Source organism: Phyllostomus discolor, chromosome 3, assembly GCF_004126475.2.
Source record: "Phyllostomus discolor isolate MPI-MPIP mPhyDis1 chromosome 3, mPhyDis1.pri.v3, whole genome shotgun sequence".
NCBI lineage: Eukaryota > Metazoa > Chordata > Mammalia > Chiroptera > Phyllostomidae > Phyllostomus > Phyllostomus discolor.
The window spans coordinates 82975204-83098160 of record NC_040905.2 but is presented as its reverse complement, the minus strand read 5'-3'; the positions used below and the strand labels follow the sequence as shown (position 1 = coordinate 83098160).

Genomic DNA, 122957 nt, shown 5'->3' with positions numbered 1-122957 from the left:
AAAGGTAGGCTAGAAATCACAATGTATCAGCATCTATTGGATGTGGATAAAGAACACACTAACTGTACACCTTACTTAGGCAAACCTTACCTAAATAATCTAGAGGAAAAGTACAAAATAAAAATATGTAAAACAAGGAAAAAGAGTAAACTAACCCAAATTTTCAGTGGTAATTTCAAATATCAAGAGGTGATATTGTTTAGCTCCACAAATAAAACATTCTCATCATGGAAAAATGGTTACATTTTAAGAAAAAATATAAACTAACTTTAAGTGAAAATTTGAACAGATAAATTAATATAGAAAAAAAGAGAAAGCTGTCAAGTTTGCCAGGCAGAATTTTTTTTTCGTTATTCCACTAAATCTTTAAAAAACTCAAAAGAAAAACCATAGTTATTTTCATATATGCTTCAAAGGCATCTGATAAAACTCAGCATCTATTTTTAATTTTTAAAAAATAGATCAGTAAGAGGAATAGATCTTAACAACACAAAATATATCTAGCTAAATCTAAAAGTCAACCTCAGGCTCACACGGAAGCGCTAGAAGCATTCCCATCAATGCCAAGAAGACACAAGGAAGTCTGCTTTCGGTGCTATTATTTTATGTTGTACTGGAGGTACTAGCCACTCCAACTAGATACAAACTTAAATTAGGGGCATGAAAAAGGAACTTTATCTTAAAATGATATAATTCAGAATCTTCAAAAATGCAAGGGAAACAACAGAGTATTAAAAACAGTAACAGATTTTTTTGTAAGGTGGTTGAGAAAACTGATTTGTTTATATATTGTCTACATATGTCAGTACACAGAAATTCACAGACTTCATATATACCAATAATAGGCAGTTATAAGATCAGACATCATTTATAACATGAATAAAATAAAATATTCCAGTTGGAAAAAGTCAAAGTCAAAAGACCGATGACAAAATTGATATTCTTTGCAAATCATAATGGACAAGGGGCTTATTTCTCTAACATATGAGGAGATCCTAAAAACCAGTAACAAAAAAATTAAGAGCTTCAAATAAATACAATAAAGAAAAGAAATCACAGAAATGAAAACACAATGACTATGCTGATTGCTCTCACTTTAAATTAACGACAATATACCTCAAATGGGTTCCTAATGTTGCCCAGTAATCACACTGTTTCTAATTTCAATTATTCTCATACTTTTCCTAGAGGATTCTCACCTTGTCTCCCACCCTCATTCTGCACTGTTACTAACCAAGTCCCAGCCATGCTGCCTCTCACCTGGACTATTCTAATTGTCTCCTAACTGGTAGCTGCAGCTATTCAACTACAGGAGTAATTAATAAACTGAAAAAAACTTGTATATATCCATGATTATTTATTCAAAATAGCATTTACTCAAGTATTTATTGAGTGTGTATACAAAAAGTAAATATTTAATTGAGCACTTACTATGTACTAAGCACTGTTTAAGTTTGGAGCTGGCAGAGAAAAAATCAGTCTTTGCACTCACAAAACTTATATCCCAGGTGGGGTGCCTGACAACCATGTAAATATTTATGTCAGGTGGTGAACATCACAGAAACAAATCAAGCAAGGAGAGAGCAACTCTAACTAGTTGATGTTTTTGAAGGTCAGTCAGAGAAGCTCTCCCAAGATGACATTTGTATAGGGGCCTATAAAACCGAGGGACAGAGCCTTGCAGATATCAGAGTGGGGAACATAAATTCATGACCAATGGAAGTAGATTCTAGGCATTAATAAATGCAATTATAGTGCTTCAAAATCTTAAAAAATTTGATGGCCCTGAAAAAAAAAAAAACCTCTCCTTTATCACAGGTGGTGCCTATGATAAAAAATAAAAATTCAAAAGCAGCTCACACCTATTTCAGACATGAAACAGGTTGTCTGAATTGGCTGTTGTTAGTATATGAGAAGACCGGGAACTTCTGTCCACGATAGAGAGGGCTAAGCAAGACACTGAATATTCATACCATGTTTAGTTTAAAAATAAACACAAATAATCTTCCTCCCTTCATTGACCCTCTAAGCTTTGGCTGTTTTTACTGAAAAACATCCTTTTAATTTTATTCTGAAAACAACATAGAGAATGACTTTCTTTCAAAACAAGTCTTCCCTTGAAGGGAAACACATGTTCGAGGAACAAACAACATTCCAGTATCTAACTGAAGGCTACTTAATTTCTGCAGGATGATGTCACACTTAGGCTACTGAACATATTCCTGTACATACTATTTCTTCTACATTTCTATAATTTAGGCTTATTCATGGAAACAGACCCATCATTTATGCAACTAGAGAATAACAGGGATAGGTTTGAAGTCCAAATACATTCTAGATAACAATTTCTAAGAGTAATCAAAATTAATATCCCAACATGTTTTTTAAATAAAATTTAAAAGCCAGTTTTACAATTTCTTCATAAAAAATATACAAAAATAGCCAAGAAAACTTTGAGAAAAAAGAGACAAGAGTGTAACAGGCTACCAGGCATCTAAAGAAAATACAAGGCTATAATAATTTAAAATGTAATACTGGATCAGAGAAACAGGTAAGTGAGAAAGAGAAAGAGTCTAGAAACACTTCTGTGATTATATGCTAACATTTCAAATCAGTAGAGAGGGGATAACCCAGCTACTCAAAAATAGCATAAGAACAATATTCATTTTGTTGCCCTGGCAGGTTTTGCTCAGTGTATTGAGCATTGGCCTGTGAAATGAAAGGTCACCACTTCAGTTCCCAGTCAGGGCATACACCTGGGTTGCGGGCTGGGTCCCCCCATTGGGGGTATGCAAGAGGTGACTGATCCGTGTGCCTCTCACATATCCACACATCAATGTTTCTCTCCCTTTCTCCCTTACTTCCTTTCTCTCTAAAAACAAACAAATTCTTTAAAAAAACAGGAACAATATTTTGAAAACATTAGTAACAGATCCCAGACACATATCATACATGTATTAGAATAACCCTAGTTGCAGTAGCAAATACCCTAAATCTCAGTCACTTAATCTAGTACTTACTGATTTCTTGCTCATGAAAATGTCAATAGGTGGTTGTATAGGGCTGGGGGATCTTCTCCACACCACCATGCAGGGACTCTGGCTGATAGAAACTTCACCATCTTCAAAATCTATCTTGCAAGTTTGCCCAGGATGTCAACATGTAGCTGAAAACAAGAGAAGAAATATGCAATAGTGCTGGGAAAGTTTTGTGGGGCAGATGAAAATCATATAATTACTTTTACCCGTATTCCACTGGCCAGCATTTATCTAACCTCAAGGAGGCTGGGAAATGTAATTAAGCCAGGAACCCTAGGAAAAGAAGGAATAGTTTCAGTGAACACTTACAGCTTTTAATACAGCATGCCCTCCTGGTTACTAAGTATCCTAACACACCAAGAGCACATTCCCTCTGTCCCCAAGTGAGATGACCTAAAATTCTATCCAGTTCTTGCAACCAGCTCAAAGATGCTCTGAAAGATGCATGGTTCTTTCTCTCAGGTCTGAACATGGCTCCTTAAGGTTCGGTGATACTGCACTAACAATACAAGTTACAGAAATCTCTCCACTGCCACGTGGCCCTACGTGCTAGATTGATGCAAGGGCAGGTGATTTGTAATAAAAATTGCCATCTGGGGTAAAGGAAACTTGGAGACAGAGAAGGCACTGGTTGATCTGGCAGGCATTTGGGGGTCGCTCTGATCTGGCAGTGAGAGGAAACATCTCTTTAATTAGAGCTTTGCTCTGTGGAAGGAACTGCTGATTTAATGTTCTCTAGAGCTTTGGACCTACCCTTATGCAGGTTCTCTTTTGTTTCCTCTCACATGACAGGGACTGTGCCCTCCTTGGGATCCTTTACAGTTTTTGTAACTCATACTTTTCCTGAGCAAGTCTGGGAGTCCCAAAACACTTTTAATGACAGAGCATCTGGAGATGCTGAATTGCAGGCTTGCAATTTCACTGCCATTACAAATAAGCAGAGTATTGTTTTTGAGGGAAAAGTATGTATTCAGTTACATATGCTAGTATCATTTCCCACATTTCCTACACTTAATTCTCAAGCCTGACTGATTTCTTCCCTCCTTTGCCCCATGCCTTACAGCTATCACGTTGAGGGGGAAATGCCACACCTTCACTCAGGTCTGGGCTGGAGCCAGAAGTCTAATGAACCTTTGAGCAGAATCACTTATCTTTGAGGACTACATGCTATTCCATCCTTTTACTTTTTTTTCTTGCTAGCAACTTAACAAATTATTGCCACATTCCATGTCTCTTTCTTCTATCACCTTGATAAATGTAGGTAGTAACAATCAACACTAACCACCAGCATTCCATTTCCCAACCTCCTTTCCTAGAGCAATGGGGTCCCTGGACATGTGACCCACATTCCAATTACAAATGGCCATTTAAAAATTGTTTTGTCACTGCATGACACAAATCTTCAGTTTTCCATTCCCGGATATTAACTTTCATCTTGACTGTCTGCCGGACCAATGCCATGTTTTGGATTTTTTTTATAGTGGCCTCCTTTTCTAGTACAAGTTTCTGCATCAGAGTAGTGATATCTGTACTATCAAAAAAAAAAAAACAAAACCAAAACCAAAAACAAAAAAAAACCCTTCTCAATTCTCCATGGTTTAACACAGTATTTTCTTTTATGATAACTTAAATCTAATTGGTGTAAGTGGAGGAAACATTGATGACTGTGATTCTTTGTCACTTAGGTTCCCAGCCTGAAGGTTGTTTCTTCATGTTAACAATGGGGTCTTCAAAAATCTCCCTGGGAATTGACATCAGCTGAGGGATAAAAGAAGCATGAAATATAGATTTGATTGGCGTGACCTGTATGAAAGTGGTTATTTAACTTTCACCTATATTCCACTTAAGCAATTTTTAAAAATTATTGAATTTATTGGGGTGACATTGGTTGATGAAATTATGTAGGTTTCAGGTGTACAATTTTATAACACATCATCTGCATATTGTGTTCACTAGCCCAAGTCAAGTCTCTCTCCATCACCATTTATCCCCCCATCACCTTCTTCTACCTCCCCCTACCTCTCTTCCCTCCCACTTAAGCAATTCTTCAGTCACATGACTCCACTGAACTTTAAAAGGGGCTGATGGATGCACATCACTTTTGTATTGATTGATTAAGCAGTTTGCCAGTCTCTGTCAGGACACACATGGGTAAATCCCAGTACAAGGTAAAAGTAAACATAAACCTTTAAAAAAGTACTAGTTGAATATATAGAATTATTTAGGGATGTCAAAAACTTTTCAGGGTATGGGAGTTCTATGGACCTACATTGGGCACTCAAGAGAAAGACAGTGGACAGCACAGAGATAGACCTTTCCTTGGTGGGGCAGGCCTGAAAGAGGAGAGACCACTGCTGCTGCAGGGAAGACAAATGCCCACCAGGATCCTCCTTCCCTACTGAGAAAAAAGCTGTAAGCTACTATAAGGTCATTAAACACTGCCAATCAGGGCACAGGTAAAAACTCACTGTGACAAAGGTAAAAGGAAAAACACTCCACCCCTGGAAAGTGTCAGGAAACTGTTCTGTACCTGGACTGTTAGATAGATGTCCTAACTTGGGAAGGGGCAAGAAACACTCCCAAGTAAGAATCACTAACACACTTCTGGCCAAGATGGAGGTGTAGGTAGATACACTTTGCCTCCTCATACAACAAAAAGAAGGACAACAAATTTAAAAGCAAAAAACAACCAGAACTGCCAAAAAATCGAACTGTATGGAAGTCTGACAACCAAGGAGTTAAAGAACAAACATTCATCCAGATCAGTAGGACGGGTGGAGTCGGGCAGCTGGGCAGAAAGGACTTGCGGCAAGGTGGTGGCTGGCAGATTGGATGGCAGCTGGTAGACTGGGCGGTCCCACATTTGCATGCAGATAAACTGGAACAACTGGATAGTGAGACAGACCATGCAACCCAGGGTTCCAGCACAGGGAAATAAAGACTCAAAACCTGACTGAAAAAACCTGTGGGGGTTGAGGTAGCAGGAGAAACTCCCAGCTTCACAGGAGAGTTCACTGGAGAGACCCAAAGGTCCTAGAATGTACACAAACCCACCCACCCAGGAATCAGCACCAGAAGGGCCTAATTTGCTTGTGGGTAGTGTGGGAAATGACTGAAAGCCAGCTGAGAGCTGAGCAAGGGGACCTGTTCCCTCTCTGACCCCTCCCCCACATACAGCACCAAAACACAGCAAAGTGTGTTGCCCCGCCCTGGTGAATACCTAAGGCTCCATACCTTACTTCGTGACAGGCACCGACAACAAAACAAAACAAAACAAACACAAAACTGACACAAATGAAAGAACAGATCAAAGCTCCAGAAAAAATACAACTAAGCAATGAAGAGATAGCCAACCTATCGAATGCACAGTTCAAAACACTGGTAATCTAGATGCTCAGAAATGGTTGCGTATGGTTGCCAAATAGAGGAAAAGGTGAAGGCTATGAAAAGTAAAGTAAAGGAAAATGTACAGGGGACCAACAGTGACAAGAACGAAAGTGGGACTCAAATCAAAGGCCTGGAGAAGAAGGAAGAAATAAACATTCAACCAGAACAGAATGAAGAAACTAGAATCCAAAAAAATGAGGAGAGTCTTAGGAACCTCCAGGACAACCTTAAATGTTCCAACATCCAACATAGGGGTCCTAGAAGGAGAAGAGGAAGACCAAGAAATTGAAAATTTATTTGAACAAATAATGAAGGAGAACTTCCCCAATCTGGTGAAGGAAATAGACTTCCAAGAAATCCAAGAGCTCAGAATCCCAAAAAAGTTGGACCCAAGGAAGGACACACCAAGGCACATCATAATTACATTACCCAAGACTGAAGAGAAGGAGACAATCTTAAAAGCAGCAAGAGAAAAGCAGACAGTCAACTCAAAGGAGTTCTCTGAAGACTGTCAGCTGATTTCTCAAAGGAAAACTTGCAGGTAAGAAGGGGCTGGAAAGACATATTCCAAGTCATGAAGGGTAACGACCTACATCCAAGATTACTCTATCCAACAAAGCTTTCATTTAGAATGCAAGGGCAGACAAAGTGCTTCTCAGATAAGGTCAAATTAAAGGACTTCATCATCATCAAGCCCTTATTATATGAAATGTTAAAGGGACTTATCTAAGAAAGAGATAAAAAATATAAACAGTGAAATGACAACTAACTCTCTACTATCAACCACCGAACTTAAAAAAAAATAAAACCAAATACTAAGCAAACAACTAGAACAGGAACAGAATCAGAGAAATGCAGATTACGCGGAGGGTTATCAGTGGGAAGGGGGAGGGGGGAATGGGGAAAAGGTACAGGGAGTAAGTAGCATAAATGGTAGGTACAAATTAGACAGGGAGAGATTAAGGATGGTATAGAAAATGTAAAAGCCGAAGAACTTATATGTACAACCCATGAGCATGAACTAAGGGTGGGAGGATACAGGTGGAAGGTGGGGGTGCAGGGCAGAGGGGAATAAAGGGGGGAAAATGGGACAACTGTTAATAGCATAATTAATGCAATGTTTTTTAAAAAAGAATTACTAAAGATACAAAGAGTTCATCTGCCACAAGGAAGTGGGGTAGAATCACTGAGAAAGCCATAATTCTAAGATCCAGTCATGACCTAAGTATGAAAACCAAGGAAAATATTTTAAATACCAAGGCTCAAAGAATTCTTTCCAGGAGTCCTGTTTTGAGGAAACTAGAAGCTGAACTTCATACAAACAAAAGATGACTGGGAAAAGGTTAGCAATCTAGCTTTAATATAAGTTAATTATAAAAATAAGGTTAAAATTAAGGTCAGAGCAAGGACAGCAGAATAATGTTCTGTAATAATGATCTATGTTGTGTGCTGTATGTTCCAATGAAATAAAAACAATGCAACCAAAAATGAGAGGGGGGTGGAGATGGAATGAGAAAAGCAGAATACACTTACTAACCATGATTTAGACAAGTAAAAAAATTAAGAAATGTTATTAAAAATGGACAGTACAAATTGTGAATAAAATAAATAAGGAACTAAGGGCACTAAGGAAGTGTAAGCACAAATACCACTACAAGAACAGAAACATTAATCTCTGTAAATACCAACTTTAAGAATTAAAAAAACCCCACAGCAAACACATCATGAAGAGAAATAGTAAGTACAATAATTACAGCATAAATATGACAACTGAAAGCAAACATATCACCAACTGTGGAAGAGTTTTAATTTGCTTATTAAAAGGAAAGATTTTCAACTTGGTTCATAAAGACCTAACTCTAATCAAGAGACACGCCAAAAAAAGGCTAAAGATAAAAGGATGGTCAAAGGTATTCCAGGGAAACAGAAACACTGAGAAAGCAGGGGCTGCAACAATGACATCAAATACAGTTAAAAGCAAACAATAGTAGGGAAAGATTTCCTAACTATGATTCCAAATCTGTATGCAAAAATGAAATAGAAGAAAGTGGAAAGAGAAACTGATACATCTGACACATACAGTGAGAGGCAGACAAACACGTTAGAAAAGTAAACATAACATCAAAAGACAACTGACATATTTGGAAAAATATTTGCAATACATGTAACACATAAAGGGCTAGTTTCCATAATATAAAATTAAATCCTAAAAATTAAGAGGAAAAAGGCAAGAACAAAAAATAACTCCTTACCAAAGGAAAAATGGGCAAGACATAGAAAATTCATGAAAACTGATTTAAAAACAGCTCTTAAAAATTAAAAAGTATTCAATTGTACCTCTTTAAGAAAAAGACACAGTAAAACTATACTGAGGTAAGGTAATTTCTCCCTTATCCATCTGGCAAAAATAACAATGTAAAACACCAAAACCTCTGTTGGAGATGTTGTAGAGAAACATGCCTCTCATCACACTGCTGGTGGAAATAAAAATTGATACGTCAATTTTTAAACAGAACTGTTTATGCATTTACCTTCTGCTATAACATTCCTACCTCTAGGAACATACCCAGAATATGAAAATGCATCAGCTTTTCATATTTTATTTGCAACGTTGTAACGGCAAAATATGAAAAATAACCTATATATCCATACTCGATGAGTGGTTGAATAAACTCGATGAGTGGTTGGTTTACTCAAATGGCGTGCTATAAAGCTTTTTTGTTTGTTTTGCTTTAAATGAAGAATTCAATGGACAGTGATTTCCAGGATACTTTTAATTAAAAATTCAGTTCACAACAGTATCTAGGCCATGCTACTTCTTATACAAAAAAGAGGAAGTAACAAAATATGCATACATTCATTTATCTGTGCAAATCAAAACACAACCAGAATAGATGCACCAGTGGCTAATGAGATTGATTACCTACAGAGAATGGATTGGAATGAGGTTGAAAGCAGGGAGCTGCCACTTCTCTGAGTCCAGTGGTTTGTGTGGCTTTGAGTTATAGAAGAATGCTAATGCTTCACATACATATGAACAAATATAAATTGAATTAGTGAGACAGAGGGATAAATCCTTAAAAAGAAAACACATCAGAGAAATACAACCTAAACTGCATTGCAAATGACATATTACATAGAAGAAAGAAGAAAGCACTAACTCAGGTAACTTTTTCATTAATATTTTAAAAAGTGAGATACACCTCACATACCATAATATTCACATTTTAAAATGCACAATTCAGTGGGTTTTTGTAGCAGAAACTGTTCATGCAACTCCAGAGCACATTTGCCAATCCAGAAAGAAATGCCATACCATTCGCATTCGCTCACTACGCCTCCCTCACCCAGCCCCTAGCAATCACTGCCTACCTTGGTCTCTATGCTATTACTTATTCTGAACATTTCATGTAGGTGGAACCATATTCTGTTTTTGGCTTCTTTCTTAACATGATGTTTTCAAAGTTAATATATGTCATTGTGTATACCAATACTATCTTTTTTATGAATGAATAATACTCCATTGTATGTACAGTTGACCCTTGAACAACATGGGGGTTAGAGGTGCCAACCCCCTGCACAAATACCTGTGTATAACTTTTGACTCCCCAAAATCTTAGTTGCCCCTCAGTACCCACAGGAGATTCGTTCCAGGATCTCTGCTTTCCTGTGGATACCAAAATTCACAGATATTCAAGTCCCCTATATAAATGGCATAGATCAATGTATACAGTTGGCTCTCTGCATAGACTCCTAACCAAAGATCACCAACAGCACAGTCCATTATTAAAAATAACTGCATATTGAATGGACTTATGCAGTTCAAACCTGTGTTCAAGAGGCAACTATATTTACTATGTATTTTGTTGATGCAGTCATCAGTTGGGTATTTGGGTTGTTTCCTCTTTTTTTTTAACTATTAAGAATGTTATGATGAACATTCATGTGCAAGTTTTTGTTTGAACATATTTTCAATTCTCTTAAGGCATTCAGCTGAGTGGAAATGTGGGGTCACACGAGACGCTCATTATGCGTATGTGGGTACATTTGATGGTATCCCACAAGTCTTTGTGCATCTGTTTTGATTTTTTTTCCTGTTCCTCAGACTGAATAATCTTAGCTGACCTATATTTTGGTTCACCGTATCTTTCTTTTGCCTGCTATTGAGCTCTTCCGTTGAATCTTGTTTCAGTTATTGTATTTTTCAGCTCATAAGTTTTTTTGTTACTTATCATTTCTACCTCATTATTGATATTCTTTATTTGGTGAGACATTGTTCTCAGGCTTTTAGTTCTTTAGACATGATTCCCTTTGGTTCTTTGAACATATTTAAATTAGCTTAATGTCCCTGCTGAATAAATCCAAAGTCTGGGCTTCCTCAACAGATTCCACTGATTGCTTTTTCCTTCGTATATGGGCCATACTTTGTTTCTGCATGTCTTACAATGTTTTCTTGAAAACTGGGCACTTTAAATACAATACTGCGACCCCAGAAATCAGATATTCCCCTCTCCCCATGTCTGGTTGTTACTGGTTTTTGTTTAGTGACTTTTTTGAATTATTTTTGTGAAGTCAGTATTCTTTGTTGTGTATGACCACTAAAGCCTTTGCTTCATTTGCTTAGTAGTACACTAATAACTGGACAGAGTGTTCCTTAAATGCCTGGAATCAATACTTCCCTGATTTTCTTCATAGGGCCCTGTGTGTATGTTGGGGTACACCTTTAACACTTAGCTAGAAAGTTGACAATTCCACCTTAACTTTCATTTCTTGTATAAACTATCTCCTGTGTCCTTTTGACATGTAAGTTTGTTCTCAATCAGTGAGAAATATATTAACATATTGTGCAGGCCAACCAGAGGTGAGAGTTCAGGGTATCTTCAGTTTTTTCTTGACCCTCATGTGGTCTTTCATACATGTGACTTCCCTAGTTCCAGGAGATGGGTCAGAACTTACCAGATTTCCTAAGGACACTGACTTCTTTGAATTTCCTTTTAAGCCTTTTGATGAACTTCTTGTTTGCCCCAACTGTTACTCACTGCCTCAGGCAGCTGTGATGTTAAACAAAGCACTGTTTTCAAAAAAGTGATCTCAGAAGGGCTTTATGCACAGGGAAAGCTCTTATTAGTCAAGACAGATTTTCAGGCAAGGTCTTCCAGAGAACTCCCAAAGTGGTGAAATGACGACAATTCTAAGAGAATGTATCTTTGAAGGTCCGAAGCTGTTCTGCCACCCCCAGTGACTGTCAGCTGCTAGTCCTCAAGGCGACCATGGATATGAGAACTGGAGGATGAGAACAGGACAAGTTAAAATGTCACAAAGACCACTGTTCTTATCAAGATTCATCCAATTTTGCTTGAAAAATATTCCTTTTGGTTAATTCCTTAGCTCTGGAAAAGTTGATTCTGACAATATGGGCAGTTTTCTCATTGCTTTTAATGGCAAGAAGAATTTCTGGGTGTTCTTAGTCTATCATTTTCACTGAAATCATCCCAGATAACTTTCAAACTTAAGTTTTAAGACCATATGCCCTCAGGCTAAAGAAAAAAGAACTTTAAACATAAATTTTGGTTAGTAGACTTCTGTTTGCAGAAGCATCATTAGCAATTCTAAAACCAACTTCTTTGTATTCTAGGGTTGAGAAAATAAGTAAATATACTGTGGATAATAAATGTCAAAAGGACACAGGAGATAGCCTGAGAAGGCTCCCACTGGTTAAGGACAAGTTGAGTGTTAAACAATGGACTTCTATTTTTTTTTTTAAGATTTTATTTATTTATTTTAGAGAGGGAAGGGAGGGAGGAAGGGAGAGGGAGAGAGAGAGAGAGAGAAACATCAATGTGTGGTTGCTGGGGGTCATGGCCTGCAACCCAGGCATGTGCCCTGACTGGGAATCGAACCTGCAACACTTTGGTTCGCAGCCCAAGCTCAATCCACTGAGCTACACCAGCCAGCGCTGGACTTCTATTTCTGATCATTATGTAGTACCAGAAACATTGCCCTTCTACATTAAACAACTAGAAAACTGAATAAGTATGTAAAACAAAGATTTTCAGACAATGAACAAAAAGTTGTACAGGATATTAATAACCAAAAGAAAACAAATGAATTGAGAGCTTAAGTTCAGTACCTGAAGAGTTTCCAAACTGTAGTGCTAGGGAAAGGAACCCCCAAATAACTCAGTGGCCTTATTGAAAAGATGTCTAGATAGGCTAATGTGATGACATTCTGTATGAAAAAATATAGACAAAGAAGATGCACAGAAAGTGCTCTCTAGAGCTATAGAAGGGCCCCCTCAAGTTGATGGTGTAAGACTGCTCTGTGTAATGCGTATGAAGAATCTACCAAAGCCAGGGGGGAAAATCACTAGGCAGGGGTTGGTGGAACCGTCCCAAAACTTACACAGTCTCAGGAATAGCTTGTGTCTCACCAGACACAACAGAAAGATTTCCTAATAAACAAAGCATTAGTTAGCTCCTCAATAGTGGGGCCAAAGGAACCCTAGATCAAGGTTTCCCAACCTTAGCGTTGTTGACATGCTGAGCTTAATAATTCTTTGTTGTATATATTGTAGAATGTTTAGCAGTATCCCTGGCCTGTATCCACTAGATAGTCCCTGTCCCCAGTTGTTACACCCAAAGTATCTCCAGATGTTGCCAAATGTCCTCTCGGGATAAAAATTGATCCAAGTTGAGTACTACAGACAAGATCAGTAAAACAACTATTAATGTTCCAGATGTTCAAGGAAATAGAGAAAAACATAAACATGTAAGAAGACAAATGGACTAACAGAGTAAAAACAATAACAATGTATTATAGGGTTACATGTAGAAATAAAACACACGTGAAAAACAAACAGTACGAGGACTGGGAGGAAGCAAATTGAAGTGTGCATACTAAGGTATTTAGACCATATGTAAAGTGGTATACTACTGCTTGAGGTCAGACAGTGATAAAGATGTCTATTGTGAACCTTATAAGCCAATAATAGACACAATAAAACAGTAAAAATACACAATAAAAATATAAAATAGAAAGATGAGGTATCCATGAGGTCATACTGAAATAATTTAAAAATTGAACAGGGGGAGAAAAGGAAAGCTCCTCCTTAAAATAAAAAACCTGTTAATTGTAGAACCAAGAATTTTTTTAAATCACCTACAACTACTACAGCAGTAATCATTTCTATGAATGAATGTTAGAATTAGTCCATTTAAGTTTTAGAATAGTATATAGTCTCAAAGTATCTCCCTACAAGATAACTGTTAATTACAAAGAGAAAAACTTTCCAGCAGAGTAACTGTGCAGTAGAGAAACCTCACAGACAGACCCTACCTGAAATAAGGAAAATTAACATCACCAGTGCTAGGCCACACCAACATCATCACCTGACTCCTCCTAACATGCCCTGGGATAAACACAACAGCCCTTCTGTGATATTCCCGCCTAAAGTGCCTAACTTGAACTTAACAAAGGGAACATTAGGCAAACCCAAATAAAGGGAAAATGCAAAATAAACTCCTCTGTGCATTTGAAAAATGTCAGTGTCATGAGATTCTAAGAAAGAAACTATTCCCAACTAACCAGACATTACAACTGAATATATGCTAGGGTGCTGGCTTTTCTGTTGTTGTAAAAAGACATTGGACGATTGGAAAAATTGGAGTACTTGATAGCTGGATTGTGGTAACACATGGGAATAGAGAATGGCTCTGTTTCTAATGAGAGAATATAAAGGAGAAGGAAAAATGAAATGAAAGGAGAAAGGAGTGAGAGCAAGAAAGCAGATGGAAGGGGAGGAAGGAGGAAGACAGAAAGAGGACACATAGACAAGGATGAGGAAGAGGAAAGGAGGAAGGGAGCAGAGGGAGGATGAAAGCCAAGGAAAAAGAAAATGCAGTAAAAGTGAATTTCTAGTGCAGGATATAGTGAAGAACTTGGCCTTGCCCAAAGAGAACTGTTTTTGCCTTCAGCTTCCTGAAAGCAATGTATGTCATACCTGCTAGGACTATCTTTGGGGTAGGGGCTGGCTACACTAAAAAAGACAAACCATGTGATTTAGGATAGAGGCTTTGGGTTATGTGGTTAGCAGTCCACCTGAAACAATCATGTGGGCAATTAAGCAATCAGCCTTAGATGTTGAAGGCATAGTAAAAATTCTGGATACTAAAGCTTTGAGTGAGCTCCTCAGATTGGCAATCTGCATACTGATGCCAGGATAATGGGTTCTGAGAACAAGAGCAGCTTTGCATTTTAGAACCCTCAGAGATGTTGCTCTATGCATCTCTTCCTTTGACTGTTTACAACTTGTTCACTTTCCCTGTAATAAACTTTGTGAATATAATAGGTTTCAGTGAATACTGGGAGCTTTTCCAGCAAATTTTTGAACCTGAGAGTGTACAGGGCACATTTAACCGTACTCCCCCACCCTGAGCCCCATCTCGGAACCTGTAGTTGGTGCCAGAAGTGAGAGTGATGTTGTGTGGGTTCTCTCTAATTTAGTAGCTGGCCCCTAACTCCTTGCAATTAGGGTAAAAGGTCTTGAGCAGACTTGGCAGTTTGGAAGATAGTGCTCTCAACTTCTCAGTTTGGCTAAATCTGGGTAGGCAGAGAGACATTCTTCTTTCACTTTTTCCTTCAATAAACTTTCATAATTAAAATTTCAACTGAAATTAATCTTAATCTTACATAATTGATATTGTCAAAATAAAATTTAAAAAAGTAGAAAAAACAAATTTTCCATTCAACACAGCCTTAATTTTTTTCTGCATATTCTCTTAAAATTCCATTGCTGAAGTTATCTAAATTTTTAAGCTCTCGGAAAGATGGAAATGACTCTCCAGAGCTTATGAATTCCTGCTAACCACAAGGCTTTCCTAGCCATTAACAGCACCAATGCATAGAAAACACAGAATTTACTTTTATTTAGTTAACCAAGAACCTTTAATTTCTCCCAGAGCAAGAAAAATGAAATTTTTGAAAGGATTTTAAAAATCCTATTCTCTTTTTATTGACAGTACTTTGATGTATAGAGTAGTCCTTCCTCAGTGAGGCATCTCATAACCTTTTTGTTCATCCATCAGTGGAAATGCTCTTTCAATCATACTTCCTTCAAAATCTGTTCATATCAATTCCAACCTATGATTCCTCAAAGAACATTTCTATAAGAGCACATGCCATGTAATTAGAGGTTGTACATTCTGGATTTAACAGAAATATTTATATGCAGTGAAATATAAAACCAACTTTTGGTTGTGTTGCCATATTTAAACAAGTTTATTGCCTAAATAATTGAAATATAGTTCAGAATTCCAAGACTGTCCTGGAAAACTAAAACAGTCAAAAAGTACAAGATCACAAATAATTAAAACAATAAAAATTAGTATTTATTTATATAATTTATTATCTGTATACCCATAATAAACATTATCTTTACATTATAAGATTTATTATTATAAGATAATAATAAACATTATTATCTTAATTCTGCTAACAAGAATAACTTATAGCAAAGGTGATCTATATTTTAAATAGCTAGTTTGTCAGATTTTTCCATTATTTTAAATATATTTCAACATTTATTTTCAAGGTAAAGAAACACAGACCTAATCCAGTGAAGTATATTTCATGATAAGCACAATGGGGAAATCTGAGATTTAATAATTCTTTTATAAAGGGAACAGCCAGGGCATATTAAAAAAAAAACAATTTATGTAGTTTATTTGTGGAAGGTTTATATAAAATAAACATAACTTGAAAACACTTAAAAAGGGGAATAAAGACAACAATAAACTTATTTCTATACCTCCTTCATAGAGACTTGTTCGAATATGAGTTTAAATAATGGGCTGGAAAAAACAGAAAGAAAAAAAATTGAGATGGAAAATTCACAGAAAGAGATACTAATCAATCATCAAATGTAATTTTCTTCCCCTGAAACACAGCAATTTTAGATTGCTGTTCTTTTCGCCTCCTGCTTGCTTCCCATGAAGGATGAAGAGGCAGCTGTGTCTGCTGTGCAGTGTTTTGGGGCCCTCTTTGTGCACGCTTAATAAACTGATTCTTCAGCTGAGGTTCATTTTGCTGAAAACCTGGGAGGATAAAGCAAAAATAATGAAAATTAACTATATACCCAAACAGCATATAAGAGAAATATATTTCAACTTTTCAAATCAATGTAAAGAAGAAATTTAGTTTTGCTGAAATGTAATGCCTCACAATTTAAAATCTAAATCCAACAAGGAACAGTTTGGAACAGAAGTTGAAATATACACAAGCAGTCAACTTTGGGACATATACTTCCTAATCCTTGTAAGTAGGTGTGTATTGTATACCTCCTAATATATGCTGTGCTCTCTTAAAAAATACCATTTGCTTATATCTGTGTGTGAAGCAGATGTAGCCAGAAAATACACATCTTTACCAAGATACTGAATCTGAAAATGTTGATTATTTTTAAAGGTCTAATAATTGATTTCACTTTCTTTTGTTACTGAACAAAGTTATAACTGCAAAGTAAATTAGTAAATATACTCAAATACAAGACAAAGTTTTACTTTAGTCATGAAATTATATCTACCAGGTAAGAGAGTGGCAACTTGTATTCTAGTCCTTACAGCCTCTTAAATCATTAGGCGCGGCAATTATCAAATACATTCATTTTAACAAAGTACTATGTAGGAGATACACTAGTTTGAAAAGACACGAATCAATGCACGTTTATAAAATCAAAAAAACAAAAACAGGGAGGCAAAAAGTTCAATATGGATATATTAAGCAGTCCTGGGGATGTATAATTTTTCCACTGCAACTTAGATGTCACTGTCAAAAGCCTTTAAAAGATTTCCTTAAAAAGCAAAAGGAGGAAAACTGGGATAACTGTAATAGTATGAACAATAAAGTATTTTGAGAAAGTGAAGGCATGTTTCATAAATAAGTGTACACAGTGTGCGATACTATTTCGAAAATATCACTGTACAGATTCAAAAATCCCAATTCCTATACAAATGTCCCATATTTTGTACAAATCACATGCGCTCTATAAATTTATAATACTCAAAAAGTGGCTCTAGTGATGGAAAATGAAGAGTTAATGTTTAATGAAAGTGTTTTGTGACAACTAAGATTTGAATAAGTATTGCTAGACTAACATTTTTATAATTATGCAAAGTAAATTCATATGTGTAAAGAAATTGATAAATACTATAAATATAAGTTGAGCAAAAACAACAACCTCTTTCATGTGGGTGTCCTCATTAGGAAAACAATGGGAATGGCTTTAGTTTAGTTATCCTATGTTTGTAAAAATATGGTAAATGAGGCAGATGGCCATGTGTCTGCCAAACCTAATCTTCTTTTCCTTCTGCGTGCACAACCATCAGGCTACAATTAGATACGCCCACGTAACTGAGTTATAGCCAACAGAATGTAAATAAAAGGCCCGACCATAAAAATAAAAATCTCACATTCAAGCTTCTATTTTCTTATTTTTTTTATAGTACATTCCCAAAAAGGTATCAATAATCTTTATATTCTTTCCAACCACTTACCCTGGTGCTACAAATTCTAGACATGGAGCCTGCTTCCCATGTTCTCACTGCCAACTGTCTTTCCTATCTTTAGTACACAGAATGCGCACTTTCCAGGCTCGGTTATCTATTTTCTTACCACTATCACTAAACTGCTAAGCCAATGCCAAATTTCTATATTATTTTAATGGCTGCACCCTACTTTAGAATACCGGTTTCAGTATTATGCATAGTAGACTACATTAAATACCTATCAAATCTCAACCTATTTCTTATTCATCACTGTTTGCTCCTTGCAGTCTTTTCCATCTTTTGCCTCTAGGAGTTCTCTTTGCTCAGGTAGTAAATGGGTTGTGTGCCTTTCCATTTTCCCTTGAACTGGCTGACAGGTTAGTCTGTCCCTCCTTTGCCACTAAATACTTGGTATGGGTTGGGGGCAGGCAGTTCTTTATTTTAATGCTCAGGTCACCAAACTTTGAGCAGTCACATCCATGAGACCTGATGGAAAGCACCGTATATCATATCATCACTCAGTAATCCTGGGCTTCGAGCTGGATGGGACTTTGGGTTGGCCTCATTGGGAAGGAGGTAAATGTGCTCTGTGTGTGGGAAGAAAGGTGAAATGGGAGTCTGGTGATCAAAAGGATGGTCATTATGTGTTCAAGAAATTCTACTTTCTTTTTACCCCCGGCCCCAGGGTCAGACTGCATTTTTTTGCTCCCATGTGGCTAGACAGAGTCACATTATGAATTTTGGCTAAAGAAATGTCAGCAGAACTGACTGCTGCCACTTTCAGGCCTGGCGCATGATAACTCCTGCAAAATTCTCCATGTACTTTATTCCCCTCTGTTGGCCAAATGGAGAATATCTGGGACCTGGATGAGGAAGGAGCCAAAAGAAGAAGCTTGATTCTTGAATGACCCTCTGCTGATTCACGGTGGACTGTAAAGTGAGGGGTAAATAAATTCTTAATTTTTAAATCAGGAGAGTTTGAAATCTACACAGAAGTCAGCCCAACCAAATAGATTAAACTTGATTTATTGTAAATTAATTTAAAAATGTTTTGATTTTACTCTCAACCCAGAAAGTGACATACTTGTTAATGAATGTTTAACAGGATGGCACTGACTAAGGTATAACTTACACAACTTACTTAAAGAACGAATTAGTTCAAGATAAATTAAACAGACCCAATATTGCCCAATAATTTTTGTCTATATCTTTTCTACTGACAGGACATAGGGAAAAAACAATCTGAATTAGAAATTATACTGATAATTATAAGATGCTCTGTTTCCATTTCTGTATGTACATGATTCATTTAGGCTACCAAGCAATCAATTTTTCATCCTTCTGCTTTGGCAAAACATTGCTTAATTGTATATGGAGGAGAGGCAGCCATTAATAACATACCTGGGGTGTTGCTTTTCGGAGCCTGTTCTCTATAATTTCTAAAAGAAGAAAAACACCATTAGGACTTTAAAAAGATAAATAAATCTTCTGACCTAACAGAGAAAGACAAAGTACCATATGATTTCACTTTTATGTGGAATTTAAAGAACGAAATAAATGAACAAACAAAACACAGACAGACTTATAGATAACAGAGTACAGACTGACGACTGCCAGAGGGGAGGGGATTTGAAGGGCTGGGTGAAAAAAAAACGAAGGAATTGAAAAGTACGATTTGGTAGTTACAAAACAGTCATGGGGATGTAAAGTACAGCATAGGGAATACAGTCAATAATATTATAATAACTATGTATGGGACAGGTGGGTACTGGAATACTGGGGGCAACCCTTGGTAAAGTATATGACTGTCCACCCATTATGCTGTACACATGACACTAATAATGTTGAACATAAACTGTAATTGAAAACTAAAATTTAAGAAGAAAAAAGAACTTCTCACTTCAGAAGATAATGTAATAAAAATGATGATAAAACTCATTCAATGGACTCCCTCATCCCACCAACAATCTATAAAAAAATTATAAAAGCCCCAGGTTTTAGCTTCATCAAAGGTTTTTTAGGCCCCAGTATTACTACAGAAACATATGGGACCTTTCCTCTATGTTCATAGGAGCTTCTGGCTATAAAATATCCTCTGGTTACCTTGTGTCTACTCTTGAGGATGATCTAGACAAAGAATTTTAAAAATCTTCTCATAAGGAGAATGAGTCACATATAATAAAAATTAAGATTTACATTTTGTGGGAGAGGAAAGAAATACTGATGTGTTATTTTCAAATGAGAAAAAAATGTTGCCTTTTGAGGCATGTTTGGGAGATATAATATTTTAATTATTTTCAAGGCTCCAAAGATGGTTGTGTGTCTTTTCCATACTCTCTTACTTCTTTCAACAAATTTTCAACATCACATATTTCTGTTCTATTAAAAATGATCCCTGAGATATAAATATATAACAAAACAGTTTACTGAAGAAAACAGCTGTTACTGAAGAAATGAGCTTACCATGTGCGAAGATATCCCCTACCCGACTAAAAATATGTATAAAAATAAATGCATTGATTTATAACAGAACAGCTGTGAAAAGTGGTTAACAGCAGAGAGACAGCAGACGACCAAATATAAACCCGTCTAGAGAAACAGGCGGTGTTAGGGCAAGCAGCTGTATGTACTGAAACAGGAATACATAATAAAATGATTGATGCCCACAATAATGGCCCTAGGTTAACAACAATAACAACAAAAAAACCCCAAACCAACCATATTTCTATTCATAAAGTTTTGTTTAAAGAGTAAGATGTGAGACATTTTCAAGAGTTTTCATCAAAAGCCAACTCGAAGTTTCAAAATTTTGGTAACTGAAGGGATAAACTTAAGTTAGCTAGAAAAATTATTTGGCTATTACATCTTATTTTCTTATGAAGTTGAATAAATGTGTCATTGCCATATGTGTATTTGTATATATCATCCCAATATAAAGTTGGAGAGGTCAAAGTCACAGGATGTATTTTGTACAAATGAGAATTATGTATGACAGGTAACCTCTTCTCTCATTATTAGGATGTGTAAATATTTAACATTTTTTTAAAGCTCATAATTATTTCAGAACACAAAAATATAATTACCTTCTAGAGCTTTCAGATCCAGATAAAGAGTGGAAAAACACTGATTCAAACTTCCTTCCTTCCGTACTTGGCTTGTTTTTGTCATTTCTTATACCCTGATGGGTTTCAAGTATATGCTCTTCAGGGGACACCTTTTGGGGGGATTTCTGTTCTACAACTGAAGAATGACAATTACTTTCCTTCTTTCGTGTCCGTCTGACTTTCCCAATGAAGAAGTCATCACCACTGTCACTATCCTCAGACACGGAAGACTGGTTGTAAAACCTTTCTTCTGTGCTGTCATCAAAATACTCCTTCTCTTCTTCGTGTAATTCTTCTCCATCACTGTTTTCACCAAGTGAGCTCTTGGGCACTTCCTTTTTTGTGTTTTGACATAATGATTTCATTTTTCGGTTAGCAGGTATTTTCTGGGGTTCATAGGGAACTACAGAATCCTTTTCAGAAGGCTTTGATGGAGAATTTGGAATGTCCACTGTTTTGGACCCGTGTTCCATCTTGGCTATTTTTTCTTTTGAACTATTTACTGATTTCTTCGCCAACATTTTGGGTTCTTTGTCTTTCTGCTCACTGACAATAGCTCCTTCATGCTGTGACTTAATGGCATCATCACTTGAACCCAAAGTGTCCTTGGAATACTTTTCTTCTGAAGTATTCTTTGATGACTGAGCTTCAGTATCATTTTGTCTCGCATCTTTAAAGGCTTTGACAGCAGCTGCAAGAGAAATAGTATATGACTTGTATCAGCAGTGAACAAATAATATAAAATGTCACTGTTCCAGTATAGTGTTTCTAAAATTACTCACAAACATTTAGGATTACTTGTACATTATATTAAATACAATCATGTACTCCACAACGACGTTCCCATCAACAATGGACAGTATATATGATGGTGGTCCCATAAGATTACAATGGAGCCTAGGTGTCTAGCAGGCTATACCATCTACTTGTGTTAAATGCCCTCCTTCTATGATGTTCGCATAATTATGAAATGCCCTAACAATGCACTTCTCAGAATGTATGCTTGTTGTTTTGTGATGCATGACTGTATATATAGTGAATGGGTCTGAATTCACAAAGAAATCTATTAACTTTTTAGAAACCAAACTTAAAAGAATGCTCAGGAGTATCCATTTAAAATCTAAAAAGTCCTGGCTTGTGTGGTTCACTGGATTGAGGGCCGGCCTGTGACCCAGAGGATCGCTGGTTCAGTTCCTAGTCAGGGACATGCCTGGGTTGCAGGCCAGGTCCCTGGTTGGGGGCACAACAGAGGCAACTACACCCTGATCTTTCTTCTTCCCTTCCCCTCTCTCTAAAAATAAATAAATAAAATCCTAAAACAAAAATACCTCCCATCATTTCATGCCTTGGAGTTTTGAAGAAGAGTAAAAACATTGCTGGATGCAAATAAATTTTTAAAAACGGCAACTTTAATTTCTGTAGGAATAATATATTGATATAATTGTAGAACATTATAAATTGGCTTTCAGACATAAAAATAAATATCCTCAGTGACAAAAGCATTTAATTCAATATACACACATAAATGAAAATTATGTGGCTTAGTAGTGGCAACATCACAAGTAATAATATGAATTACATCAATAATTAGAAAATTGTATTCAACATTACCATGAACATATAGTATATATTCACATAGTAGAACTTAGGAAAAAACACAGATTTAGTTTTTCTTCAGATACCAGATACCTTCCATATATTCAAGCCTATTCCGATGTATGGAAATATTTGAAAGAGATATTCATAATACAAAAGATCCTTGAGCCCTGGCTGGTGTAGCTCAGTGGACTGAACATGGGCTGTGAACCAGAGGGTCACTGGTTCGATTCCTAGTCAGGGCACATGCCTGGGTTACAGGCCAGGTCCCCAGTGGGGAGTGCGTGAGAAGCAACCACACACTGATGCTTCTTTCCCTCTCTCCTTTCCTTTCCCTCTCTCTTAAAAAAACATTCCTTGAAAGGATAAAAAACCAAAAATACAAATAAAACAAAAGCCACTCAGTCAAAATAATGGGCACAAATACATTTAAGTACAGGGTTTAAAAGTCATTTAATTCGTACCTTTTAGCACATCTATTTTTTTCTTCAGAAGAGGGTGTGTTGCTAATCTGGCAGTTGCTCTTTCAGTCGCAGTAGAATCAGGCTGTAAATTGAACAATAAAATTCACACTGACAAAAATACCAGTGGCCTCGAACAATTATAATTACTGTGTAAATATTCTTTGGGTACTTAATATCTTTCCAAAATTGTGATAAGCATCACGCATGATATTAAAGATATATAATATAGCTCATCCTTTCGAAGAACTTAAAAGACCAAATTACAACTAAATTAATATGAAAGAATCAAATGACATGCAGCATTAAACTCAATGATATAACTTACAACTATTTTAATGTATGCACTTCCATTTAATAGATACCTAGAAATTACCTCATCCTATATACTTACATTTTGTCCAGTGTTACTATTGCATTCTCGCCTCCCACCAGTGCCTAGATTATAGCCAACACTTTATAAAAATAGGATGATGACTCAATACGAACAGATTACACCTAATATTTAATGTATTTATAAATTTAGAAATTTTATAATTTGGGTTAACTGCTTTAAAAATCGTATGTAGGCTGATACTTCCAAATTTCTACCTCCAGCTCTAACTTGAGCTATAGACTCATATAAGCCAACTACCTACTTGATAGTTAAAAAAGAGAATTCTTTGATTTTCTTCTCAAACCTACTTTTACTATATATAACCTTTCCCATCTTATTGCACATAATTTCAATTTTTCTGGTTTGCAGGCCTAAAACTCAAAGGATTCCTCCATTATATTTATCCTTCCTTCACATCTCAAAATGATTTCTTCAGCAAATCCTGTGGGTCCAACTGCAAAATACACACAGAACCAATCACTTCTCACCATTTCTACTCTTACTGTCTTTGACCAACTCACCAACAGTCTTCTCACTCGGACCAATGTAATAAGTTCACACCTGATCACCCTCCTTAACATCTTGCTCCCCCACAGCCAATTTTCCCTCTAACAGTCCCAGTGAACTTTTATATATAACCAGGTCATGCTATCTGTTCTTGACGCTTAGGCTGCCATCGAAAGATCTTCTCTACCTGGAACACTCTACTTTCAAAGACTGATCATCTCACTGTAGTCAGGTCTCTACTAAAATGTTATCTAAACTCACACAACAGTTTCCCTCATTCCTTGATTATTTCACACACCCAGTACTTCATGCCAGTGCAGATATTTGCTTATCTGTAAAGCAGACTTTGTCTTCTTCACTGCTGTAGACCCAGTGCCTACACAACAGTAACAGGTAAGAGTAGCTTGGCACTCCATAAACATTCCATAAAGTGAGTAAATTTCATTGGTGTCTTAAAATAGAACTACCAGCTTCAAATGTCTTAATTTTGAATTTATCCTTCATGGATAGTCCAATATAAGGATTTTTCCCCCTTCCAGTAATCAAACCTATGAGTATCTAAGTAAAAGCAAGATGATGACAGTTTGAAATCTATTCTGTTTGAAAGACTAATCTAGGTAATGTCACCCAGAATTATGTCTTTAAATTATACCTGGTGCAAATCTTGCACCAGGACCACCTGAATCACTCAGTAAGAAGCTGGGCTGCTGAAGTTTATGGGTCAAACATGCTTGCTTGAGTTTTATAAAAAACATAAAAGCTGTAGCACAGAACCCCCAATAAAGGACATGATTTTTCAGGGTGAAAAGACTCAACACAATATATTAGAGTAACATCAGAATATTGAGGTTTACAAACTTTCAGAAGGAAAAAAAAGTACAAATCTCTCTCTCTCTCTCTCTCTCACACACACACACACACACACACACACACACACAATTCAGGAATCAGAATCAAAGGTCAAAAGACAATGGAGGGATGCTTCTATATTTCTGTAGAAAAATAATTTTCAAACTAGGTAAGAATAAAAACACTTTGAGACATGCAAGGTTTAAAGAAGTTTATTACATCCCTTGAACATTTCTCCCAAGAAGCTACTGCTCCGCTAAAATGAAGGACACAAAAAAAATGAGGAAAGCATGGGATATAAGGAAGAGGAGATCAGGCAACAGAAATCACCAGGATGGTGACAAAAGATTTAGATTTGGAACACCTGGTGTATTAAATAACTTTGGAGGAGATTTCAGTTAACTGTTGAGGAGTTTGGTGTTACATTAGAAAGAAGACAGAAAACTACAAAATAAACATAACAATGATAAAGCTATAGGAAATAAAAATATGTAGAAAAGGAAAAGTAATTACTCACTATGTGACTTCTAGTCAAAATAATCATAAAATGTTCAACTAATCTAAATTTGGCTCACATATACTAGGAGGATGAAAAGGTACATAAATGACATGGAGAAGGAATGAGATCTAAATCCTTACAGACCACAGCAGGATGTCAACAGCTACAGCTTAAAGTGTATTAATGAAAAAAGAATGATGTGGGGATAAATTCTGTAAAAATCAACTGAATTTGAAAGTGGTAAAAACTAATAAAAACCTTTCAGTTTCAGAAAGAAACCCTATAGAAGTATTTGATTCTTTTAACGGGTGGTGAGCAAACTGGCCCATGTGCTAGTTCTTACCTGCTGCCTGTTTTTAAAAATAATGTTTCATGGGAACACAGCCAAGTTCATTCATTCATATACTACATACGGTTGCACTATGTCACAGTGGCAGAGTTGACTAGTTGTGACAGAGACTGTATGGCCTGCAAAGCCTAAAATATTTACCATAGGGTCTCTTTATGGAAAAAGGTGTGTGTGACACCTGCTCTAAATTACATGCAAGTAGAATACTTCATGGGGATAAACTGAAAAAAATGTTAAAAATCAGCAGGTTCCTGATGTTTAGAAGTTAAGTTCAGAACAAAAACATCACCAACAGACACTTCTGTTGCCAAATCAAGGCAACTGGTTAGAGCACTAACTGTGCCTCCTTGAATGGTGAGGTAAGTGAAGATTCTGGCTTAGTGGAAACAATCTGATACTCAATGCAGCGCCAATACCTTTTAGTCCTCAGGCCAGTTCCCAGAACATTCACATGTAATGTAAATACAGCAACAATGACAACTAAAACAACTAGCCCTGACAACCAACCATTATACACACCACAGGAGCCTGCCCTTCTTCAGGTTATGAGGGCAAAGAGGACCCTCCAGCAGCAGCTATTTAACTGCTTATTTCAGAATATTTCCTGAAGCAACTAAAAATCTGCTTCAAAGATAATCCCCAATATATGAACATATGTATTTATAAAACAAATAAATTAGAAAGTAACTATTCTCATCATAGGGGTTAATTTCACATTTTTAGATAAAATATTCTAGGAATCCTAGTAGGTTTTGACAATGTATTCATGTATAATTGCCCAAAACATATCTACTACTGTTCCCAAATCCCTGCTTTGACAACTTGCTAAAAGCTGTGATGAATTGGGCACTTTCCTTTCCAGAGTTAGCTACAACTTTCCATCTTAGTTATAAAAAGTTTCATAAGAGCAGTGGTAATACCTGCATGTCTAGTGTTGACTCGGGGTAAATACTGTTTCGTTAACAATCATTTTATGGTTGAGTTTATTTACCAATGTTATTTCTCTGCCCTGGAAGATATCAGAGTGACTTAATGATGCAATTTCAGTAAATTCTGTATTTTTTTTAAAAAGGCTCTAAAATAAGTTTAAAATTTTACAATTGTGCATTAATCTAATAAATAAAGGCATTATCTGTTATGTCTTTCTCTATAACTGTGTATTTATGTTGCAACCTTTGTGGAGGATTTATTTGGGGGAAAATACCAGGCTAATAAGAAGCGAGATTAATTTTTAAAAAGTCATTGCACTGCATAATCCCAGGCCTGCCACTCATGCAGGAGTTGCCACAACTGGAGTGTGCAGTATACAGTTAGTTAATGCAGCCATATGTGACAGCGGTGTGTTCAGAAAATACAGGCTTGTGTTAGGAAACTGGCTATGTAATACTGAAATCAGGTTAAAACTGCTGATATAACTATTAAATAAAATATTTGATCTGTGTTCCCTCTACCTCTTGTTAAAATTTAAATTTAAAAAATTAAATGAATAACTTTTAATTGCTTTATGAAGAATAAAGTTAAAGTTAATTTAAAGTGTTAAATTTGACATTTTTTACTTAGGACAAAGAAAAGTTTAAATGATTGCTGGAATTTATAAAGTCTGATTTTTAACTAACTTTCTTTAAATCAAGCAGTTTAAGAGCTACATGTATCAAAGTTAGGTTTCTGATTTCAATCTAGTATGAGTATAGTTGTTGAAATACAAGTTTTATTTCAAACTGAGACAACTTTCTTTCATTTTGTGACCCAACTCCAAGCCCCTCTCTAACCTTTGTGAAAAGAAATCATATATAAACAATAAACAAAACAAAACAAAACAAAACAAAGAGGCTTGTGAAGCAAGCAGGCTCAGATTCACACCTTTGGCAATGCTTTGGGTCTCTGTGGCAATTTGCTAAAGGCACTGGGTTACTGTAGGAACTCACAAGAATAGGCAGGCAGCCTCTGTTACCACGGACTTGGTTTATTTCTCCTTAATTTCTCTCCTGTCCATCTTCCCTCCTCACTTACTTTCTCCCTCTTTATATGTAGTCATATTTATATTTGTATTTACATTAAACATGACTTGTTATATTGAAGGCATGGTGTTATACATAAAGACAAACACCCTCTTTTGAGGATCATAATCTTGTTCTAATTTAAAAGGTTAAGACTAATGTACAAATAACTATTCTAAGGCAGAATGTGATAAACTTCATAGGAGAGACAGAAAATGCTTTGGAGGTTTATAGAAAAATTTCAAATACCGTCATACACCTTAAATTTAAATAAATTTATTTTGAAGTTTATAAGGCTAAGTAGTCTCTGTGAATAAAGTTTTTACACCTGCATGAAAGTCTTCACAATATTGAGGGGTATGAAAGAAACCACAGCTTTCCTTATTTAAAGTTGACACAATGTCTGCCATGGAAAATTCTCAGGAAACTGTGGTTTAACACACCTCCAGTTTCTTCCATTTCAAATAAATGAAATAAAAAAGGGAAAACACCTAATTTTTTAATGGAAAATTTTTATTTTGGCATATGGGATTTACTGTGAGCACAAAGCATTTGGTGTTCAATTTTGAAGAGAATTTTGAGAATGTACATGTAAATATAAACAACAGTCTAAAAATGAAAAAGCTCTTACATGCAATATCCATTCCTGTGAAATGACGCCTAAAACAAACTGACTCTACGTGAATTGGCAGAAGCAGAATACTAGCAGCAGTACTTTCAATATTAATTGGACTTAATTTCAATTCTAGGTTTTACCTACAGATATAAATCAACACATGAATATTTGTGCTTACCAAAACACATTTAGGGAGAAAATGAGAAATAGTCCATTCAACTAAATTTGAAGAAGTGTGGCAACTACGTAAACTAAGGTTTAGAGTTCATATTTAAGGGACCAAGAGACTTTCTGCATCTGTTGAACCTATAATCCCTGTTAACACCATGATTCTAAAATGCAGTTTTACATATATGGAAGCTCACTCCATCCTTTTGTCCTAAACTTTCATTTCATAGGCTGAAACAAGAAACTTGGGTTTAGGTCTTGGATCTGCCATTTCCTACTGCCTGACTACAGTATATTTTTGACCTTTTTGGGCCCATTGTCTTATGTGTTAAATGAGGTTATCATCATCTTCCCTGAGAAAGCTAACATATGTAAAGCACCTAATTAGTCAGGTAACTGGTACATGTTAACCAATATCTATTTGCTTTCCTTTATCCTAAAACTGTTTAACAATAACTGTCTTTTATTTTCTACTGGATTACATAGTCCTGTAGAAAATATTGTCATCTATTCCCTTTATATCTTCCACAGTGTCTAGCCAATTGCTATCCATGCAACAGATGTTTTGAACTGAGACCTGAAAATTTGGCAACAGCTGTCTGGAAATGTCAGTGTTCCAGTCCCTAAACTCTCTAGCTTTAAACTCTCATCATACACATATTAACTGGCTACTTAACTTTTCTACCCCCTTTCCTTTATTTGAAAAATAAAGCACTACTACTATTACCACATATACACACTCATGTGCACACACACACACAAGAATGTTTTCTATATGCAATGACTGCTTTATACTTTCTAAAGATCAACTGAGATAAGAGTGCATAAAAATCTGTGAAAGCTGCAAAAGGTCATAAAAACTGGTTTGGTCTGCTCTACTCCAACGGTCCCATAACCTCAAATGTGCAGAGCTCTATGTAAGTATCCTTATTTCCTATTTGGTCATCTTCCACTGAGCTCCCTTCCAATGGCAAATGAATTATTATTAATCAGTCCTCCCTCCCAGACATCTACTGCCTGCCTCACTTTTTTAGAGAGGTTTAATTTATTAACATATTTTGACATGGAAGAATTTGAATTCAGTGGAAGAACATCACAAATGAAATAAAATAGTAACAACATCACTGAAATCAAACAGCTTAGGAGGAAACTGAAAGGATTCTTAGGCAGGGCAGTTTCCCTTGGCTTTAACTCCCTCAAGGATCTCTAAAGAACTTGGATGAAACAGAAATGTTTTCCCTTCCTTCCTTTCAACCTCCCTTCCTTCCTCTTTTGTTGGAGGAAGGTACAAAAGAGCAGAAATGTAATCAGGTTTCACTTCACAACATTTCAGTCACATAGATCCTCAACTTTTCATCTAATTACTATTACACATCACATGCCTACAAATCCAGTTATATACAAATGACTTTACTATTACAAAATACTGATAAGCTAATATAGATGTTTGTTTCCCCACTTTCAATTTAAATGATATTTCAAACACTGGAATGTTGAACAAAGGGCTGTATGTAAATTGACGACAGACCATACCCTAAAATACTCATTTTACATATATCACACATACATTAACTGCTACTAAACTTCTCAAAGTGAAAATAATCTGGCTGAGAAGTTAAAAAATAAAGACACAGGATATTTTATTTTGGATATTTCCAAGTTCAAGTTAAGTGATAAGTATTGCCAAGCGTTACTGTTAAGAGTTCAGATGAAAACATAATATTATTAAGGAACTAAAAATAAATTACTTTTCACTCTCACCACAAATTAAACATTAAAATACTTTTAGAACTAGCAACCAAAAAGTTCAAAATAATTCACTCTGGTAAAAAGCTTAAACTTTTTTTTTAAACTCTCATGAGAAAACAAAAATATATTCTCCCATATAAAAATATGGTATAAAATACCATTACCAATATTCTATTTAAGGTGTCATTATTTTGTGTGAGATATAGACCAAACCGCAAGTTTAAAACTATAAAAAACCCAAAATTTTCCCATTTTTATGAGTGAATCCTATGAAATAATGTGTACCATAAAACCACAGTAATGAAAAGAGGCTGTTGTAACATCATGCTCATGACTTTGATGTTGCTTCTGACAAGGACAATGATGGCAACAACAAATCCTCATGCTCCTCAGCACACAAAACACTTATATTCTGGCATTCTTACAATAAAATACTTTAACATTTAACATGTCTAGCAACAATTAATTGTACAGAAGTCTGTGCTAGTCTACATAAATACAGAATAACAGTATTTTTTTTTTGCTTAAGGCTGGAATAGACAACCTGACATTTCTAGTTGGGGACTGTGACATACCTCTCTCAGTAATCAATATAACAAGCAGGAAGTAAATTGGTAAAGATATAAATCACCTGAACAACAGCATCAACCAATTTGACCTAATGACATTTATAGGACACAGATCCCAATGCAATACATATTGTTTTCAACAACACATAAAACAGTCACCAAGATAAGCCACAACCCAAATAATAAAGTTCAAAAAAAAAAAAAGGTATGTTCATGTATCATAAAGATAACAGTAGTAAAATATACCCGGAAAAATTCCCCAGTTGCTCAGAAATTAAAGAATATACTTCTAATTAAACCATGGGTCAAAGATAAAGTTTCAAGGGAAATTCAAAATATTTTGAACTCAAATAAAATGAAAACACAACATCAAATATATGGGATGTAGCTAAAGTAGTTCTTAGAGGGAAATTTAGAGCATTAAATGCTTACAGTAGAAAGGAAGGTCCAAAATGAGTAATTTGTTTCTACATTAAGAAACTAGAAGTACAAAGTAAACACAAATGCAAGAAACCAATAATACAGAGTAGAGCTAATGTCAATGAAAGTGAAAACAGAAAAGCAATACAGAAAAATCAGTCAACCCAAAATCTGTCCTCTTATGGCTGGAACTCTCTTATGGAGGCTGGAACTCTCCATAGGCTGGAACTCTCTTATGGAGGCATTAGCAAAGTGGGAGGAAATATAAAAAGACAAGTAAGAAGAAGCAGGACTGGTAAATCCAAGAGCCAAATGATCTGGGTAAAGTCCTAATTGCCACAAAATCATGGAGTAGCTTAATCACCTCACTACAATCTTTCAGTTTCTCTCATTTGTAAAATGGGGGTTAAATATAATGGTTCACAGGGTAAATGCAGGATTTAAGAGAAATATTCAAGAAAATGATTTGGGAAGAATAAAAATAATGATTCTTTGTTTGAATATGTAAGACTGACAAACTGCTATCTAAGTCATAGCAACTGTATTTAGTTCAACATACCTTTAAAGACCTTGAAAGTTTGATAACATATCAAAGCACAATTCATAAATTACCATATTTTCTTTGGTGGCAATACTGGAGTGCAAGTGGGGAAAATTCATTATATACTTATACAACCTGGCTTTTTGATGAGAAACCACAAAGGAAAAAGTCAAAAATGTAAATAAGAAACTTTTCCTAAAAAAATAAAATAAAATAAAGCCCCCTGCAGATATACCTTTTTGCAGATTTTTTCAAAATTGATATCATCACCAAGAGCAGATTTCGTTACTATATCAGGTTTCAATTCCTGTAAAAAAAACACACACACAAGAAAAGTAATTTTAGTTATAAATCTAATTTTAAACTGTCATTGAGTTAAATTCCTTCCTATGTTTTGTTTTTAAGAAATATTATATTAAATAAATTCTTAATTTTAGAAAAGAACAATTCCTATCACACACAGTAAGAAATGAGCATGCTATGAAAAACAGCCATAGCAAAATAAATTTAAGAGCTAATCTCCCTAAAACAACTACATTCAGAGTCTACAAAAGCCAGGAAAACCAATGTGTCATAAAATCTCCAGAATAAAAACATTTCCTTGATAGAAATAAGATTAAAATAATTCAAAATGTTAATTTAAGAATACATAAGCTTAAATTTTTACTTATTTTAATGACATAGGGCATTGGCAATCTCATCAATTTATAAAGAAATGTAGAGATTTATTGAGAAATACTTAATTTAATTCTTAATTGAAAAACTCAGTCATAAAATACTTTTCTATTATTCTAGGATTTAATCCAGATTTACGTTAGAAAATTAAAACACATACACACACAAAGTAAGTAAAATCACTAACCATGTTTAGATGGTTATAAATTCATCACATACCCTTCTTCATGTTGAAGAGAATTTTACTTTGATATGCATTCCACTATGGGAATGATGGATCACTTTAAGATCATATATGAATGAAAATTTTCGAGACTTCAACCAAGATGGAGGCATAGGTAGATACACTGTGTCTCCTCACACAACCAAAAGGAGGATACCAACAAATTTTAAAACAAAAAGTAACCCGAATTGCCAGAAAATCAAATTGTATGAAATCCGACAACCAAGGAGTTAAAGAAGAAAAATTCATCTAGACTGTAGGAGGGCAGACTGGCAGCCAGGGTAGACAGGATGCCTGGGAAAGCAGTGGCTGGAGGACTGGGTGGGCGAGGCAGTGGCTGATGCACTAGGGATCCCACATTTGTGTGCAGATAAATGGGATTAACCAGAAGAAACAACTAGGGGGTAAGACCAACCATGCAACCCAGGGTTCCAGCACAGGGAAATAAAGCCTCAAAACCTCTGGCTGTAAAAACCTGTGGGGGTTGAGGTAGCAGCAGAAACTCCCAGTCTCACAGGAGAATCCGCTGGAGAGACCCACAAGGTCCTAGAATGTATGAAAACCTACCCACCTGGGAATCAGTATCAGAAGGGCCCATTTTGCTTGTGGGTAGTGGCAAAAGTGACTGAAAGCCAGCTGAGAGCTGAGCAAGAGCTGTTTCCTCTCTGACCCCTCCGCCACACACAGCCCCACAGCACAGCAAAGTGGATTGCCCTGCCCTAGTGAATACCTAAGGCTCCACCCCTTACAACATAACAGGTGCAATGAGGCAAAGAAATATGGCCTAAATAAAGGAACAGATTAAACTCCATAGAAACAACTAAGCAAAAGCAACCAAGAGATAACCAACCTATCAGCTTCAGGGTTCAAAACACTGGTAATCAGGATGCTCACAGAAAGGATTTAGTATGGCTGCAAAATAAAGGAAGAAGTGAAGGCTATACAAAGTGGAATAAAGAAAAATATAGAGGGAATCAAGAGTGAAGAGAAGGAAACCGGGATTCAAATCAATGATTTGGAACAGAAGGAAGAAATAAACATTCAACCAGAAGAGACTGAAGAAACAAGAATTCAAAACAATGAGGAGAGGCTCATTCCTGTCTCCAGGACATCTTTAAATGTTCCAACATCCGTATCATCATAGGGGTGCCAGAAGGAGAAGAGGAGTAGCAAGAAATTGAAAACTTATTTGAAAAACATAATGAAGGAAATAGACTTCTAGGAAATACAGAAAGCTCATAGAGTCCCAAAGAAGTTGGACCCCAGGAGGCATACCCCAAGGCACATCATAATTACATTACCCAAGACTGAAGAGAAGGAGAGAATATTAAAAGCAGCAAGAGAAAAGGAGACACTTACCTATAAAGGAGTTTCTGTAAGACTATCAGCTGATTTCTCAAAAGAAAGCCTGCAGGCAAGAAGGGACTGGAAAGAAGTATTCCAAGTCATGAAAGGCAAGGACCTACATCCACGATTACTCTATTCAGTAAAGCCATCATTTAGAATGGGAGGTCAGATAAAAGTGCTTCCCAGATAAGATCAAGTTAAAGGAGTTCATCATCACCAAGACCTTATTATATGAAATATTAAAGGGACTTATCTAAGAAAAAGTAGATCAAAACTATGAATAGTAAAACAACAACAAACACAACAATCAACAATTGAACATAAAAAAACAAAAAACGAACTAAGCAAACAAGTAGAACAGGAGCAGAATCAGAGAAATGGAGATCACATGGAGGGTTATGAGTGGGTAGGGGGAGGGAGAAGAATGGGGGAAAAGGTACAGGGAATAAGCAACATAATTTGTGGGTACAAAATAGACAGAGGGAGGTTAAGAATGGTATAGGAAATGAAGAAGCTAAAGAACTTACATGTACAACCCATGGAAATGAACTAAAAGGGTAGGAGGAATGCTCTTGGGAGGGGCTGTACAGGGCGGAGGGGGATAAAGAGGAGAAAAATGGGAGAGCTGTAACAGCATAATCAATAAAATATACTTGAAAAAAAGAATGAAAATTTCCTATATTAATAATTATCAGGTCACTTAATGTATATGCATATAAAGATAGACAGATAGATAATGAAAATGTACGCTGCTGGTTTTGAAGCTAGTGCCAAAGTCCACGAATCAAGCAATGCAGGTGGCTCTAAACGCTGAAAAAAAGGCAAGAAACTGATAATCCCCTAAGTCTCTAGAATGAATACAGCCCTGCTAACATCTTGATTTTAAGATTTCTGATCTCTAGAACTGTTAAGATAATAAATCTGTTGTTTTAAAACACTAAATTTGTGGTCATCTGTTACAGCAGCATTAGGGTACTACTATATTTTCTATTTCCTACCAATCTTCGTTTTATAAAATAACTCATTACACCACATTATTGGTACAAGTATCATGTGCTATAAATAATGCCCAGAATTAAATATTTACATTAAAACTATCAAAGTGAAATTTATATGCACCTAGCTGGCTTAGGCTTTCCTTATCGCAACACTCATACTTCAGTATTTTGGGGCCAGTTTGTCTAATGCCTTAGTGTAATTAAAAGGGACTATTACTGCCTAAAATACAGTTCTTAATAAAATTTTAAAATGGTATTTAAGAAGGAAGACTGTGTTGACAGAAATGTTGTGCCATAAATGAAATATCTGTTTAGTGCTATCATAGTAGATATTGAAGAACTCATAAATCAAATGGGTTTTTAGACAATGCAGAAACTGCAATAATAATATACTATTAAGTTATTCTTTCCACATGTATTGCCTTTCAGAATAAGATGCTTTTTGATGTGTTATCACAAATGAAGAGATGCCACAAATACCGGTATTCCCCTCAGAAGATAAGAGAAAATTTAATCCACAGCCTTTCTAAATCCTGAGTTTGCAGTGGAGTCTTTTGGGGAGGTTCATGCTAAACTGCCAGGATTTACAAATCATCTCTCTTAAATGCTCTAAATTCTAGATTTATATACATTCTAATTCAGGATGTCTAATATATTTTATGAGAAGAAGTTTTAAACAGCTGTTTCATTTTTCTTGGACTGAATTTAACAGTTTTAACAACAGGTTTTAATTTAAACACAAAATTTAAATTACTCATATTTGAAGAATACATTAACTACCCTTCAAATTGATGTTTACTAGAGCAAAATGTACCAGGATTTACTAGATCAGCAATTTAAACTGTAGAAGACACTGGGAAATGATTTAAAATCTTAAATAATTCACAATTTTCAAGGAATGCCTGGGATGGTAGGTAATTTCCTGGATTTGTGGTGGTGGTGGTACCTTACCTGACAATACACACACTTGCTTCATTATAAATGAAGGTTCCCCACAAGAGATTTGAAAAGCAAGTAAGACTGCAGGCTTTGTGGATAAAACTCCAAAAAGCCCTAATATAGGTAAAGTAGAGAACTCTGAAAGACAAATGATATTTAGAGTCTTGAACATTAAAGAGCTTTAACAATTTCAGCTTTCTGGCTATTTAGAAGTGGCAGTACACTCTAACCAGCTTGCTGGAAACAGTTCACCTTCAAGTGCAAGAGAAGGAAGCACGCCTGAACAAGGTCAGGCAATAAACCACCCAGTCAAAAGAAAAATGCCCCTGCAACTACAAAAAAAAGATCAGGGAATAATTTATGCTTTTATTCATCTTTATCTTTCATTTTCTTGATAGAAAAATGGAACAAAGAGCCTCAATGGTAAGAATGGTGTATTATTTAGCTTTGACTATTAGTTTCTAGTACAATGTCACATTTGTTGAACAAAATTGGACCAGAATGAAAAAATTTTAAATGCCTACTTCTGAATGAAAAAGAGAAAATCTAAAGAGGTCAGTTAAGTCTCTTTTCAATAGAGAAGTCAAATTCAGACTTCCCAAAGAATTATGAATTGCCAATGTGGCTTTGCTTTAGAGAATCAAATCGAACAGAATACTAGAAAAAACAGCCATGAGGACCACTAGGTGTTGCAAAGTACAGCACTTATTGTTCTAAAGTATTCTATATTACTATAACTTTTATTTATAATAGGAAAAGGTAAAACACTACTTAAGAACTCACTGAAACATAGATATTATATTGTGAATGGCTGGGAAACCACATTAACTAATAAACCAGGCAGTGTGAGCTAAAAATTAATGCTTTGCTCTTTCTGAGAAAGGATTTCATGACAACTGGAAAACTAAGATTCATTTTCAGACCCAGCAATAAACACTTTAAGATAAAAGCTATGTAAGTATCCCAAGGACATTTTATATATACTCAGTGTTGAAAGTCATTTGGTTCCCTCCTGCACCATACTTAAACACAGTTGAGAAGATATTAATTAGAAATGTGAAAGAAGAGCTCAGTACTTCTACAGTAATTTTACAGTATGCCACTTCTAGTGTATGGGGTTAATTCTAAGTAAAATGACTAACCAGGTAGGAACATGAAGATTTCTTTTATACAAAAATAATTCCAATACTTTTTTTCAGATAAAGTGTCAAATTTTAGAAAGGTTTTACTCTACTTTAAATTGAATATAACCATTTCAAACATTCTATAATTTCAAATGCAGAACAAAATGCACTATTTTATATATGGACTTGGAGAAAAACCAAACACCTAGATATACTTCAATTTATTAAAAATTTTTTTTGAAGATTTTTATATCAAAGAAATTTGAAATATGAAAAGTGGCCACACACACAAAAAAAAGATAGTAGAAACACAAATAAAACTATTCTCAATTGGAAAACCATGGATCAAGGATAAATAATGGGAAGATGAAGGTACCAGAGTTATTTAAGGGGCACTAAATATAGAATACTGCACTAAAGAACTTTCAAGTGTGTTTAAGAGAGACTCACACTAAAGTAGAAAAGTAAAATGAGCATTTTACTCAATTTTACAAAAATGGTGCATAGGTTTTTCATTTAAAACTGTTTAATTTTACCACCAATGCAAAGGAAATTAAAAATATTAGTAATTGCTAATCAAATGTTAACTGAACTTAGCTTCTGAAACTGGGCTTAATTAGGTAGTTTCCTTAGATTTCCTCAAAATGACTCAAGTCTGGAAATTCTTAATCTTTCCACTTGGGAACTTATTCATTAGTGAGCAGGACTCTGTGTTGACTTGTTTAAGACACATTTTATTTTTACACATTCAATCCCGTTCTTATTTTCTAGCATCAGTATTAACTTGTTTTTTTTTTTTAAATTTAACCTTTCAAATAGAAATATCCAAACCATCTTAAAAACCAACAAAAGCACTCAATTTTTTACAATATATATTAAGTTACTAATCCATCTGCAAAACATTAGAATTATAAGGAATTTCAGTATCATGTAATTCTACACTTATGCAGAAGAGTTAACTCAGCAGGCCTGTGTTGCTCAAATTCTGCACATACTGGAAAAGGCCTATCTTCAGGACTGGTCCTTAGCCAGCTTCTGGGAAATGAGCTCTGAGCCCTTGGGCCAGAGGGTTCTAATTTAATCAGATAGTTTATGCTCACAGTGTGATTTCTGATGACCACTTGTTTTTTTCTGGAAGGCTGGAGAATGAGTAGTGGAGGTCAGTCATGTGGGTGATTCACACCTGTATGACTGGCTCCAAATAAAAACCCTGGAAACCAAGGTTCAAATGGGCTTCCCTGGTTAGCAACACCTTGCAAGTGGGAGAGGACACCTACAGGCTTATGCCTGGCTTCTTTAGGACTTCCCCATGTGCTTTTTCCTTTTGCTGATTTTAATTTTTTTCCTTGAATGGTTATAAGCTCTTACTGTAAGTAGAAACTTTTTTCTTCATTTTTTTAAATGCTATGAATCCTTCTGGTATGCTTCAGGGTTATCTCAGGAATCCCTGACTCATTCAGTTTTGGAAGAGGAAATGATGACCCAAGAAAAAGTGTTTAAGAGACTCACTCAACATACTACATGAGGGCTAGGACTAGAATCCCCACATTTTGTTTTTTTGCCATATCCTGTTGTCAGTACTGGTAATAAATTACAAACTGTTTTAATTTCTTCCCAATCACATTAAAGTAACATTGTTCAAATTTCCTACATTAAAAGTAGTCATCCACAAATAACCAGATCCATCAGAACACTCCAGTTCTCTTACTCTCCACTGCCAGATTCTAATGCTTTGCCTGTTTTCAAAAGAGCACACATTTAATTGGAATTACATAATCCCAATTTTGGTTATTTGGCCACCTCCTGGTCTTTCTTCTCTCCAAAGGCTTTTGTTTGAACAATCAAATACAGTAGCCCCTTTTATCCAATGAAGATATATTTCAAACAAATGATCTATGAATACCTAAAACCATGGATAGTACCAAACTGTACATATAAACTATGTTTTTTCTTATATATACATACATATATACATACATACCTATGATAAAGGTTAATTTATATATAAGGCACAGTAAGAGATTAACAACTGGAGTACAACAATGCTAAAATTGAACAATTATAATATACTGTAATAAAAGTTATGTAAAAATCGTCTCTCTGTCTCAAAATATCTTACTGTACTTTATGCACCTTTTCACTTAAAGGAAGCACTTTATGGCTTCTTTTTGGAGTGTCTGAACTGCCAGCATCACTACTCTTTGGGGTCATTATTAAGTAAAATAAGGATGACATTAACACAAGCACTGTGATATGATAACAGTAGATCTGATAATCCAGATGGCTATTAGGTGACTAACAGGCAGGTAGCATATACAATGTGTATACAATGTGGATACGATGGACAAAGAGATGATTCACATCATGGGTGGGGCACAACAAGACAATGTGGAATTTCTCCACGTTACTCATAAGGGTGCCCAACTTAAAACTTCTTAATTGTTTATTTCTGGAATTTTCCACTTAACGTTTTTAGACTGCAACTGACAGCATATAACAGAAGCCCCAGAGAGAGACGCTGTGGATGAGGAAAGACTACCGTACACTGACTCATTACTCTATCACAGCAGTGCTGTCTCTGCTTCAGCAGGGAAAAGTATGTTTGCTATCAAACTATTTACACCAGGCTATGGGGAAGAACACTGTATCACAACAAAAAGTAACTTGGAGGCAGTAACCATGCAGACATTTTAAATTCCAAGAGGCACTCATTAAAGTTGGGCTTTTTAAAAAAGATTTTATTTATTTATTACTTTGAGAGAGAAGGGAAGAGAGGGTGAAAGAAAAGGAGTGAAACATCAATGTATGGTTGCCTCTAGCACACCCCATACTGGGGACCTGGCCTGACACCCAAGATGTACCCTGACTGGGAATCGAACCGGCAATGCTTTGGTTCGCAGGCTCGAGCTCAGTTCCCTGAGGCACACCAGCCAGGACTCAAGGTTGGGCTTTTAACTGAGTAAAATATAAAATGTGTTTGTATTTTCCAAAAGGCAATTAAAACTGAAATATGATGTTTATATTATGAGAGGTTAATTCCCAATACAAAGAATTATAAGGTGCCAGGAAGAGTCTAGATTCTTGGAGGGTTTTTTTTTTCTTGGGAGGGGGGGTGCGGGGGAGGGTCTATTTAAAAGTGAAGCAAGAAATGCACTTCTCTGAAATAAAGAATCTGAAATAATTTATGAGAGAGCTACCGACATCCAAATCTTCATGCTGTTCCACAGATGGGAATCTCATTATGGTTTCTTTCAGTGACAATAAAAAACTTATTTCCTAAATATTGTTCTACTGTTTATTAAATACACCTCTACTGGATGGAATTTAATAGGTTATATACTCTCTCATTACATCACCAAAGAATTTTTCAAAAAAAAATCTTGGTCTTCCTCCTTCACTTACTCCTGTGTTCACTATTGAAATTAATGGCACCTGCAGCCTCTGCTGCTCACGTTAGACAGGTCAGGCATCTGACACAGCAGACCTCTCTGACATGCTTCTGTTCCGCTCCCATCCCTTTTTGCTTTCTCTGCTGTAGTGCCTGTTGAGTTTGGTCCCCTCCTTTGGGCTACCATCATTCTACTCATGGGCTCAGGACTTCATTATGGATTGTGTGGATTATAACTGCCTGACTAGTTTTCCTGCTTTCAGGACCAGTAACATCAAGGCCTATTATATGTCACTGTCCTATGTAAATAATGAAATCACTTTCTGTCTGATGTTCAAATCCTTTCATTACCTAGCTTCAATGCATTTCTTTGCTCTAATATTATAATACACTTCTTTGAGGGGTTCTCACATGCCATCTATTCAGTTTTACATAGAGTTTCCTGAGTAAATTTTCTATTTTCCAACCTCAGTATCTTTGGTCAACTGTCTGCTTTAAAAAATGTTTACTTGTGAAATGCCTTTCTCTAATTGGCCACCTACCTTTCTCACTCCGCTCCCCACTCAATCAAAATCTATCAAAATTTCAACTCTTGTTTGCTAAACACCACTAAAATGAGAGAGAACGCCTTAGAAAAAATCGGCTGATTACAGATCTGAGGTAGCAAAAGTATAAGCCCTGAAATACTTTATGACAGAAAAGGAAGGACCACTGAGGATCTCTCATATAAACTACCTTTGAAGGGATAGAACTGGTCAAATTTGGGTGTGATAAAAGAATAATGGCAATGACCATATAATCTGTTACTCAAATGAGACCCCATCTGAAAACGCAATGAGGCAGCACAAAAATTATGCTGGGACCAAGTTGTGAATACCACCAGGAGAGTCGCAGGAAAATGTGGTCATAGGGTCACCCTAATTATAACACTTGTCAGTTCCTTCTATATCCAAATGCTCCTTATTTTTGCTTAAACCCACTTTAAGCAGACTCCTGGTGCAATTACTCCAACCAATGTCATTCTTGTAAAAGTGACTAACAATTTCCATGTTGCTAAATCTCAGTGCTCCTCTTACTCAACATAGCAGCAGCATCTGAAGCCTGTACTACAAGAAGCCTGCCCTCCAGGAGATAATTCCTTGGCCATTCATCACCTTTCAACAAGTTAATTCCTTCTTTCTTTTTGATATACTTTCTTTGTATGACTTTCAGGATCCATACTCTTGGTTTTTCTACCTTAGCCTCCTTTTCTAGTTCTTCCTCTTCTCCTAGCTGAAGAGTGGACCAGGATTCTGTCCTTGGTACTCTTCACCATCTTCATCTTATATTACCTTAGTGATTTTATCTTGTCTCATGACTTTAAATACCATGCACAAGTTAACAACTACCCAAAGTCTCTGATCTGTGGCCCAATACTGTCTTCTGCACTCTTATTAAACTACTTCATATCATCACTCCTAATCCTTCCTACTCTGCTCTAATTTTCCATAGCATATCATCTACTAACATACTACATAACTATTTATTATGTTGTCTTCCCCAACTCCCCCCAAAAATAGTTACAAAAGGTCAGAACACTTTGTCCATTTTGTTTCACAGGTATATTCCAAGTGCCTAGAAAAGTTCATGGCATTCTGAAATGTTCAAAAATACTTGTTGAAAGAATGGACACTGAAGTTGTTTTTACTTGTTAAGTATTACAAATTGCTAAAGTTAGTATCTCAGTTATCTCAATATTGGGTACAGCATAAGCTAGACCTACCAGTAACACTACCACTGTTAAAGAACTATAAATTACATAACTATGTCTTCCACTCAGATTTATTATTTTTTAGTATGAGTTAAAAAAAATCTTTAATCTTGTCCATGTTGAGATATGAATCTAAATCACTATCATATCTAATACAGAACTTCATGTAGTGAAAACTAGTAAAATAATCTAAATTGTTTTTGTATTTTTTAATTCTACAAGTATTTCCTTTACAACTTTTCTAAAACAAAAATAAAGCAATATAAATTTCAATCTCCTCTCCTACAACTTGTGAAGTTATATTCACCTTTTAAGATTCAGTTTCATGCCATAGGAAGCCTTCCATGAATCCTCAAAGAAATACTAAGTGGCCCTCCTCCAGTAACATATCAGCATTTTATACACTGTACTCAAATTCCCTCATTCATAGGTCCATCTCATTCACTAGACTCTAAGCTTCTCAACAAAACATATTAATTTCTTTTTTAAAAATTTTATTGTTCCTGGCTGGTGTAGCTCAGTGGATTGAGCGCGGGCTGGGAACTAAAGTGTCCCAGGTTCGATTCCCCGCCAGGGTACATTCCTGGGTTGCAGGCCATAACCCCCAGCAACCGCACATTGATGTGTGTGTGTGTCTGTCTGTCTGTCTGTCTGTCTCTCTCTCTCTCCCTCTCTCCCTCCCTCCCTCCCTCCCTCTCTCTCTCTCCCCCCTTCCCTTCCCTCCCTAAAAAATAAATAAATAAATAAAATCTTTAAAAAAAAATTTTATTGTTCAAGTAGTTTTCTGCCTTTCCTCCCCACCTTTCCCCTCGTCTCCCCCCACCCCACCCCAGCCACCCCTACCTCCCTTCTCTGATTCTATCCCCCCTTGGTTTTGTCCTTTATAATTGTTCCTGAAAACCCTTTCCCCCTTTCCCTCTATTATCCCCTCCCACCTCCCCTCTGGTTGTATTTTGCTTGCTTGTTTTGTTGATTAGGTTTCACTTAAAGGTGAGATCATATGGTATTTGTCTTTCACTGCCTGGCTTATTTCACTTAGCATAATCCTCTCCAATTTCTATAAACTAGCAGAAGAATTGGTAAACAAAGTACAGACCTAATATTTTTTTGTTGAGCTGAAATAAAGTGCTTTTGTTGCAAGTTGGTTCTGAGACAAAATGATAAAAGTATGTGAACTTTTATGGCAAAGTACAGGACCAAACAACATCGGGTAAAAGTTTTGTTTTATGAGCCACAGAATGCCTAAAATACAATGCAACGTGGACTATGATGATGGACCAGGGGACACAGCAGGCTTCCAAAAGGCCTGTGTTCAGGATTTCTCTGTACTGAATAGTTGGGGTATAACTTTTCAAAATGGTTTTGAAGGCAATGGCTATCACCACACTTCATCTATGCCATTTACATAGAGTAGAAGACTACAGAGATTCAAAATCTTTCTAAAAATTATTTAAAGAGTGCTATGCTAAGGACATTGCACATTCAGTGGTACAAAAACAGTATCAACCCAACTTCTTAAAATTTTGGGGAAATGATGGAAGTAGCTTTTCTCTCTTTGCTTTTATAATTATACCCTTCTACATCTTAGAAGTCATGAACACATTGCTAATTTTCCTTCAAAAAATTCATTACAGATGACCCTTGAACAATAGGTTTGAACTGCATGGGTCCACCTATAAGCATTTCTTTTTTCAATAAATATATGAGGGGGGGGGGGCAAACTCCAGAATTTATTTATAAAAGATTATATATTTATTCTTACATATTTAAACTTGAGTCACCTGAAAAGTACTCTCAATTTGATGCAATACACACAATGATGCATTTTTTCCCATTGTTCACAACAGTTTTTGGACTCATCGATTTTGACGCCTTTTAGTGCTTGTGCGGCTTTTATTTCACCTCTTCCACATCGGCAGAACATTTTTCATCCAGGAAAACAAACAAAACAGAAGTCACTTGGGATGGGATCAGGTGAATAGAGATGATGGGGTATGAAGGTCATGCCATTTTTGGTTAAAAACTGCTGAACATGCAGCACAGTGTGCACAGGTGTGCTCATAAATCACCCATCATGAAATGGGCAAATGCACTGAGTCTTCAAAAAAAAATTCACTAAAGCCGAATGCAGTCTCTCACAACAATGCCAGCTGGTGCACTGACACAGGTGGGCTGTTAGAACACTCACACAGTGGGGGAAGCCTGTACTATAAGGAGCCCGCCCTACAGGAGATAATCTGGTTTTTTTTGGCGGGTCTCCCTTCATATAGGCAGCCCTTCCATATCTCAGAGTTCTGCATTCACAGATTCAATCAACCATGTATCAAAATAGATTTAGAGCCTGGAATCCACAAATGCAGAGGAACAACTGTATGTGTTGCTCTGCACCATTTTATATATATATCAAACTTAAGCATCTATGAATTGTGGTATCCATGGAAGGTCCTAGAACCAATCAGAGGGACAGGTGTAGTTAAGTTTTGGGGACAGTTATAAGTTTCACCTGGACTTTTCAACTGGGTCAAGAGTTGGAGCCCCTAACCCCATATTATTAAAGAGTCAACTGTATTTAAAATTCAAGTTTTTAAACCTCAAATGAAAACTAAATAACAAACTCTCAAGCATTATCATTAAATGGTAGATAAGGAAAAACAACTGCCCTGAATGGGGTGGCCCAGATGGTTGGATCACAGTTCAGTACACCAAAAGCTTACAGGTTTGATCCCAGCTTGGGAGGCAACTCCCTGGTGTTTCTCTCTCCCCACCACCCCTTCTTTTCTCTCTAAAATCAATAAACATATCTTCGGGAATTGGTCCCCAACCTTTTTAGCACCAGGGACTGGTTTCGTGGAAGATAAGTTTTCCACAGACGGGGGTCGGGGGAGACAGGAGGTGGAGCTCAAGTGGTAATGTGAGCTGTATCTGTGGATAGGAAGAAGGGAGGTTGGGGACCCCGTCCTCGGGTGAAGATTAAAAAAAAGAAACAACAAAAAAAAAACCTCATAAATGATACAACTTTATCTTCACTTCGATCAGCAACATTTAATAGTACTGTTCTGTAATCTCTTTAAAATCTATCTATAATAGCTTTTAATATGTTAAATGTTACTAAAGAGCCTTCTACAGTGTAGAATAGCAGCTACTGTATAAAAAGACAAATAACCAAAAAGAGTAGAGTTTATAACATGCAAATGACCTCACATCATAACACAAAGGATACAAAACAGTAGACTATTAATGCATGAAGATGAAAGAAGCAGGGTTATTTAGTGCTGTAGTTTTCAACAGTGGGAATAACAAATAGATACCCCAAATACTGGGGTCCTTTCTCAATTTGCACAAACCTCCCACCTGTATAATATTTATCACCAGATATGAATCCTCATGCATCTATCCCTGCCCCAGCCCCACAAAAACATTGTTTTAGAGGTTATAAAGGCTTTAATGATGATTCATTCTGGCTTTGTAAGAGTACGTGTGAGGTGATGATGACTGCTATTCTGTTATCAGAGAAAGCTAGAGAAATTTAAAAACAGGAATGCACAAAGTATGTGTGGGGAATATGAAGCTGACTGTAGCATGTAGACAGACATGGGGATGAGAGAAAAAGTTGGTCAGGATGAGAGGAACCAAATGATGAAATAGCTTTCAATAGCCACGAGGAGACCCCATCTGGTACATAATAGGAAGTTAATTTAGGTTCTTAAACGAAAGAGTAATATATAAAACAAAGCAGGTTTACTATTAGGAAATTTTACTAGTGTCAGGTTTTGCTGGCAGCCAGTTAAAGAATTACTAAATGTCTACAAACAGTACTGTCTCACTTTAGTTCCAAGTTGACTTTCATGTTTAAAATTGAATCTTCATATTCTAAAAACTAAACTGAAATGCATCTTTCAACTATAAATTATTTTTACCAACATATGAAAATAATTACTGATGTGAAAATTATAATTTCAGTGAGCAAAGACTAAAAAGATTTGCATTACATTTAAAAGTTGATATTAACAAAGCATAAACATTATCAAATAATTTAGTCAAATGAAGCACAAAACCTTCTTGGCATTGTATAGTCCCACCTCTCTCAGCAGAAATACCTTTTAGAAAATAAAACAAAAATAGTTTAACTCAAGTGATTAAACACGATCCCATTTTTAAATGCCAAACAAAAATATTTGAATTGTTCTTGGAACAACAAAAGTACCCATTTCTGAACCTTCAAGGGGGCAAGCAGAGACAATGAGATGCAGCAATTACATCAGCCTGAAGATTCTACTTAAAGCACTTCTGCAATTCTAAGGAATAAGTCAAAGTAGACAGATTTTTTTCATTTTAGAGATTCTCTTCTAACAAAATGCCGGGCCTTGGAGAGAAAAATTTACTATTTTTGAAATGGAATCTAAACATTTGTTTTAAAGCGCTTAATTTTGTGAATATACAGAGAGTAAATACAATACTTAAAACCATTTTTGTCTTCTCACTAACATGTTAAGAATAAAACATTTAGATGAAGGGACATCCATATAGTTATCTTTTTATCATTCAGTACATCACATAAAAAGGACAAATTACACCTTCATATGAATATGTTATATTTACCTTTTTACTCCTAAATTTAAAAAAAAAATTTATCTACATATCTGCTAGTTTTCCTTGCCCAACCAAAAAGAGTTAAAGAAAACAAACAAACAAAACCTTAAAACCTCAAACTTAATAAACAATTACATAAGGCCAGAGAACATTTTTTCCCCTTCAGTGTTACCAAGGAAATTCATCAAAAGCCCTTAGGAAAATTATACTAGGTGACTGAGGCAGTCTTTCCCTATAATACTGGAATTATGACTAAGATTTAGGGGTGTGCTACAAGGGACTTAGGAATGTGTTACAAGAGAGTGGTTTTTAACTATAAAAATAAAGGACAATCTTTCAAAATCTCAAGGAAGTCAAACTATTTGTTACTACAAGGTCTAATTCCTTTAAAGCACAGTATTTTGTCTAGAACTTGAAGTTTCCAGTAACCTTTTTCAAGGACACATATAATAGTAAAACCTATACTTGTTTCTTACTTATATTTCCATGTGTTAATAGCTTAAAGAGCCTATCTCAATTAATACTAGAATCATGTTATATTCAAATTTGTTTAAAATATTATGGCAAATTAAGCAAGGAATAAATATTTAGAAACCTAATCATTGCTACTAATTCATGGTTCCTAGGGAACTGATTTTTTTTAGCTACCAGATATTATTCCTAAATGTTAAATGCATACATAAAATTCTTTATGGATAGACCAGGTACTCTACATATTTACGAAGGCCCAACTCTACTAATTATGGCAATAAATCCAATTTTGCCCCCAAAAGGCAATGATGATAATTCATTTCATGAATTATTTTGACTTTTCAATTAGCAGTGGTCATTAAAATTATAATACAAAAGCACATTTCTTTATAACACCTAATTATTTTTGATAATATTGTGCACTTAATACTTAAAGTAAGAGGTCAGGTTAGTAGTGTTAAGAACATGGGCCACTGATTCAGATAGATTTGTACTGAATTCTGGATTTGCCAAGCTCTAGTAGAATAACTTTAGGCAAAGCAATTAATCCATAAATCCCCAGTTTCCACATCAGTAAAATGAGCCTAACTAGAAGCCTTGAAGATCTACTGTGAAGAGAGATCACAAATAATACAGTGTGGGCAAAAGTAGGTTTACAGTTGTGAGTATACAAAACAGTTTATTCTTGTATTATTATTATTCTATTATTTTCCATGTGAACTGTAAACCTCCTTTTGCCAATCCCTGTATATGTATGCTGTAGCAGAGAGCCTGAGAGAGTAAGAACTCAATAATAACTAATTATTAAATTGTTTATTAACAGTGCTTACATCTGAAGTTGAGCTTCTAGTGCTGTAAATAACATACAGGACTGAGATGTGAGCTGTTGCATAAAACAGCATCCTTGCTATCTTACTAAGATTCAATTAAAGACCATGAAGGAAATCATATTGATTTGGTAAATCACTAATATTAATATGTTTATTAAACTGTCACTTTTTCCAGGAAACCTCCCCTGATTATTAACTAGAAGTAATCTCACTCTTCTAAAATTTTCAAAGTGTCACAGGTGGGCACAGGTAACCAGGTTCTTAGTGATCGGGACAAAGAACTGAACCAAACACCCAGAGTTTATAGCAGAGAACAGGGAGCAGGCCAATTCCAAGCAGAGATTGACCTCATGGGCTGGAAGGACTTAATTCTTATAGGGCGGATCCTTCCTGGCTAGTTTTGGTGGGCTTTTACTGAGTATGTACAAATAGTTGTATTGCTTTAAAGCTACTGCACATGTGGTCTCCCATGATCCTCCCCAATTGGCCACCAGGGAAGAGGGTCCTGCAATGCTACCGAAATGACCTGTTTCTCCTGGGGTCTCCCTGTACTAGGTTCAACTTTCCCTTTGCCAGAGAATTATAGCTCTCCATGTTAGAGATTGGTGAAAAGGAAAGGAATTATTTATTCAAGTTATACAGCCTAAGAGTAATGACTTAATGTCTTCATCAAAATCCCAAAGTCCTTAAAACACCCACACACACAGTCCTTCCTTCCCCCCTTTGCCCAGTCTGGGGTACTGTATCTCAGGGAAAGAATTAGAAGTCCATGGCTCAGGCAGCTCCCGCTTATTCCTAGTAATCCATGCTCAGCTGATAGGCCTCCCTCGGGTCTCAGCAGCACCATCAGCTGTGTTGCTGGGATCTCTAGCTAAAGCCGCGTGGTGATTCTTTGCTAAAGCTGCATGGTGATTCTTCTCATGGCTGCAGGGGTGGGGAGGTGGGGGTACCCCTGTGCCAAAAGTGGGTGGCCCTCCTTACATGGCTGCAGCCACATGCTTCTCTTCAATGGCTGCTGAGTCTGGGTTTAAATATCCTTCCAGCTTTACTGGGCCCCATCATGAGTCTGCGCAGGAGTGGCCCCATGTCCTGGAGCCAATCATCTATCTCCAAGCTCTCACTCAGGCACTGTAACTAGGGGGAGTTGCCTCCCGGTTACATTTTGGGGAAAGTTCCTTCCATCCCCCTGGCTCAGAGCCTGGTCACAGCTATTTAACATATCTATGCAACCAGTTAAAGGTTATAGATATGTTAAATGACTATGCCAGAGGTTAACTGCAAAGGTTAGTTGCTATGGAAAATAGCTCTCAATGGCCCTGCTCCATGTGTCCCTTCCCCCAACTCACACCTGTGGTGGAGGGTGAGGACATCCTATATATCCTTCTAATATTTCCTAGACACCTTGAGTTTTGAACCCCATTACAAATCTTTCTTTTGGGGACCCTCTGGCTGCACCCTCCTACAAAAGCACCTATCATAACAGCCTGTTTTTAAAATTGTGCATACCAGCTCCTTTCTCTGATAGTATAACATTTTTGGAAGTAGGAACAATGAACTTCATGGCATATTTACCTTCCATGAGATAAGCTTAATAATGAATACTTAGTGCATGAAAAAATTCAGTCAGTCATTGCTTCCTAATCAGTTATCTCCCCACCAATCCCTTTTCCCTCTTATCAGTCCTCCACTCTCCTTCAAAGGTATCTTTCTAGAAAATACACATTCCACTTTGGTCATCCACATTTCCTAATTGTAATCTCATTTACCATTTATCCACTATCTTCAACTTTTGGGTCCTCCATTCAGTCTATATTCCACCCATGACATTAATTTACTGAAGAAACACTTGCTAAAAGGCTGTTTTATGCCAATTAGTACACAAAACACTGGAGATAAGACACCATCCTATCCTCACAAAAGACATATAAAAAATACTTCAATGTGCTAAATATGATAAAAGAGAGTATTAAGCAGCCCTTCTAAGTCATACCAAGTACTTTCAGACCTGTATGCTTTTTTCGTGGTGTGCTCTATGCTTTATTTATCTAGACTCCTTTTCCAAAGCAGAATCATATTTCTTCGTCAAGTTCCAATTCAGTGCCCCCTGTTCTGTAGGGTCTTCCCTAAATCCTGTAAGTAATTAAATTAATTGATCCCTTCTCTAGGTTCCTGAAACTGATTATTGGTATAGTATATATCACAGACTCACATGCTCATTTTTCAGAGAACAGTATGTTCTCTGACAGCAGAAATCGATTCATTTAAAGTAGGTTCTAAATTAAAATTTATTTAACTAAACTGGAAACATAACATGGAATTTATAATAGCTGTTCTTGAAATGTCTTTTTTTTTCATTTGTAATTTTTTCTGGTTACAAATTTTATGGGTCTTAAGAAAATAAGTGATAGGAGCTTCTGGTCAGATAGCAATGAAGGCAGACATAACTTATCTCTTTGCACAACCACATGAAAATTACAACTAAAATATAGAACCATCACTCAGAAACATCAGAAATGGAGTTGAATGGAAGTCTGACAACTACGGAATTGAAGAAACCACATTCATCTGGACTGGTCAGAGGGGCGAGGACGCAGAACGAGCTGGTCCCATGCCCACGTGGATAAAAATTCAAGAGGGATATATTGGGAGTGAGGAGTCCCAGATCCACACCAGGCCCCCCAGCCCAGGATTTGGGTGCTAGGAAGGTAAGTCTCCAAAATTTCTGGCAGCAAAAACCAGCAGGGATTAAGTCAGTGGAGGAGGAGGCTGCTGGGGGCCTCAGCAGTTCCTCTTGGGGAACCCACACAGGAACTCACCTACTCAGGCTCACTCCCTTTGAGCTCCAGCACTGAGGTGGCAGCTTGAAGGGCACCAGTGGTATATAGGGAGAGACAGAAGTGTCTGGCATCGGGGTGAGCAGAGGCCATTGTTCCTTTGCTGAGCCCTCCCCCCACAAAGAGGGTAGGCTGGTGCCATATCCAAAACTCCGACAACCTAACTAACATTGTGTGACTCACCCTGGAGATCCAGAGGCTCTATACCACCCAACTTACCAGCCAACCCCAGCTGCTTTTCCATAAGAATGGTTGGTTTTGTCTTCTAAATCCTATCAAACAAACAACTGCTGGCTTCAAGGAGCCCCGGAGGCAGCCAGATTAGAGTCACAGCTTGGCTTCACCTGGGAATCTCCAAACCCAGCACAAGTAGCAGCCATCTCAGATTGCTTTACAGCTCAGCAAGGTATACCAAGTGAAACAGGTCAGGGCTGACCCAGGAAACCCCAGGGCCAACACACCCAGTGGACAGCTACAGACCACATTGGATTACCACCACCCTGCCCCTGCAGAGCTGATCCTTCAGAGAGGGTGGAGGTTGGTGGTCTGTGGTCACAGCCATTCCTTACAGCTGACTGGCCTGGGTTGACCAACAGCAACAAAGGCTCCAATACAACAGGAGGGTGTACTCAGCCCACACAAAGGGTGCATCTCAGTACCCAGCTTGGGTGAGAGGGGAAGCTGTGCCACTGGAACCTACAGGACATCTATTACATTAGGCCACACTACCAAGACAAAGAGTCAAAGTAGCTCTACCTAATACATAGAAACAAACACAGGGAGGTTGCCAAAATGAAAAGACAAAGCCCAAATGAAAGAACAGATTAAAACTCCAGAAAAAGAGCTAAACAAAATGGAGATAAGCAATCTATCTCCATGTAGAGCTCAAAATACTGCTTATAAGGATGCTCAAGGAACTTAGTGAGGACCTCAACAGCATTAAAAAAGACCCAGTCAGAAACAAAGGATACACTAATTGAAGTAAAGAACAATTTACAGCAAAACAGTAGAGTGCATGAAGCCAAAAGTCAAATCAATGATTTAGAACATAAGGAAGCAAAAAACTACCAATCCGAACAAGAAAAAGAATCCAAAAAAATGAGGATAGTATAAATAGCCTCTGGGAAAACCTCATAGAGGTGCCAGAAGGAGAAGAGAAAGAGCAAGAAATTGGAAAGCTATCTAAAAAAATAATGGAAGAAAACTTTCCTAATTTGGTGAAGGAAACAGACATGCAAGTCCAGTAAACACAGAGTCCCAATTATGATGGATGCAAAGCAGCCCACTCTAAGACACATCATTATTAAAAGGCCAAAGGTTAAAGATAAAGAGAGATTCTTAAAAGCAAGAGAAAATAAGTTAGTTACCAGAAGGTTGCCAGATGTGAGGGGAGAAGGGGAGAATGTGTGAAGAAGTGAAAGGATTAAGAAGTACAAATAGGTAGTTACAGAATATTCATGGGCATGTAAAGTATAGTACAGGAAATGGAATAGCCAAAGAATTTATACATATGATTCGTGGACATGGATAATGGTGTGGGGATTGCCTGAGGGAGTGGTGTATGCTGGGTGGAGGGGAGCAAAGCAGAAAAAATCAGGACTACTGCAATAGCATAATCTATAAAATATGATTTTAAAAAAGAAGATATACGACCATTAATAAACTGGGATGCTGTCTTAGATTGTGAAAACAAAAACAAAAAACAGAATTATTAACTACAACCCAAACCCACAAGTTCTACTTTAATATACTGAGTTTCAACAGAAATTAAGAATTGAAAAAGTAAAGATTTCTCTCCTTACTCTCTTATCCCAATATACCTTTTAAAGGGTTTAGTTAGTTTTTATACAGAAGAGGAGAATGTAAGTGAAATATACATTTTGATTATAGAATTTTTATAATTTAGGGGCATGTACAGAAAACAGAATAAAATTCTTCATACTTAAGAAAAAATAAACTACTGAGTTTCTCTAGTCACAAAATATTAATACGTTGAGTAACAAAATACTAACATTAGTTATTCTAACATATAGGAAAAAAAGAATACATTGTTTGGAATCTAAGAATGTAAACTAGGTGGGCATGTTAATGAGTCTAAGTATTTAAAAATAATGTATCTCTGTTTAACCCAAAATTCAGGGGCATTTCCAGGTGAAAAAAGAAAATCCCATTTCCTAGACCAGTTATATTTATTATTCTTATTGCTGTTTATCTCTAGGACTCTATGTCTCTCATTGTGTGTTTCAAACAAATTATGTTGTAATACTTGCCTCTTTTCTCAATCACTACATTATTTCATACTGACATTATGATAGTAGTATTGGTTGTCCAAATTTTTTGCATTAACAGTTGAAAAGGGCTTTGGATACTTGCACAATTAGTAGGGACACTCTGCCAAGGTTGTAAGTTCAATTTGCAGAATTACAAAACTTAAAAAATCAAATCAAAATAAAACAAAAGGAAATGAAGAACACTTCTGACCAAAAGTTCATTTGATAATCCTTTCTTACTTCCTACCCCTAAATCCTGTTTACACACTCAGTAGCCTCTGAAGTAGGCTTATCTGAACTGAAGCAATTCCAAAATGTTTTTTATTTTAAAATTAGGTGTGTATAATGATTCAGTAAATTGTAATAGCATTTTCACCACTTTTGTCAACAAAGACCTATAAATTTTCCTTTGTCCCAGCAGGTTCAAAAACAGGGAATGCATATCACTTTTATTTGCCAGAACTAGTCTTATTTAAAAGATAAAAACATTTTAAGGCCACCATAGATTTCATACAAAATCTTCATATAAACACAGCAAACAATTCTAGTTTGCTTCCACATGCCAGGAAGCGAACTAGAATTCCAACGTGATGATCTATTCCAAACTAGAATTGCACGTGTGTGAGAGAAGCAGTATATACTATAATGGTCTTTTAAAAATACCACTATTGACTTACTGTTTACCATTTCAAATGTCACAAGCTGAATACAAAAGGATATTAAATCAGGACATCTTGCTCTGCCTTAAAAGGCAATAAAAGTTGTCCCTTTTTAAAAATTGAATTAGAAGTTGTTACCTTAGAGAACTGGCAAAGGTGACTAAAATGAGCTCACCCATTCTTCTATTTCTGACAGTTAACATTAAAAACAACAAAAAACAAAAACGACTCTGTTTATAGGCTCTTACTAGTAATAGTTCAGTCATAGTCTACTTAGTCCAGAGACTCAGAACAACCTCAATATTCTACATATGCTAATAAAAGAAAGAAATTTTGCATTAAATGGCACTTAGTCAGCTAGCCAGGCAGCATCATTCACTATATACCTGACATGTTACTAGGTGTTGGAGACAAAGAATTGAGTAAAACAACCTATTTTCTTAAGAAAGTCTCCGCAAGCAGTAGGAATGCCATGGAAGCTGATTCATAGAACATGAGAGTAGAAATATACGAAGGTAAATGGGTTGTTTAGAAGACGAGGTAAATGATTCTTTTGGGGTCAAACTGGCGGTGTCAGAGAAAAGTTTCCTAGAGTAACACAGGAATTGAACCAAAGGTTTGAAGTAATATGTTCAGATGGGAGAAATGTGTGCTACATAAAAAGCCTGATCAAAGGCAAGTAGGCAAATATAGATTGACATGTTTGAACTTCAGTATAGCTGGTACAAAAGCATGGGATAGGTAGATGTCACAGTTGAAGAAGAAAGGTAGCTAGAGTACAGACTACAAAAGGTCTTGTGTACCTTACACAACCAAATCCTGATCAAATCTGCATTTAAGAAAGGTTACCGGTTACAGTGCAGAAAGTGATTTGAAGTGTGGTGAGATCAGAGTGAGAAATAATAAGAACCTGAAATAACAAGTGGTTATGTATTTAAAAGATTAAAAAAATAGATCTTGGTGAAGGACAAGATATGGGAATAGAAAGTAGCTGAAGTAGCTAAGGGAGAAGGGAATTCAAAATGATTCCTACTTCCAGCTTAGGAAACTAGATGAGTCATAGTGTTAAAACCAACATCAGGAACAGAAAAGAAGAACACCTGATTAGAGTGCGGATGATAAGGTACAAAATGCTAGAACCTACATTCAGATAATGACATCTTTAGTAACATCTGCTTACCCACCTTCTTTTCTTAACCTTATAACACATCAGCCTGTCCCTTCTTACCCTAATGCCACAGCTGACTAGACTTCGATCAGTAGTGGACATCTGACCTGAGATGGCCCAGAACTTGAGTCACTTTGGGTTCTTTCCATGAGCAGAAGTCACAAAGCTTCTGGAGCTGATGCTGCCCCTGTATGGTCCCTGGACATATATAAGGAATAAAAGCTATTTGGAGAGCCAGAGGAAGGGGAGTGAGAGAGAACAGATTGGTCAGGGTAGGGAGATGATGAGGAAGAGATGAAGTACCAAATGGAGGGAAAGGGGCAGGAAAGAAACACAGAGGGAACTAGCTGAGTTTCTGAGAGATTTCCCCATTCTGATTCCCATCCCTGCTGAGGTTAAAATTCAATGCTTACCCTAGGCTTCATAAGAAACCCCACAATCGCAACCCAGCAGGGATTGCAATTAAATTAAAAACTTTAATTTAGCTCAGTGAATCATGTAAAATATTAAGTTTTATGTGCACCTAAAAACCCTAAATGAGCTGAATATAAGGAGCTGAATGTAAGAGTGCAGATCTTACAGCAAAGATTTTTTTTAATCAGAGAGATTATAAAGTGTCTGAAATATAAGTAGCCATGTTAGAGAGTATAAAGGGAGAAGATAAAGAATTTAGGGGGAACATCAGCATAGAAGAGTCAGTGTCAATCTTATTCAAGGAAACTGATAAACAGGAAGACAGCTAAATTGGGTGGGGTGCTGAGGGAACGGCAAGTGAGGGGGTGGAGATAACAGTGGCTGTGCGAGCAAAGGTAAAGATGCTACATAATAAGGGGAAAGGAAGAAATGGGAGGCAGTTAAAGGATGATGATGGGTGTTAAGGTGTAAACTAAATAAGCTGACTAGTTGACAAACATCCAGATGGGGCAGAGTCTGAAGCTGTAAGTGAAATAAGGTGTAAGTAATAAAGGAGGAAAAAGAAAGGAAAAAGTAACAGGGATAGGCCCTGACTAAGAAAAGAAGAAAAGAACTTTTCCTCTGGGACCAATGAGAACAAACTATCAGTCTGGGGTGACTTTGTGAAGAAACATAGACCTATGAAATTTTTTAGAAAGTTTCACTATATGTCACTTTTTAAACACCAAAATGTATCTGTCTGTTTATTAAGGCAAAGAAGATAACAATATCTAAAGAAAATCATCATCATTATAAAAGGTTAGATGTTTAAAAGGTAAAACATCTAGAAAGTTCCCTATGCTATCAAGGGCATAAATAAAAATTGCTGATTTAGTAAATTAGTGCTTAAGTGGTATAAGTTTTATTATAATGATATGTAAAAATATGTCAACTGCTTTATAAAAATAAATTCCAAAAGTACTATTTTGTATTTCTGATCATGACTGAAGGAGCAAGACAGCAAAGATGGTAAACTCCAAAAAAAAGGAGATTAAAGAATAGGACTTGTGAGCAAATGACTTTTTAAAAGATAATCTACTGAATCATCTTGATTTTATGAAGAAACTAAACCTACAGAGGTCAAAGTTCATAACCTTAATTATACCTGAATTCTAAGACTCAGAACCCAGTTTTCAATTCATACTCATTCCACTTTTTTCCACTGTATATGTTTCCATTACAATTTACTCCCTGTACCCTCTTCCACCTCCCCGTTCTGAAGACTGTTAACAAACGATTAACCCATTTACCATTATAGTCATACAGCTGAAAATTTTAAACTGTCAAGTACAAAAAGAGCTTTATTCAATTTTTGAACTATTAGCAGCTATTTTCTTGCTAACTTTGTGGATTAACAGTATCATTCACTCCTCTCGCAGTATTCAAAAAGCACAAGTTTGAGACTAATTGCTATACAAAGTTTTCTCTCCTTTTCACATTCAGCTACATTCTAATCCTCTAGAAATATACATTAAAAAGATTAATATTATTAAAAATTAGTGTAGCCCTGGCTGGTGTGGCTTGGTTGGTTGGAGCATTGTTACATGGATTGAAGTGTCACAGGTTCAATTCCAAGTGAGGGCACATGCCTGGGTTGTGGGCTGGCTCCCTAGTAAGAGTGTTATGTGAGAGGTAACCAATTAATGTTTTTCTCTCACATCACTGTTTCTCTTGTGCTCTTTCTTCCTCCCTTCCCCTGTGTCTAAAAATCAATAAGCATGTCCTCAGGTGAGGATAAAAGAAAATTACTGCAAAACATTAAAGAGCAACACACATTAAAATTTTCAAACTCTTACAATATAAAAATGCACTTCTCACAATCACACACACGTACATACATACTCTACCCATTATGCACATAGACTTCCTTCTTTCTATAACATTTTTGCTATACAATGAATATTATATTAAGGAAATTTTCTAATCCATGTTGCTTTAAAATTCTTTAAATTCTGTACATGAATCCATATGTATCTGTATGAAAAACATTAATATATAAAATAAAAATAACTCTAGCCCTGAATGGTGTGGTTCAGTGGTTTGAGCGCCAGACTGCGAACTGAAGGGTCACCCATTGGATTCCCATTCAGGGCACATGCCTGGGTTGCAGGCCAGGTCCCCAGGAGGGGGTGCACGAGGGGCAACCACACATTGGTGTTTCTCTCCCTCTCTTTCCCTCTCCCTTCTCCTCTCTCTAAAAATAAATACAAATCTTTAAAAAATAACTCTAAGGTAGAAACATAGTCCTGGTCTTATCTCATTTTCTCTACATTTAATTTTATGATCTATAATTTAGTGATTTCTAAAAAAAAAAATTTAAAAGACAATATAAGCACAATGTGTAATTTTTCAGTATTGTTTCCAGAAATATTCTCATTTATCCTTATGCTTTAAGTATTTTTTATAGAATATGTTCTTAAAAGTAGAAATAGTCAATTTTAACATGTTGCCCAATCTCCGTGTGAAAAGGGTATACCAATTTTAATATCCATCAACAGATTGCCTGAACATGTAGCAACATCCTCTCCAACAGATATTTTTCTGATCTCATTTAGTACAGTAGCCATTAAATTTTACATTGTTTGGCCCTGACCAGGTAGCTTAGTTGGTCAGGACACTGTCCTGGTACACCAAGGTTGCAGGTTTGATCCCCCTGGTCAGGGCACACACAAAAATCAACTAATGAAAACATAAATAACTAAAACAACAAATCGATGTTTCTCTCTCTCTTTCTTTCCCTCCTTCCCTCTCTCCTCTGCCTCTCTATAAAATCAATTAAAAAAATTTTACACTGGTAAGTCTATAAAGTTACTTATAAGTTATTTATTTAATGAAGTGTCCACTGGGAGAGGTATTACCAGTAACTATAGTAAAAGCAAAGCAAGCAAATAGAGAAAAAATGTGATGAGGTAAGTAGAAAAAACGAGTTAAATGGTCCTGTAGACAGAGCCATTCTCAATGGTACCTGTACTGCTTAAACTCTTCTACAGAAGTCTGTTATTTAGTTCCCTCTTAGTAAAAATACTATCCTAAGTTGAAAGTTAGTTATTGGGGATCTTTAAGGCTACCTAAAGGTTTCAAAAAATTATTTATTACTTGTTTTTTGTAATGGATTAGAGCAAAATAATCTAAATAAACTACAGATTTGTAAGACAGAATTCATATGTTATAGTATTCATTATTGAAGCTCCTGTAGCCATAAAGACCACGATGGTCAAGGAGTATGGAGCATAAATAAGAAAGATAAACATTATGCCTCTTCCACACTTGGACCACTGCTTGCGGATTCTAGGTTTCAGACCTAAGGAAGAAAAATAAAACTGTGAAAACAATTTCAGACTTTAGAGATTTAAACACCTTTTTACAGGTAAGAAACCGGATGGGGAAGGGGAAAAAGGAGAGAAGGCATACTTAGGATCACATGAGTGAAAACAGAAACATTTTTGATTTTAACAGAATAGTTCTGTCAAGTAGGCTGAACCACAGAGGAACTATGACTTGAAAAGCTTACCAATAATTATGATCTAATGAGTTTACAGTTCAAAAATAATATTGCTAATTTTAAAACAAGAGCAACAACATCAACAAAAACACCTAGTTCATCACTCCTTTCTTCAAAGTCTTTTCACTTGGTTTCCTAGGTACCATACACTCTTGGTTCTTTTTCACCTTCACTAGCAGTATTTCCTCATTTACCTACCCTAAATCTCTAAGTCGTAAGTTTACAGTGCCTTCAGGTGCTCGGCATCTTTTTTAGATATTTACAGTTACTTGCAACATTGGCTACCTCCATCTCTGGGTATGACAGACTAAAACACTAATAGATATTAGTTTCCTCCCCACTCAACTTCCCCAAAACAACAAAACCATAAAACCTGAACATACTATAAAAAAAGCCCACTTGAAGACAAAGGAGAGAAAATGGAAGAAGACAGACTCTGACTGGGAGTCTAAGCTTATGAAGAAGATCCAAAGCTATGAAATACGTCACCCACTCTTCAGAGCGTATGTAGCCTAAGGCTAACTGCAGTCTGCAGAGTTCAGGAGCAGTGGTAGCAGAACCTGTTGAAGAGTGAAGCCAATGACCTTATCCACTGAAAGCAGGAGAAAGACCACACAGGGAACCCTTAAACCTCAATCACCTGTGTAAGAAACAGATTCAGAGCAGCTAACTAAAAGGCAAAAGATATGAATTGAGGGCTGGAGTCCAAAAATATGTTTGCATTTTTTTTAAATTTAATTTATTGGGGTGATAATGGTTAATAAAATAATATAGGTTTCGGATGTACCATTCTATAATACAGCATCGGTAATATTATATTGTGTGTTCACCACCTCAGGTGAAGTCTCTTTCCATCACCATTTATGCCCCCTTTACCCTTTCACCCTCTGCGACCTCTGCCCATCCCCTTTCCTTCTGATAACCACCATACTGTTGATTGTGTCAATGAGTTTTTCCCTTTTTTGCTTAATCTTTTCACCTTTTTCATGGAGCCCTGCAACCCCCTCCCCTAACAGCTGTCAGTTTGTTCTCTATCTAGTTTGAAGTTAAAGCCAGACACAAAAATTAATTGCTGAAATGATTATTCACTGGAGAAAAATATCCAAACTCAGAATAATGTCCAAAGTACAATACAAAATTACCCAGCATATGGAGAACCAAGAAATAAAACATTTTTCCTCTCCACAAGCAAAACTGGCTATTAGCACTACCTTCAATAATGGAAAACAAACCAACCAACCTCTCAATGAATTAAAATCTTGTCAGAGAAATAAAAAAAATCCCGGCAGAGAAGCACAAACAATGAACCGATTAAGCCATAGAGCATCAGCCACTGGGTGAAAGACTACAGGATATTCAGTTTCAGTGTCAAAATTATCATCTCACACATTACTGCATTATTGCAAACAGCAAAGTATCTTTAAAATGGAGAAATCTGGCAGACAATATCTAAACCAAGTGCATGGAACTTGGAATCATCACTAGTTAAGGGACAAACTGGATGTATTACAATGCATTGTCACTATATTGTAGCAGTATAATTTCTAAGTTTAAAGTATTTTCTAAACCATTGGAGGGATATACAAACAAAAGAGGGCAAAAGAGCCAAAGGAAGGCTATTACACACCAGAGAAGGAAAAATTAAAACAGCTGTCCCAGGATGCAATCACTTACTTTACTAGGAGAAAAAACTCAGGGACAAGTGGGTGATGGAGTTTAATCTACCTGTTAATATTCTGATAACTCGTCCTCCTGGTAAACAGACTAATGATTTTTGTTACAAGGAAAGTCCTTATCTGAAGAATGCTCTTGGCAGGACATCCCCTTGTTAAGAAAGCTTACAGTAAACAAACTCAGAATCCAATGATTTGGAAGGCATAGCACACTGGAGAATATTATGTAAGCTACAGGACCTTGGGGTACAGGATGGAAAAGTTTCAAATTCTAAATGCTCTCTGCTATGAGGGAATAACTACACTTCCTATTTAGAGATCTCATCTACTCTGGGCCAGAAAGTGCATGTCTGATGTAGAAAGGAAGGACCTCTGGAATCACATAGTTCCCAGATCTCTCCTTGCTTCACCTGGGCTTTCTGATTTGCATGTATCCCTGAAAATATCAAAAAGTGGATTCTAGGTAATATCTATAATATGTGAGCTTGATTTGCGAATATAATTCTTTTTCTTTAAAGACTTATTTATTTCTTTTTAGAGAGGGAAAGGGAGGAAGAGAAACATCAATGTGTGGTTGCCTCTCATGTGCCCGTATTGGGGACTTGGCCTGCAACTCAGGCATTTGCCCTGACTGGGAATCGAACCAGCAACCCTGTGGTTTGCAGGCTGGCACTCAATCCACTGAGCCACACCAGCCAGAGCTAATAATATAATTCTTTGTGTTAGCTTACAAATGAAGATGAAACTCAATAGTAATTATAATCTTGATTAACAATACTACTAACACTATGACTTCCATAGAATAAGTGAATCAAATGTTAACTTGACGCAATTGCTACAGTACACTTACAGGATAAATGAGGCATGTTTTACCAATATGGCAAACTTCTTGTTAAGTACTCATATGAAAAAGAAACTAACAAAACCACAGTATATATAATTACAGAGGAAATTGCAATAATTTTTTAAAAAAGTATATGAAACCAGAAATATCACAAAACTGTAATATATGATATACAAGGAGGGACCCAAAACACCCAGAATTTATTTATAAAAACCTGTGTATTTATTCTTACATGTTTAAACTTCTTTCACCTACATAGTTCTCTCCATCTGATGCAATACACCTATTGAGATGTTTTTCCACTATTCAAAACAGTTTTTGAACTCGATTTTCATGTTTTCCAGTGCTTCTGCCATTTTTTGTTTTACCTCTTTCACATTGGCAAAACATTTTTTAGGACTTTTTTTATCCAGGGAAATAAACAACAAAAAAATTGCTTGGAGCAAGAGCAGGTGATTAAGGAGGGTGAGGTACAGGGTCATGCCATTTTTGGTCAAAAACTGCTGAACATTCAGCACGGTGTGGGCAGGTGTGCTTGTAAATCACCCATTATGAAGTGGGCAAATGCACTGAAAGCATCTTCAAAAAAAATTCACTTAAGCCGAATGCAGCCTCTCACAACAATGCCAGCTGGTACTCTGATACAGACAGATTCCTAGAACACTCACCTAGCGGGGGAAGCCTGTACAACAAGGGGCCAGCCCTCCAGAAGATAATTCTGGGTTTTTGGGGTCCCCCCCTTGTATATGACAAGCCTATAATCCAAAGGGTGTGCAGCCTAGAACTCTTTTAAACAAGTCCATTGAGCCCTGGCTGGTGTGGCTCAGTGGACTGAGCACTGGCCTGCAAACCAAAGGGTCACCCCCCTTGGTTCCCACTCAGGGCACACGCCTGGGTTGTGGGCCAGGTCCTCAGTGGGGGGTGCATGAGAGGCAACCACACCCTGATGTCTCTCTCCCTCTCTTTCTCCCTGCCTTCCCTTCTCTCTAAAAATAAATAAATAAATAAATAAATAGTCCACTGAAATAAAATTGTGCCCATTTTACAGAGATGTGGTGATGAAACTCAAAAGATATGATATAGTTATTACATTATTTTGATGATATAATAGTTTAGTTGACTTTATGTAATACCTCCACAGATCATAATCTACACCACTTTTCCTACTTGTGATCCACCAATAACAACTTGGAAAGAAGCCATGAAGAAGATCAGACAAGATGATCCTAACAGTTGATGGAAGCTTAAAGGATGCTTGCAATAATAAAGACTTGCCAATGTAAAATTAGAAAAGAATGAAACAAAAGGAGAATTTTAAATAAAGAGTAGAAAGCAGACCAAGGTCTCACAGAATAATATTCAAGTTCTCACTGTACAGGAATACTCAGTATAGGGAAAAGTAATGGCCTCAGAGAGAAGGAAGTTAACAAAAAGCAGGCAGTTAACTGGGTATATGTATTTAGCTGTGACGAATTAAATAATCTGAAAACACGTTGCACACCTCCTCTGGGCCTTTTTTCTTCACAGAGGACACATATCATGTTTATTGTATTACCTCATCCAATCTCTAGGAGAGTAGGATATAGATATATTTCAGAAGTTCTGATTTTACTGAAGTAGTACAGTAAAATGGCCAAGACCTTTAGCTTTATAACCAGTTATGAAGCCTACAACGATCTGACCATGGGCAAGTTGCTGAACTTCTTTAAGCCATGGTTTCCTATTCTGTAAGACAAATAATAATGGTATCTACTTCAACAGGTAATGAATATAAAACACTGGATAAATAAGGCACCTTTTACCTTATGGCAAATTTCTTTTTAAGCCCTCACACAAAAATACTAACAAATATAGTCCTGGCTCATTGTAAATACTCAGTAAAAGCTAGAAGTACTTTTTATCTTTATTACTGAATTACTAAGGGAGGGATTTCTTGTATATTTATATTAATTTTACTTTCTGCCTTAATTTTACTATCTCCTTCTCTAGCTAAATAATTTAGTGATCTGTAAAAGTTGATCAACTATTTTAATTTCCAAAAAAAGGAACTGTTTCAGAAGCCAGAATTTATACTAGTATCAGAGTTAAAACAGGAATACTATTAGAAAAGGCAGCAGAGTTGGTATTCATGCATTACAGTCTATAAAATTAGAACCCATGATTTTATAGTATCATAAAGATCAGCCCCCCACCCCGCCATTTTTCTTGGCCAGAAGAAACAAACTCCCATTTCTAAAAATACCTCAGGTTTTCCCCTTGAGGAAGTCATCTTGCAACAAAATACCCTATTATCATAGAAAGCAAGTATAGGACAGTTATGTCATGAACAAGACTATAAAAATGTAGTGGTATATGAGCCAAGGAAAAAAATTCATCTGGAAAAATGAATAAGTAGAGGTTTTTCTTCAGATTTAATTGAGACTGTGAGTTTTCTGTTCTGTGACTGTTTCTTTGATACTCCCATGTACATGATAAACAGTTCTTTAAGAAATTACAAATGACCTTTCACTTAAAGAAATATGATCTATGTATTTGCTTATTTTACAAAAGTAGACCAATTTCATAACAGAATCATAAATGAGGAATAAAATTTGACATATAAGGAAAGCACACTTAGTCTTACTCCTTTTTTTGGTTTTATATTTAACTTTAATCCAGCTTTTAAACAGCATTATAAAAAAAGTTGAATTCACAGCATTCAGTTCAGACTACCCTTAACCACTGCCATGAATTCAAGGAATAAATAAACAAACAAATAAATAAATAAATATAAATTTTATGAATTCCAGGATTATATAGGCTATGCATTTTAGCTTTCTATGAGGCAACAATTCCACTGTGGTCTTATATAATCACACAAAAACAAAAAAAAAAAACTATGGGTGTGACACAGCAATGTTGTAAACATATGAACTTCATCACTACTCTGATTTGTTATTGCTGGTGAGGTTTAATAATAAAAGGAAACAAGTTTTGCACATAGATCAAATAGGACAACTTTTCTCTGATGAGGTTCAAATAAAATCCATTACTGAGAGTTACAAAAGGAAAGTATTCTAAAGATTAATGAATATCTTTTGTTTTCATAGTCTTCATACAGTGCACATAAGCCTGTTATATATAATGTATCCTTTCCATGTCAAAATAAAATTAGCAATTATATAGTTCCTCAAAGTCTCTGAATAATTTAGGACTACAAAAATGACTATTCAGAAGAAATTAAAGGGAAAATTTAGGTAAGGAATGTAATAATTTAGTAAGGACCTTGGTTAAAAGAAAGTAAAAGGCACAAGGAGATATACAGTAACTTCCTATCTTAGAGTTATCCTCAAAACAAAAATCTCTAAAGACTGTATTTCTTATAGGATTTCATGAGGAAAAAAAGTATATGAAAAAGCCTAAATGGTGCATAATTCAAAGTGACACAATGATAATTAGGAGGCAAATATAGAATATTTTGACTGAATGGGAAAAAAAGAGGATTAAAACTTTAGAGAAGACACATCAAATGGATTTCATAAATTTTGCAGTCCTGTGAATAACAATAACCCCACAAAAAAGTAAATACATAAAAACACCTCACACCAAAGAAAAACCATGTCCTACATCTGTTTCTACTCAGATTAACTGTGATAAATAACTTTGACCTATAAAATATTTTACCACCCTTCAAAAGGAAAAAATGGTGAGAGGTTTTGATAATCTAACTCAATTAAAATATTTTTAGAGAACTCAATCATTCTTTTATCTATCTGAAAACTTGGAAGCTATACAAAAATATAATAGTCAAACATACATGCAAAATGACCCTGCAATTAAGATAATTGCTAGTACCAAATGTTGTTTTTAAGTTCTGCCATAAAACAGTCTCCCAGACATTTAATAGTATGTCATTTGGTAAATGAAAGTTTCCACAAAGTAAGAGCAGTGAGAAGACCTAAAAATTATACTAGTGAAGAGTCTGGCTGAAAGAAACAAAAATATGGATCATTTTGGTCCAACACTAATTTTATTTCGAGTTACTACAGAGCTGAATAAAATGCTGACGCCACCACACAAAAATTTATTGAGCTGGCAATGGGCAAAGCATGATGTCAACCACCAATATCCCTATCCGCATTACCAAACAGCATGAACACTAACTCTTGAACTTAGACTGCATGCCTAAAGTTACAGTAAAAATAAAAACCTTACACATGAGGCATTATTAAACATAGATGAGTTTAGTCTGGCACAGTTTTGACTCAAATTAGTCTAGCACTTTAACAAGTTCAGTAAAAAAAAAAAACGCAAGCTTAAACACATTACAGTTTTCTAAATGTGCTACCTTCTTCACCAAACAGACTCATAAAGAGTCTTAGTTACTTGAAATGATAGTCAAAAAGTAACAAACACACAGAGAAAAGGCAAGCTGAGATGAGGAACAGAAACATAGGTATACACACACCCACACAAATCCTTACCTTCATGGCATGAATTTCTTCAAGTAATCGCTGTGCCCTTCTTTGGTTTTTTAACAGTGCATCTTCAGTACCCCTACAAAAAATACATTACAGTATGTAGCCAGGTAAAGTGTTTATTATAAACTCATTAACATAATGAAAAGCCTTTTTATTTCCTTTAAAAAGGCATAATAAATCTCTAAATAACAAGCAATGTCATACTACTTTGTCCTTTCCCCCTTCCAACACATATCCTAATTCTATTAATAAACCCAAGTTTTTGGCAATGTTGTCCTGGCATATTAATGATTATTACCACTGATAGTTTGCCTTATAATTCCTTAATGGGAAGGCTAAATAAATAAGTTTTAATTAATCCTTTAATAGCACATTATAATTAACATAAGTTCCATAAGCTACAGGTAAAGGTTGGATACAATTTTATTAAATGAAAAAATTTGTTCTCTGAAATCAGAAAACATAAAGATGTTAGCTATCTAATTAAATCAGAGAGGAAGGTCATTTTCTGAAACATTTATGAAAGAAAACACAAGATTAATCAGAAACAAAACACATTTGAAAACTTTGTAAGTATTCATACTTAAAGTGTAAGAATGAATAAACAACATTCTTTTTCCTCTAATACCAGTGTCACTGAAAATGCAAAATATTATTTCTTCAAAATATTAGATAGAACACAGTGCTTTGATTAAACACTTCCCCAAGATACTGAAGATTTCAAAGTAATTAGCAATTCAAGAAATAAAATTATATAAAATCTTTATAACTCATTCAAGGTATTACTAGATTTGCTAAACTATAACATCATCTTAAAATAAGTTCTAATAACATAAAATACATGCATAACCCCCAAGGTCTTTCACTCTGAAAAAACAAAACAAAACAAAAAGAGACTTCTGAAAAAACAGCAGAAGAATTCATCATGTATTTAAAACGAATTTCGTCCAAGCCATATAAGGACATGCTGACACAGCACATTCTATCTCATTCAGGTCCTTTCTAAACATTTTTTAAAAAGTGCTGTATGAGTAAGATATTTAATTATTCCTCTAGGCCCCACCCTCAAATTTGGAAATATTGAATAAAAACAACTTTTGACATTTTATTAGTCATAGGACCATTACTTTAAATGACTAACTTTTTCGATTTCAGTCTGCCAACACTTCTGACAAGTTTTCGGATAACCAGAACTCGGATTCTCTTCACTTCTTTTCTCATCTTCACAACCTTTAAAGAATAAGGCCAGAATTATAAAGGCAATTAATTCAAGAAGAAACATATTTTAATTTTAGCCTTAATATTATAGACTAAGTCTGCCACTTTAGCCACATTTTTGTTTAACTCTATTTATTTTTTGAGGAAATCATACTTCCATAAACAGTAAAGGAATAAAGGAATACATTAACATTTTTAAAATGTGTCTAAGGACATAAGAGAAACAAGTTATCTTAAAAAAAAAGGCACAGCATTCCCAGTGATCAGTATTTTAATATTATACTTATATTTTGTTAGGCTTGGAACATAATAAACTAAGATCAGAGACCATATTAATTTTTGTATCCTTGTGGCTTAAAATAGAGCTTCACCCATATTGGTAGAAATTTAATTTATTGATTGAATGTAAAAGTGATCATATTTATAGAATACCCCTTGCATGTATTTTTAGTAATAATTTATTTGAGGCATAACTTAAAAAAAAAAAGCCAAACCACAAGGGCACATTGTATGTGCTCACACTCACAGAGATACATGCTTTCAATCATTCCATTAGAGAACATACTGAATTCCAAGAACAAAAACATAGATAGATAGATAGATAGATAGATAGACAGACCGACCGACCGGCCAAGAGATGACAATATTCTAATTATAAAGAACTACATGTTATAACAGTACTTAGTACAATGGGATGCTATCATTTTGAGTCCATGTTTTGTCTATCAATATGAGGAGCCACACATCTTATAATTCCTCCTGTAATGTCTTTCTTCCCCTCCTCTACTTCAGGAACTACACAAAATTTAGTTCAGATATCTTTCCTGTGAAACCTTTGATGCCTTCTTCAGTTAGAGAAAACTACTCCTTCCTTGGGGTTCCCTCAAGGGAACGTTGTAGTTAGAATCTATTTCACTCACTGTCATTAATTACTGTGGCCGATTTTTTCTGTGGTTTATGAGCTCCTAGAGGAGGGGAAGTGCAATATTTCCACAGGGTTTTCTGTGCCTTGCAAGAGTGTCTGGCAATACAATCCTACAAATTCTTCTTGCCAAAAGAACAATAACGCAATCATCCTATTTCTTCAAGGCTCTTGCATTTGGCTGTAATACCTTCTCTTATCTCTCATAAGTACCATTTACCCCTCTATTCTATTGAAGATACTGACAATCAAGTTACAATTTCCCTCCACCCTAAGTTTTGCTATCATTCTGAGTGATGTAGATGCCCATGTGATAACTCACCCCAATGTATCTTCACTTCTTGACTTCCCCTTTCTAATGACCTCTCTCTTCCATCTCAGCCACCCACTCACTATAGTCCTTATCATCACATAACCATTCCATTTCTAAAATGATCAGTTCAAATATCCCATTAGATTACAACTTCTATCAGCTCCACGTACCACAACAGTCTCTGACTTCACTGGGATCAGCAATTCACTGACCCCTATACTTTTCCTCAAACAGTTACTCCTTTGCTTTTAATTTTCCTCCTCTTATCCAGTTTAGGTTCCTGATCAACATTTGCCAATACCTTTAACTGTCCAACAGTTAGCAATCCCTTTAATCTCAAATGAAAGTAACATTCTTAGTTCTTTATCACAGCACCCCAATAACCAGAAAATACTTGATACAAGCTAGCTACTATAAATTCGTAACAAATTTCAAATGAGCCTGTACACTTCCTAGCAATCCTACATATTTTTGGTCAATTCACTCTACAATAACTATTTTAAACCTTTACCTGATTTCTTAAAAATATCTAATATTCATCTTGATCTCTCTTTTAATTTCATTGCGAAAATAAACACCAGACAGGAACCATCATCTTTTTAGTACCATTAGTACCAATTTACTTGCATCACTCACCCTCTTCTATTAATAAAGCTGGAATATAAAAAACAATCCTACATACATGTATCTGAGGTTACTCTTTTAACTGTTTTGGATCCTGTCCTTCTGCCACCCTAGAACCCTTACCATACATTATCCATTTACTCTAGCATCGCCAATCTCTTCAATGAATATTTCCCACTAATTTTACTATACTTGAGTCATTTTCATTAAAAACAGGACAAACAAAACATCCTCACTACAAAGTCCACCAGGAGCACCCCGCCTTCAAATGCCACAAACCAAGCTTTAGAGATGTTCAACCTCACTATATCCATTCGTATATGCCACATGATTCCACTTTGTGGAATTAGTTTGTGGTGTCCAAGACACCAACGATTTCTAAACGTCCCTGAATCCAAAGAAATTTTTCAGACTTCATTTTATTTGCAATCTCAGTGACATTTGACATTGTTGACCATTTCCTCCTTCAAACACTTATTCTTTGGTTTCCATGACACAAGACACTGCTCTCGTGGTTTTCCTTCTGCCTCTCTAACCACTCCATTTTGGTCTTCTTTGAAGGACTGGCTCATCCACCTCTTATCTTAGCCACCAAGTGTCAAAGTTCAAAGGACAGTCGTAGGCCACCTCTACTTTTCATCATACACTTTTTAGCCTGAAGTGTATGCATGTATACTGTTTCAATTTGCCACCTAAACAAAGATGAGTCAAAAACTGCTACCTTCAGCTGAGATCTTTCAGCTCCAGAGTCAAACGTGCAACTGCCTACTTAACAGTTCCTTCGGAGTATACTTAAAAGTCATTTCCACTTCACACTTGCACCCATGTTCTTCACCCCCAACTGGATCCCTGTTTTGGTATTCCATGTTTCAAGGAATGGAACAATCTCTTCAGCAACAAACTTAAGGCTCATTATTGATAGCTCTCATTTCTAAATCCCTCACAATAAATCCACTACCAGGTCCTGTTAATTTTCTCTCCTAATTACCACAGTGTTTTTTCTAGCTTGACCTCCTAGCTGTCGTGGCTGAGTTACTGGTAACTTGTTTCTCTAACATCCACTCTTGCCCTTCTCCACTTATCCATAACTCAGTCAGATTACATTTGTAACACACAGACGTCATGTCGCACCTTTGTTTAACTCCCCTCAATGGTTTCCACTCGCTCTTAGGATGGCTACCTAGGTCCTTTTATGCCTTCATCCTTACCATGCTCACATCTACCACCAAGTCTTTACATGTGCTGTTTCCTCTGGTAGGTATGCTCCTTCTCCCAATGTTAGCTTGTCAACATTTTATCTTTCTGATTTTGGCCCAACTATCATTTCTCAGTAAAGTTTTTTTTTCTTTTTTTGCCTCCCTGAGTCAAAATTCCCAATTATAAGTACTTATGAGTGCTTACAGAACTTATCATGACCATTATTTTAAAACTTTACTTTTAATCTGATTATATTTAATGTGTCTTTCTCTTAGTAAATTATAAATTCAATGAAGGTCAAGTATCTTATTTTACTCAACATTGTTTCTTAACACCTAACACAGTGGATAACATACAGTTAAGTGTGTCAAGTAAATACCATTAAATACATGGCCAGAAGAGTAGCACTATTCACTTGTTCATTCACTGTGTTTTTCTTTAAAGGTTTATTTTATTTTTTCATTAGAAAGACAGGGGAAGACAGAGGGAGAGAAAAACACCAAGCTGCCTCCAGCTGTGACTGGGGATCAAACCCACAACCTAGGCATGTGACCTGACCTGGAATCAAACCAGCAACCTTTGGGTTATGGGAGATGCTCCACCACCTGATCCAACCAGCCAGGGCATTCAGTCACTGTTTCAAACGAATAATATAGTAACAGAATAATCAAGCTTCTCTTCTACTAAATATGTTCATCTCTTTGGAACCTGTTTCAAAGTTAGATCTATTTAGAAAAAAATCATACTTGCACAAATGAAAAGCCATTTAATCTAGGTTTAAGTGAACAACAACAAAAAAAGGATTGCTACATTTCATAAGCAGCCTGAGAGGTTTATGATACATTTTTGAAAGTTAAGTAATTCATAAAATAAATTAATATAATTTTTGTCTTAAAATACATTAACAAATGTTTCTAACTGTTGTAGAATACAGGTGCATGAGATTATACACCATTTGCTAACCACTGTTAACCAAACTTAACTAATAAGCAGTGGGCAGAGTTGGTCCTCGGTTACATTCCAATCATGGGAAAGTTAGACTCCAATTTTAAAATTCCAATTTAAGAAGTACTATGTTTGTCATTACTGCATAAGGGAATCTAAAAGCAAAGGGAATGCTTCACGTACTTACTTTCATGCCAATGTAAAAAAATGCTTTTCTAGGTTATTAACTTTCTCAGCATTTGTGTACAAGCAGGAGAAAAAATTGATAAGTTTAGTATATTTAAAAATAAGTATACTCATCATGTAAAAATTGAATTATACTTTTATTTTTCTCACACCTGATCACCCCAAGCACTTAGCTTTCTCCAAGTGTTTAAATTTATTTTTGCAAAACTGAAACAGCTACCAATAGCCTTTTAACTAGGACTAAAAGGGCTGCCCAATTATGACGCTGGTTGACACAGACGACCAGGAGTCAATAAATAGGACTAAAACAACCCATACCATCAGAAAGCCATAAAATACACTTTGGTGAATTCTCCAACCAAAAGTAAAAAGAATTATCATTGTTAGAAATACAATAAGAGTATGATATCTGGCAGGAATAGAAGGATAGAAATGTGAGCAAAGAGGCATAATAATGGAGACGAAATGTGCTGACAGGGAAGAAACAAAGTGAGAGAAAAGTGGAAGGAAGGAGTTTGGAGACAGAAATTAAAGGACAAATTGGATGATCATTATCACCAAGACTGAGAAGCCTAAGCTAAGGGCTTCCTAACAGCAAAAGGATGCATTTAACATAATCTCCAAGAGCAGAAGAGTTAATACACACACACACACACACACACACACACACACACACACTTAACTGAACCTAGACATACACAGGCCTTCAGTTAATCTGGTAAAATTTAAACATAGTAAGGTAACATAAACCTCCCCTTGGATAGGTAGTACAGAAATTTCACCTAAAGTAAGTGGAAAGCTAATATACCCACTTGGAAAAAGACCATGTAAGCATATGGGGAAGAGAACATAAGCACAAGAAAGGGAACCACAAGACCAAAAGCAGGCTGTGTTCAACTCAAGGAGATTCCAAATTGTACTAGAATAACTCAATTATAGGGACAGATGTATCACAGCCCAACACTGAATCATGCAATTAAAACCTTCCCTGTGGTTCTATTTTCCAAGCAGCCAATGTAGAATAGACAGAAAAAAAAGTTTTACAATGTAAGCATCATGGTCTACATTAGATCTATTTCTTAATAAACAGGCTTTCTCCTTAATATGCTCCCTCATAAGCTTATGGTTAATGTGAATTTGCTTTTGAAAGAATGAGCTATACTTTTGGGATGATAATGAGAACAAGTTTCCAATCTATAAAACTGAGAGTAAACTTTGGTCCACAAAGTAAACACTACTTTGAAGTGATTTTTTTGCATTTAAATATTTTTATTAAAAGTTTAAAATAGCTTTGTTTAAAGTATGGTTATTTCCATTTTTAAAAATTAATTTATTTTTCAATTTCAGTTGACATACAACTTGTACAACATAGTAACTAGAGATTTATATACTTTATAAAAGTATCACCCCATAAGTCTAGTACTCATCTAACATCATACATAAATAGTTATTACAATATTATTGACTATATTCCCTATGCTGTACTTTACATCCTTGTGATCATTCTCATAACTTGCAATTTGGATGGGATTTGGGGAATGGGTGAGTTGACTCTTAGTTGACTCTGCTACCTAGTCAATTAGCCAGCTTCTCTTGGTAAAGCACTGACTTTGCCATTCATTTGAATTAACCTGTTAACACAAACTCATGGTTAGAAGAAAACAATTACTCCAAGAGCTAGTACTGTTGTAGGGGAACTTACAGTGCTAAGAAAAATCTGAGTATATCTGTGTTTCTTATAATATATTAAAACTCCTGATTATTCATTACTCATCTATCAGATTGGCAAAAATAAAAACCTATGACAACACATTCTACTGGTGAGGCTGTGAGGAAATAGGCACTCTCATGCATAACCGGTAGGAATGCAAATTGTTATATTCTTTCCAGAGGATACTTCACCAATACCTAATAAAATCCTACTTCTAGGAATCTAGGTAGAAGACACCTCCTCCCCCAACAATAGCAAAAGGTTAGGCACAAGACTATTCATTGTAGCATTCTTACAAAATGTTGCACAGGAGATAAAATATTATACAAAATATACACAAAGTAGTATTTTAAACCAATGCGGTAGATCTGCATGTATTATCATGGATAAACCTTAAATATGGTGAAAAAAGTGACTTTTCGAGTAATTGTGCATAGGATATGACATGCAAAGTTTAAAAATATACAACACTGGGTATATGTATAGGTATGTATGTTACTAAAGTTATGAAAACTATGGATGAGAAAATAACACACTAAAAGAGTAATAATTACTTCTGAGGTTGAAAATACAGTGGGTAGAATTAAGCAGTCTAATATGGCAAAATACTGACATTTGACAAATACAGGAAATAGATTACAAGGATATTTGTTAGATCATTTTCCATGTATCTGAACTATTTCATAGTTAACAAACTTAATTATGATTTTATACAGAGGACTTATTTGGCCATTATTGTTTAATTATACTTCTTTTTTACTTCCAATGAACAAAAATTTTAAAATTCTACAGTGCTTGGTAATTATCTACAACTTAATCATTACTGAGAATATGCTGCCACCTAGCAAAACTTCCCAGAATAGTTTAACAAAAAACAAAACAAAACAAAAGTTTCTCTTCTTATGGATGAACCCTGATTTACTATTTCAGTAAAAATCATCAAAAAGAATTACACACTCAATTATGAAATAGGAGCTTTGCAACTTCAAACGCACAAATATAGTTTTTGATGTTCTTATTTTTTACAATATGTGGAGGCAAATCATTTTGCTTCTACATTTACTACCTTATAGAAAATTAAAAGCAAATTTCTTTTAAAAAATATTTTACTGATTATGCCATTACAGTCATCCCAATTCTCCCCCTTCCTAATGGGCTTGTTGGTAATATCAAGAAAAATATGTCATTTTTATAGAAAGCCCTTGGCCCTTGTATGGAATTAAAGTACCTCTTCAGATTGTTTCATCTCCTAATACTGATTTTATATATCATTGCTACCTAAAGAAATAGATGACTGGAACAAAATCAACTCTGGTTTTGCAAATTCATTGCTCACTAAAAAAACACCATAACTTGTTTTCAATTTTGCATCCTTTCTGTAGTTTTAATGAAAAAGGAGGAAAAAATCTACATGTAGAAGAGTCCCCACCTCCTTTGAATATTAGACTCAAGTTGAGCTATCCCTACTGTCATCTGTCCAATAAGTATTTACTTTTTACTACCTGTAGACAAGGCGCTATGCTAGAGGTTAGGGAAGTTGCTATAATAGGTCAGTTAAATATTCTCCTTTCAAAGTACAATGAAAGTACTAGTGAAGATAAAGCATGGATTAAATAATAAGATGAAAAATGATGACTTTTTTTAAAAAGGTTAAATTTTACATTACTTCAGAATTAACACATTTTAAGGACCCAGAGTCAGGAAGAATTCCAAAACTGTAAGCCTAAATTCATACCTGGACATTTTTAAAAGAATGGAATTATTAAGGGTAGAAGACATTAAAAGATAGCAGAACAGGTGCCGCTGGAGGCAGGCTTTTATTTTCACAAACGATATTTTGGATAATTAAATATACTGGAATTTTTAAAAGAAAAACTATTATAACAATTTACAAGTAATCCAATCAAATAAATCACAAATATGAGCACCAACATCCCAAAGATAATACCAGAGATTTACGGATGTTTGGGAATCTGATGAACACCTAAGGACTCTTTTCCCCACAAAGACACATACGTGTTGTGTGTGACTAATTAACAATTCCAGGCAGTTTTAAGATCCCTGAAATACATTCCTGGGTCTCAGTTAAGGAGAGCTAACTTATTTTTAAAATGATTCCTCAAACTACTCATTCAACCGACAGGCACTGAGCAAAAATTTACAGTCAGGTAGAGAAAGTAAGAAATCTCTCACACATTCTCACACACACTAAGCAACTGTTAGAAGCACTAAAAAGAAGTAAATGGTCCTACAAGAGCTTACAAAAGAGGTAAATGAAAGTCAAGAATGCTTTCCCTGAGAAAGTGGCAAGTAGAAGTATGAAATGTACTAATGAGAGAAAGTTAAAAGGAAGAGCACGTGCAAAGGGTCTGTGGTGTGCTATGATAATGGAAGGCAGCCAGCGTAGTTGTAGTATAGACAGACACAGAGGTGGGGTGCAGGGCTGGGGCGTGGTATAACAGAAGGTGCGGAGATTGGCCTTATTTAGGTAGGTCTTTGCTAAAAAAGCAATGGAAAGCCACCTAATAGGTTTTAGGCAAGGTAGTCAGTCACAGGATTAGATGTGTGTTCTGAAGAGAGCACTCCAGCTGCACTGTGGAGAGTGAGAAGAACCGCGTTTAAGCAGCTGGGAGATGACAACAGAAGTGCTAGAGGGAAATACAACTTGGACTAGGACAGGGGGGGTGATGAAAAGTAATAAAAAAGATCTGAAAGATAACAGTGAATTTGAACTCTTTTTCAGATACATTTCTTCCTTGCAGAAGTTGTTAATTTCTTTTACCAATTTTCTATAAGATGGTTTCTCTTAAATTTCCATGAGCTATTTTATAGTAATGACATTAGGCATTTATCTGTCATATTTCCCTTGGTTCTTTTCCTAATTCATTTTCTTTTTTTTCTTTTGGAATGTTTTTCAAATTTTATGTAGACAAATTTGTATTTGGTCTTCCCTTTGCAGTTTTTCTCTCATTAATTTAAAATTATAATTCCTTCCATCATTCCATTTTCTTTCCCACCTTCATACTAGAACATAAAAGATTTACTTTAGCATGGGACATGTAGACTTCCTAATTTGGTAAGTTCATTTAGTCATCCAGCAAACATTTATAGAGCACACACATTTTAGTTGAAAGACATACACACAAAAAGAGAGAAACAGGTAAACAAGTATCTTCAGAGTAGAAAGATTCTGGCTGCATAAAGAACAGACAGACACTTAGCCCAAACTGAGGTGAATTAGTGAAGACTTCCTAAAGGTCAAATTTTAACTGTTTTGAACAGGCCTGGAAATGAGCTAAATGGTAAAAGTGATTAAATTAGGAGTGGTACATGTCATTACTACTTTCAGAGTAATTACAACATTGAACAGGAACTCACTAGTATTTCCAGTGAACTCCCAGGGACACCACTCCAATTAAGGTCTTTTATACCCCATAGGTAACCTAATGCAAAAAAGCCAAAAACTTTCCTGGAACTAGCACAATCCTGACATTATGTTTATGAATATATGGGAAACACCTTTGGAATTTCCCTCTCCAATAAATCCCGTTTCCCACTGCCAAGTGGAATCCAGACTTATTAACCCAGCAGGAAGTAATATATTTCATTTCCATTTCCTCCTTCACCACACAAGTCCTCATCAATGGAGGGCTATCTATTCCTATACTAACTGCGTGGTTTCCTACTTCCCTTCCATGCTCATACTGGTCCACCTGCCTGGGGTGCCTTCTTCCCCTCCAATGAATCACTGGCTGAAATTCCTGCATAATAATACCTTTAAACACCAAGAACAAATACTGCATTAACTTCATTTTGCCTTCCTTGGAAACTTTTCTGCATTACTAGTTTTCTGGGCATTATTCTGCATCATAGGTGAGTGCTGCTTGCTTTACTTACCTAAGTACAGGTTGCTTGAAAATAGAAAGCATGTCTTACACAAGTGTGTAATATAAACTGTGAGTTGCTTATAGTAGACACACATATTCACTGAATAAAGGGGATAAAGAACTTCCTTCGCTGTAGCTGTGAGATCCTCATTTGATCCTTGCTTTTCCAGCTTAATTTCAGCCTTCAGATGACTTACGACTCCCTTGAATAGAAGCAGAAAGTGGAAATAGAATGGTGGTAGAAATGGTAGCCTGGTGACATCACCATGTTATGGTGGAGGTGATGAGGACAAATGTTTAGTAAGACTGGGTTTAAGAGAACGAGAGAATTGAGGACAGCAAGTATAAGCAACTCAAAGATTAGCTGTATATAGAAGCAAAGAAATAGGGCAGTAAATAAAAGAAAATATGATACTGGAGACGTAAAGTATACAAGCTCTTTCCAGATTAGAAATTTCGTAGCAGAAGCTGCCTAAGGCAGGTATTATAGAGTGTTTATTAACTGCTAGGCACTGTGCGAACACTTCACACATGCCAGTTAATTTAATTCTCACAACCTTGTGTGGTAAGCACTACTATATCATCACGAGTTTCGTTTAACAGACGAGGACACAGAATATACATATGAAATAAACTCCCCAAAGTCCCACAGATACAAATTCCTGAAGTCTGACGTCCAGGGGCAAGTCTCTTGCTTCAGTCACCTAGAAACTCTGAAGGGGTGTTCCCACTGCTAGGCTCCGCGTTCTGGAACAGCAGCCTGGGCCCAGCAACAAGCTCCGTCAGCCACACTCCCTATCCTCACCCCTGCCAGACCACGCGCCCTTGACTGACGCAGAAGACCGCTTCCGAGGGCCTTAAACGTCAGTCCCACAGGTTCTCAGATCTCTGTGCTTACCTCGTTATTGAGGTTCAGAGTCGCGGGTTGAGCCATGGCAGATGTAGGAAGAAGATCCGCTGCTGTTGGCACGTGAACTGCGTTTCCCGTACGGCGTCTGCGTCGCCACGCCCCCTCAACGGCGGCCTCTTCAGCCCAAAACTCAACAATCATGTGAGCTGACCTATGCAGGAATAAAAGAGATACAGACTCCGAAGAGAAGAACCAAACTGTAGGACAACAACTTCCGGAGCAGAGTGCTACGCACCGGAATTACGCGTTCCTATGGAGACGAGACTAGGCGGTGGGTCTTCGGGGCGCACTGTGGGCAGTTTGTTGCCACGGTTGGTTTTGCCGGATGCCCACTCTTTCTTTTTTATTGAATATATTCACTTTAGACTGAGCCTGCATTGTAAAGACCTTGGTTTTTATGTCCCAGTGGAGATAGCTTTTGTAAAAGCAGAACTTGAATCACCAGGTTTTGCTCCAAATATTTAGCGTAAGGGAAGATTTCTACGGTTCCCACATTTTTTTGTTTGAGCCTACCATTATAACCCGGGTATGAACATATTTTGCTGTGCACTGTAATAAAGTTTAATTAGGTAATAAACGTTTAAAGGAAAACCAGGATGCACATTTGTTTCCTCCTGTGGAAATGGATATTTTGAAGTGTGAAGCTTGCAGGCAGAGGGAGTGAGTTCTAATTAGATAACATTGATTAATATGTAACACTTGTACTACTATTAACATGAATCAAGTGCTGGGACACATGCTTTGCATGAATTATTGCCCAAAATAGTCACAGATATCGAATGAGATAGGAACTATCATTCACATTTTACAGATGTGGCCTTACAAGAAGCCAAGTGCCCTGCCCAGAGTGGCCCAGGTGGAGCCAACCACTGCTTCAGGACTCCAGGGCTGGTTGTAATCTGCCAACCCCAGAGCAAAATGAAAATGCAGACAGAACCCCTCACTCAAAAAGTAGGAAAGCGTTTCTTCCATGGTGTTTATTTACCTGTGATATGTTTTTAATGTGGGACTTAATCTGCTACTCCCTCATCTCAGGAATACAGGTGGAGTTAATACAGACCCTCACTGGGGCCCAGGACACCTGCCCCAGGGCTCAAATCCCACTGTATTTTTCTACTCAGGCTGTCATAACAAAATATCACAGACTGGGTGTTAAGGAACAGGAATTAATTTTCTAACAGTGCTAAAGCCTGGAGACCAATATCAAGGTGCCATCAGGGATGTTTCTGGTGAGTGTTCTCTTCCTGACTTGCAGAGGCAGCCTTCTTGCTGTATCCTCATGTGGCCTTGCCATTGTGCACCCCTGAGAGACACTTCTCTGGTGTATTCTTCCTCTTCCTATTGGATTAGGGGTCCACCGTTATGATCTCATTTCATCTCAGTTACCTCCCTGAATGTTTTATTTCCAAATACCAAGACATTGGGGGTCAGAACCTCCATGTACGGATTTTGGCAGGATGCAATTCAATCCATAACACCCATTTTCTTTGAGAAAAAGTTATCTCAAAAGTAATCTTTTCCTTATCTAACATGCCTGATGACTGCCATTTCTATCATTTTGCACTTTCAAGAATTGTGTTATACATTTCTAGATTACTGCTAAACTTACGGATGTTTAGCAAACAGAATAAAATTGTGAAGTAGGCTTACACATATATGGACAACTGATTTTCAACAGTTGCAAAGACAGTTCAGTGGGAAATATGGTCTTTTCAAACATTGTGCTGAAACAATTGGATATCCATATGAAAGAGTAATGTTGACCCATATTGCACACTAAATAGTAAAACAACTTAAAAAATGGTTCATACACCTAAATGTAAAACTTAGAAGTAAAAGCTTATAGAATAAAACACAGGACAAAGATTTTGTGACCTATAGTTAGGGAAACATTTTTGGATATCAGAACAAAAACAGAATCTCTATAAAATACATTGATAAATTAGATTGAATAAAGGTTCAAACTTCTACTTTGCAAAGTACATTGTTAGGAGAGTAAAAAGAGAAGCTGCAAATAAAGGAGAAAATTTTGCAAATAACACATTTTATAAAGGACTTTTATCTAGAATACATAGAGAACTCTCCAGATTCAATACGTAAATGAATAGCCCAATAAAAACATGGGCAAAAGATCTGAACAGATACTTCACCAAAAGATAGGTGAATAGCAAATAAGCACATGAAAATATGTTCAGCACCATCAGAAAAAATGTAAATTAGAACCACAATATCACATCATTACAAATCTATTAGAATAATTTAAATTTAAAAGTCTAATTATACCAAGTGCTGATGAAGCTGTGGAGCAACTGGACTTCTCATGCATCATTTGTGGAAATATAAAAGGGTAGAATCGCTTTGGAAGAAGTTTGGTAGTTTCTCAAGCTGTGTGTCCATTAGCCATATGATCTAGACATTCCTCTCCCAGATCAATAAAGAAATGAATACCCATATCCATATGAAGACTTGTGCATGAATGTCCAGAGAGGCTTCATTTGTAATAGCCAAAAAATAAAAACAATTCCAATTCCTATTCAACTGACAAAGGAATAAACTGTGACATGTACACAGAGAGACAGACACACATGTACACACACAAACTGGACCATCACTCAGAATAAGAATACACATTACAGTATGGACACATTTTTAAATAATTATGCTGATAGAATTCAGACAAAAGAACTACATATTGTATTATTCTAATTATGTAAAATTCTAGGAAATGCAAACTAATGTGTAGAGACAAAAAAATCGATCAGTGGCTTTGCCTAAGGACCTAGGGGAGGAAGGATGCATGCTGGGAAGGTCAAATCACAGAAGGTCAGGAAGAAACTTTTTAAAGTCATGATATGTTCATTTTCTCGACTTTGGTCATGATATCACATTGTATACATATGTCAAACATGTACCATTTAATTATGTTCATTTTATTTTGTGTTAATACTACCTTAGTACAGCTGTTAAATAAATACCCTTACCCATTGAGCTAGAAATTCTACTTCCAGAAAAATATACTACAGTTATATTGGTACACATTCATGATGCATGTACAAGAACACTCATTACACAAGTGTTTGTAATAAGAAAAGTTTGGTGGAAACTTGTCCATCAACACAACTAACAAGGTGATTTTAATCCTACATCTTTTTCTTACTTGAATGAGTCAGTAAAAGTTATTGGAAATCCTGTATTTTTAAAGCATGCTTTCAATTTTTAGTATTTAGACTATTATTAATAAGTCACCTCCCAACAGATTGTGACACAACTAAGTGCTTCAATCCCACCTGAGAACTTCTGCATTTTTTTTGTTGTTGTTATTCTGTTCTCTGCACTTTCAAACTTTTATCCCCTGGATGGCAGTGTTGTTCTCCAAATTTCACAGTACAGTGGAAACTTGGAATATTAAAGAAAATGGGCTAAATGAATGGATTATGGTACCATTTTCTGAATTAGAAGAAAAATAGGTTTATCCAGTTTTATTTCTTTAATATCTAAGATTAACCCCTCAGGTTTCAGTTTTTGATTTGAAGTGAATCATTAAATAATAATAAATCTAATTGAACTAATTGAACTATTAAGGAATTTATTTAAGACTCAATGTTCTATGTTTATGTATGAATAAAGCATACTGAAGGGTATACCTAGTTACTTCATAGGAGACAGGTAATTGGCAAGTCACTCAGCTAATATGTTTACTAAATCAATTCTCTAACATGTTTTTGTCTAAGTTTCATTTGAATTTTTATGGAGTGTTTTGATTAGATTTGTTTATTAATGTGTCTAGAAAATCTAAGGAAAAGTTTCTATTTCTGGACTTTTAGATCTTAAAATTGTGAAATAGCTAGTTAATGTCATATAGCCAAGTTTTACAGAATCTGAAGGGATGGAGCCTATCCTTAGCAGTTTAGTATTTTGGCTAAGAACTTTGGCTCTGGGATCAGACTACTTATATCAAATTCTAATTCTGTCTCTTAATATCTGTGTGCCCTCTGGCAAATCATGTAAGCTCTATGTGGCAGGTTTCTTTATTTATGAAATTGGGAGTGATAATCAACCTCATAGGATACTTTTGATGATTAAATGAAAACAGTGTGCAGGGAGTTCTTGATGAATATTTACCTCTCAACAATTTAAACTGTTATTATTTTCTGTTATCGCATTTGACCTTGACTGGAACTTTGTGAGTAGGCATGGTACGCATGAGGTATTCATGTCTTGGGAATAACAAATGTGCTTGAGGCCGTAAAGGTATAGAGGGAAATCCAGGTCTCTTGACACAAAAATCACTGGTGGCAGCTTTACAACAACTCTATGATAAGAATGTATAAATTATATTTCTAAGTTATGATAACCATGTTAATTTTGTGTCATTCATGTATTTATCAATGTTTAATAATTAATAAGCTGGTGCATTTTATAAAATATAATTAATAAGCTAATGTACTTTATAAACTATAAAGTTCTTCATATGTCTAATTTATTTCCTTTATTTACCAATTAACCCAGGATAGGCTCAAGATTATGCAACAAAGCCCATAATAATTGAAAGCTAAATTCAGAAAACATGATTAAGGCACAATTCAGAATGCTTTTCAATATAATGATTGGCTTTGATTCATTTTAATCAATATTTAAAGGCAGCTCTGTCTTTGATGGCTGAGGACAGTTGTAAGCCATAACAAATAGAAAGTGAGGGAGTTGAACACTGAGATTTATGTTTAATGTGAAGGAAACCTTGCATCTATTCAAGTAAGACCAATGGAAACAGTTTGAAATTACACATAGTGCAGAACTGCTTTGAACTTGACAAATATAGAAACACTGTGTTGTATTGTCAGTGGACAGGACTGACCAGGAGTGGGTCTGCCTCAGGCTGGTCTGTGCTGTGTGGGTACTTGACTTCGTGTAGAAAAGATTTCACATCACCAGTCCAGGTGATTTTGTGAGGATGTTTATTTTAAACTTGGGGGCAGTGAAACAAAGGACTGACATAGGGAGGAGAAGCAACAGGAGAGACCCTATGAGGTCCTTCACTTTGTCTCCCTAGAAACACAGGAAAAAACTGAGCCAAGGCAGGGCTGCTGTTAGCTGACCAGAGAGTCAGAGAAAAAGACGGACTTGGAGACAAGATTGGGGGTAAGCCTGGGATTAGCTGCTGCTGCCTGCTGCTCCCCTGGTTGCAAGTCTTGTGGGGACCCTTAGAATTTATGAGGAAGTAGAAAGTTCATGGCCAAGAAGGGACATGGACATGCTCTCCAGCGCACCTGCACTGGTACCCTTTGTCTTGAAGCTTTAATTTCCCTTCTGCAAGTAGAGTCTAGTGTGTGGGGGGGTGACATTCAGCAGGCTATTCATTAGATTTCCAGGTGCATTTTTAATATGCTGATGTATCAAAATGAGTGTATAGGGCAGTCTGGGATTATTCTTTGGTCTGCTTTACTATTTTACTTTTATCTTGGGTCTGCCTGGTTTTAATTGGGTCTTTGTTATTTGTTCCCCTGATTTCATTTGTCCTTGGGTTTGGCTGACACAAATGGCATTAGTTGTGTCTCTATTCTCTGTCTTCCCAACCAGGGTGATTTAAACTATGTATTGCCTGGTTAGGGAGGAGAGATATAAACCATTTTCTCTTCGTTGGGGAAGATAAGTTCTTGCAATTGGATTGGAAGAACTTGCTTGGCCTCGTTTAATGATCTTGTCTCAGTTTCCCCATTCCATTTGCCCAGGAATTTTCCTAGCTTCTTACTATTCTGCCTTAGGAGGATAATTTTAGGAAAATGAAACAAAGGGAAATAAAAGCAGGAAAATGAGATAGAACCAAAACAAGGTTAATATATAAATGTATGTCACAATGTCCTGTACCTTATTTTAGGGATGAGCTAAAGGTTAAACTGTAAGATTATAGTGCTAATATAAAGGTGTAAATGCAGTAATTTTTATGCTTTAAGTATCTGTAATGTAGAATGTGTCTTATTTTTAGCAGTGTAATTAATGTAGATATTAAGAACAAAGAAATCCGTCAACTAGGTCCTCCTTTCTGAAACCATCATGTCGTACTCATAGAATACACTCAACATCTTTATAATAAACAGTCATTATATTTACTATGTATCTGTCATTAAAAGATACTTATATTTTTGTGTTCCATTGCTGGAGGGCATCCTAGGTTTTGATTTGTCAAAGTATTGTTTCAAAATGTTAAAGATCAAGTTTTTAAAAAGAGAGAGTGGTTCATCTCCCAGCCTTGAGACTAACAGGGTCTGGGATTACTTTCTGCTGTAAACAACTGGAAAAATGGACTAAATGTATGGACTTTCACATATAATTCATACATAATTTTTGCACATTGAACAACAGGCAGCAGAGGGCTGTGATCCCTGAAAGAAAACAAACAATAAAAACCTGTTTAAGGTGATTTTCTACGCTCTCAGTGTCAGTATCAATTAAACTTCTCTACAACAAGATATATTTTATGTTATGAATATTTTGTTTTAAAATTATTGTACTACTGTATTATTTTAAACACTCATATCACCCCTAAGTACCATGGTGTCATTTAATTTGTTCCCTAATGCCTACATTTACTCTGATTTGTTACTTATAAAATGTTTCATTGCTAATATCGTGTACCTTCATGAGAAGGCATGGATATTTGACTCCTAGGACATTGGTACCTATTATGATCATTGTCTAGCTCCATTAATTTATTAATTGCTCTAAAATGGTGATATTTTAATTATATCATCTGTTCTTCATTTAAGAGTTGTTCTAAAGGAAACTTTGCCTTTTCAATTACTTGGTTATGTGAGGGTACAGTCATATAGGACAGGCAGAATAAAAACTTGATAGCCTCTATTGGTTTTAAAAATGAATTGGTTTCCTAGCATTGGTTTCTCAGTTTTTAAAAATGCTTGTTTTAGAAAATAAATATCAACTCTGGGGGAAGAATCTATGTCATTGGGGTTTTAATCCTACTCAGCTGATCAGTTGGTCAGGGAATTAATAAAGGTGGATCATAGTATATATCCTGTTGCTATCACAAGTTACATAGTAGCTCCTCAACTACTTCTTTTCTTTTCCTAGATTTGTTTCAGACAAATTGAAATGTTACTACTCCATAATGTCCCCCCTCCCTGACCCAGGAGAAAACAAAGGACAAGAGCAAGAATCACAAGGAAAAAGTAGGGCAGGCAGAAGGTTCCAGATTATTTTGAGGTGTAAATTCACAAGCCCATTAGGTTGTTTGGGGAGGCCATAGTTAGGCTGCCCTTTGAATCAGGTATGTTGATTTCCAGAGTGATCTAGAATAGAAATACCCAGAGGGAGAATCAACTGTGTTTTAGGACACATCAAAGGTAAAAAACAAGGAAATGAAGTTCTGTTACTGAGTTCAAGAAGTGATTACTGATCTAGATGAAAACTGGAGATAAAGAAGAGTATGTTGGAGTCTGCATAGGCCCTAGGATGAAGAGAAAATCAAGATCAGTGATGGTAAAATCAAAGAGTCCAAGATAATTGTTTTAAAAAATTTGGGAACACTAAAGTTCATTTTCATTGAGCCATTTACACATGATTTAAAGAGAAAGATGAGGAAAAAAGAAAATTTTAAATTACTGAAGTGCTCAGTTCTTAATTTATTCTTGAGTGACCTAATTTGTTTTAGATTTTGGGGAAGTGGTTGATTATGTATGTTTGATTATATGCTGATTTAAATGGTGTCTATATCTTTATCAGAATAGAAATTTTAAATTGAGTTGCTCTAACTTTCACTACTGGGTTGATAAAAGCACTGTTAAGTCTAACAGTGCTTAATTTAAGCAACCATGACTAGCAACCTCTTGCCAGAAATCTTAGATGGAAGGATAATAATTGCTTGACAATATCAGCCTTCCATATTACAAATGACCTTCTTTATCTTCAACACTGAGATTCAGCAATGCTAATGCAATGCTACAAACAGACTGTAAATTAAAAGAAGCTGTTAGAATTCTTACCATTGCCTCAGTTTTATTATATTGGTTATAGCTAAAAGAAGATTATATGTTACTTAGCATATGTCTAGTCATTAACACACACAAAAATAATAACTAAATAAATTTTTAAAAACCCAAATTGCAAATTCAGTAGAATCCAGGGAAAAATAAAAAGATAATGTTATATTAGTGAGGAGAGATCCATGAGATTGAACAGATAGAACAAAACTAGATAATTAGAAATGATAAAAAGGTGTTAAAAGAAATTGTATTTCATGTAAGGATGCTAAATGTGTCTTTACCTCTGATAGTGTGTCAAGTCCAAGTACTAACAGATGTAGTTTAACAAATGTCAACTGTAGTTAGAATTTTGACAGTGTTCTAGTGGTAAATGTTTATGTCCATCCAGTCTGGAATACTGTATCTAAACAGAACTGGGAAAATGGACACTGAACTAGGCAGAATGATTCATCACCCACATGTAATTATTTTGTGTCAAAAAAGAAGCCCAAATCTATAGTTTTAGGTTTCTTCTTTTAAAATATATTTTATTGATTATGCTATTACAGTTGTGCCAATATTTCCCTTTGCCTCACTCTGCCTGGTTCCTGCCTTCTCTCCAGCAATCCCCCCCCCCAACTTAATTCATGTCCATGGGTTGTACATATAAGTTCCTTGGCTTTTCCATTGCCCATACTGTTCTTAACATCTCCCTGTCTACTTTGTACCTACCCAAAGGTACTGGGTACTAAATCCCAGTACCTTTTTTCCCACTTTCCCCTTTCTTCTTCCCAGATGTTAATCCTCCAACTGATTTTCATATCTATGATTGTATTACTGTTCTAGTTGTTTGCTTAGTTTGTTTTTGTTTTTTAGATTCAGTTGTTGATAGTTATGAATTTGTTGTCATTTTAATGTTCATAGTTTTTATCTTTTTTAACAATAAGACCCATTAATATTTCATATAATAGGGACTTGGTGATGATGAATTCCTTTAGCTTTACCTTGTCTGAGAAGCACTTTATCTGCTCTTCCATTCTAAATGATAGCTTTGTTGGGTAGAATAATCTTGATTGCAGGTCCTTGCTTTTCATCACTTTGTATACTTCTTGCCAGTCCCTTTTTTCCTGCAAACTTTCTTTTGAAAAATCAGCTGCTAGTGTTATGGGAACTCCTTTTTAGGTAACTCTCTGCCTTTCTCTTGCTGCTTTTAAGATTCTCTATCTTTAACCTTTGGCATTTTAATTATGATGTGTCTTGGTATGGACCTCTTTGGGTTCAACTTGCTTGGGACTCTGTGAGCTTCCTGGACTTATATGCCTATTTCCTTTGCCAAATTAGGGAAGTTTTCTTTCATTATTTTTTCAAGTAAGTTTTCAATTTCTTGCTCTTCCTCTTATCCTTCTGGCATCCCTATGATTTAGATGTTGGCCTTTTGGAGATGCTCAGAGTCTTCTTAAACTCTCCTTGTTTTTTCTGAATTCTTGTTTCTTCATTTTGTTCTGGTTGAGTGTTTATTTCTTCCTTATGTTTCAAATTGTTGATTTGAATCCTAGCTTTCTTCTCTTCACTATTGGTTTCCTGTGGGTTTTTCCTTATTTCCCTTAGTATAACCTTCATTTCTTCCCTTATGCTTTTGCCATATTCAATGAGATCTTTGAGCATTCTGACCACTGGTGTTTTGAGTGCTGTATCTGATATAGGCTGGCTATCTCCGCATTGCTTAGTTCTTTTTCTGGGGTTCTGTTTTTCACTTGGGCCATATTTCTTTTTCTCCTCATTTTTGGCAGCCTCCCTGTGTCTGTGTACTAGGTAGAGCCACTTTGAGTTCCCGTCATAGCACATCTATAAGTTGTATGGGGTGGAGCTCTGGGTATTCACCAGGGCAGGGCAACCTGTTTTGCCACTTTGTGGTTCCATGTGTGGGGGAGGGGTCGAAGAGGGGACAGTGCCACTGCCAGCTGACTTCTGGGGGCTTACCTGGCACTTGCCCCTTTTCCATTCATTTCACCTACTTCCTGCGTGCTCCTGGCATCCCCCCTCCAGCTGCTGTCCTGGTTGTGGTTACCAGAGTGTGTGGGTTTATGTACATTCTGGGCTCTCCTAAGAAACCAGCAGTTTCTTCCTCTGCCCCTGTCCCCACTGGGTTTACAGCCAGAAGTTATGAGACTATTTTTCCCAGCACTGGAATCCTGGGCTGTGCTGACTGGCCTGGGACTGGGATCGCTCATTCCCAAGGCGTCCCCCTGATTGTTATTCTCCACATGTGAATGTGTGACCACCCATTCCACCAGCCGCAGCAGCCTTGCAGCCCCTGGCTCACCACCACCATACCTCGTCCTCTCTGTCTCCACCCCTCCTACCTTTCTGGATGAATATAGCTTCTTTAAATCCTTGGTGGTTGGATTTGGTACAGTTCTGAGTGTTTTTCTGGGTGATTATGTGGCAGTCCTGGGTGTTTTTATTTTTAAGTTAATTGTGTTCCTACTTAAGGTTGTGAAATGAGATGAAGCATGTCTACCTAGGCCTCCATCTTGAACAGAAGCCTAGAATTCTATTTTACTTTATAATTAAGGTTTTTGCAAGAGCTTTCATACAAAGTAAAGGAATGGTTTTTCCCTTTGGGATAAGTGATTTTTTTTTTTTTTTTAGTTTTCAGGAAGTGAATTTTTCATTTTCACATTGTTATATTTAACATAAGAAAACTTCATATATTAATATTTTTAACTGTAGAAATGAATTGCAATGTATGGTTGTATATTCTTAATGAAAACTGATCTCTCTATGAATACACTGATTAAAAAAATTTATGTCATAAGTGTACTAGAACTTAATATCAAAAATAAAAATGCATTTATAAAATCATTCTTAATTTTTTCTTTAACAAGGAGTCTTTTATGGTCACACATATTTAATATATTTATTAGGGTTTAAGTTTATTCTTCATTAGCTTTATATTGTAGTTTTCAAAATAGTGCCGCTGCAGTGCTATTGTCAAAAAAATTAGGTCATCATTGCTTGTGGAATAAAGGAGCCGTGTGATTTCCCAGGTTATTGCCAGCATATGATTTGGAATACATTAAGTTTTGTTTGGTCCAACTCTGTAACTGTTTTAAGAAAGCAAAGACTATGCTTCCAGTTTTGTTGACTCCATACAGTATCGAGATACATAATATGAGGTATTATAGGTTCATAATTATACTGTTATCACTCTTGAACGTATTACTGAATCAAAAATAGATAATATATCAGAACTACACCTTTTTAGCTACTTGCATGTATTAAGTTATTATTGAACATACTTTTTTTCAAGTTAGAATGTCTTATAATATGTTAATCTTGTAAATCTCTCTTGATTTCCACATTTCCTTCCTAGTTTACACTCTTGTGTTGCAATGTTTGGGCTGGCAGTACATAATCAGAGAGTGATCAGATTTTAGTTCAGTGTTCAAAATTGCTAAAAGCTAGTTAGTAATCTATATTCATTCTGATTATATAACCCATTTTGTTCCCATACATTTGCATTCAACTGCATGATACAAGAGCAATTCATTATATTTCCCCTAATTCGAGTCCTCTCAACTTTTAAATCCCCTCAGCTCCTATTCTTGTATAGTTACTGGCTCTATAATCATCTCAGAAACCTGAAGTTGTGAATTTTTCCCTTTGTCTTGCTTTTTGCATCAGTCTCTACAGCTTGTATCTCTCCATACTTCTTCATCCCTACTGCCCTGTTTCTAGTTCAGGCATTAGCTATCTGTCATCTGCCCTTGGACCAGCTTCTAGAATGATCGCATCCAGTCCAAGTTTTATACTGCATCCAGAGTATTCTTTGTAACCTCTGTACAGTTCTTCAGTGGTTTCCCCCTGCTTACAGGATAATTTTAAACCATTTTCATTTGTCATATAACACCCTGAAGCTTTAACAATTAGAACTCTCACCCTTGTACTTTACATACCACCAATACTCAACTACTGTAGACTTGATTGCACCCTTACAAAGCAATTTTTGTAAATTGATTTGAGAGAGAGAGAGAGAGAGAGAGAGAGATTTGTTGTTCCACTTATTTATGCATTCACTGATTTATGCTTGCATATGCCCTGACTGGAGATCAAACCCACAATCACGGTGCATCAGGACAATGCTCTAACCAACTGGGCAGGTCAACTAGGGCTGCCATGCTATTTTTCATGTAGCTTTTTCAGGTGGTGGCTATTTTTTCTCCTATGGCCTTATGTCACTGACCCTGAAACTAGAATAGATGCCCTTTTTGATTCTCTCTGTTGTATCCAAAACATTGTTCATTCCTCGTTCTAAAAAGCCTCCATCATTGAAGCTTCTGCCATCAGACTATGTCACTTGCTGTATAGCAATAGATTGTCTATATTGTTGTGTATTTCTATTGCTAGAGAGACAAACCTCCAGTTCCCTGCCGTGGCTTCTCAATTTCTTGACTTTCCTTTATTAACCCTATTTTCACTCTAAAACAGTCAACTGTTCTCAAGTTCTTACTCTAAACTAGCCATAACCAACAACTGCCCTCCTTCCTCCATAATTTCAATAGTAAACATCCACTTTTCTCTTCCTTTCCAGCATTTTATTATTAAAAAATTATCAAGCCCTTGCTGGCATAGCTCAGTGGATTGAGCGCGGGCTGGGAACCAAAGTGTCCCAGGTTCGATTCCCAGCCAGGGTACATTCCTGGGTTGCAGGCCATAACCCCCAGCAACCGCACATTGATGTTTCTCTCCCTCTCTCTCTCTCTCTCTCTCTCTCTCTCTCCCTCCCTCCCTCCCTTCCCTCTCTAAAAATAAATAAAATCTTTAAAAAAATTATCAAATGTATGAAAAATTTGAAATAATTTTACAGTAAAAACTTGTATACACAGCACCTAGATTCTATCATTAAATACAATAGCCAAGTGCTGGAAGCAACCTAAGTGCCCAACAGTAAATGCATGGAACAAAAAACTATGGTACATTTACACAATGGAATACCATGCAGCAGAAAGAAATAAAAAACTCCTATCCTTTGTGACAGCATGGATGGAACCAGAGAGCAAAAATGAAATAAGCCAGGTGGTAAAAGACAAATACCATATGATCTCACCTATAAGTAGAACCTAATCAACAAAACAAGCAAGCAAGTAAAATATAACCAGAGACATTGAAACAAAGAACAAACTGACAGTAACCAGAGGAGAGAGGGTTAATGGGGAAAAAAGGTGAACAGTTGTCAAGGAACATGTATAAAGGACACATGGACAAAGCCAAAGTAGGGTAGGACTGAAGGCAGGAGGTAGGTGTGGATGGTAGGGGAAGGGTGGTAGGGAGAAAGTGGAGACAAGTGTGCTTGAACAACAACAATAAATAAATAAACAAACAAACAAACAAATAAATAAAATTTTACTGTATTATCTATCTACCTACCTCTCTATCCATCCATCCATCCCACTGTATCTCTGTCTTTAATCCATTTTATTTTAGGTGCATGACAAGGTAAATGGCAGACACCAGTAAACTTCCCCTTTAATGAATATAATTAACTACACTTTAATTATTTGTTTAATAATAATTCTCTCTCCATCACACGTGCACACACACACACACACACACACACATTTATTTTCATCCTTCTTTACCACTGGATGGCGATCTTCCTGAGGGCATGCATAATGATCCACTCATATTTGTGTCACTAGTGGCTAGCATGAAAGCATTTAGTCATTTAGTAATTGGGAAAAAATGCTAGTTGAATAAATGACGATCTCTCTTTACAATCTAGTCAGTTACCTAATCTAGTCAGTTAAGGTAATTGTATAAATCCCATTGGATCACTGAAATTCAGATTTAGGTTACCTTGACAAATCAGTCAGGGAACATTGCCAGGATGTCAGGACATAGATTGAGTTTATAGACAAGTCAGGCTTTTTCTTGAAACCCGTTTCTTACATTTCATTACATTCTAAAGAAGTAACAAAATTGAAATGTATGAGCAAAAGTTATAATGCTTAGCTGCTTTCTACAGAAAGGTGTGTTTATTGCTGCAGTCATTTTTATTTTCTATTATGGCTAAGTGTAGGGTAATAGTTTTTTATTAGTTTACTATGTCTAGAATAATTATTGTATAGTCTCTCTTAATAAAGAATTACTCCCAGAATGCATTTTACCTTTGAGCTTAGTTAAACAAAACTATATCATATACAGCATAAAGGTACCATTAAGGAATGTTTATATCAAATATGTTAGGTTACATGGGTAAGATGTTTAATAAACTGAATGTAACCTGACTTGGCTTTCAGATATATGTGTTGATTTTTTTGTGGTTGCCTGTAGTATAAGTTATGCTGATGTCATCATGTTAATAAGAAAATTAAGACTATGTAATATATCATACTCCCAACAATGTAATTGGATAATTTATCCTTCCCACTAAGAGAATCAATCATCATAAACTTACTGAACAGATGCAAAGGAAAAATGAAGATATGATATGCTCCGACAAGATGACACCACTAATAATACTCAACAAGAAGCATGAGGCATGAACGCAAACCTTAAATGATAGAACAACACCTTTTATTTATTTATTTTTAAACGCAAGTGTGATTATAAATCCATCTGTTTCATAATCAGCTTGCAAAGTACATCTGGTATTGCTATATTTGCTCATGAAATATTTCTTAAATGCACTTAAAGCCCAAAGTGAATATTGCTAGTCTATGGCTTGAGAGAATAAATGTCCATATGGCTTCCTTTCATACCTTTATTAATTTCATCACTGTATTTCTTAATTATGCTTTCTCAGTAAGTATGTAACTGTTGCCATTAAAAACATAAACTGATTAAATGAGTGTTTGAAGGACAGTCAGGTAACTGGTGGCTTAAGTTAGTTATGTAAATTGAGTATAATTTAATTTCTACTTAATTATTCCTTTCTATTAAAATGATAGAAAATGCAACATCACTCGAGTTTTTTTTAATATATTTTATTGATTATGCTATTACAGTTGTCCCATTTCCCCTTTCACTCCCCTCCACCCTGTACCCCCTCTCCCACCCACGTTCCCCCACTTTAGTTCATGTCCATGTGTCATACTTATGAGTTCTTTAGCTTCTACATTTCCCGTATTATTCTTGCCCTCCCCCTATCTATTTTCAACCTACATTCTATGCTACTTATTCTCTATACCTTTTCCCCCTCTCTCCTCCTTCCCCCACTACTGCTAGCCCTCCATGTGCCCTCCATTTCTGTGGTTCTGTTCCTGTTCTAATTGTTTACTTAGTTTCTTTTGGTTTTGCTTTAGGTGTGGTTGTTAATAATTGTGAGTTTGCTGTCCTTTTACTATACGTGTCTTTTCTTTATCTTCTTGTCTTAGATAAGTCCCTTTAGCATTTCATAAAGTAAGGGCTTGGTGATGATGAACTCCTTTAATTTGACCTTATCTGAAAAGCACTTTATCTTCTCTTCCATTCTAAATGAGAGCTTTGCTGGATAGAGCAATCTGGGATGTAGGTCCTTGTCTTTTATGAGTTGGAATATTTCTTTCCAGCCCCTTCTTGCCTGTAAGGTCTCTTTTGAGAAATCAGCTGACAGTCTGATGAGAACTCCTTTGTAGGTTACTGTCCCCTTATCTCTTGCTGCTTCTAGGATTTTCTCCTTCGTTTTTACCTTGGCTAATGTAATTATGATGTGCCTTGGTGTGTTTCTTCTTGGGTCCAACTTCTTTGGGGCTCTCTGAGCTTCTTGGATTTCTTGGAAGACTGTTCCCTTTGCCAGTTTGGGGAAGTTCTCCTTTATTATTTGTTCAAATAACTTTTCCACTTGTTGCTCCTCCCCTTCTGGTACCCCTATAATTCAGATGTTGGAATGTTTTAAACTTTTTGCACATGGCATGATTCTTTATATAGAAAACTCTACAGACTCTACCACAAAACTATCACAAACAATAAAAAAAATAGTAAAATTGCAGGATGCAAAATCAATGTACAAAAATTCACTGTATTCCTGTATACTAACAATGAAATTTCAGAAAAAGAAATAAAAATTCCTTTTGCAATTGCAACAAAAGGAATAAAATACTCAGTTATAATCTTACCAAAGGATGTGAAAGACCTACATACTGAAAACTACAAAGCATTATTTAAAAAGATTGAAAAGGACACAATGAAATGGAAAAATATTCCATGTTCATAGATTAGAAGAATCAACATAGTTAAAATGTCTATATTACCCAAAGCAATGTACAAATTTAATGTAATCCTCATCAAAATCCCAATGATATTTTTAAAATAAATAGAACAAAAAATCACCAAATTTGTATGGAACCACAAAAGAGCCAAAATAACCCCAAGAATCTTGAGAAAAAAGAATAAAGCCAGAAATATCATATTCCCTGACTTGAAGGCAACAATAATCAAAACAGCATGGTATTGGCAGAAAAAGATACACTACCAATGAAACAGAATTGAAAACCCCCAAATAAACCCATAAATATATAACATATAATATATAATGTATAATGTATAATATATAATATAATATATATTTTATACATAACATCTTTATATATAATATGGAATATCTAATAATTTATATATAATACACAATATATAATATATGATATTTTTATATAATACAGAATATATATTATTTCCCCATATATATGGGGAAATAATTTTTGACAAAGAGGCCAAAGAATATACAATGGAGAAAAGAAAGCCTCTTCAATAAATGTCCCTGAGAAAACTGAAAAGTGATTACTATTTGTCTCCATATACAAAAATTAACTCAAAATGGATTAAACACCTAAATATAAGACCTGAAACAATAAATTACATAGAAGAAAACATAGGTACTAAACTTGTGAACCTTGGCCTTAGAGAGGATTTTATGAATTTGATCCCAAAGTCAGGGGAAGTAAAGGCAAAATTAAATGAATGGGACTACATCAACCTAAACTACTCTTTTTATCATAACCTTTCTCCTTTGAGAGTTTGATCTCTTTTCTTAGGGTTTTAGGATTTACATTTGCATACATTTTTCTCTTCTGTCAATACTGTTATTTTCTGTATAGTCCTATTCATTTTTCTATCTTGGGGAAGAGGGACAAATGTTTCCATGAGAATGTTTTAACACCTCTTAAAATCAATATTTAAAAATATTTAATTTCTTAATCGGTGTTGATGACAACATGGTCAAAAGACCAGTATTTTTGGTAGGTGTTCAATACTCTAATCTAATAATTTTTAGAGAAATTTGGTAATATATATTAAAATATAAAATGTTTATACTCTGTCAGCAATCTATTTTGAGAAACAGTTACACTTTGCAAATGTACACAAAACAATATATTCATATTCATTGAGAGTATTAATTGTACTCTTGTTTACAAATTGTGAAATATTGAAACCAAGAAAATTGTTGCCTAATAAGGGAAAAATTATATACATTATTTCCTATCTAAGTTCATCTTTTTGTTAAAAAGAACCCATAATCTATAAATGCTATAAATGACTAAAAACAAACATGAAACACAGCTAAAGTGTGTCTAATGCTTTTTAAAATTTAACTTGTTTTCTTACATACATGCAAAAACTGTTAACCCTAGCGTTTCATACTACTTTTGAAATCTTGACCATCTGTTGTTATTTTAAAATCCAATCCTTACCATTGCATTCTGTTACTTTTTTCAATGCTTAATGTGATATTCTACATAATTGCACTTTTTTTAAAGGTTATTATTTTTACTCTGATTTCCATTGTACATCTTTTTGGAAAATTTATTTGGGGTGCAGTACAATTTATTTCCTTTATAAAATCAACAGGCACAGCATTGGTGGGCTTGTTCTGCCATTTCTGCCATGTAGTCAATCCAGCACAACCCAGGCTTCCCACCCACCATTCTCTTGTCCTGGAAGTCTTTGCTGTGAAAAAAATGTGGAATTTGTTATTAAATATCATTAGCTTAATAATACAGGCGATGTTGGAGAACCAGCCCTTTTTAAAAAGCTAATAGACCCTGAAATACTTTGAAGTAATAAAATAAGGCAGGCTTTAAGCAGTATGTACATTTCTTATCTCTAAGTAAATTCCGCTGGAAGTTGCCATCACTTTCACATTTACTCCACACACAGCAGAGGCCTTGACAGCGGTGACTCCGCAGACAAGCATTCTGTAGTTCCAGAAGGAAAAATAGAGTAAACGCGGTTAGAATTAGAGCTTTTGAAAGTCAGGATGGATTTCGGTGATAAGAAATACTGACTGCCACTTTTAATTTTAAATAATGTCTAAATTCATAGATAAAGTAATAAATTATTATTTCAAAACTTTTTAGATAAACACTTATAAATAAGAATAATTATATAACCAACACACAGTGCATGATAGAGAAGAAAATGAGGAAAGGAGACATTGAAAGTATTAAAATTTCCTATTTGTTCTTAGTTGTGTGGCAGTGCTAGTAAAGGGCTACTTTCTAAAGTATGGGATTAAATGTATTTTATAAAGTTGTATTTATAATGATAGGTACATAACTAAAATAGATGAGAAACTTCTAAATTATTAAGACAGAAATATGTTCATTTTTTATATATTCTAAATCCTGATAAACACATAAAATCACTTGTTGTCAGAAATAAAGCATTGTCAGAGACTACTAAAGAGTTACTCTAGCAAAATAAAAATGAGTGAGGTAATAGTCAAATTAAAATATTAGCAGAGAGAAAATAAATTAAGAAATTTATTACTAACTCTAAGTATAGAATCTTTAAAATGCTTAAAAATCCGAACTGAAAATTTCAAATGGTATCAATGTGGAATGTTGAGGGACAGGAACAAGTAGAAAGAAATAGGTAGAAGTAGCATGTTCATGCTGTCCTGTTGGAAAGGAGTTTGTGTTTACTGATAGTGGTGAACTCTAGATGTTACACAAATGTTAAAAATTTACTAATGATTAGAAGAAAAAATAGAATGTTTAATTTAAAGCAAGTAAGGATATAAGAACAAAAAGACAAGTGAAAAATAGATACAAAACAAGAAAAAACAGGAAGCATAGGGAAAAAAAATACAAAATGTAATAGAGGTAAGAAATACAAACATTTAAATAACCACGGTAAATGTGAATGTTAAATGTAGCTATTAAAATAACTAGGGGCTTAAATTAATTAAAAAGCCCCTTAAATCCACATAAATGCTTATTATGAGAGACATTGCATGTATGTTCATGACAGTACTGAATAAACAGAGGAAAATGGAGGAGCATTTCTTGGGAAGAACAATTCATTGTGAACAACAAGAAAATGTAGCAGTTGGAACATTTATGCACCAAACAAATTTGCTTAAAATTTATTATTCGATCTGAGAAATATAAAATCTAGAATCATAGTGGGGCACTTTAATATTCATCACTGAGAAATGACATTTAAAAGATTAAAATAGGCAAGATTCCTGAAACTTACAACTTTAAACACTAGAATTGATTCAATACAGTTTTATGAATTTTCTATTCCTTAAATATAGATAAATACTCATTTCTTTCAAACAACATATATCTTTTCCAAAATTGTTTATGTTTAGGTCTCGAATCTTAAACAGCAAAACTTGTTTTACTGCAGGTTGTATTTCCTGATCTCACTACAATATAATTAAATGTCAACAGTCAAAAAAGTACACAACTAGAAAATAAAAACACAGCTCTGGATAACACTTGTGTTCAAGAGGGAATGCAAATGTTCATTACGAGCTGTTCATAGTCAAACAACGACATGTGCATCACATATCACAACTCTGGTTATGGCTACAGCAGTAGACTCAAATCTGTATGGCTTAGTACAGTATAAAAACTAATGAAATACTGAAAACAAATAAAATAAACTTTAAGAGATTAAAAATAAAGACCAATATACCTAGATTAATTTAATTTAAAATTTCAGATTTTTATCAGTGAATCTAATACTATTTCTTCAAAAATAACAATAAAAAAAACATTTGGTAAATACTGTCGATATGAAAGCAGAAATAACTTCAGGTAGTCCTTATCTTTATTGGTAATCTGTAGCAGTATGAAGGTGATGGCAAACTTTATAAAAATAAAATAGAATAATCAAAGGAAATGTCAAATTTCTAAGGTCATATATATGAACTAAATTACCCAAGAAAAAATTAAAATGAGTATACAAATGAAATGTTAGTGTGTATTGAAGGGTCCACTAAACTGGAAAAATATGAGGCTAACACACAAAAATTAATCACTCATCTTTACCTCAACAATAAACAATGTTGAGTGGAAAACTGAGGGTGAAATATCAGTTCAACAGTATGATGCTAGCTATGTAAACATTCTCTCCAACTGAAAGATAATGCTCCTTTTATACTGCTATGTGTATATGTAGGTAAATATAATATAAAAAAATTGTCTGATGGTTTCATGCCAAACTAAAAATAGTGGTTATTCTGGTATAGGAAAAGGAACTAGTATTGTGATTAACATTCAAATTTTAAACACTACTGATAAGACTATAGGTAGTTTAATCAGTAAGATAAAAGTACAGGTTTTATCAATAATCTAAAAAAAATTACAGTACATTGTCTTTCTCTTTTGCATTCACAATTAAATATTAAGTTAAAAATAAACGTTTAAAGCAAAACACAGTATAAATTAATAATACTCTATTGTGAGTATATTTTATTAAGAGAATATGATGGAATCATTAGTCCTGCATTGTAGTTTTGTTACAGGGTGCAGACAAGAGGGGGGCCCCAAATAGGCATTTGAAATGGGGTCCAGAACTTAAGGTGTCCAGGAGATTTTAAGATGTCTCCATCCCCCACCCCAGGGTGTGGGTTGGGGGAAGGGACAAATGAAGCAGGGCCATTGAGAGCTGTTTTGCATAGCAACAGCCTTGCAGCTAACCTCTGGGTTGGTCATTTAACATATCTATAGCCTTTGGCTGGTTGCATAGATATGTTAAGTAGCTGTGATCAGCTCTAAGACAGGGGAACAGAAGTAACTTCCCCACCCAGAAGTAACTTCCCCACCTAGATGTAACTGGGGGGGCAGGTACCCTGAGTTACAGCGCCTGCGTGGGAGCTCAGAGAGGACTGGCTCCAGGACATGGGGCCATGCCTGCCCAGACTCATGATGGCAGCCCAGTAAAGCTGGAAGGATACGAGTTCTGGCATGTGAAGCCGAGTGTGGGAGGAGTCGGAAATGGGGCTGCAGAGGAAGATTGGCCACGAGGATTTAAAACCCAGATTTGGTGGCCATTGGGAAGAGAAGGGAGAAGCACACGGACTTGACGGAGTGTAGACTCCTGCAGCCCTGAGAAGAGAACCACGCGGCAGCCCTGAGGAGAGAACCATGTGGCCTGGCAGAGTGGGGCCCCCGCGGCTTTAGAAGGGGGAACCACCACGTGGTTTTAGCAGAGATCCCGGCGACTCAGCTGAGGGTGCCGGGAACCCAGGGAGGTCTCCCAGTCGAGAGGGAGTACTAACTGAGAAGAACCAGAGGACTACCTAAGCCATGGACTTCTATTTCCTTTCCTGAGATACGGTATTCTGGACTGGGCAAAGGGGGAAGGAAGGAAGGACTGTGTCTGTTTGTGGGTGTTTTAAGGGACTTTGGGATTTTGGTAAAGACATTAGGTCAGTACTTTAAGTTAGTATAGCATTAAATAAACATTTCCTTTCCTTTTCACAAATCTCTGGTATTGAGAGACGTCTTTCCTCTGGCGGTGGACATAACGGACCCGGGGCCTTCTTTCAATAATAGTATATCATCCTAGGCCCTCCTTGTTGTGTTCTGTAACAGTTTGTCTGTAGCAAAGTGTGGTAAATGAAGACTGTCTTATGCAAAATGAGATGGAAGGCCACCACAATTATGTGAATATGGAGTTCCAAATACTAGCGGGTCATTCAAGCTGGAGGTCAGTAGATGTCAATGATGTTTCCCAGTCTCAGTAAATAGCTTCATGCTACAGAACAACAAAAAGGCTTTGGTGAAAGAGCAGAATCCCAATATAGGGACCATGTGCTCTTCATTTTTAAGACTAATTCCCTGTACTTGTTTTGTTCTTAAAGTTTAAAAGGCCAAATTGAGAATTCCCAGCAAGTAGTCAGAAACTTTTGTGTTTATTATGCACTTGCCCTCTCTGACATTAGAACCTTGGTTTACTTTTACAGAGTCTATCTGAATCATACCCAACATAAATTGGGCCTCTATCAGTGAACTGGGGATCTTTATTTCTGATCTCATGTCCAAACTCAACATTTCAGTTTTAAATTGTTCATTCAAAAAATATTTGAATTTTCACGTATTTAAGTCATTTACATTTTTAGAAATTTTGACAGGAGGTGTTGTCACTGCTCTCAAAGAACCAAAGAGCTAAAGTTCTTTAAGAATAGTGATTTGATACATGGAACAGACTGACAGCTGTCAGAGGAAAGGGGAGCTGAGGGGCTGGAAGAAAGAAAGTGAAGGGATTAAGCCATATATCTATTTTTAGCTGGAGGTGGGCAGGGGAGGAAATAAGTGGGGTGGGGACAGACTTTGCTTTAAGCAATGGGTGCATGATGCAGTTCACAGGTGACATTTTGTTGAGTTCTACAATTGACACCTGTATGGTTTTGTGAACCAATGTCACCCCAATAAATTCAATAAAAAAACCTCTTATACCCACAAGGACAGATTTTATTATTTATTAATAAACTTAGCAGTGAAGGGACCCTTTTGAAGCTAAAAAGAAAGAATAATGATACGAGGAGGCTTCGTTAAGAAGCTGAAGTGTCAGTTGGCTAATATTTTTGACACTTTAAATTTTCGAGGATATCCACAATGTAGAGCACATAAAAAAACACAAAAGTGGTATGTCAAGCAAGATGAAACAAGAAAAAAATTAATATTGAGTACTTTAAAAAAAAAAGTTTGTCCTCACTTGAGGACATTTTCTCTTATTGCCTTTAGAGAGAGAATGGAGGAGGGAGAGAGAGGGAGAGAGAGAGAAACATTGATTGGTTGCCTTCTGAGACTTTGTTGGGAACCACCCTGCCTGGTATCAGAAGCTGTAACCCCTGCCAAGGCTAAGGCTGGGGGAACGACCTTGGAACCGTAAGCCATCAAGGAGACAAAAGCTTATCTCCCTGGCAGGAGTACTGCTTCTGCTCCTTTTACTTCACCCTGCCTGGCCCCCAATGCTTGGTTGGTTAGCCAATGACAGGTAAGATTCCCCAAGGGGGGAACGATCTAAGACAGGCACGATCACATGGAGGGCCCCCAAGGAAGGACTTTGGAGGCTACAGCAAAAGGGGGTGATGGACCCTCGCCCCTTGGCTTTGTCATAGCCTGAGTCCTCATTGTCTGAGAGAAAATCTCCTAATCTCTTGGTTACCTTAGTTCCCTTGCTCCACCTAAGCCTGAAACAATGACAGGGTGGTGCAGCTCTGTGCTGAAAAGGGCGGGTTCCCCGAGTGATCAGGCCTAAGAAAGAATATGTAAAATCCTGTGAAACCTGCTTTGTTTAGAATGCTCTCAATGAACTGATAAGGGTCCATGGAAGAAGTAAGTTTGTTCCTTAAAGCTTTCTACAACTCTTTAGCTATCTGACCCTGACTCAAAATAGGCCCTCAGAGTTCCTTGTTAGTTGATCCTTACTTCCCAGCAATGAGTAATGAGCTTTACCTGAATTCTTATGCAAACGAACCCAATAAAAAGCCTGCTTGGGTGGGAAAACAGGGCACTCTCCCCTAGGGAGGGTGGCTATGGTGCTCCCTACTACAGAGAGTGGCCATTCTGTTCCTATTTCCCCACAGGACCTGGTTGTCCCTGTGTATGTTTTTCTCGTGTTTCAACGAGACATCTGCAGCATTCCACAGTCGCTGCCAGTCGGTGATCATGACAGGACATGCCCTGACCAGTGATTGAACTCACAACATGGATATGTGCCCTGAGTGGGAATCAAACCTGCCACCAGTTGGTTTACAGGATGATGCTCCAACCATCTGAGCCACACCAGCCAGGGCAATATTGAGAACTTTTTGCCAAACACTGTACTAGTCACTATCCGTACATATTGTGTTTAACCCTGTTGTAGTCACAACAGCTATACAAGGTAAGTCAGCTCAGTTCGTATGTTTTCTGAATACATACTCTTTTCCTCATCTTGTAAATTCAAGTTCCTGGTGGAGACTTGGTAGTATGATTGGACTGTAATAGAAAGTCTGCTGAGCAAAGAAATAAGAGAAAAGACTAAAGATCTTTGTTAAAATCAGTTTTTGGTACTTTGATCATCAAGCTAAAGAACTTGACTTTTAGTCTAGAAATTTGATAGTCGCATCAATAACATCTATGGTTGACAAAGTAATGAGCCTTTGGGGTCCATGAGAGAAAGGTAAAAGAGCAGGAAAAAGGAAAGTAAATGTATCTCATTAAGGTACTGAAATGTCCAGTGCAATATTTGTTTGGCATTTCATAAATAGACTTAAGAACTCATCAGATATGTCCCGTGAAGCTATCTGGGTCAAAGATATCTCCCCACTCTTCGAGAAGATAAAAGATAGGCTAAAAGTGCATGGGAAGACAGTAATTGGATGGTCTTTTTTTCCAGTAAAGTTTAGTTGTGAAAAATTAACTACATGTTTTATTCATTATGTATATCTTTCTCACTTTCAAAAACAAGAGTACTTTAATTTGATATGGACTTAAGGGTTAGAAGAGTTAGAAAGAATAAATTATTGCAGAATCAGCAGGGTGTATGGTTACCCCACAGCAACAACCTCATATTGTTAATATTTTTATCTCCCAAGAAGACTGGTTGCTGCTAGGGGTATTGGATATCACAAATATGCCATATGCATACTTTAGATTGCTATGTATATGACAGGAGGAATGAACTTAGACTGTATAGCCACATAGAAATCAAGATAATACAATAATTTGAATAGACAGAGTAAGAAATAGAAGATTTATTGAATCATCATCATTTTAAATTATAAGTTACAGTTCCATGTAACATTATTACCTTTCATGGAAACATCTGTATGCAGCTGACACCTGGATGTTTGATTAAGAGAATAAATGAAAGGGGCTTGGAATAACTGATGGAGAAGGTATGATATTGAAACCAGAAAAGACACTGGCGTTCATGCTGCCTGTCATTTGCCAAACCTAATAAGCAGAGACAAAGATTGAATCTTTATGGGCGCTTTATTCAGATGGCTAGCGATCTGAGAAGATGTGGGTTCACACCCTAAAAAAAACCATCTTACATTTTCTTTCCAGGCCAGCATTTTTATAACAGGGAATAAACAAGGTGTAGGAAGAGGTTTTGAAATTCAAGGGGAATTAAGTGAAAGAAACTGCAGTGTTCTCTTCCTGGGAAGTTAGCTGTTCCCAGGGAAGGGTGGTCATCTGTCTCTCCCTGGAGCACAATGGCCCAGATGCCTCCATTTGTCCCCAGGCGGTGGTCTTTAGCAGTGCCCCAGGAGGTTGGCTGTTTCTCCCAGAAGCCAGGATGGGCCTTATCTATCTGTAGTTTCTGAAACAAAAGCTTTAACATATACATTACTTACTAGGCTCATAACTCTTTACCTTACACTAAAATTTTCCAACTCTTGAGTCCTATATTAATATAACAAAAAAATACAATACTGAGGAGGGCTGATAAGGACTGGTAATTGTGAGAGTTATAAGCAGTAGCTTATAAACACTTGAATTTAGTCAGAAAGAAACAGAGAAAGAGAAGAAGAAAAGAGGAGGAAGGAAGGAAGGAAGGAAAAGGAAAAAAGAAAGAGGAGGGCAGGGGAGGTAAAGAGGAGGAAGGGAGGGTGGAGGAAAGGAAAGGAGGAAAGAAGGAAGGAAGGGAAGAAGGAAGGAAGGAATAGAAAAGGCCAACTGCAACATGGGAGAAAGAGGAATAAATATTTATCAATAAAATATCAGTGTTAATAATGAGTGAATCCAAACCCTACCTTTATAAATTGAAGGCTGACAGAATTTTTGTTTCATTCCCTCCTGCTTGTCCCTCCTCTGGTGGATAGTGGAGAGGGGGGTCAAGATGATGGATTTCTGGTGATGGCTATTATTGTGTGTACACGTTATGCATCTTTAACAATTAGCCTCAGTGACTTTGCCAGTCCCTGCGCTGTATTGTGGCTGTATATTTTAGTGTCACCAGACACACATCTGGTTAATCTTGCAAAATGACTAAAGTGCCTGAGGCTCTGCTCTCATTGCCTCCCAGTAACTGTCTGTCACAATTTTTATGACAAAGCCTTTTGAAGTATAATTTGTTACTTTTGGATTGCTTCCATGAGATAAATTGCAGTCGGCAATCACCATCACCAGGAGTTGGCTACTTCTGTCATTCTCCCATCGGTTTTATTATGTCTTCTTGTGAGTTTTCTGACTTGTGTTTATTGAAGTATCATTTACTGTATCGTTTACTACAATAAAGTATACAAATTTTATGTGTAGAATCACGTATGTGTTACTTGCTTCTGACTTATTATATTATTGACCTTTGGTATTGAAGCACTTATATCTAAATACTGTACTATAGTCTGTATTTAATTTATGCTTATAGTATTTATAATTTGACTTTTTTCCTAAAAATAATAGCTTAAACTGAAAGCTTATGTCCAAAATAAAATCAAAATAAATAATTCACATTTCATTTTAAAGAATTCATTTTATTAAATGTCCCCCTAGTAAATAAAAAAAAACATAAATTCACACAATTTGAGGAAGCTAAGAATGGACAAAATCCAGAACTTTGCCTGCTCTGACCACAGATACTCAATCATGTTTTGTTTTGTATCTGTTGATTGGAACCTACTTTCTCTCACATTGTCACTATACAGCATCAGGGATGAGATCTACTTTACTTTCAGTTTTGCTTTATTTTTCACGGTTCTTAATATTTTTGGCTCAAATAAATTTCCAGAAAACTTTTTAAGAAGCATTTACAAATGTTTCTTAAGTCCCTTGGTATTTATTATTGTTACAAAGTAGAGTATATTTGAATGGGAAAAAAATCTATACATATTATTTAAATGTAGCAGATTTTAAATGTCTGCATTATTTAAAATGTAGCAGATTTTATTTATTGGCTTCATTGGTAAAAGTTAATGCTTCTAATGTCACATTGAATAAAACATTAACACTGAGACAATGACTGAAGATATTATCCTTTAATATAGAACATAATTATTTTCTTATGTTCAGTAACAACTATGAATTAGTTATAGCAATTTAAGTTGGCCTAATTTAGATGCTTATTTTGAGACTATAGTCAAATTTAAATTGCTTTAAAATTATGCTACTACAAATCGTGACACCATAAAAGTCATAGAGGAAAACATAGGGAGAAAAATTTTAGATATCCCATGCAGAAATATTTTTACCGATATGTCCCCTAGGGCAAGGGATATAAAGGAAAGAATAAACAAATGGAACTGCACCAGACTGAAATGCTTCTGCATGGCTAAAGAAAACATCAACAAAATGGAAGGGGAATCAACCATGTGGGAAAACATATACCAATGATACCTTGGACAAGGGTTTGATTTCCAAAAAATATAAAAAACTCACACAACTCCACTCTGGGAAGACAAGCAACCCAATTAAAAAAGGGGCAAAGGACCTGAACAGACACTTCTACAAGGAGGACATAGAGAGGACCCATAGACACATGAAAAAATGTTCAACACCACTAGCTATCAGACAGATGCAAACCACGATAAGATATTACTTCATATTGGTCAGAATGGCCATCATTAATAAATCAACAAACAACAAATGCTGTTAAAGCTGTGGAGAAAGTGAGCTCTAGTGCACTGAGGAGGGGAATACAGACTGGTACAGCCACTGTGGAAAACAGTATGGGGTTTCCTCAGAAAACTGAAAATAGAACTGCCTTTTGATCCAGTGATCCCACTGCTCAACTGTACCCTAAGAATCCTGAACCACCAAAAGAACCTATGCACCCCAATGTTCATAGCAGCGCTAGTTACAATAGTCAAGGGCTGGAAATAGCCTAAGTGCCCATCAGTGAATGAGTGGATCAAGAAACTGTGATACAGTTACACGATGGAATACTATGCAGCAGGAAGAAAGAGGGAACCTTCTATCCTTCCTGACAGCATGGATGGAACTGGAGAGCATTATGCTAAGTGAAGTAAGCCAGGAGGTGAGGGACAAATACCATATGATCTCACCTATAAGTGGGACCTAATTAACAAAACAAACAAATCAGCAAAATAGAACCAGAAACTTAGAAATAAAGAACAAAGTGACAGTGACCAGAGGGGAGGGGGCAGGAGAGTAACGAGGGAAAGAGAAAAGGACGAGCAAGGGAACATGGACTCATGGGCACAGACATTGGGGGAGGACTGACTGTGGAGTGGGAGATGGGGTGGGCAATGGGGAAAAAGGTGGGACAACTGTAACTGAACAGCAATAAATAAATAAGTAAATAAATAGATAAATAATTTTTTAAAAGATAATGAATGTTAAACCTACTTTAACTTTAAACCGAAAATTTACATTACTGTTTTTTAAATTGAATTTAAGCAATTCTTTCAGAATTTTACTATTTTACTTTGTGTACTACCTCTCCTATTTACTAGATATTTTCTGTTGAGATGATTCTTAAAAAGAAAATGAAACAAATACTATTTTAGCCTTATCTTTATAATGGTATCATAGTTTTGATATATTAGCAATATGTTTATATATTTACTAAACATAGTATCTTTAAATTAAAAATGTTTATCTGTGTACTAACTAAACTGTATCAAGTGTTCATGGTTAAAGTGTGCTGCATTTTGGGAACAACTATTAAGTTATAAGTTATGTTAAGAGGACATGAGGTTGTTTGGACACATCTCTAGCCACAAAGTAAAGTGCCATCTGGGTCTCCAGTCTCAGTATCCGGCAATCAAGGGGCTTTTAAAATCCGGTAATAGAATCAACCAGGTGGAATCATACGTTTCAGTGTACAGAAATCTTGGACAAACATAAATAAACGATTTTAATTTCTGTGTAAAAATGATGTGTTAGATGAACAAAATACTATGATATAGATACATGGTATAGATATTATGGTATGGATAATATACATAAATTATATGTATATTATCTTTGTGGAGATTCTGAGTGCAAAATCTTGCCTGCTAACAGTATTGACATATTTAACTATTTGTGGGCAGAAATAATTATCAGAAAAAAAGCAGATAAAGCTTCTCAAAATGGGAAAAATGACCATGTAGGATATAGGTAAGTAATAGACCATCATGGGGTTTTCCTGAAGGCTGGGTTTTCATGCTGCTTCTCTATTTTCCATTTTTGAAGATGTGAGAAGAGTGAATATAGATACTGTACAAATAACAGAGGTTGTATTTTCTAGTTCTAAATAAATAGCCAGATAGAATAAAAAATGCTAAGGAGGACAATTGAAAATGCTTTTGATATAAAGTAGGCTAAAAAAATCTGTAAATTAGAGACTTGAGGGAAGCCCATTGGAAATATTGTGTTTGGCTTAAGAGATTTAGGATGTATTAAACATCATCAAACTTAGTAGAACAATGTAATGTTTGAAACTTGTTAAGGTTTTTGCTGAGATTTGATCTTATGAGTATGAAATTTTCTCTTCTGCTCTAAATAATTTATTAGAAATTAATGTTCAGTAATTATTATGCATTTATGTTTTAATAAAGCATTCATTTCTATAGGACAAGCTGAGTTGAATAGAAAAACTTGCTCTGATATTTGGTACAGTGTTTTATGATATAATTTGATATTTGGTACAAGATTTTATTATGTAAGTTGCTAATGGTAATATACTAAAGAAATCAAAATTTTTACAGCAGGTTTGCTCAGTAAAGTTCTAGCCTTTCTGCATTTCAGGAATTTCATTTCTGTTTATAGTCTAGCTTACAATAAGATGAAGTGAATATTTTTATGAACAATAATAGTCATTACAATGATGTTTCGAATGGTATAATCACACTCTTTATTATAGGAATGCAATTTGTGGGTCAACAGTGTGCATTTGTGAATCAGACAGCTCAGGTTTGGTCACTAGGAAATTCTTTTTAAGCCTCAGTTTTCTTATCTATAAAATAAAGATAAAAATAACACCTCTTCAATTTGGTTGTTTTAGGGATTAAATGAGATAATTTCCACAAAGTCCTTAGTATAGTGATGGGGCATAGTAAGCACTTCACAAAAAGCTATTATTTTAAATAATAATAATATGATAATAAATAGTGAAAATGAAATAAACTAAAAACTGATTACATGATTTTAAATAATACAAAATTTCTATATAAGTCATTGAAGTAATGTTTCTGGTTGAAATTGTTATTACCAGTTGAAAGTAATTCATTAGCAGTTGGTCTAAACATTCAATTGTTGTGTAAACAAGCTCTCCCTGTGGGGAGCCAAGAGGATAGCTCTCAGAATTTTTGTAACTTATCATCATCCTTTGATGATTGTTGAGAAGAGGTAAAAATGAGCTCTTTATTTTCAAATCGATGGCCATGGGTTTCTTTAGGTGACAACCCAGTGACAGTTGGAGCTGCAATGGTCAGCTAAGTCCTGCTGTGAAGTGATGACTCACTGTCCCCTCACTTACTCATTCCTGACCTTTTCTTTTTGCATAATATGCACAGATTTGCTGCTTTCACACATCTCAAACTTATAGTTGTCCTGAGCTGTTCCAAACTTTAGAGAAAAATATACTTAATTCTTAACCAACTCATTTTTCAGATACATTTTAAAGAACAAATATGAAAAAAAGAAAATAAATAGCCACCAATATGGACAACATGCAAGGCATATCTTAATGGGATTCCTGTATTTTGTGCTTCAACAAAGAGGACTTAAAATATCTTAATAAAGATGTTAATAATGGCAGTACTCCTGAGAGAGTTGTGCTGCCAATCAAATTAATATTCAGTGCTCCATGGTTCTCTTTTTAGACCTCGACAGACCTAGGATGTTGTGAGAGAGCTGAAGAGCTGGTGCTACCCTAGGAAATACTTGATAGTCTAGGGAGGCAATTGGTTAAATAATGCGGGTAGCCTGGGCAGCACAATAGACATGAATGAAGCAGGACATAAAAAGTGTCTTAATATTCAAGTAATATTTCATTTATATCATGTAAGTTCTAGAATGATCTATCCAATTTCAATATACATTGATTTACTAAACAGTTACTGAGTGACAACTGTATACCAGGCACTTAATGTTCTGTAGATACAAAGGTAAAGGCTATTTTCTGCTCTAAAGAGCTTGATGTAGAATGAAGGATGTTCATGACAGTAATAATGACCTTTATAAAGGTCATTCTCCAATGACTGGAGAACTCATCTGCCTCACTTTACAAGAAACTTCATGAATTTTAAAAACTTTATTGACATATTGTTATGTTTGTGAACCTTTTGTTAGTTGAGGATATATTTATCAACTACCTACTATGTGCACCAAACATTTTGTGAGGTGCTAGAGGTAGTACATGAATAAGATAGATTTTTTTTGCTTTCAGGAAATGTTTAATCATGTATACGTAGTACATTGTAGAACTGAATAAATGACAATTTTAAAATGTATGAATAAGTGAATCCAACGTCAGCCAGAGAAAGGATACAAAATTATTTAATCTTCCTTTATAATTCTCTGACCTCTTCTAAACTCTTGAGTGCTCTTTTGGCCTTTTTTGTTGTTTGCGTGAGTTTGGATTAGTTTTGTTTAGTGTATCAGTTAGGATTCTTGGTGATGACCAACAATAACTGACTTTGATTAACCTCAGCAAAACAAACAAACAAACAAACAAACAAGAATTTGTAGAAAGGATAATGCATTACTCATAAAATGATTCAGCAAGGATCAGGAAAGAACAGAAATCCACCATAGCTTCAGGGATCTCAGTAGTGAAGACCCAGACATTTTCCTTGGACATACCTCAGTTCTTTCTATCTTTTATCTTTATGTGTTTCTACCCAATGTTCAAATTCTGGGAGAGACAACCTGAGTGTTCTAATGCAAGTCATGTACCAATAACTTGGAGAAAGGATGCAGCAGCAGCATGATTTATAGTTCTGTTAGAACCATATGGAATAGAGGAGTGGTTTTCCAAAGGAAGATTAGGGTGCTGTTTCTAAAGGCAGGATAAGGGATGCTAGGCAGCTAAGAACAGTGTTTCTCAAAGTTGAGAAATGCATGGCCTTCTTTTAAATGAAAAAAAAATCACACCCTCTTCAGTGCAGTTTAAAATTATTTTTATTCACCATTTTCAATATTTTTAAAGTTCAAGCATTTTGTGCTTATTAATAAATATACTGCCTCCTTTATTAAGGTTGTTGAATGGGGAAGAATATAGAAATGATGACTAATTTTTGTTTCTTGGTTTAAAATAACATGAAAAATTACACATACTAGTACAGTAATAGTGTGTTTCTGTAATAGTGTGACTTATCCAATGGTGCTGTCAACTGGCAGCCCCACTGGGCAGAACAGAAACACACTAATCATCATACAACCCTCCTCTGCCATAATCTCTAAAATAATTTTACCAATTAAATGCAAACAAAAAGAGAATGTAAAATTTTATTTTAAAATATTGCTTTACTGTGACAAATGATGTTGCTTGCTGAAACTGAATTATTGCTCAAAATATAAATACAAAACCAGCTGCTACAAAGGAGGGTCTTTTAAATTTGGCGTGCCTCTACCACCATATGCTCGGGGATAACTCAAAATTCCCTTCACTTTTCTTTGTTTCAACAGATTCATAACCATTGCTCTGAGAGTGTTCAGTGTTATCCATCTAACCTTCAGTTGGCAAGAAAATATTATTTGTATATTAAGTCCACATCTGTGCTTCTGTCATTAGCCTCAACAAATAAAGTGAACCATTTGGTTTCAATGTGATAGTAAACACAAACGCAACAGGTGCTGAAATGATGAAGCTGCACTCCAAGTATAAGGCAGATATACAGAATATGCTTACAAATAAAACTTTAGATTATTATCACAATAAAAACATCACTTAAAATGATCTTGAATAGAACTCACATATCCTGCTTGAGAAACACTATTTAGGCATCTGGTTGTAGAAAAAGGTGAAGGATGTCCGAAGGAGCAGAAAGACAGTCACCGTGTGCAGGACTCGAGTTACATCTCTGTGCTGCTCGCCCCTCTCTCCCTGACTTAACCAGGTTCAGCAGTCATAGTGCAGGCAAGCAACACTGGCTAAGTGGTCTTTTTCTCTTACAAAGGTTTTACTTAGGTGTTCAGGAATGAGAAAAGTGTATATTTTACAAGATGATTTACTATATAATACTTACTGATGCAGATCGGGATAGCACTGCTTCTCCCAATCAGAGAACTAGACTTCCATTCATTTGTCAGAGAAGATAGTTATCACGAGATTTTCCCTACAGTAGATTCTCTTTCACACTTGGATGGTACAACAACAATTGTTAATGAAAATTATTTTACATTTGAACTTTGTATAAGTTAGTATTTTCACCCATGGTAATAGAGTATCCAGTTCCTTATGAGTAAATATACTATGACTTTACAGGGTTGTTGATTGGGGGAAAATAAAAAATAGTTGTGTGTCAAGGAAATGAATTCAATATCTTGACAAAGATACTGAATACCCATGTTTATCGCAGTGTTCACAATAGCTGATTGACTATATAGTCATTTAATGTAGTTTAATATAGTTCTTTGACTATATTTATAATAGTCAAAATATGGATACAATTTAAATATCCTTTGATGGATGAATGGATAAGAAGCTGTGGGACAGTGGTCACCCTTATCTGTGGTTTCACTTTCTGCAGTTTTAGTTACCTGCGGTCAACCACAGTCTGAAATAGTAAATGGAAAGTTCCAGAAATAAACAATTCCTAAGTTTTAAATTGTGCATGGCTCTGAGGAGCATGATGGACCCTTGTCATCCCACCTCCTTTGTCCAGTGTGTCCACAGCTGTCACACTACCTACCCATCATCGCATCAGTCATCTGAGAGAAAGACCACATTCACAGAACTTTTATTGTACGCTGTTATAATTGTTCTATGTTATTATTGTTGTTGTTAATCTCTTTTGGTGCCCAATTTATACATAGATTTATCACAGGTACATATGAATAGGAAAAAAACAAGATGTATATAGGGTTTGGTACTATCCTTGGTTTCAGGCACCCACTGAGGGGGTCTGTGAACATACCCCTTTTGGATAAAAGGGGACTACAGTGTGTGTGTGTGTGTGTATGTATATATGTATATATGAATATTATTAAGCTATAAAAAGGAGGAAATTCTTCCATTATTTGTGACACTGGAAAGCATTATACTAAATGAAATAAGACAGAGAAAGACAAATACTGTATGCTATTACTTATATGTATAATCTGAAAAAAAAGTTGGTTCCATAGAAAGAGAGAATAAAGTGGTGATTGCCAGATGCCGAGAAAGAAGGGAAAAGATGGGTCAAAGGGTATGAACTTCCATTTATAAGTTCTGAGGATCTAATGTTGACTATAATTCATAATATTGTATTGTATATTTGAAAGTTGCTGTGGCCCTGGCTGGGTGGGTCAGTTGGTTGGAGCATCCCTGATATACCAAGGTTGTGGGTTCTATCCCCAGCCAGGGCACATACAAGAATGAAGCAGTAAATGCATAAATAAATAAAACAACAAAAATCCATGTCTCTCTCTCTCTCTCTGTCTCTCTCTCTTCTCTCTCCCCCACCCCTCCCTTCTTCTCTCTCTCTCTAAATTCAATGAATAAAAATTTAAAAAAGAAAGTTGTTGAGAGTAGATCTTAAGCCTTTTTTATAGGGGTCTCAAGACTTGGAAAATTTTAGCTTAAGGTAAAAAGCTGTAAGTCTACCAAGTAATGTGTATGTTAAGCTTTTGTTTCAGAAACTACAGATAAGGTCCATCCTGGCTCCTGGGAAAAGCAGCCAAGCCTCCTGGGGTAGTGGCTAGAGATTACTGCCTGGGGACAAGTTGAAGGCATCTGGGCCTTTTGTGTGACCCACCTCCCGCCCCTCTCCCTCCTCTCCAACAGCTAACTAACAGAACAGGAATGCTGCAACTTGCTCACCTAATCCTCCCTGAATTTCAAAGCCCTCACAGCACCTTGTTGTCCTCCCCCACCCCCTTATAAAAGATCTGACCAGGAAAGAGAAGGCAAGATAGTTTGTTAGGGTATGAACCCGCCATCTTCTCGGATTGCTGGCCATCTGAATAAAGCACCCCTAAAAGATTCAGTTGCTGTCATTGCTTGCTTATTGGATTTAGTAGTGACAGGTGTTGCATCCAGCAAACGCGAGAACAAATGTCGGAGACTTTCAGGGTATCAAGGATGTTACTTTATTGGCCAAGTTTAACCTGCACAGAGGCAAACTCTCAGAGTGTCCAGAGACACGGTACCCACGAAGGGCTGCAAATGAGAGTCGCGCCGAGCGCTTACAGCTAAGTCCTTATATAGGGGCGGGCAAGCAAGTCTTATACAGAAGCAGATGTGGCAGTTAGCAATTTGCTTACAAAGACCACACAGGAATTTAAAACCAAGCATTCTTGTATAAGGCGGGAAGGCAGGATGTTTGTTCAGTAACCTAGTAATCTCCTGGCTCTAGCTAGCTATGTTCCTATTCTCTCATGGTCTAAGTTTTTCCCTACTCCTTACAACAGGCAGCGGAACACCGGTGTCTTTTCCAGTTTCATTTTTACCACAAAAATATGAACTATGTAAAGTGATGGATATATTAATTATCTTGATCTTGGTAATCATTCACATATATATATAAATATATATATACACATATATATATATCCATCCTATATACAGGAATATAATTTTCACTTTGCCCACTATAAATATACATAATTGTATTTGTCAATTATTCCTCAAAGTTGGGAGGAAGGAAAATTGGTTATCTAATTTTTGTTTTTAAAGCAACATGAAAAATTGTCTTTACAGTAATGTTAGGTTTTCCTTGATCTGGCCTGTGGTGCCATAGAGTTTAGATAGATAGCTATGATGAAATTGTACCCTCAAGACAAGTCCCCTAGCTATATTCAATCATTGTGGTGTATTTCTATTTAGAAGTTCCAGAGCTGCTGTGAAAATTCTGAGCTTCTGACACATTGTTGAACCTCAAGAAAAAACTAGTTACATGGACTTGACATGGAGAGACCCACAGATCTAGCAAATATTTCATGATGCTGAAAAAATTTGGTCTTTTAGCAGACTAATATATTTCTATGTGAAGACGTTTAGTACATATAAATGGGAAAAATAGTTTAATAAAATTTGAAAGGAATTTGAACTATACAAATGTAAAATAAACTCAGCTTTCAGGGTAAACACAATAAACAAAATGAATTTATTTTGAAGTGATTAGAGAGATTCAGGGTTTAAGACCTTCACTCTAGTGAAGTGGCAGAAAATGCAAACTTCACTTATTCTCACTTAGACAAGAATTTATACTGATTATCTAAAATCAGAGTTAATAATCCCAATCTGCCAAAGGTCAGATTTTATGTTTAGGTTTTACAGTGTGAAAAAAAGCATTTTTTTATACCATTGGTTTTTCCACTAAATTAAACAAACATTTACTGAATACTGTCTGCACATATTTGCACAGGGTGCTGTCAGGGAGACAGAGGTGGATAAAGCAAGGCGGCTGCAAAGAAGATGCATGCACACGTGATAGTGATACATTGCCGCACTGCACGTTTTGTTGGAGTACTGATAGGGGTTTAAGACTTGGGAAAATTTAACTTAAGGTAAATAGTCATAAATCTAGCAAGTAATGTGTATGTTAAGTTTTTGTTTCAGCAACTACAGATAAGGCCCATCCTGGTGCCTAAATTTTAAGCAGTTGACCTCCTGGGGCACTGACTGGGGATTACCTCATCTGGAGACTTCTGTACCAGGAAGAAGCAAGTGACTACCCTTCCCCCTTGGAGGCAACTGTTAAATTTCAAAGGCTTTTGCTGACACCTTGTTTGCCCTCCCCCAACCCCCTTATAAAAGATCTGGCTGGGGAAGAAAGAGCAAGATGGTTTGTTAGGGTATGAACCCGCCATCTTCTCGGATCGCCGGCCATCTGAATAAAATGCCTATAAAAGATTCAATCACTGTCATTGCTTATTGGATTTGGTAGTGACAGGCAGCCCGCACGCCGGTGTTTTTTTCCGGTTACAGTACTGCCCTCTGAACAGAAACCTTGTACATTGAGATAAGAAGCAGAAACAAATACTGTAACCCCCGGGTCTGGGAATGAAGAGAATAAACAGATCAGATTTTGCCTTCATGGTGCTTGCTATCTTGTAGAGTAAACAGAAATAGACAAGTAATTATGCAAATATTTCATGAATTATACATGCTGGGAGTGCTACAAAGGAGAAGTGTGGATGTCAGGAGAGTATGAAACAATGTACCTGACCTATTCTTGTTTTCAGAAAGACTTTCCCGAGGAGATGGAATCTGAGCAGAGAACTGAAGGAGGCCAAGTGGCGAGGAATTGCAGGGAACTTGTTTATGGCATTGTTGAGGACACTGACCACATGAAGAGAAGCACCCCAGGTAGTGGATACAGTAGACTTGGCAGGGGCAAGAGGGGTTTGCAGGACAGATCCAAGAAAGCCATCTAATCCTTTAAATCACAGCATGATTTGAAAGGGAGCAGTGGGCAAAAGTATGCGAGATGTTGACTTAAGATCAGGATGTAAACTAAAATGCCTTCTCTGAATACTCACCAAGGTGCTTGGACTTGACTTGACAGGCTTTCAGGAACTGTTGAAGCATTTGAGCAGGGGATATAATCAAAAGCAGGACATGGAAAGATGGCTCTCAGGAATGTGCACAATGCACTTCTGCCAGGAGGTATCAGAGTCAGCAAAGTTGCAGTGCAGGCTGTTACGAGACCGAGACCTGAGAGCAGTCTGAATGAGAGTAACTCCTGTGGCAATGGACAGAAGGCTGGGGTTAGATGCTGGGGTGAAGGAAGTGGCAATAGTATTATAGCACGGTGCCCTTAAAACCTGGGTAATCTTACTAATGTCACCCTTACTAATTAATTTAAAAGAAAAAAATAAAAATTTTTGGTATGTGGATATCTAATCTCTATGTTGTATATATGAAAGTAATATAATATTATATGTCAAATATACTTAAAAATAAATACTAATAAAAAGTATACCCAACAAGAAAAAAAGTGACTTCAAAACTTTGAATTTAGATGGTTGCTTGGTGCCACTCTCGGAATTAGGGGACCCACACAAGAGAGTAAATTTTTGCATAGACAGGAATGCAGTTTATGAACTTCAGGTAGTAAATACTTGTTTTAAAAGAAAACAGTAACAGTAGTAGATGGGTAAATATGTGTGACAAATTTTATTTAATGCAATGTAGAAAAATCTAGTTTTTTAAATTCAGATGTGCTTATTTGAATGAAATATATATTATCTTTGACTAGATGTCACATTTAATTTTGAAACTTTTTCTTTCTTATTTTTATCTTTTTTTTTGTTTTTCAATAATGTTAGTACTCTCAAGTTGTTAAAGAGGTAGGGAAGACATATGTAGGGAAGGCTATTTATATTGTAATTACAGCCATTTAGACAGCAGCCTAATGGCTATTCTCTGGGGGAGAGGCTTTGCAGCTGGTCAATGGTGTGAGTCAAAAGGCCAGATGAGCCAGGTAACTGTCCCTTTAATGAGGCATCTTCATAGTGGCTTGTTTATTTTCTTTCCAGGAGCTTGATTTGTAACCCCCATCAATTTCTGAGTGTTTATGTAACTCATTTAAAAAGAAGAAAGGATCAACTAATCCCACTTCTGCCTAGATTAACCAGGTTGAACTAATTTCAGGTCTCTTTAAAACATTAAATTGCACTTACATAGTTTAAGAAGAATGTCTTGCTAGTCTGCAATTGCTTTGTATTTGTTCTCAAACTGCATTCACATTTTATCTTCAACTGTGGATGCTGCTTAGCAAACTAACTCTCAGTTATTGGATGAGAGTGTGCTTTGCCAGAGAGTTCTAGGCCTAGTCCAAAAGCTGGTCCAGAAACTATGCTTGATTCTGATCTTTTGGGGTTGGGAAGAATGAATAGCTTGAAGTAGAGGAAAGGTGGATATTTTTCCTCATTTCCGCTATACACCTATGCGTCTATCCCTAGAAGAATAAATAACCCTAGGTTTGGCAGTTTCTGGAGTACACTTGGAGAGTACATGAGGGGACAAATAATCAGAGATGTCCTCTCATTACTTAGAAGTGCATCTTCTGAACCTTTCAAGGAAAAGGTACAACTGTTATAATTAATTTAAGTTTTCAGGTCAGTTTTATACTGATAACAAACCTGCTTTTGAATTGCGATTTCCATACTGTCATGTGGTAGAAAGTCTTAACCAGCTAAATAAGACAAATCATGTGTATTTTTGTTTTTGCTGTTCATTTTGAGATGACACAGAAAAATTTGGTATAATGTAAAGAGAATAGGACCAGGTTAAAAAGAAAATTTGTTTAATCCTTACTGTGTATGAACTTGAAGTGTCCCTCCTCTTCCCTCTGTGGCACTTACTTACCTTCTCTGTGAACTATGAATAATAATCATGCTTCACTTGACAGAGGTCACACCTTTACGAAAATTTACTTTAAAGTCAACATGTGGCAGACAGAGTTTTCCTTCCAAAAAAGTGCTTCAAACACTCCTGATGATACAATTTAAAAATCAAAGGCGCAAAATGTCAGACTTCAGATGAATTTCCATAGACTGGAATCTGCTCAAAGATCATTTGGCAAAAAGCACAGTAGCTTTAAGGAATTTTCAGAGACTGAGGGTTGAATTGGGACTTGGATAAAAATTGAATGATGTAGTCAGTGAACAAGTGATGAAGAAGATAAGTATAAACTCTACATATCTTGAAGCATCAGGTTTCGACTTATTTTGTTTTGTGCATTGTGGTGTGGGAAGGAATTTTATTTTACTGTTCGATATTCCATAATAAATGGGTTTCTCTAAAATATAGGCAGTTCTGGTGAAAAAAAATGTGCTCTACTTGGTTTCCCATAGCAATGAGGTGAAGCTCTGCAGCTTTGACAATATGTTCTTATACCTTATCAAAATATACTTTCTCTCTGATGTTCTATAGTCTTAAACACTTTAAAAATGTGTAATCCAGAATGAGAGTGAAAAAATTGTTAGATTTTAATTTTTGTTTGCATCATACTTATCCCGGGGGAAACCACAGAGAGAAACATGTCTGCAGTGTGTCCTATAATATCATGTGTTGTGCTGTTATGGTCCATACGGTATATAAATACTTGCTCAAATATTCAGAAAGATCAAAATGAAAAGTCACCTGTAAAACTGGTTTAAATTTCCTTATCTCTTTGTAAAAAGAACATGGTCTATGTTAGTGGAAGTCAAATAAAAATATTTTTAGGTATTTCATTTCTTTCCCTGGTGCATCTTAACCTTGAGCCAATTTTTCTACTCTGCAATTCAGAAAATGGCATGGCAAGGGCTCTTCATGAAGACAAATTGCCACTAGGTCTTGCCAAGCAATAGATTTAAAATGACGTTATTTTTAAAAAGCTCATATAGGGTATGTGGCCACAACTGAATAACAGTTGAAGTTATAAAGTAAAATAGCATATCCACAGGTATATAAAGTGCCAATAAATGTAAGAAATCATTTGCTACTTTGAAAGTTAGCTGACTTCTGTAATCTCTGTCTTGAAAAGTAAGTCTTACTCTGAAGAGATGTGGTCTTCCTGCTGCGTCCATATAATTAGCAGTAATGGGAACTAGACAAGCACATGTCGTGCAGCTCATCCATGCTTTAAGTTGTGCTTGTCAAGTGGGGAGACAAAATAAGATGTGCTGTTAATGCTTCAGTGCATTGTGGACATATGGCAGGCTTTTAGCAAAGTGCCACCCTAGGAGGATATTTGCTTATTCTTCATACTTGGCATTAAGACCCGAAGCACCTCCTCTCTCCTGTTGTGTAAGAGAGGGTACTAAGGAGAACAAGCGGCTGAATTTATGACCTAACAAAGACTTATACATTCATCGTAAATTGTGTCTAATGTGAAACTGCATAACTGAAGTTTATTTGATGCATTTTTAATTCATGGCATTGTAGTCCCCCGTCTGTCCTAAATTTTTCTAGAAAATACTATAACCTCAAAAATAAAAAAAAATAAACTCATGTTACAGGAAGATTGAGGACTGTAGGATGGAGCTGTGCGTGCGACTAATTTTTTTGGAGAATCTACTGTGATTTTAGCAATATTTTAATGTTATTTTATTTAATCTTTACAATATACTTTGATGTAGGAATTTTTCCCAGTTCATAAACAAGGAAATAAGGTGGTTTTGTACCTTGCCAAAACTAATGAATGGCCAGGTTGTGATTAAACCCCAAGTCTCTGTGGGACCATACATTTCTTATCAGTATTGTTCAAGCTCTTTATTCACTCTTCCCTTGTGCTTCTCCTGGCCCAAAGGAATGGAGTTAAAAGTCTATGATTCTCTTATCCTGTTACAAAATACTCGCCAATTAAAAATTACATTCTTTGATTATAGTTATTGACTTTCAATTTTCTCCCAAAATTCAGTAAGGATTTTGGATCAGGTTCAGCATCTATTCTCTGAAAATCCTGCTATTAACCTGAGTGATTTCAGTGTCCATCCAACCTCCTCACCTCAAATATTTCCAAGATTCTAAACATCAATATTTTTATGTTCTCTACACTTTAGCAAACTAATACTCCTAGACATCATTATCATCCAGAACTGCTCTATGTCTGAAATGTTAAATACTAACAGAACCATAGCAGGGGAATTCTAGTTACCTGTCTTCACTACTTTTTACTTCTTTACCTTAATGATAGAACTCAGGATTTGTAGTAAGCATGGCTATCTAGGAAAAAGAATAATATATTTTCCAGCTTCTCTTATAATTGGTCTTATCCAAATGACTAAATTCTTGTCTAGAAAATATAAGCAAAAGTTTGTGTAAAAATGTCATTAATGGGAGTTGGGGAAGAGATTGCACTGCTTCCTACTTTCTGTTGTTTGGACAGCATATGCGATGCTTGGGGCTTTGGCAGCTGTTGTGGAGTGGGAGAAGGCAACCAGGAGTTCAAGATGATTGAAAGACAAGGTAAAAGGAGACTGGCTTGCCAATTCTGGGGAGTGCTCTACCAGCCCTGGACTATCAGTTTCTAGACTTGTTTTACACGAGAGGAAGTAAAAAAGACCCTATTTTGTTTAAGCTACTTTTATTTTATTTCCTCAAATTCAGCCAAACCTAAACCTTATATGTTAACTCTCAAATTCAGTATTATTTCACGCTTCAACAACTATATTCTGATGTTCATTCCTTTTCTAGCTGACCTGGCACCCACATTAACCACATGAACACTGTTTCACCAGAACTATGCTTACTATATCCTAGAAAATTTAAAGAATACCATCCCAGACTTAACTCAGCGATCTGGAATGGCATAAGTTTACTGGAGAATACCATATATTTGCACATATTTTTCCTTGGTCTAGAATGCCACCTTCTCGTGGTCTCTTTGGTAAATGCTGGTCTCCTAAACATCACATTTCTTATTATATCATTATTGAGTAATGACATGTTAGCCCAGTCTCAGATCCAGGATGGTTCTATAATTTAATACCACTTTCCCCTGGCCTTGGACACCTAGATATTTATATAGTCAGGCTTACTGATATTCACAATTTATTTTTCCTGTGTTTCATATTTTGAATCAGTCTGACATTTTTAAGTTGTCAGCTAAAAAGCCTGGGAGTTTAATCGATGCTAATTGAAGAGATAGATAGAGATACACAGGATATCTCTCCATATCTGTCTATTTATCTGTCAGTCAGTCTGTCTGTCTGTTTATATCATCTATCCCTTACAGAATTTTTGGAAGGAGGTTTCTGTGGTTGGTGAATGTTGAGGAATCTTTCAAATACAATGTTCGATATTTGCATTTACATCTGTCAGAATTCTTTCTGCTTCATGAAATATCACTGCCAACTTCAAAAACACTTGTGCCCATGCTTTCTTTCAATTTTGTTGTTAATATCAAGTTATTCCTAACTAGTTGGAAGGGAAAAAAAGTCTTTTAATTTAATTTTGTATAATATGAAAATGTACAGTAATTTTCATTTCATGAAAATTAATGAAGACAAAAGTCTCATTGAAAATATTTATTACCCAATATTTAGAAAAATCTGGTTTAAAAAGCTGTAAAATAAGACTGGGGCACAACATGTTTGCAAGCTGTGTTAAAATCTCTACAGTTTTGCTATATATGATATCTCAGAATAGTGTATCAACAAATGGTGTAAATAAGGAAATTCTGCCTGGAATGTTTTAGTTATTTACAGAATATTTAGATAATTTGGCAACAATTAAATTTCTGAAAGGCTCAAACAAATCTATTAAGAAGTAGATTCCTTTTATCATAATTTCTATTTCATTTAATTCCCTTCTGGTTTCTCCACTATCAGAGATTGTTACTAGCTTGTTATGAAACAAGAAATACTAGAAAATTCCCTAGATAAGGTGTGATTTCATTAGTCATTACTAATGATTACAATACAGTATTTTATTCTATTGTTTCTTTAATTTTTAAAAATTTATAGATTTCAAAGAGAGGAGGGAGGAAGGAAGGGGAAAGAGACAGGGAGAGGAGAGAGTGAGAGAAACATTGATTTTTGCTGTTTTGCTTATTTATGCATTCATTGGTTGATTCTTGCATGTGTCCTGACCAGGGATCAAACCACCTTGGAGTATAGGTATGATGCTATAACCAACTGAGCTACATAGCCAGGGCCAATAATAGAGTATTTTAATACCTAGAAACTTTAGCATTTAATAAAGTGTAGTTTAGATCACATTTTACAAATGAGAAATATGAAGATATAGGAGGCTACTGATTTGCCCAAGTTTGCATTTTTTGCTAGTGTGAAAGATGGCACTAAAATTCTGATCATTTTGATTTTTTATAATAATAATGTTTTTTTTTTCTACTACTCTTGCTGATCAAAGTTCTTTAAAAAGGTAAAATAACCATATGGGTGAGTATTGAGGAGGTTGACCATGATTGAGTAGGCAATATTTGGAAGCACTGAAAACTGGTTAAAACTACTGAAAATATATAAAAAAAATTACATGTATAAATTGCCATATTTTTTGCTTTAAAATTAACTGTACATGGTCAAAATAGTTTTTAATCACATTTTCTATTTTTAAGTAAACTTTTATTTTAGAATAGTTTTTGATTTGGAGAAAAACTGCCGACAGTACAGAGAGTTTCCATAGGTCCAATACCAAGTTTCCCCCACTAGAATTGTACATTAATATGGTACATTTGTCACAATTCATGAACCAGTATTTATACATTATTATTAACTAAAGTCATATTTTATTCAGGTTTTAAAAAATTTTGCCTAATATCCTTTTGCAGATTCAGGTTACCTTCCAAGGTCCCATATTACATTGTCATCCTGTATGCTTAGGCTCTTCTTGACTATGACAGTCTCTCATCTTTTCCCTCCTTCCTTCCTTCCTTCTCTCCTTCCTTCCTTCCTTCCTTCCTTCCTTCCTCCCTCCCTCCCTCGCTCCCTCCGTCCTTCACTCCCTCCCTTCCCACTCTCTCTTTCCTTTCTTTACTTTTCTCTTATTTTATTTTCTTTCTTTCATGACCTTGAAGGTTTTGAGAGTTATTGGCCAGCTTTTTTTTAAATAGAATATCCCCCAATTTAGATTTGTTTGATGTTTTCTCATTAAATTGTGGTTATGGGGGTTTTTTTTTGGTAAGAAAACCACAAAGGTAAAATGTCATTCTTATTAAATCATATCAAGGATACCTATCAACATGATTTATTACTATTGATGTTTACCTTGAGTACCTGGCTGAGATAGTTTCTCAAGTGTCTCCACTGTGAAGTTACTCCCCTCCTCCCACCCTTTTACCTACTGTATTCTTTGGAATACACTATGAGAGCAAGTTACTATGTAGAGCAAACATTTAAAAAGTGCAAAGTT

At 35.9% G+C, this 122957-nt stretch overlaps 1 protein-coding gene and 1 long non-coding RNA gene across 3 annotated transcripts; one reads left to right on the top strand and one right to left on the bottom strand.

Annotated features, from left to right (window-relative positions):
- Positions 1-15887: 15887 nt before the first annotated feature.
- Positions 15888-32431, top strand: LOC118499522. Its single transcript, XR_004902018.1, has 3 exons — positions 15888-15962; positions 31762-31766; positions 32421-32431. It is a non-coding gene; the product is annotated as an uncharacterized LOC118499522 (long non-coding RNA).
- On the bottom strand, positions 16056-78034 carry LOC114511714 (serum response factor-binding protein 1-like). Of its 2 annotated transcripts, XM_036020689.1 has the most exons (9): positions 77866-77953; positions 76978-77170; positions 67106-67194; positions 65968-66040; positions 32002-32073; positions 23130-23211; positions 21049-21760; positions 19367-19404; positions 16056-16516 (listed from the first exon to the last, which is right to left on the bottom strand). In XM_036020689.1, the coding sequence occupies exons 3-9, from the start codon at positions 67183-67185 to the stop codon at positions 16332-16334; spliced, it is 1242 nt and encodes a 413-aa protein (XP_035876582.1). In that variant the 5' UTR covers positions 67186-67194; positions 76978-77170; positions 77866-77953; the 3' UTR covers positions 16056-16331. The 2 variants fall into 2 exon arrangements, with proteins under 2 accessions (XP_035876582.1, XP_028386319.2); XM_028530518.2 differs by lacking the exon at positions 76978-77170 and having other exon boundaries at positions 77866-78034.
- Between the last annotated feature and the right edge of the window lie 44923 nt (positions 78035-122957).

Excerpts from the sequence above, each read along its gene's own strand:
- LOC114511714 (XM_028530518.2), bottom strand. The coding sequence starts at position 78,018 with ATGATTGTTGAGTTTTGGGCTGAAGAGGCCGCCGTTGAGGGGGCGTGG. Across the intron at positions 32,074-65,967 it reads AAGAAATTCATGCCATGAAG|GAATTGAAACCTGATATAGT; the intron begins GTAAGGATTTGT and ends TTTTTTTTACAG. Across the intron at positions 21,761-23,129 it reads AAAAATAGATGTGCTAAAAG|CTGCTGTCAAAGCCTTTAAA; the intron begins GTACGAATTAAA and ends TTTCTCTTGCAG.